Source organism: Pinus tabuliformis, chromosome 9 (genome assembly GCF_031772625.1).
Source record: "Pinus tabuliformis cultivar Carrire ecotype Pingquan chromosome 9, CPIR1, whole genome shotgun sequence".
In the NCBI taxonomy this organism is placed as follows: Eukaryota; Viridiplantae; Streptophyta; class Pinopsida; order Pinales; family Pinaceae; genus Pinus; species Pinus tabuliformis.
This window is the reverse complement of record NC_142307.1, coordinates 638240544-638384722: the sequence shown is the minus strand read 5'-3', so window position 1 is coordinate 638384722 and position 144179 is coordinate 638240544.

Below are 144179 nucleotides of genomic sequence, written 5' to 3'. Positions count from 1 at the left end.
TCAACTACCTGATTTTCTTTTCTGGGCCTGTCCAATACTGTGACATCAAATTCCTGCAACAACAAAAGCCACCTAGTAATCCTGCCATTAGTGACTAGTTTTTTCATGAGATATCGAATAGCAGAATGATTAGTATGTACAAAAACTTCATAACCAGTGATGTAATGTCTAAACTTATTAATAGCATAAATTATAACAAGGAATTATTTCTCAATTACGGTGTAATTCAGTTCTGCAGGAGTTAAATTTTTACTAACAAAATAAATAGCATGAGTTACGAGATTTTCCTTTTGGCCCAATACTGCTCCTATAGCTGAATCAAAGCCATCAGTGGAAATATGAAAGGGCAATTTCCAATCTGGACCTCTCAAGACAGGTGCTGAAGAAAGTTTTTCCTTGAGTGTATCGAATGCAGCTTGACACTCATCACTCCAATGAAATTTAGATTCTTTGGTCAATAATTTAAACAATGGTGAGGCTATCTTTGTAAGATTCTCAATAAACCTTATGTAGTAACTTGCATGTCCAAGGAAACTTTGAACTCCCTTTTGACTATTTGGTGGGGACAATTTTTCAATTACTTTGATCTTAGCCGGATCAACTTTAATTCCTGCAGCAGAAACATGATGATCCAAAAAAATACCTTCAACCATAATCATGAATTTTTTTTTACTAGTCAATGATAGATTAATTTCTCTACATATCTGTAAAAGTATCCTAATATTATGTCGATCTTCTTGAAAAGTATCACCCATTACTGTAAAATCGTCCATGTAAACCTCTACGCAATCATGCAAATGATTAGAGAAAATACCAAGTATCAACCTTTGAAATGTGGCTGGTGAGTTGCATAAACAAAATGATAGTACCTTATATGCATAGGTTCCCTAGGGACATGTGAATGTTGTCTTCTACTGGTCCTCTGGAGCTATCCTAATTTGGTTGTACCCACTGAACCCATATATGAAAGAAAAATACCTCTTCCCTACTAGAGTGTCCAACACTTGGTCTATAAAAGGAAAAGGAAAGTGATCTTTTAATGTAGATTTGTTTAGTCCCTATAATCGACACACACTTTCCATTTACCATTCTTTTTAGGGATGATAACCAGTGGGGATACCCACTGGGTTTCTGAAATAGGATAAATGAACCCCGCATTTAACAATTTCTGCAACACATTTTTTACAATTTCTTTCAAATCGAGGTTCATTCTCCTTTGCGGTTGTCTCACAGGCTTGGAATTTCCCTCTATGTATATATGATGAATGCATGTATCCAGGTGAATACTCGTCATGTTTGTGTATTCCCAAGCAAATGTATCCGAAAATTATTTCAATGTCTGAATTAATTGCTTCTCCTGTTTAGGAGTCAAGGAAGAATTGATATTTAGGCTTTTTGCAGAAGAAATTTCAATTACCTTACCTCCACATTCAGTCATTGAATATACAGGAAATGCATATAAGAGGGCTGAATGTAATTCAAATGCTGTATCATATTTATAATAGTTATGAAAGTTAGTAATGATATCTAGATTAGGACTAAACTTCCCCTCTAAATGCTGTGAAAAATCAGGATTGGAAATATGACAATTTATTAGATTTTCCTCTGAATTTTCCTTAAGGCTCATGGCTTGGGCTATTGTCAATACTGGGTGAATAGATTTTGAATCATGTTCTTCATCATCCCAATAGGTATTTTCCGACTTTAGGAGAGGTTTGGTAGGGGGGTATAGGTTGATGTGTTTAGTTTCATCCCCATGAGCGATGGTCATGTTTCCAGACCTACATGCTATGTAGGCATCAACCATAGCGACCTAAGGTCTCCCCAAGGTCAAAGGATGCCCTCCCAAGTTGGTCTTAGGTTGAAGAACATAGAAATCTGTAGGGTATTCCCAGGAATCCAATGAAATGAAAATGTCTTCTAATACACCCTCTGGCTTTACCTTAGACCTATATGCTAGTTCTAACATGGTAGGAGTAGGAAGTAAGTCAAAGGACCCTATGTGAGACAATGTTTCCATGGTCATCACATTGATGGCTGCACCTAAACCGATTAGAGTGTTTCTTATTGGATACCCATTGATAAAGGTGGTAACCACAGGGATCCCAAGGTCTGCATATTTCTCAGTAAAAAATCAGGTGGACATAAGACTTGCAAGTTTTCCACCTACTTGAAATGTAGAAGGTTCCTTGATCTGTCTCCCTGGTTTCTTAGTACATAGATCCCTCAATGTTTTTGCATAAATAGGGACATCCTTAATTTCTTACAGTAATAGGATCCTAATGCATACATTTCTCAGTTCAGACACAAGATCGAACTCAGGCTGCTTTATTTTCATCTCCAACCTCTTTGGAAAAGGAGTATGGACAATATGAGATGAGGAAGGTTCTTCTAACTTTGGAATGATTTGTTCAGTTGGTTCTGGTGTGGTTTCTACTTTAGGTGTATCCAAACTATCTTCCTCTATAATCTCTTCAATTTTTCTGGGCTGAGTCACCACTTTTCCTGATCTGAGTTTGATTTCTTGCAGTGACACAGGAAATTCCTACAGTGACACAGGAAATTCCTGTAGCACAGGAACATAAATTTCCTGCAGAGGCTGTGGTGTAATACAATAGGTAGGAAAAGTGGGATAGGTGGCCACTCCAATATTGTGAGTAGATTGGACAACTTTATTGTTGGGATTGGGTACTGGCTGGGCAGGAAGTTGTGTGGGTTGTGGTTGATTTGGTGGGGCAGGCAACTGAAGTTGCTATTGTTGTGGCTGACCCATTTGCTATGGCATGGGTTGTGGTGGATAAAAGTTTTGAGGGGGGTAATTTAATGCAACAGGATAAGGAAAATTCCCCTGCCAAGGTTGTTGTGGAGGCCAGGGCTGCCAGGGCATTGGAATGTTCCACATCTAATTCTGAGCATAAGGAAATTGAGAATGCTATTATGACATACCTGTAGGACGCGATTGTCATGGTTTTTGAGGTGCCATTGCATAGAGTGCATTGACAACTTCTTGATATTATAGATATGCTGCTTTAATCTCTGGAAGAGAAGGACATTGATCACTAGAATGATCAGCCTCACAAATTTAGCATACCTCTATATTGTCTATATGACATTCCCTCAAGGGATGTTTCTTCCTACACTTGGAGAAGAACACAACCAAGGATTTCTCCACTTGCTCTTGCTTCTTCTTAGCCTTTAAAACATCTAACTATGAAGACAAAGTGCTAAGAATGTCAGTTTTAAAATTTTCAAATAAGTTTCCCATTTAAGCTCTGCTTACCCAAGCCCCTCCAACTAATTTAGTGAATCTAGAAGAGGTATCTCTTGATCCTTTTCCAACCTTAGAATTTACCCTCGAATATCATCGAAAAAACTTGCACAAATCATCATAACTGAATTTTGATACATCACCTACTCCCATCAAGTTCAAAACCTTGAGAGATTCTGGTCTTATGGCTCTTAGTAAGATTGTCCTCAGGGTTTCCTTGTTCAGCTGGTTCATCTTGGATCTTTGCAAATTATACTGGAATCTTTCCAGGAAGTCTTCCAGGCTTTCTTCCTCCTTCTGGGTCATGCCAAAGATTTCTTCCCTGATGTCCTTAGTCTTACAATAATCTTGGTACTTTTTTAGGAACACCTTCTTCATGTCATCCCATGTTGAAATGGAATTCACAGTTAGTCCCATGAACCATTTGAGAGCTACATCCTTTAATGTGGCAGGAAACAAATTTAATTTTTGAGTGTTTGAAGAGTAACCGTAGCTCCTGCACAATACATCAAACTTGAATAAGAAATCATCAGGATCTTCACTAGAGGTACCACGAAAATTAGGCAAAGCAGAGGGAGGAATGTTTTTCATCTAACTGGTCCCAAAAGAATCTTTGATAGGAAATTCGAATGTAAATGGTAAACTATAGATCCTTCAGAGTCAAATGCCTGGAACTATGGTTCTTGAATAGGATTGAAGAGGAATTCTTCTTCAGGCTGCCCACTAAGAAAAAAATGATCACCTCCTAGTAAGAGGAGATTATTGATGAGTAGCAACAAAGGATTCTCTGTCAGAAGGATTCTTCTCCACTGTGGGGGTATTGCTCTGCTTAGGATTAGTTATCGATCCCTGTTCAGAACTATCAGTCCTTGGTTCATATTCCCCCTTTTTCTTTGCAAACTTCTTTTTCCATGCCAGTTTATTAGTGATCGAAGTGGTTCTCACACCACCACCAAAAATCCTTGAAAATTTATATTGGCCCCTATTTTTTTTTTCAAAACTTCTAGTTACCAAACAATCAGGACGTGGCTTTGGTGAATTTTGATCTCTATAGGTGCGTAGGCCTTATCCCACATCTTACCACTTTGAATACCCCAGTCCTGAAAAACTTAAACAAAAAGAAATCATATTAAAATACTTTTATTATCATCCCTTAGCACCTCCCCGACAATGACGCAAAATGTTTGGGAAAATTATAGACTTATCATTTGACAATATGAATTATCAACCAAGGGTAGGTAATCTTATGAGATGCTGCACAAATATATGCTCGATAATACCTTATGTGATTTCTAATTAAACCATTCATACACACATCTCTAATGTCTCTTTTCTGCATCAACACTTGGCAGCAAAGGCTATTGAGTGGATCCAATCATCCCTCTACAACTCTTGATATTGCTGATGTTGATCACAAAAGATAAAATACCAAACAGTCAGTCATAAAAATCAAGAAGCTAAAACCTGATTAAATGATTCCAAACACATTTATCAAATAAGCTTCTTCATCCAACCATTACAACAAAACCTAAATACGATGACTCCGGAAGACAACACTACACAGAATATAGATTACAGAAGCCTCAAATCAACAACATTTCACATATGCTGCTAAAATTCAGAAAAGAGAAACACTAGCTGTGCAAATAACTTATTGATGCATAAAAATAATAAAAAGAAATACAAATACTGTAATTAATGGAGTTGTGAGAAAAGGAGGCCCTCCCTTACTCAAAAGCCCTCTACTTTTAAAGGAGTTTACAAAAGGAGATAAAAAAAACATATAAATTTCTATTAATCTTAAAATTATTACAGAGATGTACAAGTTTGATATGTTTGACCAACCAACCCCCTTGCAAATGAAACATAATGAAATTTATACAAGTTCAAAGGCATATGTTTGCCTGGATTAGGAAAACTAATATGTTGTAACTACTTGCTATCAATGAATAAACATAATGACAAAATAGCTATGCTGAGTTTGATCCATAACCGAAAGCATGGATCAAACTAATTTCGTTACATTGTTGGAGCTTTTTCCAAATACGGAAATCAAGAAGAGGATTGAAGATTTGGGTGGTTTCAATGATGAATTCGAGGCAACCAATAGGACAATGTCCATGTAGGTGGATTTCCTCATAAAATCCATGTTCCCGTTCTTCTTGAAACTAAGTGGAAGATACCCAACCACCAATTTTGCTGTAGGAAATCTGGGCGGTTACAGGAAATCTGCATCTATAGGAAATTGTGGAGTGTCTACAGGAAATCAGCGACCACAACTGTTTACAGGAAACCGCGGAGTTGCTTCAAATAATGACTAATTTTCATAAGATTTGGAATAGTTAAACTTGATAATTCGATTAGGAAATGATTAACTTCAATAAACACTTAAGAACAAGGTAAATAATACTTTTTAAGATGATTTTCATACCGTGAGCAAACAACACCCTTTTGGTCAAAACTTAGTGTTACACTAAAATTTGTCACCATGACTATTTGCAGTCAGTGTGGCTCCATCAATTGTCATACTGTCCTCCTTGGAAAGTCTTATACCTATGCTCCTCATGTCAAACTCCAAGAAAGAGAAAAAGTCCTTAAAAGTCAATATAACTCTGGTTACACAGTTTCTCTTACCCTTACCTGCGTGTACACACCTCAAGTTCATAATACTTGCGTACTTGTACGCTCTGTCTATAAAGGGGTGGGTGTGTACTCCTGTAAAGGTCAAAAGGTGCAAGTTTTACTTCAAAAAAGTTACCTGTGGTCGAATCTAGAGAATTCTAGAAGATGGTTTGACATGGATTGAGCGCCTCCAGATGGTTCATGCATCCCAATGAAAGAGGAACTTATCCCATCAAGAGGGGAGCTATCCCATTGAAAGAGGGGCTTATCCCATTGATGGTGGACCTGATTAACTTCCTCCCAAGCACTATAAATACAGGCATTGGGCCAGAGGGAGGGGAGGTTGAAAGCTGAACATTCCTAAGGGTAGATGCTGCTGAAATTAGGACTCCCTTATAGAGCTTGAGAGGAGAGATTCCAATCCTTTCTTAGCTTCATTTGGAAGTGGGTGGGCTGATCAAAGTAGAGGAGAACTCTTGTTGGACCCTGGGAGGGACCTGCACAACACCAAGGCACTGGTTGTAATGGTTTCTTTTGTTTCCAATTAATACAATTATGTTCATTTTTCTCAACAAGTTGTTATATATAATTTGTTTCATATACTCCTTTGTCTTTATGATGAATATGTTTTATTATATGATTTATTCAGGTGCTATGTAATCGTTTGCTTATTAGTGAATGCAGGCTTCAAGGAGAAGGAGCTCATCTGGATCGAAGAGGCTTGGCTGCTACAAACAGCGTTGGACTAGAGGTAAGTCTTGAACACCTGGTTGCTTTTATTTTAAATGCATATTTAGGGAAAGATAGTGCTTGATTGTTTTGTTTGTCACTAGAAAGCCTTAGCTTCTAGGGAGGTCGGTTTTGTCCGCAAAAATGACTCTTTCCGCATGACAAAATGGCGACCATACTGGGGAGCTTGATTGTTTTCTTTGTCTATACTTTGACCTGAGAAACTGTATTTTTTTGTTTCTGTTTTTGACTTGATGATTGTGGGATTGGGTGAATTTAATTAATTTTGAGTTAGTTTTCATTTTTCATAATTTTGGGAGAGGTACACACCCTCTGAGTTAAGCACAGTGCGTACCTGTACGCACTTTTGCTTTGTGCACAGAGCGTGGACGCACCTGTGTAAACAGGTTGCCTGCGTACCCTGTCAAAAATTTGAAAATTTGAAATTTTTTCTCTTTTTTATCAGTTTAGAATTTGTTTATAGGTTTTAGCCATTGCCCAGACCCGCTTTTTCCCTGTCAAAAACTTTCCTTGGTTAATTTCATTGGCATTCCTGCTCTAAGCTTTTATCATTTGGGTGTTTTGAGTCTCTTTTTGAGAAATTCTTGATTTGTTTTCCTTTGGTCATTACTTGGAGGTTTCTCTCAGTCCTTTCACAATTTTGCATCTTTTTGCTTTTGTTTTTGCAAAAAAATTTCCCCCTCATTCGCTAAATTGTGTATGAGTGTTAATCGCCTTTGAGTTTTTTTATTTTTTGATCTTTGGAACTCTCACCCAATTTTCTCGACTTGCACTTGATTGGTTCTTAGATTACATTAGAATCATCTTGTGTTTGAGAATTCTCTTGCATAGATCACATTTGCATAATTAGAATTCTCATTTTCAGAATATGAATGAAAAATGTGCATAGATTACATTTGCATACTTTTCAAGTGAATTGTGCATAGATTACAATTGCATAGTTTACATTCTGAAAAATCAATCATAGATTTAGATCAATTTTCTTTGATTTGAATTTACACAAAAATAAAAATAAAAAAAAACTATTTTGGAATTGATTTGCATTAGTTTTTCTTGATGAAATTAGTGCATTAGAGAATTTGTTATATTTTCTCTTAGTGATCAATTTTTGCATTGTTGGAAGTGAATGGAAACTCTCTCCTTACTTTAGTTAGGATTCATCGAATTGAAAGGATTACATTATCATATTCGATTGCATTCAGTTTTGAGTCGGGTCATAACACCATTGGTTTCGTATCCATTTACCCCTTTGAGTAATAACAGCCTAAATAACACCGCGCTTAATTAAAATTCATCTAGTAATTTTTACATTTCTAGGGCTCTGATACACCAACATAGCTTAGGCTAGTGTCTTGGAGTAGGAGAGTAATTAACTCTCCAAGAGAGTAAAAACAAACAAGTAGCTGTATCTTTTGGTAGGAAGAAATCCAATTGTTGCATTTATGCTCTAGGAAAGCTCTTCTTAAAGGAGAAGCACGAGATCGTGTCCGAACCAGTGTGGGAATCAATCCTTCCTCATTGGGAACGACGCCAGATATTCACGTATTAAAAACGGTAAACCTCGGATTAACCATTGTCGAGGAGCCTGGGGTCACTTGTTGGTAAACCTTGGATTATGTCAAGGAGCCTTCAAGGGGATTGAGCTTGCTACTCTGCCCTTGCGTGCGTATCGGATCATAGACTGTTCCCCCAGGTATATTTGTTTCAGTTGGTAATCTTAGTGGCCATATTCTTTAGGATTATTCCTGAGGTGACAGTGGTGGGAAGATCCCACTGTACCTGGAGCAGACGTCGGCTAGACTCACTTGGATTTTCTGGGGGGTTCACTTCACTCGAGACGGTTAAAGTGGAGGAACTTGGTCCCGTCTATTCATTAAGCAGGTTGCCGGGGTAACTGTTCCACCCGCCATTTCTGTACTGAATTCTGCGATGTTGGATTTCATCACCAACTAGTGTTTTCGGTCCGGAAAGTTATTGTTTGTGTGTGGTTTGACTCCTAGATTTGATAGTGCGTGTTAATTTGTTTGTTTTTACTTTTAGAGACCATAGGTGTGAATTGTGAATTTTAATTGTTAGGTGTGAATTGTGAATTGTTAATTTTAGTTTTAAATTATTAATAAAATTCACTGAAGTTGAATATAATGGCAAATGTTCCAGAATTTACCAACCTAGGAACCCCTCCTAACGAGAATCCTAGTACTTTTCCTTACTTTGGAAATGTTGGTCCTCCTTATATGGCTACTTCGTCATTACCTGGATTTACAATAGGTTTACCAATATGGTTATTTTCAACTTCGTTGGCCCCAAATACTCCAATTGTTCCACCTCAACCGAATGCTTCACCTCAATAGAGTTCACCATCTCAACATCACCAACCTTCTGTTGACCCTTTACCTTCTTCGCCTAATTTTTCTTCCTCCATTTCTTCCTCCTCGCTTGGTAAAAGACTTGATGCTAGTAACCAGGTGTCTAAGAAGAAGAAGAAGGGGAAGAAGAAGAAGAAGAAAGGGAAGAAGAAGAAGAAGAAGAAGAAGCAAGATAAGAAAGAAGTCAACCAACCAACCACGACTGTAAGTGTTAGTTGTGTTGAGGAAAACTCCGACATGCATCGTAAACCCAAATACCCTTGCAGGCTTTGTAAGGGTGACCACTTCCTTGTCAATTGTCCTGGTATTCCAAAGGTCTTGGAAGTATGGTCAGAAAAATCTCATCAACTTTCCATTGATCCATCAACCAGTGATAGTCAGGTTCCTAGGAAAAAGGGTAAAGTTAGGTTTCCTTGTAAGTTATGCAAAGGGAGTCATCAAACTCACATTTGCCCTCACATGGATGAAGCCTCAAAATTTTTGGAAAACCTTACTGTTCCACAACAAGAATTTCCAACTGGTTACCGTAAACTTTCTCCCAACCTACCGTCAACTGACAGAGTGATTGATCTAATTTCAAGTATAGTCGATCACACTCTTCCATTGGAGAGTGAAACTCATGTCACTCAGGTTGATGATCCATTAGTTGATCAAGTGGTCGATTCAATTTCACATTCGGTCGATCCCACTTTCCCTTTAGAGAGTGAACTTCATACCGCTCAGGTTCTTCTTGTTACATCAGATTCTTCTATTCCGGGGGGCATTTCACCTGTTCATACAGAACCCCCTCCAAGTACTGAGGTCTTTTCCTTTGATTGGAATAGACTGACAGAACCTCGTCTTCCTTCCTCCATCCCTTTCCAAATCATTGTCAAGGCTGGTGGTAGGGACATACATCATACTCAGGTAGATGAAGGTGCTTCTGTTAGTATTTTATCCTCAACTGTTTGGAAAGCTTTGGGTTCCCCTCAGCTTGCGCCTATTACGCAGAATCTAAAAGCTTTTAACATAACCATTAGTGAACCTTCCTAATTTTTCCATTACCTTGGAAGGTAAAACTGTCTGTATTGATCTTATGGTAGTTCGAGGTCCCTTGGATTTCAATTTACTCCTTGGACGAGACTATGTTTATGAAATGAAAGCTGTCGTATCGACACTCTTTCGCGTGATGTCTTTCCCTCACAATGGCAGTATTGTGACTGTAGACCAGCTTTCGTTCCCTAGCCTAATTATAGTGCTTTGGAGGAAGTTAATCAGGTCCACCATCAATGGGATAAGCCCCTCTTTCAATGGGATAGCTCCCCTCTTGATGGGATAAGTTCCTCTTTCATTGGGATGCATGAACCATCTGGAGGCGCTCAATCCACGTCAAACCATCTTCTAGAATGCTCTAGATTCGACCACAAGTAAATTTTTTGAAGTAAATCTTGCGCCTTTTGACCTTTACAGGAGTATGCACCGACCTTCAAGAAGCAACAAAACCTATCTTCTCTTCTTCACACGTGTGAGAGAGAATTAGCCCAAAAACAATCTTTCTTCATCCTCGTCCTTCTTCGCTAGTGTTATTACTCTTCTCCTTTGCTTGAATGAGTGAGTGAATGAATGCGTCTCAAGGAGGTCAAGTTCTATCCTTTATATAGGCTTCTCAAGGTGGACATGGCTCCTCAAAATAGGTTGACTTCGTAGCTGCCATGCCGACTTGGTCTTGAAGGTTATTTTGAAATTATCTATAGGTTTTGTTGCTTCTATTTTGAAATTATTTTGAAAGGGTGTCTATAGATAATTTCAAGAAGCAACAAAACCTATCTTCTCTTCTTCACACGTGTGAGAGAGAATTAGCCCAAAAACAATCTTTCTTCATCCTCGTCCTTCTTCGCTAGTGTTATTACTCTTCTCCTTTGCTTGAATGAGTGAGTGAATGAATGCGTCTCAAGGAGGTCAAGTTCTGTCCTTTATATAGGCTTCTCAAGGTGGACATGGCTCCTCAAAATAGGCTGACTTCGTAGCTGCCATGCCGACTTGGTCTTGAAGGTTATTTTGACACTTTTAATGACAAAAATAATTTTCTTTACAATTTACAATGTGTCCGATGTGGTATTCAACTTATGACAATGACTCTTTTGACTTCTTGACCTAGGAAAAACCCTAGAAGCACTCAATGGGTGCTTGACCTATAAAATAAAAGAGATTGAACATGAAACCCATGCTCCAAAAATAATAATAATAATTTTATTTCATTTTACAATATACAAGAATCAAAAGTACATTTAATATTTATGAATACCAAACCTAGTTACACATTTTTCAACATTAACCTCCTTACTCTTCTAGGGAAAAGAATGTTTAGTAAGGAATCTTCTCTTAGGAAAAACATCCTGCATGTCCTTGGCTCTCTTAACTACATAGTGAATAGAGGTGGGTTGATAACCTTTAACCCAACCATGAAGAAGTTCAGAAAACCCGTCCACAGATAGCATCACTAGTTTACCCTCCAAAATGTTTGTGACCATAACTGGTAGTCTCTGAACTGGGACAAATCCTTGGATGCTACAAATACTTCATATCAAATCAATCTATGAGCCTTTGAAGTAAACTCAATGTATGAGGTGGTGCTATCATGACCCATGGTCACTAACCCATGGTACTACAACTCATGGGCATCCCCATCTAGATTTAATATTTCCAACCTAATTGCTTCGACCGCGATCATCTAATGTAACTGAAGGTAGGTGTCCAAATTTTGGACCCATGATCTAGTTGAGCACTTCGATGAACCATCAAAATAAGGAATGGTCACATTTTCCAATGTTTTTTTGTAGCTCGTTATTTTGCCTCAAATCCATCTGAGTTTCCTTATGATTGCTTTTTATTTGGAAGTGGTAGAAATATGTTAAACTCATAGTGGTTTTGAACTCACATCCCAACGCTCTATATTTCTCCAAATAATATGGATAAGGGATCCATTGAGTGTTCTACTATGTCTAGTCTTCTACTTTCTTATGTATGAACCGAGGCATGTTGGGTCAGGTTTCTTTGATGTATAAGTATGAATAAACCTGCATGGTATTATGGGAATGAATTCCCTCTGCATTATTAGACCCCTCTCCATTAACAAGATCCTTTTCGATGGAAGTCCATTTGTTTTCTATCCTTCCCATCAAATCTAGCATATCCTTTTTTCCCTTAGCCAAATCATTAAATGCACTAAGCAAGGTGTTGAATGATTGATTTTATTTATCTATTACGAACATAAATTATATAAAATAAAATAAACATAAATAGATATAAATAAATGTAAATACTAAATAATCAAGTAATTATTATGAAGAGTAGTCATTAGTTAAGTGAAAATTCATGTCTAAAAGACATGCCTAGTCATGAAGGGGCACCTTCCTATTATATATGCGGGTTCTCATTGTAAATTTCTATATCACTTGTACATTTTTATGTATATTAAATTATTATTAAAAATACCTTCCGTGTATTTTTACATTAAGGACAAGAAGCTATAAGGTTTTTTGCTTCATTATTCCTCATGTCTAGCTCTTCCTTTTGAGGTGTTTATTCTACCCCCTTATCCTTTCCAAGGGTTTCTTCTTCCTCTCTTTTCTTCTATTGAGACTCGTCTTCCTTCCTACCTTCATATGCCCTTCTATAGGTTACCCCACTGAAATGATTGTTTTCAAAACTCATGAAATAACTCATAATATACCCTTAGATGCCACAACTATCCAAGAACATGCTTTGATACCATTGTAAGATACCCACCAAGAATATCTTTGGAAAAATCCACAATTTTTTTGAGTTTTTATGGTTTAATTCACTGTGGTGTTTTCATAAATGGTTTGAAGACAATGTACTATACATCATCCTTTGAAAATTTATAATAGAAATAACACTAACAATGCCAAGAATGCATAATATATATACTTAATAGTAGCTAACAATTATTTTTACATTGAAATTAGAGATATACTTATCATTGGTAAACATGCTATAATTGACAGAGAACTAAGATAGTAAATACTAGTGAACATTTGAAAAGATAGTGACTATAGATGAATGCTATAATATCATAGTACCACCAACAATACAAATAATTCTCCATAGTAAAAATATATATACATATGTTCAGTCTCAGAACATAGAAGTAAATAAGGAATGTCACTAATGAACCAACAATCACACATCCAACAAAAATGAGGAGATTTGCGGCCCTTCTAACAAAGATAAAACATGTATATTTCACCTTCAAATGTTCAGGGTATACCCAAAAAATAATACATAGGTTCAATAACTCATTACCCAATATTAATCAGTTCAACAATAATAAATTCGTGGTCTTTGAAGCTAACATATGCGCAATTGGTTCTTCATTGAATAATGACTAGGAAGACTCACAACCAAGAAATAAGAGAGTATCATCCTGTTAAATTATGAAACTACTATAAAATTCCACTTTGGACAACTTATTTTATGGATATTATGATATCATTGAATTCCTCTTTTCGAGAGGACCAAAATTGACCTAAAGATCACTCAAATTGGATAAGGGGAAGTGTACTTATGAAGGAAAGCCCACATCTGCACATTTGGACAACGTCAACCCTAAAGAAAATTTGACACCCATGCAAGCCTATAAATAAAAGTGACCTCAAGCTCATTTGGACATCACCAAGCATCTTCTTCTCTTCTTCATTTGATTGGCTCACATAGGTTTAAGGCAGAGACGACAATAGAGGTTCGAAAAGGCCCTAAATTACAGGTTTCGAGGCTCACATCTGTTTTAGGGTTTTGGGCTACAGTCGCTAGCTTGCCATAGGGAAAATTCGACCAAAATCACATGCATCATAGGCTCAAGGGAGTGACTAGAAACCTTCAGTCACATGCACAAATATTCATCCATGTGACCGGGAAGTTTGACTCAGATTTGACCGAGGACTGAAGTTGACCGCATATGGGAAAAGTTGTCTCTAATATATTTTGATGCTGGAAACATATTTCTGAATATTGTTGCGTTGTTTTTCTGGATGATATTATATTGGGCTCATTGTACTCTCTGTTGAATACTTTATGAAAATATAATAAAGGAATATTTTTCAAATGGTTTCCCCCCTAGTGGGGTTTTCCCCTAGTCTTTGACCAAACCTATTGTCTCTTGTTGATGTGTTGATTGCCTCCTTTTTCATTGCATTTATTGTTCTATCTTCAATTACTATTGATGAAAGGAAAAACTAATTTTAATTGGAATAATTTTTAATTGAAGTATTTAATTGGGCTAAATTAATTGATACAACATAGAACAATTTGAAAATTAACATGGTATCAGAGCCAAGGTGAAGGATAAGCCCAAAAGGAGACAAGCATTGAAGCAATCATATTTTGGTGACTCATCCAATTTTTTTCATGGAAAGTAAGGTTGGAGATCATAGCAGATAACAATGATTTTTTGGACTACATTCAAGGAAAGGTACTTGAGCCTCTAGAAAATGCTTTCATTGCTACCAAGAACAAGCACAAGAAATGTGAGTTAAAAGAAAAGAAAATATAGCTGATGGTCTACAAAATAATTTACTTGCATATGTTGGAAACTTAAGAAGGTCTAAGGATATGTATGATAAGATAAATTGAATGTATGAAGTCAAAAATTTGAATGAAATAACATCCTTGAAATATCAACTCAAAGACAAAAAGATGAACAAAGGAAAATCTATGCAAAACTACATAATGAGGATATCTCATCTTAGATATCAATTGCAAAGAGTTAGAGAATTTCATCTTGATATGGAATTGGTGATCGTAACTCTAAGAGGTATCCCTCCTATTTGGGAAACCTTCATTACTATTATAAGCAACAACAATGTCCTCCCGTCATTCGATGAAATTGTTGGAAATATCACTCAAGAAGAATCAATGATGGTATCAAGAGGAAGGATTCAGAATCATGAAGAAGGAGATCCCGCTACATTCATCACCCATGATAGGAAGAAGAAGAAAGGGAAAGGAGGTCCATCAAATTCAAGAAAGCATCCTTCTTGAAATCCAAATAGAAGAAAGGAATACATGCACATCGAATGCTTAAATTGTCATAAGAAAGGCCACCATGCTCAATATTTCCCTGAGAAGAAGAATGGACCACACTACAATACTAGCAGTGAAAAAAACAGGTTCAATGATCAAAGAAGAAGAGATGACCAAAGGAATGACCACAATGGAAGAGATGAAAAAAGAAGAAGAGATGCTCCAAGTGATCATGAAGAAGATCACCATCCACAAAAGAATTCAAAATTATCCGGGTATGTAAGTAATGTTGTGAATCAATCTAAATATATTCTTATTTCTGCCCTTACTAGTTCAATTCCTCTAGATTCATTAGATAGTTGGTTGGTTAATAGTGGGGCCTCTCATCACTTCTCTGGTTATAAGGAAGTTCTCTCTAATTTGGTGGAGAGGGAGTAAAATTTGAAAATCATTCTTGGAAACAACTCCACTCATCCCGTTAAAGGTTTTGGGTCTCTCAAATTTCATTTGAATTCAGGAGAACCTATTTTTCTCCACGATGTGATGTATGTGCCAGGGTTAAAAAAGAATTTGGTATCAATATCCGCTTAGGAAGATAAAGGAATGAGGGTTGATTTCATCATGGGAAAGGTTCTTACTTGGCTTGTTGGATCACCTATGAGAGATGCATCCAAATTAGGATCAAGATATGAATGGCTCTACAGGGTTACTAGAAGACCACTTCTAGCATTGGTCCATGATCCTAATCATGTAAGTGAGCTATGGCACCGAAGATTGGACCATCTACATTATGGTGCTCTTCCGAAATTGGAGAAACTAGACTCAAGGATTCCCAAGATTCAAGAACAACATGATGGAGTATGTCTAGGATGTGCCAGTGGGAAGAAGACAAGTGGACCATTCCCCTCTAGTGAAAACACAACAAATGAAATCATCCATCTCATTCATTCTGACTTGGGTGGTCCAATGCTTGTAAACTCTCTTGGTGTCCATCTCTATTATATCACCTTCATTGACGAATTTTCAAGAAATACATGGATATATTATTTGAAGCACAAGGATGAAACCTTTGAAATGTTCAAGGAATTCAAAGCTTTGATTGAAAATCAAACAGGGAAGAAAATCAAGATATTCAGGTATGACAATGGTGGAGAGTACACTTCGAATGAATTCATTGATTTTTGAAAGAAGGAATGTAATAATAAGGAAAAAAATGTGCCTTATAATACTGACCAAAATAGAGTAGCTGAAAGGAAGAACATCTCTATAGTGGAAGCTGCTCGTGCCATGATCCATGATCAAAAGTTGCCAAAGTTCCTCTGGGGAGAAGCAATGAATGCTGCCGTGTATATTCAAAACAGGGTACCTCATCAAGATTTGGAAAACAATACCCATGAATAAGTGTTCATAGGTGTCAAGCTCGATGTTAGCCATCTCCATATCTTTGGCTACCCGTATACTATCATGTGCCGAAGGATAAAAGAAACAAGATGGAAGCCACATGAAGAAAAGGTACATTTGTTGGATATTGTGAAAATTCAAAATAATTTAGAATATATATTCCTAGTCAAAGGAAGGTTGAAATTATCAGGGATATAACTTTCAATGAAGATGTTTCCCTTGGAAAAGCAAGGGACCTTCCTCCTCCTCCTCCTCCTCTTAAGAAGAATGATGATATGGATATTTTGGATGGTCCTTCTGTGCCTGAATATGATATAGCTATTGTTGATGATCCCATGGAGCCCATGGATACCTTAGATCCTCCTCCATGTGATCCTCCCTCCAAGAAGAGGACACTTTGGCTTCGAGACACATTACAGGATGATGAGACACGAGCTCCCGTTCGAAGATCATTTAGAGAAAGGAAGAAGCCATGTAGGTACCAGGGATATATTGCAGCCATGAGCACTATGATTCAAGATGAACCTCCCACATTCAAAGAATCTGTAAAGGAACAATTTTTGAAATATTCCATGGCCGAAGAATATGAATCGATCATAGAGAATGACGTATGGGATGTTGTAATGAGACCAAAATGGAAATCCATGGTGAATTCTAAGTGGATATTCAAGATCAAGCATGGAGTTGATGGTAGCATTGAGAAATACAAGGCAACGTTCATGACTCAAGAATTCTCTCAGAAAGAGGGAGAAGATTATGATGATATATTTGCATCTGTGGCTTGATATACAACCATTCGTTCAATAGTTTCCCTTGCCACAAGTCAAGGATGGAACCTTCATCAGATGGACATGAAGACTACATTCCTCCATGGCATGTTACAAGAAGAAGTGTACGTTGAGAAACCACATGGATTTGAAGTAGATGATCAAATGGCACATGTTTGTAAGTTGAAGAAGGCATTATATGGTTTGAAGAAAGCCCCCAAAGCATGGTACACCTACATAGACAATTACTTGATGAAGATGGGATTTACAGGAAGAAATGTCAATCCCAACCTCTATTTCAAGGTAATCTAAGGTATGCCATTGATTTTGGTTTTATATGTTGATGGTATATGCTTGATAGGTAGTGAGTCCATGATGATAAAGTGTAAGAGGGATATGGCCTCTAAATTCGAGATGAAGGAATTTAGATTCATGCACTACTTTCTAGTCCTTGAGGTGCGGCAAAGGCCCAAACATATTTTCCTTTCATAGGGAAAATATGTTGTGAAGTTGTTGGAAATATTTGGAATGACAGAATGCAAGTCCCTACCCACACCGATGGAAATGAACTTCAAAAGGTTATGTGGAGAAGTTGCAAGACTCAATTTGGTGAATCCATTTGAGTATAAATAGTTGATTGGGGCTATGATGTTCCTAGTGAACACCCTTCCAGACATATGCTATGCAGTCAATACGTTGAGTCAATTCATGACCAAGCCTCTCTATGCACATTGGATCGCTACCAAACACATTTTGCGATATTTTCAAGGGACGATCACACTTGGTCTAAGATATTCTGCCAAAGATGTTCGACTTCATGGATACACTGATGCTGACTATACAAGAAACGTTATCAATAAGAAGAGTATTTAAAATGTTGTTTTAGCCTTGGATTTTCCATGATATTGTGGATGAGCAGGAAGACAAAATCTGTAGCATTGAGTACCACTGAGGCAGAGTATAATGCTACTAGCATGGCTAGATGTGAAGCAGTTTGGTTGAGGAAGCTATTTGGAGAGCTATTTGAGCAGGGCCTAGATACTACAGTGATATATTGCAACAAAAAGAGTGGTATACATCTGACATAGATTCCTATATTTCATGACAAGTTCGAGCATATAGAGATTCAATATCACTTCATTCGAGACATGGGGCAGAGAGGAGCCGTTCGACTCCATCACACATCGATAGATGAGAATATTGTAGATATTATCACCACGACTTTGCCTAAAGATAAGTCCTTGGTATTTGGAGAGAAACTTGGACTAATGGATGTGACCCCTCTTGATAAGGGGCATCACTGATCGAGGACACTCAGCCAAATCTTCCCCCTGTTTGAGCTCCCAGGGTGTGGAATTGAGATAAAGGGCTCCTAGGGTTCATGGATCTCTGGAAAATAGGGTATCATCCCTATCTGTTACCCATAGGGTTGGAGAAGTAGCTCCCCTATATTGGTATTTGTAGAGTATACCCTAGTTGGCATCATACCCACAAGTTGGTATTATTGGGATTGTCCCTCCCCATTTGGCTAATGGGTTGAGGAAGCTTGGGGGCATGTGATCCTTAACTTTTGGTAAGTCGGTATCTTGCCCAAGCTCAGATTATGATGCTGATGTTATACAACATGACTCTTGAGGGTCATTGTTGGGAAGATTGGTAGGAAATTGGATAGGTTGTGTAGTAGCTCCCCTATATCACCTATTGCTCGATATGGGGTTGAATATATTTAGCTCCCCCATGAGATTCTGGGATGAGATGTACTCCCAATGTGATTTTATATTGAGATATGCTCTCCGACGAGGTAGAGGGTGGTAGCTTTAGCTACCTGTTGATTCTTATTCTTTATGTTCAATAATGTTTCAACATATAGAGTTGAGAAGAGATGGGACAAGATATGATGACAATATATACATGAAAGATGTTTGATGATCAGATTTTGACAAGTGGAATTCTCCCTAGTTGAGAGGGAGTGTTAAATTATGAAACTACGTTCAAATTACACTTTGGACGAATTATTTCATGGGAATTATTATTTGATTGAATTCCTCTTTTTGAGAGGATCAAAATCGACCAAAATATCACTCAGATCGAATAAGGGGAAGTGTACTTATGAAGGAAATCCCACATATGCGCATTTGGACAAGGTCAACCCTAAAGAAAATTGGACACCCATGGAAGCCTATAAATACAAGTGACCTCAAGCTCATTTGGACATCACCAAGCATATTCTTCTCTTCTTCATTTTATTTTCTTGCATAGGTCTAAGGAAGGGATGACAATAGAGGTTCACAAAGGTCTGAAATTACAGGGTTTGAGGCTCACATTTGTTTTAGGGTTTTTGGCTACAGTTGTTGGCTTGCCACAGGGAAAATTTGACCACAGTCGCAAGCATCAAAAGCTCAAGGGAGAGAATGGAAAGCTTAATTTGCATGCATAACTCCTCATCCATGCAACTAAGAAATTTCACTCAGATTTGACCAAGGAATGAAGTGGACCGCAGATGGGAAAATTTGTCTATGATATATTTTGATGTTGGAAACATATTTTTGAATATTTTTGGGTTGTTTTGCTCAAAATTTGATGACAATCTAATAAAATAAGATTTTTCAACTTGGGTTTTCCCCTTGGTGGGGTTTTTCCCTAGTCTTTGACTAGACCTGGTGTCTCTTGTTGATGTATTGATTGTCTCCTTTGTCATTACATTTATTGTTCTATCTTCATTTATTGTTGATGAAATAAAATACTAATTGTAATTGGAAAGATTGCTAATTAAAGTATTGAATTGGGATAAAGTAATTGATACAACATACAACAATCTGAAAATTAACACATCCCACATTTGTCCACACCAATGAATAAAAAATTAACTTCAAACTTCAGTAACATGCAAAGGCCCTCTTCAACACTTCGATTTTAGGTTTATCTATGAACGTAACCCCTTATACACTTGAGGATATGCCAACAGGGAAGAGAGGGTGTTTCCAGTAAATGACAAGGAAGCTTGTTCCACCAAAGCATAAGTAACATGACCCTCTCTTTATCTCTGATTATCAACCCAAAACATATAACAACTTGTCCGACAAGAGAAATAAAGAACTTAACCCTTGAACGGAATCTCGTTCTAATTTTCCATATAGAAACTTGGCCCACAGGATATGTGAAAATTTAGAAGCTTCAACCCATAAAGATGTGGCTTATCATTGTCCTTCCAACTCCACCAAACTCCTTTTGCAAGTAGATATATGGAAAAATCAATATTAAAAGATAAAATCATTTAATAAAACCTTATAACCCCATTATCTTCTATAAATATTCTTATTCTTGGTGGCTAGGGTTTCCCAAACCATAAGAATTTAATCAAAACTCTCCTAAATCCCTTTTTCTAAAATGAAAAATGGTAGAATGAGGAGAGACTTATCACTTTTCCCCATTTATAAATTAATGGCTACTTTTGCCGCCATTTTACCTTTTTTATTTTATAAAGTCACTTTAGGAACTTTTCACTTTATAAATTGAAAGTGACTTTTCATTAACATAGGATATGACCATTTTTTCACCACTTTAACATTTATAATGCTTTTCCTAGGTGAATCATGTTCCCTTAGTTAAATGTTTCCCCGCCTTAGCCTACAAGAACTTATTAGGCTAGAGAAACCTCTTCCAATGCTTCCTAAGCAGTTGGGCACATTACAATTTGGGTATGTTTCATGGTATCCTTCTTATTTGAGTGATTTCTAATACTACAATCATGGATTTCAACAACATACGAGGGAGACCAACAACTTATATGGATAGGTGGATCAATTTTATGTTGAGTCTAGGGAGAGGAGCACCGAATCAAGCCTATGAAGCCATCTACTTTGAGTGGTTATATTATCAACTTATATGGGTCAATGATTATACAAATGCAAGAGTGTATTTCTGTAGAGAACCTGACTTGATTTTGCCTCGTAGTGAGCAGCGGGGAGACCTCACATTAGAGAAATTTTGAGGTCTAAAATGGGCCTAAAAAATGTACAACAAAAATGAACTTTATAATAACCAATAGGATTCAAGATGATTATGTCAAATATGGGGGATGATTCACCATTTTTTTAGTAAAAATATAAAAAAATAAAAAAATAAAAAACTATTTTTGTTAACTTATCTCCCTACGGTTTTACTCAAATTTCGAGTAGGAGCACTTGTTAGATGCAAAATTTAATTCCTAATTTAAGGAGTACCCATGTTGAAAACTATTAATAGACCCTACTACACAAAAAATTAGAAATACATGAAAGACGTTGTTGATCACGTTTTGTTGAACAATGTAGCAAGAAAGTCTCAATTTGATTTTTCCTTGGTCAAATTGAGAAAAATTCGAATTTCCACATCAGTAGACAACTTGGATGTAGTCAAATTATGTGGCATGGCTCTTGTTACTCAATTAGTTTAGTAAATTTGAGTTAGAGGAGTTAGAGTTTAGTTGAGCATGTGTGATTGCTAATTTATAGATTTCAAGGTCAACTATTTCAAGTCGTTTTCAGTTAAAATCGTTCTAAATGTTGGAGGAACTAGTGGAAGGTCAATTGTTCAGTGGGGCTTCAGTCTAACTTAGTGATCATTTGGTTGTCTAATCAATCAACCTAAAATAGCCAATGTATACAAATAATTTGAGTTCCCTAGTTGTGGTAAATATTCCAAGGCAGTGTATCATCAATTGTAGACTAGTCTTGAGTCTACAAGTGTTGCATGCAGTTAGATGATCAACCTTAGGAATTGCGCAACCGTTTTGGAGGAAATTCCTAAATAATAGGGGCATAATTTCCCCAGGAATTGCACAAAAAATAGGGGCTCAAGAAAAGGTAGAAATTGACTAAGTCTAGGCCAGAGCTTCTCAGTGAGCAGATAGATAGGTTATTCACTTGTAGGTTGAGCTCAGATTGAGCTAGAAATAGTAATACAACTCTATTCATCAGATTAATGCAAGGAGGAAAAGGGGGTTTTAGGAAATTTATTTCCCCTGGAAAAATACTATGTGCATGTGTGTTATTTCTCATTTCATGTTTGTGATTGATGTTCTAAATTGCGAATTGAATTCCGCAGAGTAGTAGAGTAGTATTATGTCTTGTAATTTAGATTAATATTTCATGATAAATTTCAATTCTACACCATAATTTTCACATGGTATCAGAGCATGATTCACATTAGAACAAGAATTTTGAAGTTTTTTATGAGGAGGATCGAATTTGAAGTTCAATGTAACCATGGATCTCTATATATTTGAGAAGATGACCTTCAACAGGATGAGACTAGAGTATGCCTTGGAAGGAAAATCTAATTTGATTGCATGGAAGGATCACATGTAGGTGGTGTTGGATACAAAAAATTGCTGGAATATGTCATGAAAAACATTCCAAAACCAGGATCAACAAATGCCTAAAACCTTTCTTAATGGAAGAAAGATGTAGCTAAGGTGAGTAGAATAACCTTGGAGGGAGTACATGACCACATTGTCTCAAATATCCATGGAAGAGAAACTCCTTTTGTAATGTAAAAAGCACTGAATTTTTTTTTTGAGAACAACAATGACCACATGAAACTAGTAGTCAAGGATGAACTTTGAAATATCAATATTCAGAATAATGACACTATTTCGCAGTATCTGAGAAGGTTCACACAAGTTCATGATGAACTTGGTGGGGTTGGTGTAATTGTTGCAGAAGATGACTTGGTAAGCCTAACTCTTCTAGGGATTCCCAAAAGTTGGCATAACTACCAAGATTCGGTGAACGAGAGGGAGAAATTACCGAATTGGGAACACTTATGGTCTAATTTGGTACAAGAAGAGATAAGGTGGAACACTAGAGACAAGAATTCATCAAAGGGCGAGGATGAATAAAAATTTTCATTGGTTGGAAAGTGAAAGAAGGGAAAAGGGAAGAAATCTAAAACCAAACCAAAATCTAGCCTAGGGGGCAAGAATAAAGATTTGTGTTGGGTGATTTAATAATGAGTTAAATCCCTGTCATTAAATTGTCAATGCGGGGTTCGTGAACTAATGAGATATATATGTACTATATGTACTAGGTGATTATTTATCAGAATAGATTAATCTAATGCAAGAAACTTGAAACTAATTACAAATCAAATAATGAAAGCAAATGAAAAGCAAGTGCACATGTTCTCTCTCAAGCATGTTCTCTCTTAATCACTTTCTCTCTCAATTACTAGCTCTACGGAAACCAACAATTCTAATCTAAGCTATGAAATGAAAAGTAATTTAATAGAGTAGTCTATGAGATTATTAGTGTGAGATTACTAGTGTGCCAAGCCAATCCAAACATAAGGAAATTAAATCAAACTTAACAAAATAACATTAATGAAATAAACATAAAAACAAATAATCAAAATAACATAAAGGAAACTAAACTAAACTTGCATAAATGAAATAACATAAATATTTACAACAAAGGAAAGAGGTGCGCAAACTATAGTTGATGGGGGCCCTCCACTCCTTAGCAAGCACACCAAATGATTACCAATGCTTGGAGATCAAAATAGCAACATGTATTCCATAAAATGAAGTTGGAGAAAGTTCCAAATATATTACAATAATTAAACTCTCTTCCTCTCTATCCTCATTTTACAAATTACATTAATCATTTCTTCTCCATTATTCTCTATTCTATAATATCTCATATCTTGGATGGAACACCTTTTAATGAAGGATGCACTCCTATTTATACAAAAACTTAAGATAACTAATCAATAAATGTAGATCCACAATTATCTCTTGTGGTTACAACCAATTACCTAAAAATATGAGATACCAATCCTCGCACACATCTTTAGGAGATATATCAAAACATCCATGATTCTTATCCTCTGAATGTGCTTAGTCAATGATCCAAATATTCTACACATATTCTACACATCTTCATGAATTGAAATTGGAATTCGAATTTGTGGTTGAGTGGCTAGATAAGACTCTTCTAGAATCTTCAAATAGGCCTACAACATCATAAAACTCATCCCACTTTTAGATATATATGAAAACATGCTAATTTCCTAATATTTAATCATAAATTCTCTTAAAATAATTAAAATAATGACTTGGAAAATAATAATGATAAACCCATATGATCATGAAAATGGTATTAATGTAGGGTTATGGAGTTGTAGAATATGGTAAAGAGCTACATAATATGGTAAAATGATAGAAATGAGGGTGGAAAGAGGATAACATTTTTGAGGCCCAACATTCCCTTCCAACTGAAGATGTTGTATGTCCTCATTCAAGTTTACATTGATTCCTTTAATCATAACGTTATCTTCTTGAGATGTTTTGCTTCTATATGAACTTTGGTTTTGTATTGCTTCTCTTTTAACTTTGAAAAATTAGATCATTTAATAACTTTATTCTCTTTGCAAAGTGTACTTTGAAAGACATTTGATTACAAAATATTTTTTATGGTTGGTTCTTGCGTGACGATAAAAAAATTATGAGTATTGGTTCTTGTGTAACAATATTTTTCTTATTTTTGTTGCATCAGAATACTTGAATATATTGAGAATTACTTTTTAAGGCCCCTTAGTGGTTGCCAACCATTAATGTGCTTATCAATTGATCATTGCAAAGCATATAAACTTTTGGAATCAAAATGAAATAATAGTTGGTTGGGAAAGATATGTTGGTCAACAATGTATGATGAATATGTAATATGGAAAGAAAAAAGAAAAAGAAAAAGTAATGGATATTTCTCCTCCCCCCAACTAAAGATATTTTCAGTTTCTGGCAAATGAGAATGGGAATATAAATGTGGTGAGGGATTTTCCAAAATCACAATTTCAACATTTAGGGGATTACATGATTAAAGATTAGAAAACAACATATCTTCACCTACTTGAAAAATGGACAAGATATGTATATCAAAGAGTGTGGTTGTTGCTGCTGGATCATGGAATGTGAAGTAAAAAAATAATCTGATTTGCTTCTTCCTTCTATTGGTTGTATGAATAGAGGATGAATCTGATCTGAAATTGAAATGTTATTGCTAGCACAATGCTACTATTGCTGAGCTCTGGAGTTGAGTCTTGATTTATTAGAACACTGCTGCAAGCTGTTAAAATCATATAGTCTTCAGTCATTCCCACTTAGTCACTTAATTCTTATCTATGTGAATATATGCATCGATGTCAAACATAGAAATAAATGATTGGATTAACGACCTTTAATGAATGCCATTAACCAACACGAGACTACTCACTATTGATGCCAATGAGAGTCAATATGCCTAAGTACATCTTACTAGGTATGAATAAATGTGTTGTAGTCGAGTGACCTAGAAGATTCCACAAACAAGGGACATTGATGTATTCTCACTATTTATTGGTGAGAGAACTTTCCATTAAGGCATGCAAGCCACAAGGTACTAGAACGTTCTTTAGTCTTGATCCCAAATGATGTGTCAGATTCGATAGGTCAAAACATGTTAGAAGGGAGGCCTTAATGAATCCTCCATCATCCAACACAAGTATAAAATAATAATTTGAAGGACCATATATGAAAGATTTGCATTATGAAGCAAGGTTTATTTGATAAAAAGGAAGAGGAAAATGGGGTGACTCAACATTGTAAGGGAGCTGAATGATTTTATTTTTGGGTTAAGGGTGAGTGAAAATGAGGCAAGAAAGTATGAAGATTGTAAAGGAAAAATGAGTTTTGAAATTTAACAGTAGGGAGATGGAAATTCATGGATGGACTGTAAGCTTAGAAAGAGGAAAACAAATAAGTTCATAATGACATTAGTGGAATTTTGAAAAGTTTCTTGACAGCAATTGACATAGTGGATCTGATCAGGTTATCACCTTTAAGATTTCTTTTGGAACATGTTTTTCTTTGAAAAATGTGGTCTTTGAAAAGTAACCATGCATAAAGTAGTCTTTTTATTGTCCTCGATCCTGAAAAAAACTTAACACTAATCTGCAATAAAATGTAATATCTAAAAAAATTCACAAATAGTGCTTAATGAAATAAATTTAAGGAAAAACAAAATGCATTTTTACCTATCGACAGTGGTGAATTTCATACTATATTTCTTTCAAGATGCCTGTTTTGAGTGCCTAAAAAATAGATTAGAGTAAATGCATGAAAAACATGATCTGATAATTTTATTTCTATTTTCAGGAAGTTTCGAGGTCCATTTGCTACAAAATCCAAAAAAATGACAATTTTTTATTGTCTCAAATGCAAATGAAAATTATTCCATGGCGTAGATCTTGGCAAGACCTTTCCAACAACGTTTGAATCGTAAAAGAACGAACACAATATGAGAAAATTATGGTTGTTTTAAGTTTTGGAAAAAATGCAGTGAGGGGTGCCATGTGGTAGTGTCTGAAAATGCCATGTGGCAATATAAACATATGCCTCGTGGGCTGTTCAGATTCTGATGTGAAGATGACATGGCAGTGAATGCTGACATGGCGATCAACGATGACGTGGCGGTCAATGATGACGTGGCGGGTTGAAGGATGGTGATTGGGCATTTCGTGGGAAAATCACAGGCTGTCATGTCGGCATCACGGGATGCCATGTGGCAACTCGAATTTGACCAAAATATAGTTGGATTCTGAAATATATGTGGGCAATATTTGAACATGAGACCTCATCCAAACAAATAAAATGACTTACCATTAAACCACCCAAGTTTACTATGAAATAAAGTAGAAATATTTCTTTTTAAAGCATATTTGGGAAGATTATGTGATTAAAAGGTGGCTCAAAGAGTAGAGTGGATGGGGTTTTACCCGATAGACTTTGGCAGAAAAATTGGATCTTAACCATTGTGCCACAAATCATTATTGTGATATGAATATCATTCAGAATGTTTTTATTATTGTTTTTGTTGCAGGGTGCTACATGCGTTTTACAACAAACTTCGTGGGCTTATTTCTCACAAACTATCCATTGGATTTTCCTAAAATTTTGTAGACATGTTCCCACTGTTCTTATATTTATGCATACCAAAAATCAACTCCATTCAATGGACATATCTCGAGATGTAATCGAAATGATTGTAGGTGATGATGTGTTTCGATTTTTTTTCAAACTTCATAAATAATTTTTTCACAAATTACACATCAGATTGAGTTGAAATTTTGTAGGAAGGTTCTTACAGTCCTAATATTTCTGCACAACAAAAATCAGATCGATCCCACGCACATATCTCGATATATAAGTGAAATGGATGAAGGTGATTATACTCATTTTCTTGAAAACTTTGAAGCGGATTGGGCTGAAATTTATAGGGATTGTTCATTAGAATATTATGCACTTTTTGTAAAAAACTTACGAGAACTCAGTTCCTAGTTTGTGAGATATCTTCAGTTCAATATATATCTATATATATATATATATATATATATATATATATATATATATATATATATATATATATATATATATATATATATATATATATATATATATATATATATATATAATTTTGTTTGTTTGTTTTTTTTTGTTTTTTTAAATGAAAGTACAAATTATTATTTAAGTGATACAAATCAAATTGAAGATTGAAGATGAATTAATTTAGGCATTTTTGGCTTCGTCAACAACTTAAACCATTCCTGAAAACTTTTCAAAACCATTTATTCAATTCCTACTTTATGATCTTCCAGGTCGCAATAAGGCACAAGAAGAGAGCATACTTTGAAATTTAACAATTGCTTTTGCGTTTTAGAATTTGGAACTTAGAAAGCATAGGAAAAAGTTGAGACCTAAATTTTTTAGCTCTTCCTCTTTTATGAATGTACATTTTCCTCACAAATCTTTTGCCAATGGTTAGTGAATGAAATGGCTCTTACTGCACCACAATGAAATCACAAAACAAAAACAAAATCATGGTTTTATTCCTTTATTCTACCCTACTCTACCTAAAAAAAATGAAAATTTTTCTTCAAGTATATGCATATTTCCAACGTAACCATCTACGAATCAAGATCTCTGATGTGGTCATATCCAATTCTGAAAAATATATCTCAATTTCCTCTAGGATATGAGAGACCAGTTGTACTTTTGGTGACAAGATTTGTTGAAGAATTAAGGAATGTTGTGGCCTAGTAATCACTTAGAACCAATATTCAATGTAGTCCTTTCTTTCTTGGTTCTCTTAATTAGTTATCATGCCTTGAATTTATTCTAGAAGTTTCCCTTCATTCTCTAAATGGTACCAAAGATCTAGAGACAAAGATGCTAAAAATTATTCAATTTCTGGCTCAAATCACTGCTTCTCATTAGTTGTAGTCCATTGGATCTCTTGTTCTTTTACTGCTTCTTGGGATGTAACTCTATCCTTGGTGGCTATTCTGGAACTATGGCAAGGGCTTGGGAAGACTCTTATAGGGGCATATCCTTTTCTTCCCAACAAATGTTTGAGCATCATTTTAGTTACTTTGCTGATCTAGAGCTCTTACTTCACAAATGGATTAGTATTGAGACTCTCACATTACCCAAAAAGAATTGAAAGTCATGCATCCCATATGATTTTAATATGCTTTTAACCGTGCATCTAAGAATGAATGCAACTATCATGATTTTGTCTAAACTTTCAAAATAAGCACCTTTGTATACCTCCCTGACAACGACGCCAAAATATTGGGTGATTTAATTGTGAGTTAAATCCATGCCATTAAATTTTCAACTTGGGGTTCGTGAACTGATGAGGTACACATGTACTATATGTACTAGGTGATTATTTATTAGAATATATTAACTGAATGCAAGAAACTTGAAACTAATTACAAAGAAAATAATGAAAGAAAACAAAAAGCAAGTGCATACATTGTCTATGAAGCATGTTCTCTCTCAATAACTTTCTCTCTCAAAGAATAGCTCTACAAAAACCAAAAATTCTAATCTAAGCTATGAAATGAAAAAGTAATTTAATCTAGTAGTCTACGAGATTACTAATGTGATATTACTAGTGAACAAATCCAATCCAAACATAAGGAAATTAAATCAATCTTAACAAAACAACATTAATGAAATAAACATAAAAACATATAATCAAAATGACATAAAAGAAACTAAACTAAACTTAAATAAATGAAATAACATAAATATTTACAACAAAGGAAAGAGATGCGCAAGCTGTGGTTGATGGGGGCCCTCCACTCCTGAGAAATCACATCAAACAATGATCACATCTTGGAGATAAAAGTAGCAACATGTATTCCATAAAATGAAGTTGGAGAAATTTGCAAAGATATTACAATAATTAAACTCTCTTCCTCCCTATCCCCACTTTACAAATTACATTAATCACTTCTTCTCCATTATTCTCTATTCTATAATATCTCATATTTTGGATGGAACACTTTAGAATGAAAGATGCACTCCTATTTATACAAAAACTTAAGATAACTAATCAATAAATGTAGATCCACAATTATCTCTTGTGGTTACAACCAATTACCTAAAAATATGAGATACAAATCCTCTCACACATATTTAGGAGACACATATAAAAACATCCATGATTTTTCTCCTTTGAATGTGCTTAGCCAATGATCCAAATCTTCTACGAATATTCCACAAATCTCCATGAGTTGAAATTGAAATTCGAATTTGTGGTTGAGTGGCCAAATAAGACTCTTCTAGAATATTCAAATAGGCCTACAACATCATAAAAATCATCCCACTTTTAGATATATATGAAAACATGCTAATTTCCTAATTATTAATCATAAATTCTCTTAAAATACTTAAAATAATTGACTTGGAAAATAATAACGATAAACCCATATGATCATGCAAATGGTATTAATGTAGGGTTATGGAGCTGCAAAATATGGTAAAGAGATACAAAATACGGTAAAATGATAGAAATGAGGGTGAAAGAGGATGAAATTTTGGAGGCCCAAAAATTTGTCTAAAATTAAATGCTTCAATTGTCACGAATTCAGGCACTATGCCACAATGTATCCACACAAAATATCGAGCAAGAATACCTCAGGAGGAGCAGTAGGTGAAGCCTTGGATTCACAGTTCGAGCTCAACTTTACCCTTATCGGGTGCATGACCAACATAGTGATGGGGAGTGTGTGGTACTTGGACTAAGGTGCATCATTCCACATGACAGGGTGTAGAGAGTTTTTTAGTGAACTAGGGGAGAAAGATCTCCATATGCATATTGAGCTAGGGACAAAAGAAGGTAAATCATGACCAATATTGGTATAGTCACCTTTCAGAGGGAGTTGGGATCACCTCTCAGACTCAAGGATGTCATGTTATTTCCAGAGCTAAAGGAAAATCTCATCTTTGTTGCAGTTTTGAAAGACCCTGGTTATGCTGTGATCTTTAACAAATGGAAATAATTCTTGAGACACATAGCCATGGGACAGGTGAAGCAGATCAGGGTTCATGTGAACAACCTGTATAATCTAGAGGTGGAATATTGTGCTACATTAAGCACTAAGGCAGAGAAAGTACAAATCCACAATGTTGGTGAACTTTGGCATACAAGACTTGGCCATTTTCATTATGGCGCCTTAAATATTATGCAACAAATAACCACTGGCCTCCGTAAAGGAGCACTTGAGCAACCTGATATATGAAAAGGATGTACCTTGGGGAATTATGCAAAATCTACATTCCATTAGTGGGACAAAAAGGCACATGCAATCTTGGAAAGGATCCAATCTCATGTCTGTGGACCTTTGTCAACAAACTCCTTTTCTAGACATAGATAAATTTTCATTTTTATTGATGAATTCTCAAGGAAACGTTGGATCTTCTTCGTGCGGAAGAAGGATGAGACATTCTCCAAGTTTTTAGAATTGAAGGCACTGGGTGAGAAAGAAACTGACAAGAGGGTGAAGGCTGTTAGGAGTGATAATGGAGGTGAGTACATTTTGAATGAATTCAAGAATTTCTGTGCAAAAGAAGGCATTCGAATAGAGCTGAAAGAATCCCACAAACCACAATAGAATGAGTTACATGAGAGAAAGAACTGTAGAAATATGGGATTTGCGAGGGCTATGTTGCATGACCAAGGCCTAATACTACATTTGTGGGCAGAGGCATGAAACAAAACAATCTATTTGCAGAATGAGAGTCCTCATCGAATTCTTGGTATGATCACACCGAAGGAGGCTTTCTCAGGGAAGAAGCCGAATGTGTCGCACTTCAGTATTTTTGGAGCCTCTGTTTACTACCATGTCTTTAAAGAATCAAGGAAGAATCTTGAGCCGACAATAAAGATAGGGGTATTTGTGGGTTACACAGAAAATACTCACAGCTACCGTGTTTACTTACCTTCCCTCAGAATGATAATTGTGTGAAGGGATGTAGAGTTTGATGAGGAGAAAGTGATGCGGTGCTCTCTTGAGAGGGAGCTTCATATCCCACCATAGGAGGAGATTTTAACTCTAAAGGAGGAGCCTCTTGAAGTTGTGGAGGGACCAAAAATTGAGGAGTAGAGAGTGGAGACATCCAATTAAGCAGAGCCATCTAGAGAGGGTAGAAAAAGAACCAGGGAAGCTGATAGACTTGTGTATGATGCAAGGGAGAATGTGGTATCTCCTTAAAATTTTCACAGGAAGAGGAGGTCACCTAGATGGTACACTGGCTACATGGCTCTATTGACTAAGCTTGTAGAATCTGAGCAATCCTCTTTCAAGGAAGTAGTAGAGAAACCTTCATGGGATGACAAAATGGTGGAAGAGTATGAATCCATTGTAAATAATAGTGTTTGGGAAGTGGTCCCAAGACCAACAGATTAATTAGTTGTGGATTCGAGAAGGATCTTCAAGGTTAAGCATGTAGGCAATGAAAGCATAGAGAAGTATAAGGCCATAAATGTGGGAAAATGATTCTCTCAAGTTGAAGGAATTGACTATGAGAAAACCTTTGCTCCCGTAGCAAGTTATTCATCCATTATATCTATTCTTACACTGGTTGCATAGATGGGGTGGGATATCAACCAAATGGATATAAAAACAAAATTTCTCAAAGGGGTTATTGAGGATGAGGTGTACATCAAGAAACCAGAAGTTTTTGAGACATTTGAGTGGGAGTCTTATGTGTGCAGACTCAAGCGAGTGTTTTACGGTCTCAAGTAAGCACCCTGAGCTTGGTACACTAGGGTCAACAACTATATCACTAGTTTTGGCTTCACCAAAAGTGAAGCGGATGCAAACCTCTATAAAATCTTGGTAGAAGGTAAATTTCTTATTATTGTATTATATGTTGATGATTTGATTTTAACTAGTGATGAGCAACTGATCAGATCTTGCAAGGAGGACTTGCAAGGGGATTTGAAATGAAGGACATGGGTCATATGCACCACTTCCTCAAGTTGGAAGTATGAAAAGGCGACAGGGAACTATTTATGTCTCAAGGAAAGTATGATTATGAGATACTATAAAGATTCCACATGGAAAGTTACAAACCCATGGAGACACCTCTAGCGACCAACTAGAGGAAGGAGGATGCCACTTCAGGTGAAGAAGTGGATGCTACCATTTATCGACAGCTAGTGGGTTCATTGATGTATATTATGAACACACAACCAAATATGTGTTGGAAATAACACTGAGAGGGGGGGTGAATCAGTATTAGCAAGTCAATAATTTTTCGTTTCCATAATCAGCTTCATATACGCTACTTCAGTTAATGAAACTTGCGTGTATACGCAACTGTATTTAAGGAAACTAGCGTATATCCTGCAAACTTAAGATTCAGTTAATTCTGCATATGTTGATCTTTAATCAGTGCATCAGAACTATATAAACAGTAACCAGGTGTAGTAAAAATAGAACAGACATTCACACACAAGAACACAAGATATAAGGCGGAAACCCAATGTGGATGAAAACCACCTGTTGCAATCGTCTCTATCTTCTTTTTAAATTAGAAACTTATTTTTACAATTTTTGTATTGGTGCAATCATATACCAGTACGCAGGCTTCTACTTGCAGAAGGCTACAACCTTCTCTCATTCTCCAGCATCTCCTAGAAGGGAGCTACAACCCGCTAGCTCTTGTACTAGCTGAAATGTTTACTTGTACGTAGGTGATGGCCTATAGAAGGCTCCAACCTTCTCTTTTCTTCCAGGGACCATGTTTCATAAATTTTTATACTGGATCCATCAATAGCATCATTCAATCATCTGCATCAACCAATCTCCTTTTGCACCAACCAAAACTGAATCAACCAATCACTTTGACAAATCTTCAAAATGCTGTAACCAGAACCCAAGCCAGAACCCAGAACACTGCAACAACAAATATAAGCAACTAAAATATATTTTATGAGATATACGCTACTTCCTTTTGTCTAATCTGCGTGTATACACACTTTTCACAAGACAAACCTGTGTAGAAATCTGCAAATCAAAATTAAGATGTATATGATTTTTTGATATGCCGAACCAGCGTGTATACGCGCCTTTTCTAAAGTGAACCTGCGTATAGATCTATAAATGATGATTTAAACTCTACAACAATTTCACACTTCAGTTATACCCAGATCATCATATTTACAGATTACAACATGCGCCAGTTATACAGATAAATGATCAAAACCACATAAAGATACTTCAATTCAAGCCTTAAGATCTTGACCCATCATTAGAACTTATCCTTCATCAAGCGTTAAGGTTCATCCTTGGTTCAGATCCAACTATGCACCATAACCCGATAACCTGTATATTAGATCTTGCTCTTCATTAGATATTCAATTCATGACTGCCTTTGCCTAATGATCTTCTCCTCCTTTTATAGTCTTAGGCCATACTCAATACAATGGACCAAAACCACTTAGAACCAATACCTTGGACCAAATTCCTAGGGTCAACACTTCGGACAAGATACCTTGGACCAATACCATGGATCAAAATACCATGGATCAAATACCATGGACCAAAACTAAGTTTCCCAACATGTACGTGCCTTTCCTTCCGTGAAAGTACGTGTGTACTCCATACGCGCCTTTTGGTCTGCGAACCCACGTGTACACACGGCTTGGTCAATGGGGAACCTGCGTATACCTCTATTTCTTCATTCTATGAGACTGAATTGTGATCTGTCATCTGAGTGAGTTGCCATCAAGGACAACACCTGTGTCACAGTGCCAAATCTGTGTTATAATGCCAACAATCTCCCCCTTTGGACTTGATGGCAACCCCAAGTCACTCTCCCTCTTTGGACTCGATGGCAACCCCAAGTCACTCTCCCCCTTTGTCATCAAGGGCAAAGGGTTATGCTCCCCTTGAGTACATGCTAAAATCTCTGATATGCTGATGTGTGCTGATTGAGCTCCATGCTCAAGTCCATGCTCCCCCTGAATATAAGCAAGGTATACAAAAAGATGTTCTAAAAGAAGAACATGACTCTATACATACATCATAAATGACCTTGCTATCACCAATGACTCATACATACATCCATCTCCCAAACAAGTGGGGATATACCAAGTGTTTATACATGTCAAAACAAGAACATTACATCATCCATCCCATGCATAGTGGGGAAACAAAATAGGTTGTTTTATGACCTTGATATTAAAATATGTACATGACATAGATACCACATATAAGACCATGATAGTTATCAACAACTATCATTAGCATCATCTATCAATCACCATCCAGACCAGCAACCATGATCTTTCCTTGAACATGTTCCACCTGAATCAAAAACAACTGTGAATTTGTACCAAGATCTTCTAAGATAATTCCAACAATGCATTATTAGAAGTATATGCTCCCCCTGTGCCAGATGATAACTGTCAGACCCATATCAGACAACTTTCATCCTGAGTCTGGCCCACTATTTTTCTTCAAACCAACATATACGCGATTGTATCCATAGAAACCGGCTTATGTACGTGGATACGCTTCTTGGAATTCACGTATAACCACTTTTCTCTGAAACAGATAAGTTTTAATAGCAAGATGATGCATCAAGTACTCCTAGCTTCTGTCTGAAATATTCAAATGTCTCTCTGGGCAGTGCTTTGTTGAATATATCAGCAACCTGTTGTTTGGAGGGAACATACTCCAATTTGACCTTTTTTTCAAGCACTTGTTCACGTAGAAAATGATATTTGATGGGTATGTGCTTGGTCTTGGAATGCATGACTGGATTATTTGAAATACTGATTGCACTTGTATTATCACATAGAATGGACATGGGTGGAGTACACGTGATCTGAATGTCTTGCAATGTTTGCATCATCCAAAGGAGTTGTGTGTAGCAAGATGCAGCAACCACATATTCTGCTTCAGCTGTAGATAATGCAATTGAACTTTGTTTCTTGCTGAACCAAGACACTAATCTGGAACCCATATAGAATGCACCACCACTAGTGCTTTTTCAGTCATCAACGCTTCCTTCCCAATCTACATTTATATATGCATGAAGTGTAAGATCTGTATCTCTAGGATACCATAAACCAAAATTCTGTGTTCCTTGGAGATATTTGAAAATCCTTTTGACTCCCTGAAGGTGTGATTCCTTTGGATTTGCTTGGAATATTCCAACTACCACTGCATGCATGATGTCAGGTTGGGTACCTATTAGTTAAAGCAGACTGCCAATCATGGATTTGTAAGTTGGTTGATGTACTGTTGTTGATTCATCATTTGAGATAAGACTGCATCCTGTTACCATTGGGGTACATACTGGTTTAGAATCTTCCATGCCATACTTTTTCAAGATCTGTTTGAGATATTTGGTTTGTGATAGAAAGATACCATCTTTATGTTGTTGAACTTGTAGGCCAAGAAAATATGTAAGCTCACCAAGTAGGGACATTTCAAATTCTTGCTGCATTACCGAAGCAAAATTCCGACTCATGACTTCTTCATTGCTAGCAAAAATGATATCATCAACATACACAACAAGTATTAGCAATTTATTATTGTCAATATTTATATATAGATTGCTATCAGCTGACCCTTTTGAAAAACCTTGTTGATGGAGATATTTGTCAAGAAAATAATACCAGGCCCTTGGAGCTTGTTTTAGACCATAGAGAGCTTTTCTGAGTCTGCATACAAGTTTTGCATCATTTCCAAGAATGAACCCGTCTGGTTGCTCAATATAGACTTCTTCTTCTAAGTCTACATTAAGAAAGGCAGGTTTTACATCCATTTGGTAAACTTTGAATTTCTGAAAGCTAGAAAGAGTAAGGAACATTCTTATAGCTTCAAGTCTAGAAAATGGTGCAAAAGTTTCTTCAAAATCTATACCTTCTTGTTGAGCATATCCTTTACAAACAAGTATGGCCTTGTTTCTAATAACTTCTCCATTTTCATTCAACTTGTTTTTGAATATCCATTTAGTTCCTATGATATTCTTATCATGAGGTCTAGGAACTAATTCCCAAGTATTATTCTTTTCAATTTGCTCAAGTTCTTCATTCATGGCTTTGACCCAACATTCATCTTTACATGCTTCACTTACATTTTGAGGTTCGGTAGAGGATAGTAATGCTAGATAGCTTGAAGCTTCTGATATCATTCTTCTTGTTTGCACACCTGCCTCTTTCTGTCCCAAAATTTGAGTCTCTAGATGATTTTTCTAAACATACGTGGACAAAGTCTTTTCTTCTGCCGTTATCTCTTCTTCTGGTGCTTCATTGGTTTCTTCTTTATAATTAGTCTGATTTGATGTGGAAGGATAATCCTCATCTTCTTGATGCTCTTCGGTTTTTATTTGCCTTGGATTTTTGCATGTTTCATCAACCACAACATCAATACTTTCAATAATTTTGCTAAGTCTTTTATTATAACATTTATATCCTTTACTTCGGGAAGAGTAACCAAGGAGAATACCTTCATCTACTCTGGGTTCAAACGTACCAAGTTTTTCATCAGTCCTTTTGATGTAACATTTGCTTCCAAAAACTTTGAAGTATTTTACAGTAAGAGTCTTACCATACCAAAGTTCATGAGGAGTTTGAGTGCTATTTACCCGAACATTTTTTTTGTTGAGAATAATGATAGCAATGAATGCAGCTTCACCCGAGAAGGTTGCAGGAGTTCCAGACTCATCTAGCATAGCACGAGCCATTTGTTGAACAATATTGTTCATCCTTTCTACCACTCCATTTTGCTGAGGAGTCCTTGCAGTGGAGAATTCCATTTTTATTCCATGTTCTTCACAAAAGTCAAAGAATTCATCCGAGGTAAATTCCCCTCGATCAGATCTGAGGCATTTGATTTTACGATCTGATTCATTCTCAACCAAAGATTTGAAGGCTTTTAATTTTTCAAATGCTTCATCTTTATGCTTTAGAAGTCCTAACTAACACATTCTGGAAAAATCATCAATGAACAATATAAAGTATTCTTCTCCACGAGGTGACTTTTTCCTTGATGGACCACATAAATCAGTATGAACAAGTTCAAGAGGCTTACTAGCTGATCCTTCTTTTTTAGGGAAATGTGACCTGGTTTGCTTACCAAATTGACATGATTTGCATATTGTATTTTCTGGAATGCTGATATCAGGAAGATCACGAACAACCTGGAATTTGCATGCTTTCCTTATTTGAGAGAAGCTTAGATGCCCCAATCTTCTGTGCCATAGCCAGTGTTCATCATTTTTTCTTAGATAGCACTGTTGTTGTCCTCCTTTGAGTCTGTATAAGTTATTTTGAGTTCTTATATGTTTGATCATGGTTTCACCTGTATCAAGCTCACGAACAACACATCCATTTGATCGAAATACTACTTCATTTCCTTGATCACACATTTGACTGACACTTAACAGGTTATGCTTTAGACCATCAACATACATAACATTTCCAGCTTTAACCTTTTCTTTTAAGAGAACAAAGCCTTTACCTTTTATGACAGCAGGAGTGTCATTTCCAAATGAGACCTTCTATTCATTTTCTAAGGCATTATATGACTGAAGTTTTTCTTTGTCACTTGTCATGTGTTTTGAGCATCCATTGTCGATATGCCACTCATTTTCTTGTCCTTCTGCATACAAGGCTATACCACATCTTTATGGTTGCGGCTCTTTCTTTTTCCATATTTTGGGACTTAATGAAGTTTGCTCCTTGAGATGTTTTCCAAAATTTACTCCTACATTCAGATTCTTCATGACCAAAGTTGTTGTAGATAGAGCATTCTATTTCATTTTCAAGAAGAGAAAAGTTATTGTAAGTCCGTTTCATGATCCCTGTCACATTCCTTTGATTTCGTGCTTTTCTAGTCATGATGGTCTTGTAAGAAACACATTGAGAAGCTTTGTGTGCAAAGTTATGACATGAAAAACATTGGCCATTAAAGAAGTTCCTGCGATTATCGAATCTACTGATCTGGTGATTGTAGTTTCTATTGATATTCATTCTTGAAGCAGAATGAGTATGATTTACCTGAGGTTTGTAGCTTTTGTTCATCCTCAAAGTAAATTGAGCCCGATTTACCTGGTGATCTTCTTTATGCCTTTGTTGACGATTGTCAAACTGTTCACTGCTCTTTGCTGCATCAAGATAGCCTTTAGTGGAGGTTGACGACTTCTGTGATTGAGATGCTTCTTTAGTATATCCAAGACCTATCAAAGGAGAATGTTGCACTTTGATAATTTCATTTAATGTTTCTAATCCTTTAACAAATCTAAGATTGAGAGCTTTTGTTTTCTCAATATCCTTTCTTAGACCCACAATTTCACATTCCAATTTTTCATTGTGTTTTTCCCTTTCAGCAAGTTGGAATGTCAAAGTATCTATAATCATATTCTTTTCTTCTAAACAAATTTTGATTTTAGAGATTTCTTCATAAAGATCATCTTCATCTAAAGCATCCAAGAAATTATCATCTTCAAAAGCCATAAAAAGTCTATAGTCATTACTATTTTCATCTTCATCACTATTAGATAGACCATCGCTATCTTCATGCGTATAATAGCTTTTCTTACTTGCACTTTGTTTTCTATTCCATTTTTCGGATTCTTTACCTTTATCAAGCTTATCTTATGAGGACATTTGGCAACATAATGACCAACTCTTCCACAAGCAAAACATTTGAAAGGTAGTTTACCTCTGAATCTTTTGGAACCCCGTTGAAGGTTTATGACAAAGTTTGCTTCTTCCTCTCCTTCTGAAATACGTCCTTATTCATTGAGTTTTTCTCTTCCTAAAGTTTTGAATGTAGCTTCTCTCATATCTTATGGATCTCCTTTTCTCATTTCGAAAGCAGTTAAGATTCCATGCCGCTGTGTCATAGTGATAGTCTGAAGATCCTGCTTTTCTTCTATCGCAGATACTTTTGATTCAAACTTAGTAGACAAGGATCTTCAAACCTTTTCAACTAAAGTGACTTCTTTTATCTCTTCACCCAGATTCCTCATGCAATTAACAATCTCATCTATACGTAAGAAGTAACTAGATATACTTTCATCATTGGGCATTTTGAGAGTTTCATATTGAATTATGAGAGTTTGTAGTTTTGCACGTTTTACCTGAGTGTCTCCTTCATAGCTTAGAATGATCTTGTCCCATATTTCTTTGGTGGATTTGAGCTGCATAAATTTGACAAATTCTGATTGTGACAGACTCGCTAATAATGTATTGACAACCTTGACATGGGTTTCATATTGCTTTTTACCTGTCGCATCTATAGGAATTGCCGATGGAAATGTATATCCTCCGTCCACGATTTCCTAGACATCTGTTCCAAGAGATTGAAGATAGCCTATGGTTCTTACCTTCCAATAAACGAAGTGGATCCCTCTTTTTCGTGGTTACTCATGATGGTGGATCTTCCTTCAAGCGATCAAGCTTCTTCTGAAGGACCTGCTCTGATACCAATTGTTGGAAATAATACTGAGAGGGGAGCTGAATCAGTATTAGCAAGTCAATAATTTTTCATTTCCATAATCAGATTCATATACGCTACTTCAGTTAATGAAACTTGCGTGTATACGCAACTGTGTTTAAGGAAACTAGCTTATACACTGCAGACTTAAGATTAAGTTAATTCTTCATATGTTGATCTTTAATCAGTGCATCAGAACTATATAAACAGTAACCAGGTGTAGTTAAAATAGAACAGACATTCACACACAAGAACACAAGATATAAGGTGGAAACCCAATGTGGGTGAAAACCACTTGCTGCAATAGTCTCTATCTTCTTTTTAAATTAGAAACTTCTTTTTACAATTTTTGTACCGGTGCAGTCTTATACCAGTACACAGGCTTCTACTTGCAGAAGGCTACAACCTTCTCTCGTTCTCCAGCTTCTCCTGGAAGGGAGCTACAACCCCTAGCTCTTGTACTAGCTGAAATGTTTACTAGTACGTAGGTACCGGCCTACAGAAGGATCCAACCTTCTCTTTTCTTCCAGGGACCACGTTTCATAAATTTTTAGACTGGATCCATCAATAGCATCATTCAATCATCTGCATCAACCAATCTCCTTTTGAACCAACCAAAACTGAATCAACCAATCACTTTGACAAATCTTCAAAATGTTGTAACCAGAATATAGTAACCAAAATATAGTAACCAGAACCCAAGCCAGAACCCAGAACACTACAACAACAAACAGACGTCGCTAAAATATATTTTGTGAGATATACGCTACTTCCTTTTGTCTAACCTGCGTGTATACGCACTTTTCTCAAGAAGAACCTATGCACAAATTTGCAAATCAAAATTAAGATGTATATGCTGTTTTGATATGCTGAACCAGCGTGTATACGTGCCTTTTCTAAAGTGAACCTGCGTACAGATCTATAAATGATGATTTAAACTCTACAACAATTTTAGACTTCAGTTATACCCAGATCATCATATTTACATATTACAACATGCGCTAGTTATATAGATAAATGATCAAAACCACATAAAGACACTTCACTTCAAGCCTTAATATCTTGACCCATCATTAGATCTTATCCTTCATCAAGCGCTAAGGTTCATCCTTGGTTCAGATCTAGCTATGTACCATAACCCAATAGCCTGTATATTAGATCTTGCTCTTCATCAGATATTCAATTCATGAGTGCCTTTGCCTAATGATCTTCTCCTCCTTTTATAGTCTTAGGCCTTACTCAATACCTTGGATCAAAACCACTTCAAACTAATACCTTGGACCAAATACTTGGGGTCAACACTTCGGACAAGATACCTTAGATCAATACCATGGATCAAAATAGCATGGACCAAATACCACAAACCAAAACTAAGTTTTCCAACATGTACGTGCCTTTCCTTCTGTGAAAGTGCGTGTGTACTCCATACACGCCTTTTGGTCTGCGAACCTGTGTGTACACACGACTTGGTCAATGGGGAACCTCCGTATACCTGTATTTCTTCATTCAGTGAGACTGAACTATGATCTGTCATCTGAGTGAGTTGCCATCAAGGACAACACCTGTGTCATAGTGCCAAATCTGTGTCATAATGCCAACAATATGTGCTATGAAATCAACCAACTGAGCTAAGCTATGGTTAGGCCAACTAGATTATATTAGAAGGAAACTAAGCATGTTTATGGTACCTCATATGCACAACCCAGTTTGGACTACGGTACAAGCGGACAAAGGGAGTGAAGTTATGTGGATTCATAGTTGCAGATGAGGAAGGGAATCCATTCGATCAAAAGAGTACATCAGGTGGAATTCTCAATGTTGGGTTCGCAACGGTTTCCTGGTACAACAAGAAGCAAAGTTTTGTGGCGCTCAGCTCAACATAAGCAAAATATATGGTTGCAAGTCAAACAACATGTGAGGTGATTTGGATGAGAAATATACTTGTGGGACTATTTGGTCGAATGATGGATCCCAATATGATATATTGTGATAATTAGAGTTGAATCAATCTCTATAAGAATCCCGCATTTCATGATCGATCCAAGCATATATATATCTGGTATCACCATTTATGGGATTGTGTGCGGAGGTAGATAATGTTACTACAATACATTCCGACAAAGGAACAAGGTGTTCACATTTTGACAAAGGCCTTGTCAGGAGGGAAGTTTGAGTTCCATAGGTACATGATAGGGGTGTTTGATAATCCATTTCTTGCTAAGAGGGAGTGTTGAAAAATGTAGAAAGAAAGTCTCAATTTGATTTTTCCTTGGTCAAATTGAGAAAAATTTGAATTTTCACATCAACAGACAACTTGGATGCAATTAACTTGTGTGACATGGCTCTTGTCACTCAGTTAGATCAGTAAATTAGAGATAGATGAGTTAGAGTTCACTTGAGAATGTGTGATTTCTAATTTGTAGCAATAAAGGTCAATTATTTCATGTTGTTTTAATTTTAACTGTTGGAGGAACTAGTGGAAGGTTAGTTGGGCAGTGGGACTTCAGTCCAACTCAGTAATCGTCCAGTTAACTAATAAATCAACACAAAATAGATAGTGCATGCTGAGAATTATATTTCCCTAGATGTGGTGGAGATTCCAAGGAAATGTAACATCATTTGTAGACTAGTCTTCAGTATACAAGTGTTGCATGCAGTTAGATGATCAACCTTGGGAATTGCACACTAATTTTGGAGGAAATTCCTAAATAATAGGGGTCTAATTTCCTAAGGAATTGTGCAAGGAAATAGGGGCTCAAGAAGAGGAAAAAATTGACTATTTCTTGGTCAGAGCTTCTCATTGAGCAGAGAGATAGGTTATTCACTTACAAGTTGAGATTTGATTGAACTAGCAATTGTAATACATATATATTCCTCAGATTAATGAAAGTAGGCAAAGGGGTTTTTAACAGATTGCTTTCCCTTGGAAAAATACTGTGTGCATGTGTTTATTTATCATTGCATGCTTGAGATTTATGTTCTAAATTTTGAATTGAATTCCACAGAGTAGTAGAGTAGGAGTGTGTCTTTAGATAAAAATTTCTTGAGCAGTTGCAATTCTACGCCATAATTTCTACACATTTTTCATGTATTTTTCAATTTTTTTTTTTTGTTTTGTTTTGTTTTTGTTTTTGTGTAGTAGGTTCCATCAAAAGTATGCAACATGGGTACTCCTTGGATTAGGAATTAAATTCTGCATCCAATGAGTGCTCTTGCTCGAAATTTGAGTAAAAGTGTAGGGAGATAATTTAAAAATACAAGTTGAAAAAGTAGTTTTTTTTTTTTTTTTTTTTTTTTGCCTCATAAAATTTGATGATGTAATATAATATTATTTTGTTATTTCCACAAGCATTTTATAATATTCCTTAGCAGGCGCATTTTAGACCTCAAAATTTCTCTAATGGTAAGTGAAATATTTTTGAAATTTTATATTTTATGTTGTTTTTGGTGGTACAATGCACTAATCGTTAACATGTTTGATGCCAAATATTTTGCACCACGGAGACCAAAGGGCAAGACTCCATATGATCATCAGGGAGTAGTGAGAGTGGTGGAACCTTTAGTGGACCAAGATGATATTTATGAGGAGGAGGATATTGACCATAATGAGCTAAGGTAGGTGCAATAGAACTTGGAGGGGATTATGATATGTGTACCACTCACCCAACCTAAGGATGTACTACGTCACATGTAGCACCATACTATAGATGGGTTTAGTAGGATGGGATGAATGCTCCTATAGGTGCTCAGGATGGGTGTGCGTTATCGAGCACACAAAATCATTGATGATTCATTAGGGGAATTTTGAGGTATAAAATGGGCCTCATAAGGAAATTATAAAATAATAGTGGAAATAATAAAATAAGATTAGATTACATCATCAAATTTTAGAGGGAAAAAATAAAAACTTATTTTTTCAACTCGTATTTTCAACTTATCTCCCTATGGGTTTACTGAAATTTTGAGCGGAAACACTCGTTAGATGTAGAATTTGATTCCTAATTCGACGAGTACCCACGTTGTATACTTTCTATGGATCCTACTACACCAAAAATGAGAAATACATGAAAAACGTGATTGCAATCACATTTTTCCATGTATTTCTCATTTTTCGTGTAGGAGGGTCAATCGAAAGTATGCAACATGGGTAATCTTTGGATGAGGAATTAAATTTTCCATCCAACGAGTAGTCCCGCTTGAAATTTGAGTAAAAAACTAGGGAGATAAGTTGAAAATATGAGTTGAAAAAGTAGTTTTATTATTTTATTATTTTTTAATATTTTTACTTTTTTACTCAAAAAATGGTGAATCATCCCCAATGGTTGACATCATCAACTTGAATCCTATTGGTTCTTATAAAGTTTATTTTGGTTGTACATTTTTTTAGGAGGCCCATTTTAGACCTCAAAATTTCCCTAATGATTAGATTTAAGACAACACTATGTATTCTCTCTTTAGGGAATTTTTATGGACATTAGTGTATATGTGACAAGCTTATGAGCCTAGTCCTACGAGGCTAATTTTGGCACTATACATGTTTATGTGTTTTGTATGATGGATGAAAACTAAATTATACAAATATACATATGCGTTTTAGTCTTTTACTCATGAATGTGTTAATGATGATGCATTGAATCCCATGTGTTTTATGTATATGCATGTTCAACTTGTTAGAAAATTATATATTACAAAGCAATGAAACACATATAATACTGCAAAAACACACACATAGAAAACACATAAAACAAAAGAGACACATATATACGTGGTTCACCCAATTTGGGCTACGTCCACGGAGAAACAACTAGTCCTTCCTTTTAATTATCTAGCAAAATGAAGAGATACAACCTACAACAAGTCCACTATAATTTCCTCTTCACTCTCACACAGTCTCCTCTCTCTTTCTTGCTAAGAATACACATATACACAACCACAATACAATTAATTCATATAAATCGAGGGGTTTCCTTCTATGGAAAAAAAACCCTAAATTAAACATAACTTCTACCGACAGATCATCCGCCTAATGAATGACCCAGATTGACTACAAAATTACAATATTTTACAAGGCAATTTTACATCTATTTTTTTAGCTTCAAGGGCGCTACCCTGAAACTCTGTTGGGAGCTCGCTGGCTCCCGATTCCCCCCAGCTGGGGGGAAGGACCCCCTTGGACCCATGCGGGGGGGACAAGTCCCCCTTGCACCCCCCCACATGGAGGAGTGTACAATGTTCCTAAGGTATACATCCAGCTGAAACAAAGACCTCTGAATCAGGAAGATAATTAGGTTTCACACCCAAAAATATACCACTTGGACATTGATTATAACAACTCCACCACTGCTTCATTAATTGGGAAATGAATCCACTTTAGACCTAGATGTTTCTCATCTTCATCATCATACATGAAGACCAATTGAAATTGAGAAAATTCCAGTTTCTCCCCGGTTAAAACATTTTTTAATATATCTACAAGATTCTGGATAGTGTGTATCTTTTCCAGCTTCAATTGTCCATCTTCCAACAATGACCATAGGAAATGGTACTTGAACTGTATATGTTTAGTCTTGGAATGAAATGCAAAGTTATTTGCAATATGAATGGCACTATGGCTGTCACTGTATAACCTTCCCATCTCTTGCTTCTTATCCAATTCATCCATAAACCTTTGTAACCAAATCATTTCTTTACCAGCCTCTGTAGTAGGAACATACTCTGCTTTCGTTGTTGAAAGTGCAACAACACTCTGCATTTTTGAAACCTAACTGACAACCATTCCACCTACAATAAACATACCTTGTGGTTCTCCTCTTGTTATCTCTATCACCTTCCATATCTACATCAACATATCCTTGTAAAGAAATGTTTTAACCACCAAATCATAATGCTTGATTTGTGTTACCTCTCAAATACCTGAGAATCCACTTTGCTTACATCCAATGTTCTTTTCCTAGATTGTTCATGTACCTGTTTACAACTCCCACTGCATGTACAATATCAGGCCTTGTGTAGACCATTGCATACATTAAACTTCCAACTCTTGATGCGTATGGAAATTTAGACATATAATACATCTCTTTCTGTGTCTTGGGACACATCTCCTTACTTAGTTTGAAATGGATAGTCAAAGGTGTACTAACTGGTTTTGCATTTTGCATATTAAATCATTCCAACACCTTTTCTATGTACTCACTCTGAGACAATGTTAATTTGCGATTTTTTCTGTCTCTAGTTAATCTCATACCAAGGATTTGTTTTGCAACACCCAAATCCTTCATTACAAATGATTTGCCAATTTTCCTTTGAGCACATTTATTTCCTGTATGTTAGACCTTGCAACAAGCATGTCATTTACATACATTAACAATATAATATATCTGACATCATTTTTCCTTTTGAGACAAACAAAATGATCAGAGTGACATATAGTATAACCTTGTTTAGACATAAACCTCTCAAATTTTAGATACCACTGCCTTGGAGCCTATTTTACACCATACAAACTCTTCTTAAACTTGCACACTAGTTTCTCCTTCCCTTTGACCTCATACCCTTGTGGCTGTTGCAGGTAGATCTCTTCCTCGAAATCCCCATGGAGAAAGGCCACCTTTACATCTAACTGCTCAAGATGCAAATCTTCTACTGCTACTAGACTTAAAATACTTCTGATTGAATTCATTTTAACAATAGGAAAAAATATTTCATAAAATTCTATACCTTTCTTTAATGCAAATCCCTTCACTAGAAGTCTAGTTTTATACCTTTTTCTGCCTCCATATTCTTCCTTCAACTTGTAAACCCATTTATTATGCAATGTTGTTCTACCTGTAGGCAACTTGACTTAGTCCCAAGTCTGGTTATGTACCAAGGAGTCCATCTCTTATTTCATGGCTAGCTCCCACTTCTTCCTAGTTTCTACCTGCATTTCTTCTTCATAACATTATGGTTCACAAAAATTAGTCAACAATACATAATATAATGAAGGAGAGTATTGTCCAGGGGGTCTACTTATCCTAGTAGATCTTCTAACACCACTTTCATGTGTTTGAGGTGCCCATTGCTATTGTGGTTGTTGTTGTTGTTATGGTTATTGATCATTATGATTTTCAGACACCTTTAATTTTTTTGTGACCTCATCAAGCACTGTGTATTATCTGTTTTTTTTTTCGTGTATCTGATTCTTATACAAGACTTTTTAATTGAATATGACATCTCTACTCCTAATGATTTTATGATTTTCATATAAGCGATAACCAAAATCATTAACACCATATCCAATAAAAGTAAATTTCTTTGATTTTTCCTCAAGATTTGTTTTATTTTATTTATTAATGTGGACAAAGACTTCATAACCGAAAGTCTTTAGAAATGAGTATACTTTTTTACCTGTCCATTCCTCCTCTAGAATACCACCATCTAAGGAACTTGAAGGCCCTCTGTTTATTAGATAAACAACAATATCTACAACATCTACCCAAAACTTTAAGAGCAATCTTGCATGAAATCTCATGCACCTTGCATACTCCATGGTTGTCCTATTCATCCTTTCCAACACACCATTTTCTTGTGGTGTTCCTAGAACTGTCTTCTCTCTATGAATCCCATGCTCTGAACAATAGTTCTCTAAATTTTTGTTGCAATGTTCACCTCCATTGTCTGATCCGAGACACTTCAACTTATTTCATGTCTCTTTCTCAACCAAAGATTTCCGTTTCTTAAAAGTATCAAATACATTAGATTTATTTCGAATATAATAAATACAGTTTTTTTTGGTTGCATCATCAATAAAAGTAACATAATAATGAGATCCATCAAGAAATTATACCTGAGTAGGTCCCCATACATATGTATGCAGAAGCTCTACTTTTTCGCTCTTCTTTTCTTTCCCAAATCTGAGAAATATTACCCTCTTTTATTTTCCATAAACACAATTCTCATAGAAATCCAAATCGACATGCTTCAAACCTGGCAACAAATTTCTTGAGTGAAGAAACGACATCCCCTTCTCACTCATGATCTCGAACCTATGATACCACACTTTTATATATGCTCCTATGGAGGTAAAATCATTAACATAATTAGAAATGCCATTGCATAAATACAATGCACCAAACTTTTCTCCTTTCGCTATTACTAGGGCTTCTTGAGTGACCTTCTAGGTTTTATCTATAAAAGTAGTTACACAACCTTCACCTCCCAACTGCCCTGTTGAAATTATATTTTTCTTCAGATCTGGAACATTCCTTGCCTCCTTCAATAGCCATTGGTTTCCATTTTGCTATTTTATGAAAACTTTACGTATTCCCTTTATATTATCTAGCAAAATGAAAAGATACATCCTACAACAGTTCCACTGTAATTTCCTCTTCACTCTCACAAAATCTCCTATCTCTTTCTCACTTAGAATACACATATACACTACCATAATACATTTCCCTCATATAAATTGGGGGATTTCCTTCTAGGGGTGTACAATCTTCTTGGGGTATACATCCGACTGAAAAAAAGACATCTGAATCATGAAGATAATTAGGCTCCACGCCTAATACAACTATCGTGATATTATATATGTGACAAATGGCATTCCAATGCATAATTATCCAATGAGTTATCCAATGCATTAGAACTCCCAGGGGCATGTCGAGAAATTATGTAATCAAATGAATGCTCAATCATATCTACCATGAGATAACAATAAAATTACACATCATGCTAGACATGATAGACAAGAATTTAGTTGTGATACCATGAGTTAAGATTCCATATTGATCACCAATTGATAGATGCCTAGAGCTATGGCCTCAGTTAAGAGTTCAATGACAACACTTTAGTCCATTATATTGTTAGTAGTAGGGCCTAGAAAGATGCCCCCTAAAATCAAAATTTCATAAGTGGGCAAAAATAGTACCCATGCTACAGAAGCATTGTTTTAGGAACTACAACTAATGCCATCAATATATCTTATGTAAATCAAAGGGGATCCAGATGTTTGCAAACCAAGTACCAAAAACGATGAGAAATAGACCAAAATGTGACACACATGCAAAAAAAAGTAAAAGCATATTAATTACATATGTACATGACAATATGCCTAGAGGTATATGCATATTACTTATTGATATAGAGCCCATTCAAGGGATCCACTATAGTGGTCCCCTTACAAATCATTATATTTTGGACAAGAAAAAGTCCTATAGTCCAACACATGAAATGAGTACTGTGTTTCTTGATGATAGGAATGACGTTGAAAACCCATTTGGGAGATGTGTGAGGTGAACCCCTATGGCCGACAGAGAGATGGATAATATCTTTTCGATTGGTGATGGGAATGAGGTGGGAAACCCATGTTGGAAATTTCTTATGCAAATCCCTATAGTCAAACATACATGAATAGTACCCTAGTTTTTAATTACTAGGAAAATGTTAGAAACCTATTTCGTCAATGGAACCAAATATATGGATTGAGTGTGAAGCAAATTTTTTATAAGTTGGGGATCAATGCCAAGCATTGCTTCATAGGAAGAACATTTTTTTCTTCATATTGTAGTGAAAAGAGTGGTATAAGTAGTAATATCATAGGGAGTGCAATTCACTCTAACCATGATGTTTTCCATGACCCAAAGTTTCATGAAAATATCGATGGGGATGATAGGAGAGATATTTGCAAAGCTCTCTTAAGAGAACACATCATGTGTTGTGTCAAGATCTCATACCCAGTTGACATTTCATGATGAAAGGAGGTTGTGAAAGTCATCATTCAAATGTTAAAACAAGGAAGGAATAATGATTAATGATGAGATTCTTTCCAATTTAGATCACAAATCACCGTTGCTTCCAAGATGGAATCATAGTATCAAGGAAGTGTTGATGGTGTTGGACCATCCAACATTCAGGGGATCTCCCTGATATGAAGTCCCAATCAGACCTCACACCGTTTGGTGTAGGAGTCCCGTCCGGTATAAAGGTCTGATTTCCAAATACTTAAAGATTTTCCTTGACTCTAACTATCAACACAAGGGAGTGATGAAATGGTATCTCTGAAAATAAAGGGGAGTGTGCCTAGTGAGTGTGCGATGCAACTATGTCAAGGTTCTTCTATTGCAAAGGGGGAGAGAAAGTGAGCCTCTAAGTGAGAGGTAATAGTACCACCCAGGAAGAGACACACATGAACTAGAAAGACCTTTCCAACATCCATCGGAATAGTCCATAGTGGATGCGACAGTCGTTACAACCAACAAACAAGGGAAGATTTGTTTAACATCCAATGGAATAGTCCATAGCGGATACGACAGTCGTTATAACCAATAAGCAAGGAAATATTTGTCTAGTATCCTTGGAAATAGTCCACAAGGATGGGACAATGATAAAAACCATTACAACACATTCTCAATAATAGAAGTGCTAAAATAACCGAAATAGCTCAACTATCTTAGTACATGTGAAAGCAAACATGAAATACAAACGTCCACAAAATAATCTTACAAAAATTCATAATTCATGCACGAAGAAGGTGTTGGCCTTAAAAGGTTTATGTTATTAAGAAAAAGTTCCAAGACACATATTTACATTGTACATCACTAGCCCCAGTAGTGAGACATTGGAGCCAATCCTTGCTCCTCAAAGAACTAGTTGATCTCTTTAATGCCTTGCGAGAGGAGCCTAGGTGAAAAGTATGTTTCTCATATAATGAAGTGGTATATATAACCAAGGGGTGATGATTCCCCTTTGTGACTCTTTGAATTCCCTTATGACTGTTCAACTTCCTACGAATTTTCAACTTACATGACTCTTCATATTCATGTGTGTCCTTTGGACTTCCACTTTACAATAAATTTTATTACAATAACATGGTCCACAATAGTGATGTGGCATATGACAGCTCATGACATGAATTGACATGACATTGTTGACATGGATTGGCTTCATGATGTGTCAATGCCAAATCAATGTTGCTGCTGAGTGCTAGGTGTGTTCTTGGATGTGATTCCTCTTCCCCTCCATATAGCTTGGTGATGCAGGGTCTTCAACGATCTTCGGCCTTGGAAGATGGTTACAAACTTGTGTCCCTTTTCTTGCTCTTGATAGGTCCACTTGTAAGTTCAGATACATGTGAGTCTTTAGGCATGCTTCCCTCCTTCTTCTCCTTCTTCATCATCTCACCATGACTTGATAGTGTACCTGTTCCTACAATTCACTCATGATGGGAGGACATTAATATGAAAAATCCCTAGCCTAAAATGATGCACTGTTATCCATGAATTGAGCCTGGAAAAAGTCACAAATTGGGAGGAAGGGCTCAGTGATTGCACATTTCACAGTTCTAGATGACAGGGAGAGAGCTTAATCACTGAGACTGCACAGAGTGCAACTCAAGCTTGACTGAGGAATTTTTCTACATAGTCCTCACAGAGGAGAAAAATTGCGCAGTGCCCACTGAGGGTCAGAATTGTGTAGTTCAATATGGCAGTAGTTTCTACAGGATGAGGCCCTGGGAGGATAGACTGTGCAGTTTTGAGAGGCAAGGGGGACTAGGAAGCAGAGAGGCCTGAAGGGAAAATCTGCGTAGTTTCTGGGAGTAGTGAGTTTCGGCCGAGGGAAGGGAATTGGAGGAAGCATATGCATAGTTTTGGAGGCCAAGGGAATTTGGGCTCTCTGTGCATTGTGCAGTTCGAACAGGTAAGGGAAAAGCTTGAGGGCTAAAGGTGTGAAGTGCAGAGTTCAAGGAAGATTGGGAGGCACAATGGTGCAATTATGGAGGTCAAGGGAGGCTGCTAGACTTTGGAATTGTGTGGAACCACAACCCTCAAGGAAAGTGACCGTGCAATGCATAATTCTAGGAAACAAGGTGACATCAATGGGGGCTAAGACTGCACAATATGTAGCTTAGTCAGGGTCTAGTGAAGCTAAGTTGCCCGGTCAGCAAGATTTTTCGGAAATGGCTAAGTGTGGGAAGGGAGTTGGATTCATGATGAACACGACTTGTGATCACACACTTAGCATACTTTGACGACTTTACAACATAGATCATTGGAAAAAACAAATAAAGCATTTTCCTCTGTGTGACTGTCTCATGACAAGATGCGACAAGTGCAAGACTTAAGATAGACTTTGGGATGACCATGACGACACTTGTGCGACAATGTTAAAGAATTTATTTATGAGTGTGAAAAATGTTTACATGGTTAGGACAACCCATTTACACAAAAAATGACCTTTGAAACCACCAGAAAAGGCTCGCAAACATCACATAACAGTCAAACATTCCAAAAGATGACAAGTAATCCAACAAGAAAAAAGGGTCAAAGAACTTCAAGACATATCATGGGCTGAGCTTGAGTGTTTGCAACAATCAAGGAAAATACCAAGGAAGGCTCTGAAATTTGAGTGCAAGCCAAAATTTTGGAGGGTGTTGCAGCAACTACAACACTTGGCGACACACTAGTTGAATTCCAGCTTCTCCGTCTTAGTTAGTCTCTTCTGTGCAGGGCCTTGATTCCTTAGGGAGTATTGATTCATTGTCTAGTTCATTTTGGCCTTCCCACTTACCCTATGGGTAGACATGGTTCCCTCTATACCCTATAAGTTGAACACAACATAAGATTCAACACAATCACAATGTTTTGAGTTGGGAAGGGTAGTTAGCTCGTGAGCTTAATATTTTCAGAGATATTTTTTCATCTTTGGTGTTTCTCCGTTGCTAGCAAGCTTGGACAGTACCCCGACGGAGTCACACAGGAACACAAGCATTGCTCCACTGCTAGCGACCCTGGACAGTGCCCCGATAGAGTTGCTTGCTTTGCCTCTTTGTGTAGGAAGCCTTTCTCTTATTTTGCCTTTATTTATTTCTTTAAAGAGAACTATGCATCAAAAATTATTTATTTTGGGGCAGAAGAGGGATTCTGACTTATTGAGAGAAGAAGATGTTCCTTAGACAAGCATATGAAGACCTGTGATTTAGGTTTGCTTGTTTAGATTTCCCTTCTTCATTTCTACTAATTGGATAAGCTTGAGAACACCAGAAAAAAAAATGAGTATAGGCATGAGGCTTCCAGACTAGTCATGGGTTTATGGTTGGACCACAACTATACTTACAAACAGATCATATTTTCCGTCGGAATTTCATCAACCAAAAGGATGAACAAAAGGAAAATGGACAAAAGGCTAGCCAAATGTTGTAGCGTCACAAGAATCTTTAGACTTCAGCCACACACACACTTAGAAGCCACAACACAGTCAAGCACAACACTTATTTACATGACAAAAACAACAAAAAATTTAGGCAAATGAACAAACAACAAAAAATAAAAGATTATATACAGAGTGTGGGGCGCAACCCCAGATATTCATTGAAAATATTTCTTTAATTCTTCGCCATTGACAGGGAGAGAGTCAATCTTCTCGTCAAGTGATTGAAGATGATATGTGTGTTGGAAAAGCTTCTCATGTACTATGTATAGACCAATCCATAGGGGCTGAAACTTAGTGTGTTTGCCTTTGTCCTCATGGGCCTTATCCCACTTTAGGACTAAGTCACGCACACTAAAGATATTTTTTCCTACAGAATTTCTATCGAACAACCTCTTGATACGACTCTGGTGAAGATTTGTTTTTTCTTTGGCTTTCAACCTTTCTTCTTATAGCTTGTGCAAATTATGCATCCTATGCTGAACTAAAATACATGGCTTGCCTTGGGACTCTTGCGACAATTTGAGAGCAGGCAAGTAGATGTTCGACAGGAGGATGGATTCTTTTCCGTACAACATGAAGTAGGGGGAGGTGTTCAGAGAAGGTTTAGGCGTTAATCAGTAAGCCCATAAGGCATTCACCAAAGCAGAGTGTCAGTCTCACTATTTATAGAATATGGTCTTTCTGATGATACAAATGGTGTTCTTGTTCATGGATTTAGCAAGACAATTCCCCTGCAGATAATAATTACCTGAATGTTTCAATATAATACCATTTTACAATGCAAAATCATAAAGTATCAATGATGAAAAGCATGTTGCATTGTAAAAAACAAGTGATGTAGGAATGCCGAACCAGGATATGATGTTTTGCTGCAGAAAGATGATGACTTCCTAATCGTTCACCTGTTTTAGTGGAACTGCCCCTATCCATCGTGTGAAATAGTCTATAACGGTTAGGATATAGCGGTGTTGCTTCGATGAGTGTGGGAAAAGTTCCCCAATGACATCCAAGCCCCATTATTGAAAGGGTTCTTCCACTACAATGAGCTGCAACGAGGCTGCAATGAGGCTTCTAACTTCTGATTTCTGCCAGCACACCTTTGATAGACCAGACACTTGCGGGCATAGGCATGAGCATCTTTGAATAATGTAGGCCAGTAAAATATGGCCCGCATAACCTTATGTACTGTAGTGTTTCCTGTAAAGTGTCCCCTGGCTGGTCTGTCATGGAGATCACGTAATACATTTTCTGAATCGTGAACCTCCAAACACCTAAGCAATACTCAATTGTGGTGCTTCCTGAATAACACCTCATGCGCCAACTAATATGATAATGCTTTCAGTCAAAGTTCCCTCTTCTGCCATGTAGAAAAGTGAGAGGGCACTCTGCAATGATTGAGGTATTGGTGCACATCTGTCTACTAAGAGTCTATGTCCGTAGTGGGGGTGGCTCACTCAACGTTGTACATTTCAATCTCTTGCTCCCAACCTGCGAGATATTCTTCTTCCTCTTTTGTGTTTACTACCTCTACTACTAACTGGAAAAGACCATGACCCTTGATCGTGTGAACTGGCTTGATGTCTAGGTCATATTACTGTAACTTGGTCACCCAGTTCACCCTCCTTTCACCCAACTCTTGCTAAACGAGTAGTGACCTAACTGCTGGGTGTGGAACAAAGATAACACAACAGTTCTTTAACATATAGGGTCTGAAGTGCTTTACTACCTTGTACACTATATAAGCCTATTTTTTGACAGTGGAGTAGTTGACCTCTGGTCCTTGCGAACTTGCACTCATGAAGGAAATAGGTTGTTGATTGCTAAACTCATCCTTCTGAGTGAGCACAACAACAAGAGAAGTGTCAAAAGCAAAAGTGTATAACAAGAAGTCTTTACCGAAGTCGGAGCTGTAAAACATGGGTGATTTCGCTATAGCTTATTTGATATGGGAAAACACATCCTTTTCCCTCTTATCCCATTTATAAATTGTGTCCTTCTTGATCATCTCCTGTATTGGTTTAACAATCTAGGCATAGTTGAAAATAAACTTACGGAGGAAGTTAATCTTCCCCAAGAAAGACTACAAGGCTTTCTTGTTCACTGGGTGAGGAATCTTCGTGATGGTCCTGACCCTATCTGGGTCTACCTTGATCCCACTTTTAGCAATCATGTGCCCTAGGAGGTTAGCTTCAGACACTATAAATATATTCTTCCTGGGATTCAAGGATATCCTATATTTACAACATTGCTAAAAAATATTCTTCAAATGGTGCAAGTTTTCTGACCTCTGTTTGGAGAATATTATCACATCATCGAGATAGACCACTAATCTCTATCCAATAAGCTTGTGAAAGGCGATGTCCATCACACGTTGGAATGTTGCACAAACATTGACTAGCCCAAACGACATTCCTCGAAATCGAACGTGACCCACTTCGTCCTGAAAGTAGTTTTTAATATGTTAGGATTTGCTACCAAAACCTGGTTGTATCATGAGAATCCATCAAGCAAAGAAAACATTTTAGCCCCCGATACTGTTTACAGTATTTTCTCCATGGACGACACGAGGTAGTTATCCTTGTCTGAGGTGCAGTTGAGATTCCAAAAATCTACACATAGGTGGATCTCCCCGGAATTATTTCTCACGGGAACCAAGTTTGATACCCACATTGAATGTCACATCTTGTATATGATCCAGGAATCCAATAGTTTTCTCAACTCCTTTTGTATGAGGGGCTCAAGCGTTGGATGAAATTTTCTTAGTTTATGCTGAAATGGCTTGTCCCCTTCCTTGATTGGTATTACATGCTAGATGATTAGTGTGTCATATGTATTCAATTCATCGTACATCCACACGAAGACATCACGATATTGCTTGAACAAGAGGATGAAGGCTTGCCACTCTTGTGGTGCACAACAAATACCGAGGTTGACATATTTTAGATCTTTATCAGTTCCCAAGTTGATTTGTTAGTGCGACAGAGTGGAACTGTGGGTCTTGGCATTAATGGGCCCCCAAAAGCAGTTATACAGATCATACAACTTCTCTAATGAAACCACGCCTTGGGGATGAGGTTTCCTTTACTTGCGTTGGATGCATCCTATAGTGCCTTTTTGTGCTTGTCCTCATCAATTACTTCGTCCTTGAATACGTTAGTATTCACCATAAAATACAGTATCTGTTGGCCATCATAAAAACAAATAGTTTAGTTATATTATCTGGGATAGAGGGTTTATACAAAATTTCAATAGAAAAGTTGTACCTTAAAGATGACATCCTAGCAACAACGTTTTCCAAGGAATCTACTGCTGCATTACACATTCTTGGAATTGAAATAATATTAAAGGCTTGGAAGTGAGAGATGATTCATCATACCTCTTGTTGATAACTTTTAAGATGAGGTGACACACAATGTATAGTATTACATACCTGGTGCACCACGATTTCAGAGTCACCTACTACTTTTAGAATGGAAACATTGAGGTCGATGGCCTTTTGTAAGCCCAAGACAAGTGCTTCATACTCTGCAGTGTTATTCATGCACTCGAATTCCAAGCGGTTAGAGATCAAATTTTTTCTCTACGATGGGTATTTTAAAACGAAACCAACTCCAAAGCCATCCCATATCTTGGATCCATCGAATTACATAGTCTAGATATCATATGTACAGGCACTGATAACTGCACTAGTACTACTACTATTACTAATACTAACTATACATAGTTCATTATCGCCAATTAGATATGGAAGGATATCCAACTGTGTGTCTGGTGGAACCGGGATGGGTCTGCAAGATAGCACCCCAATTGTGTCTCCATAAAATAATTGCCAAATAATAGTTCTGCAAAAGACATTGGCTCGTTATGTCAATTCAAGGGAGTCACCATGTGCTTCATGTATCTTTCTGACTCTACCCATATCTGATTGTTCCTGCCCCTGTACAGAAGCCATAGGTGCAACCAGTCTATCGAAAATATCCTTGGAGCTTGCTTTACCAGTATCTGGTCAGTAACACTTCCTATGCTTCCGAAATGTCCACAATCACTGTGTTGATACATTGGTGAACTTACCCATCAAATGATAAACGAATGATGACATCCTTGAGCTCATCAATTGCCTGGACATGAGTTCTGTCTAGCTGAATAATTTGTGCATCCGTATTTTCCCATTTAGCATCGATCTTCTTGGCAACAAATAGTGGCTTGACATTCACCGATGCACCCAAATCAACCAAGCAATTGTGTACATTAAAGTTGAATATTTCAAATGTTAACAGGAATTGCAGGCATAGTGTGTTTGCATCCATCGTGAGAGTGTTAAGTATAGATGCGAGAGCATCAGGAGACTTACTAGATCCATTGTCTTAAGAGGTGGCATTACTTGAGGAGGTTTTCCCAAGTGCCCGTAGAAGGATGTCTTGCTGGCTCATGATCTTTCTAAGTTCAAACATGGAGATGTTTGCATGAACCTTCTTCATATCATCTACAATGTTATAATCCACTACGGTAGACTGACCAAGATGTCTAGGGATGGAACTTGGCTTTTTGTTTCCGGAGGGATGGTTCTACCCTTACTGCTGTCGGAATTTTTTTTTTTGTTGAGACTACTTTCCTAGACTTGATCTGAGTGTTTTGCGCCAGGTTAGCTAGAGGATTGAGTTTCCTTAACATATTTTCTTTAAACTTTTGCTTCGGCACCTCAATCACAATAGTCAACCCTTGGATTCTTAAGTTGTATCGGTTTCTCTGCTTCTGGGCTGGACCATCACTCAGAGGCTGCTTATTGGCAATACTCTTTTAGGCTGCGAGAACGAAATGATACATGTTCATTGCATGCCCAATGCTTGGAGCTTCATCAAATGCAACAAATTATTCCTTCTCTTCATTGGGCTCAGCGTGCTCCTTAACCATGACTGAGTCAAAAAAATGCACAACCATTCTACTTATGAGGTAGTTCAGTTGTGGGCACGTCTTCTTCGAATGATGCTCATAATGAAATGTGTAATACGAATTTGTGCCAATTTTTTCAATATTCAAGACAACATTGGAACCCTGCGCAAATTTTACCCATTGATTGCTGCTGCTGCCAGAAGCTAAAGTCCTTCTGAGCAGGAACTTTGGAGGTTTTCTACTCACGGTAGTCTCACTTGTCCTTTGTTTGAGCTCAACCATTTCAGTCATCAGGGACTTCATGAGGCGAGTTAGGCTTTCGAAATCATTAAGTTCTTTCTCCTTAGCCTTGCTCACGGAGGCCTGTGACCTCTTACCTGTGTCCTTGGAGTATTTTGTTTATTCATAATTTATGATGACTCCAATAGCATACAAGTCCTTCTCCACGATGATATTTTCTTCGTAGTTTTATGTCAATGTCCGTCTCATAGTTCGCTTCACAAGCTGCAGAATATTTGTTGGCAAGGAAAAAGTGTAGTAAGCTATGGTGATGGAGTCATGAGGATTAGTGTTTTTTGAAAAAAAATTCAAGATGTGATTGAACCTTTGATTGAAATCTTTAACTTTTTCTTTCTGCTCCATCTTTAGATTACCCATCTCCTTTAATAACATGGCAGTGGTCTTGTCTTTAACAATTTTTTCAAGAAAGATGTTTTTGAATCCCCTCCAATTCTGGATGGAGTTTGGAGGAAGGCTGTGGTACCATACAACTACTATACCATGCAAGGTACATGGAAAAATTCTACATGAAACATACCTCAAGTGTTTGCAGATGTAGGTAAAATTTGTCTAAGTGATATTAAACCTTCACTATTTTGTCAGGGTCATATTTCATTAAGAGCTTCTCTGCATGACTCGACATTTTGTGTAGGACACCGGGAAGTACTAGTGGGCCCTAAGTCATCCGATATAGATTTGGTTTTGCCATGTCTTCCTCTTTGTCATCCTCCTCTTCCTTTTCCAAATATGATGGTTCCTCTTCCTCTTCTACTCAACTTGTCCCACCAAAAGTTGACCCCTAGAGTAAGGGGTTGCCTTCGTTACCTCCTTGAAAGAGTGGAGGATCTTATTCCCTTTCCACAATGTCTGCTAATTATTCAAGCGTGGTAAGAACCACTTCTTCAACGAACAAGACTACTATTCATATTGGGGTGGTCTTATTCTTCTTTTGAGAATATGGAAGACCGATTACTCGTAGAATCAATCCAACATATTTTGCAAACTGAAGGGTGATAGGGTAGACAAATCGAAGCTAATCATATGGGATTTCACGTTCACGCTTGGGATGGGAAGATTCAACACCTCAGAAGTACGAGTAGGGGAGATGGAGTGAACATTTCTTCCTTGAATAGAAGATGGATTAGGGGGGTCGATGGGTCTATCAACCATAATATACTAGCTTCCCTCCTTCTACCGCTAGGAATGTTTATAGTGCTAGACCCACCACCATTCAGGGGATTTCACCGATATGAAGTCTCGATCAAATCTCAAACTGTTTGGTATAGGAGTCCCAGCGGGTATAAAGGCCCAGTTTTCAAATCCTTGAATATTTTCCTTGACTCTAACTGTCATCACAAGGGAGTGATGCAATGGTATCTCTGAAAAACAAGGGGAGTGTGTAGTGCAACTGTGTCAAGGTTATTCTATTGCAAAGGGGGAGAGAAAAGTGAGCCTCTAAGTGAGAGGTAATAGTACCACCCAGGAAGAGAACACACATGAACCAGAAGGACTTGTCCAACATCCAGCAAAATGGTCCACAACGGATGTGACAGTCGTTATAACTAACAAACAAGGGAAGATCTGTCTAACATCCAACAGAATAGTCCACATTGGATGCGATTATTTTTATAGTATCCTACATAATAGTCCACAAGGATGGGACAGTGATAAAAACCATTACAACACATTCTCAACAAGATAAACACTAAAATAACCAAAATAGTTCAACTATCTTAGTACATGTGAAAGCAAACATGAAATACAAACATCCACAAAACAGTCCAGCACCGTCAATAGGAATTTATGAGAACTAGAATAATCGATACCCCATGGGGGCAAGGGCATCAAGATTAACATCACAGGAAGAACAAGACTCAGGGTCAACAATTTCCATTTGAATAGATGGATAAACCAACTTGGTGGGGCTCATAGGCATTTGATTGCCATACATATCAATGTCTAAAGGAGAAAAAATTATGCAAGGGTCATCAAACCAATCGAAATAATAGGTGATGGGTGTGATCATGTTAATAGTGTTGGTTGAATGTGATAGTTTAGGAGGAAGCAAGAGAAAATTTCCCATTAACGAAGAGCCTTTGAACATCCTTGCTCCAATGCTTTCAACAATTGAAGTGGAATCACCTACAAAGGAAACTAACTAACTATTGTGGAAACACAAGTCAAGCTTGCATAATGTCAACTAGTCGATAGGAACTATTTTACCCTGATGGGGGAACATCATGACACAGAATATGGATGACACAATAACAATCATGGCATAAAACCAACTTCGCCTAAGCAAGAGGTTATATACTAACGATGCATCCATAACCTTGACCTCAATTGACATCTTTTTACCCCCAAGCTTGATAGGAAAAGAAGGAAAAACCCCATGACGCTGTAAGGTATGCCTATAAAAGGTATTTAACACATAATTAGGTGGAGACAAATTTAGTGAATCTAGAGCTTTCCAATAATTCGATGACATGATACATGTAGATACCCGTTGTTGAAGATTTTTCTATGAATGTGCTGTCTGAAGACATGGACCATTATCTAGAAGGACAGATGATGTGGAGTATAGGGTTTCAATGATTATGGATAAAAGGTTATAATATTCAAATATGAGGGATCCATTCCACCAATAGTAGCTAAGAGTGCCTTGCGTTTCTTGGTGAAAATTTGAAAAACTTCGAGTGAAAACATAACAATAGGAGCGTGGGCCAAATCCACAATAATTATATAGATGTGAGCAACCCTTGCAATGGGATTATGTTGTAGTCTTACAAAGTGCACTTTTAGGAATATGCAAGATAATTTTCAATGATGGTTTATCACAAGGAAGAATACCATTGGGTCGAGTAGGATTCATCGGTTTCAATGTGGAAGTACCACTGTTAGGATTCTCATAATTATGTGTTCTGGTTGTGATGTTGATGGGTTGTTCCACCATGAATATATCTTGTGTGGATTATGAGGCATTATTAGAAGAGGCCACCCCACCTCCTTGTCGAGGAGGTGGAGGGTTCGTAACCATGTGTTGTTGTTCAGATAAAAAAGGATTCATCAAGACAACTGGTTGACAAAAAAAAGTTGTTGCAAGAAATAACGATGGATCTCGTCCATCCAAGGACACTCATGTTCACATTATTATTCCCCATAAATATTGGAAGAATAATGCCCTTCTTTTTTTACTCTTTTGTGCCACCCTTAGAGGTCTCTTGCGCTTCAGGTGCTCCTTGTTCGTTAGTCAAAGGTTTATTAGACTTTTCATTTTTCTTCTTACCTCCTCATTGGTGAGGATTCTTTAAAGATGTGGAATGGACATAATTGACCTTAGAGGTTTGAGCATGAGCACTAGGCATTTGAGCAGTAGGCTTAGTACCCAGGGCACTAGAAGAGATGTTCATTTGTCCCATCTGAGTGACTAGCTGACCTATGTTTCCTAAGGATATAAAACCCACTACAACTTCAACATGGGTTTTGGGGTTGTCATTCAATGGATTAGTTTATGAATAAGGAGTACTAGGAATGATATCATATAGAGTGCCCACTTGAGAATAAATCAAGTCTAATTGATGGGCTTGCAAAATGGCTTGTTCCTTGATTTGGGCTACTACCTTAGACATAATCAACAATCCCAGGAAAGACAAACTTAATAAACCACTCATGCAACAACTCATCAAGAAAATTGGTTCAAAAAATACTTTGTCATCTTCTCCACTCATGAATATGATAAGAAATGTGGGTGGAGGTGTCCTAATGGAAGTTAGTGAGTATGTCAGTTCCAGTTTCATACCCAACATGAAATTAATAGTGGTTAAAAAATTCCTATGCTAAAGACATGAAGGTATCATAAGAAACACTCTCTAAATAAATGTTCCATTTGGTGTAACCACTGCTAAGATTCCACTAGAAAGGACACAACCTAATGCTATCATCCATGAAAGAGTTGGATGAGCACCATAAGTTGTAAGTGCTAATGTTGGCTGGAGGATCTTCTTAAACTTATGTACCATCGAAATTAGGTATGTCTACTGGAAGTTTATATGGGATTGGGGACCATGCAAGATTGTTGTTGATGGGATAATTCATTAAATTTGAAATATTAGGTTACGCAAGGGTCACCAAGAATGGGAGTTGAACGAGGCTTGGGGGGTAGGTTCCCCTTGTGACACAGGTGGAGGAGGTGATCCACCCATAACTTGGGTTCTAGTGGTGGTTTGACACGAGGAAGTGGTTTTAATAGAGGTATTCGATCTAGCACCCATGTAGACATCATGAAGGTTAGTGCCTCCAAGGTGGATGCACCCAATGACAAAAGGATTTCTAAAAGGTTGTTGACCTCCTAAGGAAAATGGTGTGCCAAAAGGTTAACCAAAAATATTGGTACCTGAAGGGGAATCTGTTCCCAAACCTTTGTACATATGAAGGAAAATGCATGGTCCCTTGGAATGTAGATCCCCATGATGATTGACTTCCCCAAGGAAATTTGAACCCACTAGAAATGAAAGTATCTCCAATTAAGCTAGGGAATTACATGGATTGGGAAAAAGGATTCCAACCATAAGGAAATCCACCATTGGGAATGAATGTACTCTCTACTTCTATGCCAACACTGATCATGGGCCCCATTGATGCGTATGTGAATGTGGAGTTTGAACCTCCAACCTATGACATAAGTACGCTACTCGTAGCTGAGGTAGAGCTTCTGCAAAATATGAATGGAGGGGGCATGGTAAATGAAGTGGAGGTACCCACATTAGATGTACTAAATGGAGGGAAAAAGGATCCCAATATATTTTTAGAATGTGAAGGGGTTCTTTGTGGACGTAGTGTGGATAAGACCTGTGGTTGTAGAAGAAGGTGTTGAGGTAGTCTCTGGGAGACCATCAGTCATAATCGATGTGGACATATTAGATTCTACCATGGTTGTGGTACTAGTTGTGAATAACCTTGGGAAGTGATTATGTAGAGATATAGAAAAGTCTACACCCCCACCTTGAGATATGGATGATGAGGTATGAGTGGTGAGGGTATGAATATGAGGTGGAAGGCTATGCTCAACCACTTGCCTAGTGAAAGGTTTGCCCCCTTGAGTATTATCCAACATGACCCTTGAAGTAGGTGCGCCTATGGTGGCAGAAGGATTAAGTGTAAGTCTATCGGTAAAAGAAACCTCATGGGAAGCATGAACCTCAAGGCGACAAGAACAATGAAAACTAAAATCTACTATGGTGGTTAAAAAAGATGTATACAAATCTATAAAATAAATATCCTAAGGCCACTAAACACAACCAAATAGAGCACACCTATCAAATCTAAGGATAAAGCACGAAAACTAGTAATAAAAAGGATATTCCTACAGAAAGAGCATGGTTAATCAACGCCCAACTTGACTGTGAAGATGTGGTTTGGAAAATTACTATAATACCCCTTCCTGGTTATGATGATGATTATGTTTGTACATAAATATTTAGGCTATGTAACACCCCCCTCGCACATTTACCTAGTTTCACTGGTCTACCAGGGTAAACATGAGATGAAGAGTTACTATGACTTGACCTGACCTCCAAGATTTAGTTATGGAAGTGGGGCCAACAACTGAGACTTACTGACCACAAACTAACATCCTACAGGCTTTACAGGGTACTTAGGGGCCAAAGGACCTCCCAGGTGACCAAACTCGAGATAGACTGCTTTTTTTAATGACTTAGACTACCATCCACATGCACAATCTTGCATGAGTGTGGTTGTGACCCTCCAACTGCATGCACAAGCCTTCTTGAATGCGTTTGGAACCCAAAATCCTCAGTTCAGAGGGTGCAATCCTGGGATATGAGCCACAATTCTAGGCCAACCTCTAGACCACTACCCAGAACTTTCTGAGACTTTCCAAAATGATAAATGACTTGAAGACAATACTAATCATATAAAACATGAATAAGGACTTGATCTAACCATGCCTAACCATGCCAGTCATTTCATAAAGCATACAATGAACATGTAATCTACAGGTCATGCATGCATATCTAAACATAGGAGTCTGAAACTTATCTGAGAATCACCAAGAAGGTATAATTCCCTCTCATAATAGTTGCAATAAAATTTGTTATCTCATGCATTCATCAACCATCAAATACTCATCAAATCTCGAACAAGACATAACTAGAGTACACTGCAAATCCATGATTATAACGAACATAACCAAATTATTGACCATGACATAACAACCATTAAATCACCATAATAACAAGTACAAGTGCTCATAAATTACAATAGGAAAATAACTCTTATTAACATATGCCAAAGCCAACCAAGTTAGGGAATTGCATGTACCAAACAACCATAGATTGGGTTGAACCAAATCTTTCTTTCAGCCAATCACTCCCGTGCCATATTCCAAGCATGAATGTGGGATCTCAAGACATGAATAACTATGAATTCCCAAAGATTAAACCACCTCCACCCTTAGGCTACTACGATTCCGCCAAAACTGGTCAAGAGATGACTAAACCCATAAACAAGCTTGGATTATTGTTTCCCTTATAAATTATACATTTATAAAATCTAGATATAAATTTCTTACATTATTAAGATTTGATAATACAGTAATATAATAAACGCATAAAATTTATCATAATTATAATTAATATATATTTAATTTTTAACAAAAACATTGTGTTTATATACTTCGTATTTATATCATGTTTGAATTTTGTTTGAAAGTAATTATATTAAAGGATTGAGTGTGTCCCTAAAATGTTTGTGGACTTTATCCATTTCCATAAATAATTTAAAAAGAAAAAGTGAAATCAATTGTAATTTTTTTATTGTAATATGTTTTAATGAGCAAATTGAAAAATTTATTTGTGTAAATTATGATTCTACATATTTGTTAAAGTTTTTTATTTCAATTTAGGGTAGATGAGGATGTCTTGACTTTTTTTTAAATTGAGGGCCTAGATTGATTCTTAAGGGAATATGCTCAATATATGCTTAGCTTTAATGTTTATCAACTACTCTAGTGTATTACAGAGTTTGTTACATTGCATTAATTTTTAATAAATTTAAAAAATTAGAATATGTTGCATTGACTTTTAATAAATTTAAAAAATTAGATTCGTGCCATGTGGCTCCCCACCCACTAATTTCCTAGGGATTTGAGATTATTCCAATTCTAATAAGTTCCTCATTATTATTTATAACATTCATTTATATATAAGCATATTTTATTTAGCAAAATGGTCTATTACTTTTAATAAATTGAAAAAATTAGGTGCCACCAATTTCCTAGGGATTTGGGATTTTCCAATTCTAATAAGTTCCTCCATGATAAGTTTCTCATTATTATTTATAACTTTCATTTATATATAAGAAAAAATTATTTAGCAAAATGATACATTTTATAATAAGATGTATAATTCTTTTTTTTCTTAAGTTAAAGTTAATCCATAACCTTTTTATACATGCTTAATCATGTGTGTATTAGTAAGATATTCTTTGTGTTGCAATAGTTTTTTTGGTTATATTTATAAAGCCTTATGTTATATCAACCACATTAATATATTTAATGTGGTTGTACTAGTAAATAATATATCTTATTACATATTCTTACTTTTATTAAAAATAATAATAATACAATAAAAGGTTAAGTAAATTTTTTTTTGCAACTTCCACCATTGATTTCTATTAATATCCAAAATATTTATATTGGTATATTTTTCAAGCATAGTGTTATCTTGGTAAAAAGACCTATAATGACTATACAAAAAATCAACTACCGAATTCTTAAGATTGGTACGTTACAAGAGTGAACTTAGTCACTAGTCCCTATAACAACAAAGATAAAACTTGATGTAGATGATTTTTTAGCTAGACAAAATATCCATAGGTACTTACATAACATAGTTTACAATCTAACAATAAGTAGCATACTAAGAAGTAGACAATAGTATCTAAAAGCCAAAGACAATAGTATCTAAAAGAAAAGAAAAAAAGCACTAGTTGTCGAACCAAAAAACATGAACCAAAACAAAGATGAACTTATTCGTCCAAGATGATCACCAGGTAATTTGGAGAGGAGTTTACATTAGCCATGTTTAGGGGTGGGACGTTGATAACCACTTCCTCGTTCTGTTGAGTATTTGAGTCAGTATCCAAATCTGAGACGATGTAGCGATCCACTCTATTCAATCTGACCACTATATCATCCATATCATAATGAATGTCCCTCAAAATCCTCTTCAACTCCTACCGACCTGCAAATAGTTTATGGTTATCAACTTGTTTGTCACAGAGCACCAAATTGAGAAGAGTATCCATCTGTCTATGCGTTGATATAGAATGAAGAAAGTACAATCTTTCTTTCTCAACTTTCCATGGTCTGGTACCCATTTTGTGTTACCACTACAAACTTTTTTTATCAGAGTGGTACATTTGGTCCCCAAACTCTTTTTCTTCTAGAGTGTGGATTTCCTTTCTCACTTCCATAGGAGAAACACCAAAGAAATTTGCAATGGATTCCCACCCAAAAAAATGATAGTGTCTGGAAGAAGATGCCCCTAGAGCACCTCCCCTATGACTAGGCAATATTTGGCGAGGCGCCATAAGAACCTGAAGCCTGTGAATGACCCGAACAACAACAACAACATGGAAAGGCTGACTCAACCACTTGCTACAACCAGATGGAGAATGGAGCCCTAGTAGGACACTAACTTCTGATTTGAAGGTGACAGACAAATTGAAATTCGCCACTGCAACTTCTAACCGTAAGTCGTCAAGAAACCTTTGGAGGAGTGGTTCTTGACCAAAAGATACACAAAGACCTTTACTAACTAGAACCCTAAACTGACACACCAAACTAGAAAACATTAATGCATGGGAAGACTGAATGTCACCTTTTAATTCCAGAAGTGACCCACGGAACACAAGATGGTGGGCGGGTTTAAACCCAAATGGAGAAAGATCCACTATACCATACTCCACACAAACCAGTACAAGGCAATTGAACAAAATCCCAGAGGGGTTGAGGGACTGAGTATTTGTCATTGGAAGGACAACAACTATATCAAAAGATGGAACAGACACTGTATTGTGTAAGAAAAACACGAAAAACATTAGCTATCTATGTGAAAACACCAATGGCTCATGGAAAAACTTCTAATTTTAGGACGATATAGTAAGGAATAGACTGACAACCAATGTTTGAGCATAACTTTACCAATCATTTTGAGATTTTGGCATAAGAACACAATTGCTAACAATGTTCTCTTAACAACAAAACAAAAAACTAATATATTAATACGTAAAAAGAGACCTAGCACCTGAAAATTACTAGAGACAATGGAAACTATCATTTGCCACCGTGATACGTTAACAAAGCTCAGATATATAACTGCGAACAAAATATAACTTTAACATGAGAGAAACCAAATTATCTGAAATTTACAAGACAAACGCCAAGTGTGTTGCTTCTCCCAAGTCTTTGCCATCCCAAGACATTGTATCGTGGTGAGGTCATAAATGAACCTTGATCGAATGTCAGAGAAATTCATTGTCGCGTCCAATTTTCCATATGGTAACAAATCCATACCTGAGACGACAGGGCAAAAGGAATGTCCAAAATCCTTGGCGAGCTCAATAACCTAGTCTCCCACCCTCGTGCAATTAATATGAAGAGATCTCAACATCACAGTGTCATAACTTGGAATGGTGATGTGCCACACGTGACCTAAGTTGAGCCAAGTGGAGGGAAAGGCTCGCTTTCCAAGGGTTGCCTCCAACTTCACCATACGTACACCTTGCATACCACTCATTACCATGTTTATCATCATGTTGTTAGAGATTGGTTTCGTGGGATTTTCCGGTGTGCTATAGTTGGTAAGACACCCCCATTGAGAAAAAATGCTAAGCACTCATCAATATCGTAGGAAGTGGATATTGATTTTGAAAGATTAAAAGAGCACTCAATTGGCCACCATGTAATCTTTACTTCTACATTGCAGTACACTCCTTGCAAGGTTGAATGCTACTACTAATGCTAATGTCTCTATAAAGGGATATCCACATTTCATTGAGTTTTGAGGCTTTAATTTGGAATCGAAGTATGAATTTTTCCATTTTTTGAACGAAATAGCAGAGGATTTTTCTAAGAGGTTGGAGGTGGTGAGGAGCTGGTGATCCAAAGAGGAGTTGGCGAGGTTGCATGCTACTACTAATGTTAATGTCTCTATAAAGATGATGAGCTTCACGTTTCATTGAGTTTTAAGGCTTTGTTTTAGAATTGAAGTATAAATTTTATCAAATTTTTAACGAAATAGTAAAAAATCTTATGTTAGTCCCTCAGATCACTAGCTTAAACTGGATAAAAGTGAGAAAGCTTAATCCTTAAACTTTATCATAAAAAAATAAAAAATATCCCCATAAAATTTAAAACCTAATAAAAAAAATAACATCTCAATATACCAACCACTTAATTGTCCTTAAAAAACAACTTCATTAAATTAAGTGAATAGAACAAAAAAAACATTATAATTTAACTGAAAAAAAACCATCGACATTCATGAAAGCAGTGACCAAAAACCACCCTTACCATAAGTCGTACTTTTGTTTGTTTGTTTAAAATGACCTTGTTAGACGAAATGTCCAGATTTTCGATCTTAAATGTCTTGTCAATTGTCTTTGCTTCTCTTTTAGCAAGAGATTATAGATGTTACGTAAACCATACGCATTGGTGAGAGACTAGTAACTCGATTAGTCATTACTTCCGTCGTGGGGAAACTTTTATATATATAATATTATAAATTTTAGAAAATATATATTAGTATAGAATTATGGATTTATTATAAGTGGAAAAGATCAATTTTTTTTATTTTATGGTAAAAAATGATGTGTAATTTATTTAAATTATATTTTTGAATATCATAAAAATTATATAAATCTAAATTTTATTTTTATTATAAGTTGTATTTTTTAATAATGATTTTGTTTAAGGAAGTGTTTAAATTTTGGATCTTCAAATTTTTTGTCAATTGTTTTTGTTTTGTTTAAGCAAGAGATTATAGAAAGAAGGTTATTTTTGTAGTGGGTGAAATTTATGTATATATAATATTATAAATTTTAGATAGGGATAATTTTTTTTAGAGTAAAAAAGCAATGTGTAATTTTTTATGGTTTAAATTGTATTTTTGAATATTATAGAGATTACATAACACGTGTATTGAGTCATTTATTATTGTACATTAAATTGGTTTTTTTGTTATTAATATAATTTTAAGTATATGTCAGTATTAATTTAAATTAAAATATTTTATTAATTACTTATATTGGATATTTTATTCTATATAATATTAAAAAAATTCTTTTTAACATTATTTTTCTATATATAGAAATATATGAAGTTGATGTCGCATGTTAAAATATTTTTGAAAAGTAGAGGTTTAAACATTTTACTCACATTTTTTTTACTTCTAATTACTTTAAATGAAATTATATTAGGTGATATGAACACCTAATTAGATATGAATAACTGGGCCTGGAGTATGCTCTAAAAGTGCTTCTGCTTGGACAAGAGTTCATCTTCTTCTAAGGAAACATGTTAACGCTCAGGAGTGAAAACTTGCCCCCTTACGGACCACCAGGAGTACCCAGGAATGAAAGCTTGCCCCCTTATAGGTATTCCAGGTGGCGTGGTTTTCCTTGAATAACTAGACTTAGAGGCATCTCACAAGAGTGAATTACATACCACCAAGAGTTATTCGAAATGGCGTGGTTTTCCTTAGTAAGTTATGATAAGTTTTCTACCTGTTAAATTTTTTTTAAATATACATAAATATTTTTTTCTTTTTATTATAGTTAACATTTTTATTTTATTTTTTTTATTTTTCTTTTTATTTTAGAAAATATTTTATTTTTATTTAAAAAAAAATAAACATACTTACACCACCTTTACATTAAGTTATAAAATAAACATCTCACTCAATTATTTTACATTTACTCAAATTAAAAAATATATTTTTACACCACCTTTACATTAAGTTATAAAATAAACATCTCACTCAATTATTTTACATTTACTCAGATTAAAAAATATATTTTTGCATCTCCCGAATATCTTTAAGAATATTTGGTTTGAAAATCAATCTCTTATATATACTCATTTACACCAATGAGTTAACTATATATTAGTGTAGTCACTTCCGGGAATAAACTTTTTGACTAGATACATGGCCTTTGAAACACTTTCTAGAGGCTAAGGCATTTCCTTTGAAATGATGAAGTGTAACGTATTTGATGTCTTCACAAAGTGGATGCATATCATAGTGAATTGTCTTATTTTGGTGGTGGTTTTTATATTCTATGAGATATATTTTCGGTATTATAGTGACCATTAATAAAACAAATTATTTATGGTTGCTATTAATTAGGTCTTATTAGTTATATTTTATTTATTTTTTAAATAAAATAAAAATATGTAGTATATAATTTATAACTAAAATAAAATAAAATAAAAATATTTATATTGAATTTTATATTTAATAAGTTTGAAAATATTTAAATATGGTAAATAATAGTGTTTTTCATGAATAAGGTTATAATATTATTTGGTACAACCTATTTATATGGTGACAAAGTTAATATATTCACTTTTGATTATTTAGATACTTTATCTAATTATGAATTTATCATGGTATTTTTTTTTTTTTATCTTTCATAGTATAAGGAAGATCTTTCTTTTCTCTACTTCACATCTCCTCAAAGATCTTCTTTCCGTTTAGTGCAAATAGAAAGATCTAAAACCATTAGTTTCTTAGTTTGAATAACTCAGCGAAGAAACACTTGGTGAAAATAATCCATCAGTAACATTAAGAAGGTCTTAATGCAAGTTTATTGTGTTTGTTACACTTATTATGGACATGTCAACCATGGTTTTACCCTCAAAACCACCCCATTTCCTCTTCAAATTCTCAATAGCAAGTATATAACTTCCATGGGAACTTACTTCATGACTTTGTGGGATTCTGTCTATTTGTAAGCATAAACAACTGTGACTTCACACATGATTCTTCATACCAAGGAAAATTCAAGTGGGAGAGAAATGCTCAATGGAAAAATGGAAGAATGATCATGAAAGGTAAGAAGGGGCAATTTTCTTTGCATTACTCTCCTCCCTTCCTAAGAATATGACAAGATGTAGTTACACAAACACAAGGGAAAGATCAATTTGAGAGCTTTCAAAGGAAGCATGAAAAATGGAGGTTGTACCTCAAAGCACAAGTATAAAGTCAATTCACCCATGCACATGCTTTTGCTTCTCAAACAATCATTTGGTGGGTATTTCTCTTAATTATTCATTTCCTTGTATTCATGCTTTTATATTATGCAAACATTCCATGGAAAACACAACAACTATATTGTAGTCCTAGCCATTCCCATAATTCATACGCATTCATTAGTCATGCCTTAGCCTTAATCTCCATATTATGAATATCTACTTTGTATTTACATTATTCACACAAGGGATCATTTAACTCAACCTACATTAATTAACTCCTATCACATTACCTCATCATTTGAATAATACATACTTAATCTATTACAATTCAAGATTTGAAATAGAGGAATTACATACAAGCCAACATTTTGACTAGTGGTGGTTATTATCCTCCATCCCATGGAAGATGAGAGAAATCAGTAGAGAGATGATGAATATTTTTTTTGGAAAAAACAAGCAAGTATCTATATATATATATCCCCATTATGGGGTCCTCCCAATAACAACCCATGTGTATATGTTAATGACTCACTGTCTACCGCTTCCCTCAAGTAGATGGTCCTCACACTTGGCGTTCTATGGATATTTTGGTACATGCATATACTTACATTGATCTCTCCTTACTTGGGCTCATTCAAGTCTAAGTTATGGTTGTTTCCTCTTGCACAAAAACATTAATTCACTTTGGCACCTTTTACCAACCAAACTATAATGACAGTGGCCATGGGCTTTGATTTTGTTGGATTTAAAAACTATAGCTCTCTAGTATGTTTCCTTGTTTATGGTTGGCATTTGGTTTCCTTTTTCTTATGGTTTTTGTTGTTATTCCTCATCAATATCTCTCATTGTGCAAGGGTTCCTCCATAGGAGAGGCTAAAGAAGACCCCTTCCCTCATGCTCACATTTTCATTCTTAGCTCCTCCCAAACTTCTGGTTCCCTCTCTACTCTTCTATAGTCTCTGCCTATCCCCTCTTTATTATGGATTTTTTGACTCCTCTCCGTGGGTGGTTGAACTTGTGCCCCATCACTCTTTTGGTTCATATTTCTACACCCCCCCCCCCCCACAACTTTTCTCCAAGTCTCCCCTTTTCTTCTAATCATATCAAGATCATGTTCCTCTTCTATTTATCGGGGTTTTCAGGATAGAAGGAAACAACCTTGCTCAAGGGATCAATTGGGAGCTGAGATGTATTCATAATCTTATTAGGAGAATATTCTTCCACCAAATCATAGGGAAATCCATATTGCAAAGAAGGAGGCTCAGGTGGAGCATTGATTCATTCCTAATGTAAAGAAAAAAGAAATGTGGGACATTAGGTCCTTGATATAAGGAACACTCGCACCGTGCACACCACTTATTCCAAACCATTGATTTGTATTGGAAAATCAAGACTATTATAGGAAAGATGTTAGTTGAATGTGTTATCACCAAAATAGGGGTTTACATTGTTCCTAGTCATGGTCTTAAATAAGTGTCAAGTCACCCTATGTTTTAATGGGTAGGTGATAGGTTAGGAGTCTCAAAGGTTTCATTTTTCATATCCAAATAAAGTCTAACATCCTTTTTCCATGTTTCATGAGTCTTACATTCTTTTTAGAAACTCATAGCTTAAGCCATTTTGAAACTTTTTGGAATTAGCCCCGAATCCACGTTTTCATAGTGTAGATAGTGTAAAATGTCTGTTTTGCACTACAAAAACGCTGCTCTTTTCGTAGCACTTTTCGCTGCACGCTATGAAAGCGCGGATTTGTAGAATAGTCTTGTCAAACATCAATCTGTTAATATTCCGTTAAAATTTTCATTATTAGGTGTCAGCTAGGAGTCAGTCCTTAAGCATGCCGCCATCCAAACTCATCATTTCAAATTTAGGGCTCATTATGAAAGATAATTTCAAATTCGAAAGGGTTGGTTGGTCTCATCATTTTAGTTTGCATGCAAACCCTCAAACAAAATTGTTTTCGAACAGTAAGCTTTGGTAATTTTTCACTAAGGTTTTCCTCATCCATAATTTAGGCGAGGCTGATCACCAATGGCAAGCAAGGATGATCAACAGAATTTCAGGCGAGGCCGGTTTTGTTACAAGAATTTAGAAGGAAAGATGATAGAGGAGAAGAAACGTCACAAGTCTGGTCATTGTTTCAAAACAGAGCTTGAAAGCACGAAGGTCTTAGTAAGAGATAAATCAGTTGTAGAAGCCTTCAAGAAAGCAGGATGCTGGAAGTTTTGTAAGAAATTGCAGGGAGGACATACTTAGGTGACAAAGGAGTTTGCACTACATTTCACTGGCTCAAGCACAAAGGTCGGAATCCTGAACTTGCAGATTTCTCCAGAGGTCATAGCTTTGGTGACAGAGATTCCTAGGGGGCAAGATACATGGTTCAAAAACTTAAGATTCGACTTGGAACCATGTAAGGTGTTTCTAAAGTCAGAGTTTGTAGAAACAGACTTAACCAAAGCAGTTCCCAGAGACTACATCAAGAATAGCTATGCCAACTTGCTCTTCAACATTCAAAATTATTTTACCTGTGAAGGCAGATATCAAAAGGTTTATTCATATCATTTTAAACTACTGTTACATTTTACTGGTATGATTTCTTTAGATTTTCCTTACTTCTTATATCGAAGTGTAGCTAAGATGGCAGATAAAGTACAGTTAAAATCTCAAGGATGTGAAACTTCCCTGTTTCATCATGGTTTAATTAAATTGATAGTTCTACATGAGATCAAAAGGATCAACAAAGAATGGTCTTCGTTTTTGTTTCTATGTGACTTTGGAGCAGAAAATCAAGGTGTAGACATTAGCCCTAGGGTTAAAGGAACTCCATCAGCAGAAACCAACAAGTCTGTAATGTCCAGGGAAAAAAGGTTTGTTAAGTTGAAACATAGGAAGTAGGTGAAAGAGCAAGTAAGAAAAACACCAATAGTAATTCTTGAAAGTCCTGAATCTACAAAGGAAAAGATATCTGAGGTTAAATGAATGACACAAGAACAGTCAACCAACAAACCAGTTCAAAGGAGATTGACTAGAAGTCAAATTGCAAAGGAGAAAGGTAAAACAATGATCTCGGGAGAGGGTTCAAGCTTGAAGGGTGATTTAAATGATATTTTAAAAGCCATTGATATTGCAGAATCCCCTTTGGTACAGGAAAATGTGATGAAATTTGATCAATGAAAGTCGAAGAAAATGAAACCCTCCAAGAAATTGGAATTTGAGGATGATGTTACAAAATTTGTTTTCAAACCCAGAAAGCCCTTAACCAGGCAATCCAAGAAGATGCAAGATTCCAATATTGAGTTGGGGAGAATAGAAGAAGCCTCCTCTATTCAAGAAGAGTTGATAGACTTTCCATCTCTAAGACCTGAAGGTGACAAAAACACAGTTCTTTCCACTCAAACACAAAAAGCCAGTTACGAAGAAATGGAAGAAAGGTTAAAGGTTGCTAATAATGAAATTGCTAGACTAAGAGTGAAATCAAGAGGACATGCTGCTGAAAGGACAAATTTCAAAAGGATAAAGGCTCTCTCAGAAGCTAAAAAAGTTTCGAAACCATAAATAGTAAACAGTGAAACTCAGTACTTTACCTAGACTGTTCCTGCAACCAAAGAAGCCAAATTTGTAAGGAGGATTAATGCTCAGTTGAGAGATACTAACAGGAGACTGAAGAGACAAATTGAAGACCCAGAAATACAGTTAACAAAATCTGGAAAAGGGGCTACAACAATAATGAAATAGGGTGATGAAAAAGGGCAGTGAAGGATATATCTTAAAACAGTTTTGGCATATAAAAAGAAAGATAACTGTGAAGAAGAACATCTTATAAGGGTAAGTGGTTTTGATTTTTGGTTGATCATATCAGTCTTCATGGAATTTTTAAAAACTCCCAAATTACAGATTTTTTAAGGTCGTGTTGAAAAAGAGCATACACAGCAGTTTCGTAGCACGCTAAGAAACTGCTAAAGATGATCATTTAGCACTTATAGATGATTTTTGGAGGTAAGGTATAATTAATTCCAAGTTTTGAAGTTGTTGGAAGACATGGGATCATATATGAAGTTTCAGATGGCAGTGGTGTAGAAAGCAAACTTCCAAGAATTATTTCATAAGTGATATAAAGGTTGTGCTACAAAAACAAAGTATTTTCGTAGCACAGTGATGTTTCATCCTTTCCTCCATATTTTCGAGTTTCCTTTTTGCACAGGTGGAAAATCAAGCTTTTATGGATTATTAATGCATGCCACATGTACACCAACAAAACTGCTTGAAGATAAGCATAAAGGATTAAGGGCCTTAAAAGGAGGAACTCTGTCTCCTAGTTTTCAGGACAGTTAGGTCATGACTTAGCAGGTTTTGCAACAACACTGTGGACATCATCAAGCTCGAAGACATGGGGTGGAAGTTGATTAAAAAATGTATTGAAGTCATAGATAAGGTTGTTGAAAGCATGTTTTAGGAGTTTCACTCCTATTTGAATTAGGACTCTTAAAGATAGCTAGTTGTCAAGTTGTAATTAAGTAGTTTGTTTTATGAATAGATAGGTGTCAAAGTTAGGAATTTGAATTCCCCTAAAGATGGATCATAGTATCCAAGGTTGTAAAACTCTATATAAAGCTTGAGAATCGAATTCCTCAGGGTTGGTAATTTCATTAGCAAAAGAAAGTTGTGTTATTGTAAGAAACTGTGGTTTTTCAAACTTAACACAGAGATCATTTTGACTACTCAAGATTCACAAGGAGTTTATGTGTTTGATGTTCTTATGGCCTTTTTCTATTACTTATTTGCAGTGGTATCAGCTTGTGATACTTAGAATTCATTGGATAATGCTCTAACTTCCTTCACATGCTTGTAAACTGTGTTGATTTACTGTGTTACTGTTTTATTTATAAACCTAAACTCTAAGTGCCTTAACTTCCATGTTTTGCTAATCATGTTGTTTTGTTGAAGACTATCTTGACTCCATAGCCCAATAGATGTTTTCTAATCATTGATTCAACCAGTCAACCAGTTATACATTTGTCCATTTTGTTCCTAGAGTTAGCCATCTAACCATTAATCAAAAATATTAAACCTATTGAGAGAGGCCTCTTAGGTTGAGGAGGCTAAGCCTTAGCCAAAAGATTGGTTTTAAAGAGTTACTCAGAGTCTACTTGATCAGCAGCCTATCAGGATCAGATTTTGGGATAACATTTTGGTGCATCTACCAGGAGACTGAAGATTACTCATTCCCGAAATTAAGAAGATGAACTTCTAAAGGTAGCAGGAGCTCAGAAAACTTTTCGAGGATGCAATCTACCTTGGTGACTCCATATACTTTCTTTCAAAGATTTAAAGGTGGCTTCGAGAAGGAGATATACATGAAGCAATCCCGATCCCAATCCACCTGCCATTGGGGACAATCCAAAGATTGTTTCAAGAGTCAGTCAAAGATTTTCAGAAATATCAGGTACTCCATCTCATTCAAAATCTTTTCTCTCTGAATTCTCAAGAAGTCCTGAGGACAAAAAAGTTGATGATAAAATTCATGAAGTGTTGTTTAGATCAGAAAATGAAAAAGAACTTGTTGATATTATCTTAGACCTGCAAAAGAGAGGAATTGACACTTCAGCCTTAATAACACAAGAAGAAAAAGAAGAGTTTTGGGAAATTGTTACCTCTGAGCTATTGTTAGAAAAAGAGTCTCTAGATAAATTGAAAGAACTTGACCCTTTCAAAGTCCCGCTGAAATCTAAAGCTGGTTTACCTCTTCCAAATTGGTGTTCATTTGTTAGTGGTTTATAGAAGCCAAATAGTCCTCCTCATATCAGTTCTTCATCTTCTGTGTCTGCCATTCCTAGTGGTTTACATAAACCAAGCAGTCCTCCTCATATCAGTTCTTCATCTTTTGTTCTTGTTATTCCTATAACTACTTTTCCTCCTTTAATCATGGCTGCACCTGCTAGGTATGCTCCACTTGTGCTCCTTGCTGTTTTGCATGACCTGCCTAGTAAATATGCTGCTAGGATCCCTACCTGGGGTAGTGATGAAGAAATTACAACAGAAGAACATGTAGATAGATTTAATGATTTTGTTGACAGAGAAGAAGTCGATGATGAGGATGTGAAGTTAAGACTTTTTGCACAGAGCTTCATTGGTGAAGTTAGAAAATGGTTTAAAGCTCTTACACCGGGAAGCATTCGAAATTGGGTAGAGTTTGAAGATAATTTTCTAAGAAAATGGGGAAACAAAACTAATCCAGTTCAAGCACTTACTGAATATAACAACCTTAGAAGAGCATCTGATGAAACTGTTCAAAATTTTTCAAAAAGATTCAATAAAGTGTTTAACTCAATTCCAGCTCGTTTGAAACCTCCAGAAGCCCTAGCACAAATGAGATATGTTGAAGCATTTGATTATGACTTTTCTCTCTTGTTGAGAGAAAGAGAATCTCCTACACTTGCTGAAATGTAGAATGATGCAGTAAAGGTAGAGGTAAACATGATAGCTGCTAAAAAGTCAAAAATGGGAAAAACTAAATTGAAAGAAGAAGAAAAACCTTCCTCATCAACTTCTGAATATAAGTTAGACTCAATGATGAAAACCATGGAGAATTTGATGGATAGGTTAGCTCTTGGGAACACTTCTGCTCCTCCTGTGCAAAATGAACCTCAGTTTAGAAACCCTCAATTCAGGAGACCTCAAAACCCAACAAAGATCAAGAGAAAATAGAAATCAACAACCTGATCCTCCAGTGAGACCTCCTTTTTAGCAGAATTTGGTTGATGAAGAAGATGATCCTGAAATTCCTGAAGAATATATCCATTTCCTTGACAAAGAGATGTCATGAATTTTCTTGACTAAACAAGAGCATGATGAGTCAGATTTGGCCAATCAAGGGGAAGAGCCTTCAGATTATTTTAAAGGGTATCAACATGCCATCTTTGAAATGAAAAAAACAATATAATCTTAGAAACAGAAATGTGCCGATTATTGCAAATAAATCCCAGCCTAAGAAAGTTGTTCCAAAGGTGGTTGAAGCCAAGAATGATACCCCAAATATTGCTGAAGGTAAGAAAGGCACTCCGCTTGGTAAAAAGGACACTCAACTTCCCCCTCTTATCAAAGAAGCTGAAAAATCTGTTTCTGTTTTCAACCTTGAGAATGAAATTTCAAAGATTAAAATATCAGTCCATTTTAGTGAGATTCTCAAGGTAAATAAATACAGAAGCAATATTGTTGAGATGTTGAATTCACAACCAGGAGCTGCTGATATTTTAAATGTTCAAGAAGATAATTCTACCCTATATTTGGGTCCAAGGTTAGAAGATGATCAAAATGAGGAGTTTCCTCCTTTCTATGTAAGCATTAGCATTCATGATATGACTTTACATAATGCTATGTTGGATTAAGGGGCTTCTCATAATCTCATGCCCAAAGTAATTATGGAAAGGTTAGGGTTACAGGAAACAAGACCATATAAGGATTTATTCTCTTTTGACTCAAAAAGAGTTCAATGTATTGGTTTAATCAAAGATGTTGTTGTTGGTCTAACACAAATCCCAAAAAAGACAATTGTTATGGACATTGTTGTGGCTAATATGCCGCCAAAGTTTGGGATGTTGCTATCAAGATCATGGGCAGCAAAATTTAAAGGCACAATGCAGATGGACCTTACTTATGCCACAATTCCTATTTTTGGTGAACAAAGGAGATTGTATCGAGAGACTAGAATGGCTTATATGGTAAGCAGCATAGATAAACCTAAAATTTTTCCTATTTATGCATTTGATAACCTCAGAATTTTCCTATTTATGCATTTGATGCTGAACTTGGATTTGCCATTCTTTTCAATGAGTCAGTTGATAGTGGTCTAGAAGAAATGAGAGCAGAAAATCAACACTTAGAAAATCAGCAAGTAAATAACAAAGAGATGGAGGGATGGTGGTCATTGTACTTCGATGGATCAGTAGGAAAAGAAGGGGTAGGAGCAGGAATTTGGATTACAAATCCAAGTGATGAGAGTAAGTTTTACTCTTACAAACTGAATTTTGATTGCACAAATAACATGGCTGAATATGAATCTTTGATTTTGGGTCTAGATGTTTTGATAAGAATGAAAGCTAAGAATATTTCTGTTTTTGGAGATTCTGAACTAGTTATTAAACAAGTTGAAGGTGTCTATCAAACAAAGGATGTAAGAATCAGAGCCTACATAAATCTAGTTTTAGACATTGTTAGTGTCAGTCTTTGAAGCCTTCCTCCAGTGATCAAACATGCTCTTACAAAATGATTTTAGGGTGTCAAAGTCAAATTTTGTCATTTCAGTGAGTCTTCAAGCAAAATTTGGTCACTAGGTATTAGGTCTAGGATTTGTTTTCACTTCTTTCAAAGCTTTCAAGTGTCAGTCCATGTCACCATTCAGTTGCGTGTACCATCATTCAAAGGGTTTTCATCATCATTCCAGGTTCCAATGGGTCATTTTACACCTTGTTCGTGTTCCAGTTGTGCTTGGGTGAGACTCATTTCCCTCTCCTAGGGTTTTGAAGGTAATTTCTCTTGTATGGTCAAATCATCAAAAAATATTACATCCTGATGCTCATACACCTTCTCCTATCATTAATGTACCTTATTAAACACTTCCCATCACTGATATCCCTCAAATTCCTCATTTTCCCACAAACCCTAGTTTCTTGCTACAATTTGACAATTTTCTAGGCTAAGCCTGTGTTTTTCCCTTTTGGACCCCTTCCTCTCACTCAATCTTTGAAATTCCACTTTCCCCTTATTTCCTAACATCCCTCCCTTCTTACCAAAATTTTCTTAAGAATTTAGAAGCCCCTTATCCCCTTTATTTCACTTCATTTCAAAAAATCCTCTGTTCCACACATCGAGATAGGTTTTACTCAAATGATGTTTCTGAGCAAGAAAAAATGAATTTGACAAAAGTGAGCGAGGTTTTTGTCCATAATATGCCAAGGAAGAAAAGCCTCCTTCACTTTTTACATAGGTGCCATGGTTTTTGATAAATGTCAAAAATACAAGTTGCCTCAAGAGAGTTAATGCACCTCTGAAGTTACCTTGGGAAAATTAATATTTCTTCTAGCTTGGTTGGCCAAATTACTTTCTTGATGCATCAAATGATAACTAGACACAAAGAGATGTTCAATGAGCTATCATGAGCTCAATTTGGAGTTGACGAAGACCTTCAAAAGTTGACTGCAACAGCACTCTGCATTTAGGTAGCCTCATTTTGCACATTCTGACCAGTCTTGGGAGATTTGACTTTCGACAAGGCAAATGATCTCCAAATTGGAAAATTCAAGATGTTCTGAAAAGTACAATTGGTAGGATTTCCAACGAGCTATCACACGCCCAATTTGGACACTGGGAAGGCCTCAAAAAGTGGTCTGAAAAAAGTCACTGTGCACAAGGCAGCCGACACTGCGCACCTGGGAAGTTTGGGCAGTGGAAAATTACACTGGCGCTGCACATAGAAAAGGTGTTGTGCAGCTGTGTGAGGGCGCTGTGCACCTGTCAAACACACTCAAATTTCCTCAAAACTCCAATTTCCTCCTCTTTACAAGTAAGTACATTGATCCTCCTTGTTGAAGAGTGTCCTTGCATGAAATATTGTTGGTCTTTTACCCATAAAAACAAAACCCTAGTATCCACTGTTCACCATAATGGTTCAAGGTTCACTCATTTATCTTTGTTGCTGGTTCCTAAAACCTCATACACTACATACTAAAACCCTACCCTCCATATATACCCCTACACACATTCCCATTCCCATTCCCATTCACTCACATGACACTTCTCTAAAAACCTATTTCCCATTCCCATTCCCTCATATACACTTCCCTAAACTCTACTTAAATACATAACCCTATACCCTCAATTCTTGAAACCCTAGTCATCCCCTTCATACCCTATTCCCTCAAACCCTACATTACATCAAATCTCACTCATATCCCCGTCTCATCCCACTCATTCCCTTTCTTTTGAAAATCTCTTCATACTCATCATTCACCCACACTACCTTTCTTTCCTCACTAGCATTTACAGTCAATCAAGCCAATGGACAATGATTATGGAGCTTTTGTCCTCTTGGAACATGAGGTGGAATAAGAGGCGAGTGTCATGGACATTGATGCTCAAAATCCAAGGAGTGTCAAAGATTTGATCATCAAGGAAAAAAATTTGTAATGCAAGGACAAAGAGGCTAAATGCCAAGCTAAGACAAGTTTTGAGGAACAAGAAAGAGCAAGACAAACTCAATATCTTTGCTGAAGCATCATTGGCTCATCAAAGCACTTAACAAGGGTCAATCATGCCAAATTTTCAAGAAATTCAGAGAACTTTTTGTCAATTTTGAAATTTTTAATGTAAAAAACAGGGTTTTTTCAATAGGTGCGCAGTTCCACCGGCGCTGCGCTTTTGTTGGGGATACTTTTATGAATTTTTTTTTATATTTTTGGAATCAGCATGGAAAAATATGGAAGCGCAGAAATGGCTGAGAATTTTGGACAAGTTCTAGGTCTCCAAAACGGCAAAAAACACCCAAAAAGTGCTCTCTCTGCCACTTTTTTGCCACACAGGAAGCTGTCTTGGGAGAATCAATTTTTGGAGGGGAAATGGACTCCAAATTTAGAAATTAAATTTGTTTCGAAAAGTAGACTCATCAAGATTTCCAACAAGCTATCCTATACCTGATTTGGACTCCGGGAAGCCTTCCAAAATTGGCCTAGAAAAAGCATTGCGCATAGGATCAGCGGCGCTGCGCATAGGATGAATTTTCCAGTTTTGCCTGATTTTCCAGATTTTGCCTAGTTTTCTCTACAGTTGACTTTTTCTTGCTCTCTTGGTGAAATTAGCATGGTAACTGATGTAACTTGATATAATTATGGATGTAAAACACTTAATAGGGTAGATACATCAAGTCAAAGGTGGTTTTGAGCTGTAATGAATTGGTTTCCTTGGTTTTAAAGGCAAGTTGTTCCACTGCCTATATTCCTGTTCTTAGTTTAGATATGGTTGAAACCACCCCCCTTCTCATGGATTCGACCTTGATAGCTAGCTTGAGTAGTTTCCTTGCCTATATCATGTACTTTTTGATTCATTTATAAAGGTTGGACTTTGGCAGAAGTGTTGGACTCACTGAACATTTTGTATCAACAGTTGGCAAGGAAATAAACCAGGGTTTTGCAACATTTTGTGGGATTCTTGTGGTAATGTGTCTTGGCATTGTTTATTCCTTTGTTATTTAGTTTCTCTTATGTGTTATATGTGCCAACATATATTTCTTTCTTCATAACTAAATGAATCAAGATAGATAGGTAGAATCCATTGATATTCAGTGCTCTACCTTGGGAACACATTTAGTTTTTAATGTGTTCTGCTGTTTGAAGAGGACTCATTAAATTTGCATGCCCTCCTCAACTCCTCACTGGTCTTAGACTTACCATCACACTCAATTTAAAGTTCCAAAAGACCTACCTACCTCGCCCCACAGAACATCCTGCAAATCTGAGTTGATTTCCCAGACCCAAAGCTACCTTCTCCAATTGATCCAACAACCAAAACCTAAAATCAAACCAGAAACCTTAATCTTCTATACCTAGCCTAAAATTATCATTCATTTTAGTCATCTCAAGCCCTAGTTGCCAATATTCTAATTAAGATTGACAAGGAGAGAGCCCTCTCCCGACTTGGTAGAGCTAGCTACCAGGTTAAGCGTGGTTTGATGTTACCCTAAACCTGCCTTCTTTCAGCCTGAGGTCAATCTAGGCTCTAACATAGTGGGGACCATACTAGGGAACGTAGTTTTATGTTCCTCAACAAAATGTAATCAAGTTTAGATCTAATTGTTGATGGTGAACAATGATCAGACACAGCAAGGTTGAAATCATTCACCTGGCGACTCTAAATCAGTTCCGAGATCAGATCTAAGGACTCCACTGGAGGATGAACTTGACCAGTAAAAACATGAAAGGACAATATGTAGAGATCAGGTATTCAAGTTGGAATTTCATCCAAGACATTATGTTCTTTGTTATAAATTATTTCTTCTCTTTTCCCGAGAATGTCAAGAAGGTTTTACAAAGTATACTGTGTTCGAGAAAAGATCCAAGACCTGCATTTGATTCCTTCCCTTTGAAGATTGTGAATACAAAATGTTCGCATGCCTTTGATCATGATCAAGGCCTTTCTTTTGAATCTTGTGATGACTGTCTTCAAACTGATGAGCCCCGAGAGACCAAGACTGATTCTACAACTTCTGTACATACCCCACTACCTTGTAAAATTCCAGATTGATACAAGCCTTTGTTTTTACCTCCTATATCCCATGCTTTCCCTAAAAATCATGAACTATATCTACCAAGATTTGATGGTGAACACGAAAACATCACTGTTGAGAGACATGTACTAAATTTTGAGTCTTTCCTTGACCTTTTTGAAGCTGATGAAGAAGATGTCAATATTAAGCTTTTTGCTCTTTCTTTGCAAGGCAAAGTCAAGAGTTGGTTCAAAACCCTGCCTGATGCAAGCATCTCATATTTCCAGCAGTTCGTCAAAGTTTTCCTCGACAGGTGGGTGGTCAGACAGAACCCTTTATTGATTATAGAAGAGTATAACCAGCTGAAAAGACTGCCAGGGGAGACAGTACAACAATTTTCTGCCAGATTTAACCAAGTCTATTTTTCGATGCCAGTTAATATAAGGCCTCCTCCTGGATCCACTCTCTTGCACTACCCAGAAGCCTTTGATCCGGAAATGGAGTTTCAGCTGAGGGAAAGGAACCTTACAACACTTGAAGAGATGCAAAACAATCAGTAGATGTAGAGGATAATTTTCTTATCAGAAGGGCAAAGTTGAAGGAAAAAGAGGTGAAGAACATAGATCCAGAGGAATCAACATCTTTAGAGGTAAAGCTTGACATTTTGGTAAGTGTAGTGGAAGAGATGATGAAAAATATCACCATAAGGAATGAGTATGACGTTCAAGACCATGGCTCGCTGATTGAAGAAGAACAAGTGGCTGATCCAAAACATTTTCTTTCTTATCCCAGTTGTCATAGATCTGATAATGATTATTTTATGGATCAACTTGCAGAAGAGAGATCTGTTGATATGACATGTATGCTTGATGATGTGTTATATACTGATGATTTTCCTCAGTTTGATCAGTATGATGATGATTATGTTCTCCAAACAGAAGCCAATCTTGTCGACAAATCAACAACTAGTTTGTGGAAGGAGGAAGTACACTTTTAGTAGCTTGAATACAGTGATCAGCTCTTACATATTAGCTATGAAAGTTAGGAGGAAAGTGCAGAAAATTTTGAAGTAAGTGAAGGATCTTTTCCTTTTTGTTTTGCTTCGTTTCAGTTCATTAGAGACAACTTTCATGCTATCAGAAATCAACCGTCGATAAGTTTCGATTTGGACCATCTTGAGGGCAATGAAAACCTTGTTCAAGACTTTCATATCCAGAGTTGCAGCCTCCGAATGCCATTAATTGTCAAGATGCAAATGAAGACTTGGAAGCTAGACCATATGATCAAATGATGCAAGATGATTCTGTTCCATTCTGCTTTGAATCATTTCAGTTTTTGAAGGGAAAATTGCATAGTATATCTTCAAATGAGCAGCCTGTAGGAAATCATGTAATCTCATCGGAACCAATTGAAAATGGGTTGCAACAGTCTTTTCAAATTTTTCACTATCTAATAGCTGATATGTTGGATGATGTCTGCAGCCAAAGTCCTTCTCCATTAGTTAAGTATGAACTTGAAACAAATATTGATACAAACTTGATCTAACAACCAATTTCTTTGTCATTTTCAGCAGGAGTCTCATCACAAAGCTCAGATGAAAGTTTGCATTCATGGTACGAGGAGAAGAAAAGTAATCCATTGGATGAGCTAAGTCCTAGTGTGCACAAATTTCAATATCCTTATGCAGTGTTTTTGGAGTTAGATAAAGAATCCATATTATTCAACAGAGCTGTTTACAAGTTTTCATGGGCGTTGCCTTTCAGTAGTTCTCTCTTGTTGTTCATAAGCAAGCACTTGTGGAGAATGCAAACAACAACCAGAATGCTTACTTGGTTGCATTGGTTGTTTCATTTCACTTGATTAGATGATGAATGGAAAAACTAGAGTAGGTTTTATTTGAATAAGCTCCATTTTGAGCCTATTTTCTAGTTTTTCAGTTGTGTTTTAATATTGCGTTAGTTTCATTTCAGTCTTGAGTCTTGAATCTTGAGTCTTGAGTTTTGATGTTTTTGTTGCCAAGATATTGACTCCATATTGCCCAATGGATAAGGCACTGGTCTGCTCTCCCAAAGATTTGCGGTTCTTGGCACCTCCAAGGAGCTACCATCCCCATTGGAGCCAATGTTAGTGTTAGTCTTTGAAGCCTTCCTCCAGTGATCAAACATGCTCCTACAAAATGATTTTAGGGTGTCAAAGTCAAATTTTGTCATTTCAGTGAGTCTTCAAGTAAAATTTGGTCACTAGGTATTAGGTCTAGGATTTGTTTTCACTCCTTCCAAAGTTTTCAAGTGTCGGTCCATGTCACCATTCAGATAAGTGTACCATCATTCAAAGGGTTGTCATCATCATTTCAGGTTCCAATGGGTCATTTTACACCTTGTTCATGTTTCAGTTGTGCTTGGGTGAGACTCATTTCCCTCTCTTAGGGTTTTGAAGGTAATTTCTCTTGTATGGTCAAATCATCAACAAATATTGCATCCTGATGCTCATACACCTTCCCCAATTCTTAATGTACCTTATTAAACACTTCCCATCACTGATATCCCTCAAATTTCTCATTTTACCACAAACCCTAGTTTCTTGCTACAATTTGACAATTTTCTAGGCTAAGCCTGTGTTTTTTCCCTTTTGGACCCCTTCCCCTCACTCAATCTTTAAAATTCCACTTTCCCCTATTTCCTAACATCCCTCCCTATTTCCCAAAATTTTCTTAAGAATTTAGAAGCCCCTTATCCCCTTCATTTCACTTCATTTTGACAAATCCTCTGTTCCACACATCGGGATAGGTTTTACTCAAATGATGTTTCTAAGAAAGAAAAAATGAATTTGACAAAAGTGAAAGAGATTTTTTTTCCATAATAGGCCAAGGAAGAAAAACCTCCTTCACTTTTGACACAAGTGTCATGGTTTTAGAGAAATGTCAAAAATAAAAGTTGCCCCAGGAGAGTTAATGCACCTCTAAAGTGACCTTGGGAAAATCAATATTTATCCTAGCTTGGTTGGCCAAATAACTTTCTTGATGAGTCAAATGATAACTAGACACAAAGATATTTCCAATGAGCTATCATGAGCTCAATTTGGAGTTGAGCTAGACCTTCAAAAGTTGACTGCAACAGCACTCTGCATTTAGGCAGCCTCATTTTGCACATTTTGACCATTCTTGCGAGATTTTACTTTTGACAGGGAAAATGACCTCCAAACTGGAAAATTCAAGATGTTCTGGAAAATAGACTCGATAAGATTTCCAACGAGATATCACACACCCAATTTGGACAACAGGAAGGCCTCCAAAAGTGGTTTGCAAAAAGATGCTGCACACCTAGCAGTCAACGTTGTGCATAGAAAAGGCGCTGCGCACCTGGGAGGTTTGGGCTGTGGAAAATTACAGTGGCGCTGCGCATAGAAAAGGTGATGCGCATCTATGTGAGGGTGATGTGCACTTGTCAGACACACTCAAATTGCTCCAAATCACTTCAAACTACCTCAAAACTCCAATTTCCTCCTCTTTACAAGTAAGTACATTGATCCTCCTTGTTGAAGAGTGTTCTTGCATGAAATATTGTTGGTCTTTTACCCATAAAAACAAAACCCTAGTATCCATTGTTCACCATAATGGTTCAAGGTTCACTCATTTATCTTCGTTGCTGGTTCCTAAAACGTCATACACTACATATTAAAACCCTACCCTCCATATATACCCCTACACACATTCCCATTCGCTCACATGACACTTCTCTAGAAACCTACTTCCCATTCCCATTCCATCATATACACTTCCCTAAATTCTACTTACATACATAACCCTATACCCTTAATTCTTAAAACCCTAGTCATCCCCTTCATACCCTATTCCCTCAAACCCTACATTACATCAAATCTCACTCATATCCCTGTCTCATCCCACTCATTCCCTTTCTTTTGAAAATCTCTTCATACTCATCATTCACCCACACCACCTTTCTTTCCTCACTAGCACTTACAGTCAATCAAGCCAATGGACAATGAATATGGAGCTTTTGTCCTTATGGACCACGAGATGGCACAAGAGGTGAGTGTCATGGACTTGGATGCTCAAAATCCAAGGAGTGTCAAAGATTTGATCATCAAGGAAAAATATTTGTAATGCAAGGACAAAGAGGCTAAAGGCCAAGCTAAGACGAGTTTTGAGGAACAAGAAAGAACAAGACAAACTCAAGATCTTTTCTGAAGCATCATTGGCTCATCAAAGCACTTAACAAGGGTCAATCATACCAAATTTCAAGAAATTTGGAGAAATTTTTGTCAATTTTGAAAATTTTAATGTAAAAAACAAGCTTTTTTCAATAGGTGCGCAGCGCCGGTGTTGGGGACATGTTTATGCAAAATAGTTTATATCTTTGGAATCAGCATGGAAAAATATGGAAGCTCAGAAATGGTTAAGAACTTTGGACAAGTTCTAGGTCTCCAAAAGGGCAAAAACACCCAAAAAGTGCCTTCTCTGCCACTTTTTTGCCACACAGGAAGCAGTCTTGGGAGAATCAATTTTTAGAGGGGAAAATAGACTCCAAATTCAGAAATTCAAGCTATTCCAGAAAGTAGACTCATCAAGATTTCCAACGAGCTATCCTACACCTGATTTGGACTCTGGGAAGCCTTCCAAAATTGGCCTAGAAAAAGCACTGTGCATAGGATGAATTTTGCTAGTTTTGCTTGATTTTCCAGATTTCACCTAGTTTTCTCTATAGTTGACTTTTTCTTTCTCTCTTGGTAAAATTAGCATGGAAAATGATGTAACTTGATGTAATTATGGATTTAAAACACTTAATAGGGTAAATACATCAAGTCAAAGGTGGTTTTGATCTGTAATGAATTGGTTTCCTTGGTTTTAGAGGCACGCTGTTCCACTGCCTATATTCCTGTTCTTCATTTAGATATGGTTGAAACCACCCTTATTTTCATGGATTTGACCCTGATATCTAGCTTGAGTAGTTTCCTTTCCTATATCATGTACTTTTTGATTCATTTGTAAAGGTTGGACTTTGGTAGAAGTGTTGGACTCACTGAACATTTTGTATCAGCAGTTGGCAAGGAAATAAACCAGGGTTTTACAACATTTTGTGGGATTATTGTGGTAATGTGTCTTGGCATTGTTTCTTCCTTGGTTATTTAGTTTCTCTTATGTGTTATATGTGCCAGCATCTATTTCTTTCTTCATAACTAAATGAATCAAGATAGATAGGCGGAATCCATTGATATTCAGTGCTCTGCCTTGGGAACACATTTAGTTTTTAATGTTTTCTACTGTTTGAAGAGGACTCATGAACTTTGCATGCCCTCCTCAACTCTTAATTGGTCTTAGACTTACCATCACACTCAATTAAAAGTGCCAAAAGACCTACCTACCTCACCCCACAGAACATCCTGCAAATCTGAGTTGATTTCCCGGACCCAAAGTTACCTTCTCCAATTGATCCAACAACCAAATCCTAAAATCAAACCAAAAACCTTAATCTTCTATATGTAGCCTAAAATCAACATTCATTTCAGTCATCTCAAGCCCTAGTTGCCAATATTCTAATTGAGATTGACAAGGAGAGAGCCCTCTCCCGACCTGGTAGGGCTAGCTACCAAGTTAAGCGTGGTTTGATGTTACCCTAGACTTGTCTTCTTTCAGCCTAAGGTCGATCTAGGCTCTAACAGACATGTTGGAAATTTCAAGCCTATTCTTTCGTTGTCAAAACTAGAGACCAAAATTCCATTGCTGATTATCTTGCTGTTTCGGCGAGTATTTTTATCATTCCTATTCATTCTTTTGAGAAATATGAGATTGAAGTTTGTCATAGACCATCTATACCAAAAAATATCACCGATTGGCAAGTTTTTGAAGATGATCAACAGGTAAAGAATTTTATTGAGCTGAAAGAAGAATTTGAAAGTACTCAAGTAGATCAACAAAACATGCTTGTTGAGTCTAAAGAAAATTCTAAAGTCCCGCAATTAAAGAATAATTCAATACCTGTTAAGTTATGGTATGTTCTATGCTTATAACAGTTTACTTCTTTTTCTTATTATATTCCACCGATTAGCAATCACATGTACATAAAGTAAAGTGCAGATAGAACATTAAACGATCGACAGAAAACAAGCCAAGACAAGGGACACAAGATGTGGCGGCTAGCCAGGGACAAACCACACAATGTGTGGGGAAACCCTTTGATCAAATCTTCTTTTATCTTCAATAATTCAGTAGAGAGAAATAGTACAATAAATCTGATTCATATCAGTAGTAGCAAATGCTAGATCAGTAGCATCAGCATTAGCGGCTTCATTATCAAACTAGGGCAGACCATATCTCACAAACCGACAGTCGGATTGACTTCATTCCACCACCAAAAGTTTCAGCTTCCAGAGGAGGTTCAGATGAACCTACAACGTAGTTCAGATGAGGAGATCTTCTAGGCCACGCAAGTCAATCTTTACTTCTACAGTTGCAGCTTCAGTTTCAGCAGTTTCCGACTTCAAACTAGGGTAGTCGATATCTTGCAAACCGTTCGTCGGATTGACTTCATTCCACCACCAAAAGTTGCGGCTTTCAAAGGAGGTTCAGATGAACCTACAACGCAGTTCCAAAGAGGATATCTTCTAGGCCACGCAAGTCAATCTTTACTTCTGCAGTTGCAGCTTCAAATTCAACAGCTTCTGGCTTCACATGTGTGAGAGAGAGAGACCCATTTCAGCGCAGTAGAGAAGAGACTCATATCTGCACAGTAGAGAGAGAGATGTGATGAGATGAGTGAGTCTAAATGAGGAAAAGTCCTCTTATATTTATACACAACGTTGGTGGGTGAATAGATGCGACTGTTGGGCTTCTGAGCCTACATGAGTTGTAGGTCGGCTTGATAATAATTCCATAATCAAAATAAATTCATATCTCCATACTTATTGGAATTGGATAATCTTTATATCAATATTACACCTCTCAACGAGAGGAATCTAATAAAAATATTATTAGCCATGAATAAGATGACCCACATGAAGTTTTGCCCTGGTTGCCAATTTTAACAATACCAAAGGGTCTTATTCCTCTTAAGAATCTTTTTGATCAGAATCATGTTTTCAAATCACCAAAGATTCAAGCTGGTGAAGAGGAAGTAGAAAGCTGCGATCTAGGTACATTATCTTTGCCTAAAATGATCAAAATTTCAAAGTTTCTTTTAGTTGATATGAAATTCAAATATATTGAGATGATGAAGAGGTTTGTCGATGTTTTTTCTTGGAGTTATGCTGACTTAAAACAATATGATTCTTCCATTATTCAGCATACTATTCCTATTAAAGAAAATGAGAAACCATTCAAACAGAAGTTGAGAAGAATTAATCCCCTTCTCATGCCATTTATTGAAAAGGACATTAAGAAGCTTTTTGATGCTAAAATAATTGTCCTAATCAAATTCTCAAATTGGCTTGCAAATTTGGTTCTGGTTAGAAAGAAGAGTGGAGAAATCAAAATTTATATTGATTTCAAGAATTTGAATAAGGCTTCACTATCCTCTTCCCAAGACAAATTCAATTCTGCAAATATTGTTGGTTCACAAAGAATGTCTATGCTTGATGGCTTCTTAGGTTACAATCAGAGTCTTGTGCATTCGGATGATTAAGAGAAAACAACCTTCACAACACCATGGGGCACATTCATGTACACCAAGAAGCCTTTTGGTCTCATCAATTGATGAGCCCCAAAAATGTACAATTATTTGGGCTCATTCAACCTCCTAATTTGTCTTAGTCCACCATTCTCATTTTTTTATTGCATGTTTTTGATTATTTTTATTTTAATAGAGTGAATTTGGTTAGTCATTATGCCAACAAGTCTAATGGGTGCTTTGTGTAGCCTTTTTGGTCAACTTGGAGACAAAATTGAAGGTCTTAATGAGCACTTGGCAGCCAAATTCGTGGGAGAACAAGCTAGAGGATTTGTAGGAAGGTGTCCCCCTCATTTATGGGCCCTTACCTCGAATTCTCCACCATCGGCTCGGAGTTCAAGGGCCACCGAATCAATCAGCTCAAGGGCAGCCAAGCAAGTCAAGTTGGACTGCTGTTAACTACAAGTCTTGGGCAGCCAAGTCCCTAAATTTTAGGAGGACTGTTGGGTCCTCAAATTGTATAAATAAGAGGGCTTAAGACCTCATTTCAGTTAGTCATTTTGGGGTAGCTAGTTGGTAGTCATTTTTGTAGCTAGTAGTTAGTCAATTTGGTTTTGCTCTTTGTAAGCCAGTTTTGGCATGACATTAGATTTTTGATTATGAATAAAGGCAAGCAGATTTGGATCTAATTCGGAGTTTTTAAGGGAGCTATAGCTCTCAGGTTAGGGCCCAACCTGAGAGCAATAAACCTCCTCTGTTTTGTAGTGTTATTTGCCTTTCATTCCAGCACTTTGTTTCTTTCCTTTGACATGCAATTCGAAAATACAATCTGCTGATTTGGTTTTTATGTGAGTAAGTAGGATTAGCTTATGGTTAATTTTGCTTTCAGTTGCTTAGATCAGAATATGAGAGTTGTAATTCATTGGAGCTCTAGAAAAGGTTGAAAGGACCTCACTGCCATCTCTGTTAGGGATTGGGGTGCAGTCTGAACCAACCACAAAAAAAATGCAGCCTTTTACCTTTATGCAAGCTGCAACACAGTCGTTTTCATTATAGATCTTTCCATGCACTTCAATCTTGAACCATACTCCTTCATCACAACTTCATGCACAACTTCTCTTCACGATTTACATTGCTGTTCATCGAGTTCATAGCACAGGAAGCATAGGTTAATGAATTCTCGTTTTTGGTGACAGTCATAAGCAATTTGTTTTATTTACACTGATCCACATCATTCCATTTCCTTCTTCTTCGTCTTGACCACGCCTAAAGCCACATCCTTGACCTCTGTTCAGCTCGTTTACCTTCCAACTCTTCCATTGCCCGCGTAGCTTCATTTTCTTGACCTTTCATTGTTCTAGCCTTCCATCCACCAACCAACTTTGTGCACTCTTTCCCCATCCTATTTATCTATCCCTGAGCCATCACAAGTTCCATCTCCACCTCACCTATCCACCCAAAACCATTCCATCCCTTCACCATCACCAAACTTCCACTTACAACACATCTTTTAGAATTGCACAGACTTCATGTAGAAATCCCTGAGTTTCCTGTAGGATCCCCTGCAGACTTCCTGTAGAAGCCTGCAAACTCGGTTGCTGAGCATCCGAACGTGGTAGACTTCTGTGGACTGATGCTAGAGACCCTCTGGGACCTCCCCTAGCCATCCTGACCTTGCCCATGCTTTCCTTCCATTCCAACCGCTCCTGCACAACCAAACCCTAATCAAAAGCATCATCACAATAAATCCAACCACTTAATGAAAAAATACAAAAACATGTTTTTTCAGATGCAAGTAGCTTAGATGCATGTATTTCAGCTCACTACAAGTAATGGCATTAGTGGTAGTAGGTTCATTCACAGTTTTGCATAGTTAGGGTCTAGCTAGTCAAATTAGGGTTTACTAGGATTTCCATGCTTTGTTGGATTTCAGTTTCTTTTTGCCAAGTAGATTAGTCTTCTTTGAGATAGCTTTCGTCCATCATTTAGCAAGCTTCTTCTTAGAGCATATAGAAGTTGGCTTGAGCCCTAGCGGACTTGTGCCAGCTGACCAAGTGACAACTGCGACAAGAGCTAGTACTTGTGCATACAGCACCGTCGCTTCCAAGTTTGTACGAACTACCGGGTTGATAAAATTAGAGATAGGAAGCCCCAGGAGTTGTAGCATTATTTCTACAATACTGGAGCCCACCATCTTTTTGGCGCCGTTGCCGGGGAAGCGTCAGAGTATTGGTGATTGTCGCTTTTCTTCTATTTTCCACTACAAACTTCTTCTAAGTAGTTTATTCCATTTCCATTATGCAATTTCGTTTATGCAAAAGTAGATTAGCATTTCCCGCTTTCATAGATTAGCATTTCCCGCTTTCATAGATTAGCATTTCAATTCCGCAATTTCATTTCTGCAAGCGTAGATTAGCATTTCAATTCCGCAAGCGTAGACTAGCATTTCATTCCTGCAATTTCATTTGAGAAAAATAGATTAGTCCTTTCCTGCTTTCATTTCAATTCCGCATTTTCATTTTAGCAAGATAGTTAGTTGCAATTCAATTTATTTCAGTTTTGCAAGTAGAAGTAGAAAAAAGCAAAAATCAAGCAAAAAGATTTCCTTTCATGCCTTGTAGGAGTAGAGATAAGTTAGAAAAATGATTGCAAAACACCCCCCACTGCTTCACACAGCCAACGTTCTTCTTCGATGGCTGTGATGAAAGAACCCCTGGGTGGACATCAAGACATATCTGAAGAACCTCTAGGGGAGAAGAAGAAGAAACATTCCTCTGAAGCAAATGGCTACAAGAAGAAATGTTGGGAGCAGTCCCTTGTCCAAAGATGAATTTGCAAATCAGATCGAAGATTTCAAGAGTGATATGAGGCAGTTTCTTGCCATGCAACTGGATACCTTGCGGATCCAAAAGAAGCAAGAAGAAGCCAAGAGGGCTTTGGCCATTTTTTGTCCTAGGTGCACTAGAAAGCATCCTAGGAACGAATGTCCAATGCACCCTCTAGAAGTGTGTTTCATCTGTGAAGAATACCATCCTACAGATCAGTGCCCTTCCTTCCCCATATTCAAAGCTACATATCAAAGAGCCAAGGGAGCCACTGAATCACTCTGTTATATGAACCAAAGGAGGCCACATGGACCCGTACCCTACCAGCAGGAACTACAAGGGACACCCGAGACCTATTATGACCCTTACCAAGCCACCTTCATGCCTTCTTGGGGTCCCCCTGCTCATCCTTCCTGGTTCACACCTCCTCCTTATTCCTTCACAGATCCATATTATGCCCAACCAACTGCTCATTCGTTTCACTATTATGCTCAGCCACAACCTCAGTGGAATGCACCTTATCAGGAGTGGAGGCCCCAGTACAACTCTCATCCCGCTCATTCTTTTCCACCACCTGCTCATCCACAACCATCGCCTCCTCCTCCACAAGGCAACCCCAAATGCCTACCCAACCACAATGCCATCCATCTCCATCTCAATTTCACACCCCCACTCAGCTACCCGTACCTCCATTTCCAAAACCCTGCAATGGAGCAGCTCAACCCAATTGCAAATCTGAGGCACAACATGTGCAAATGATTCCTCGTGAGCTCAATGATGTTCACCAAAGCTCAAGAAAAGCATTGCAAAAAAGAGATTATCTTGAAAGCATTTAAGGATCACATCCAACAAAAGAAGAATCAAAAGAGGAGATCAAAGAACCATGGGTTGCACTTGATGAAGAGAAGACATCAGAAGCAGAGATAAAGAAAGATCCCTCATGGTTACCATCAAATATTCCATGGATTCAAGAGAAAGATCAGCAAAAAGAGGAAGATGAGAAGGTCATGATAGAAGGTGACACGAAACATGATTCAGATCAGAAAAAGGACCAAGGATATCAAAGCTATATTGAGACATGGTTCCAGACAGTCACTAAGTTGCAGCAGTACTCTCTTCCTCAGCTATGTTTTGTACTTTCAAAGTCAGATCATTTTGTCTCTGAAATTTGGATAGTTGTCAAAGCATGCATTCCGAGCCTTCACATCATTTTGTCTCTAATCTTGATGTGCACATGGCTCCATTGGAAGTATTCTTATACTTGAAAATGATTTTGTTTTTCAAGTAGGGTAGGGTAGAAAAAAAAACACAAAAAAAAGAAGAAAAAGAAAAAAATGGAAAAAGAGGAAAATAGAAATCTAAGGTGAAAACCTCCTCGAAGGCGCCTTAGATTGGCTCATTGATTGAAAACCTCCATGAGGCGGTCAATGGGTTGGAAAAAAGAGAAAAGAGAATAAGATCTCTGGGTGAAAACCTCCCTTAGAGGCGCCCAGGGCAGGCAATTAGGGTGAAAACCTCCATGAGGCGCCCTAGTTGTTTTTCAAAAAAAGAGAAAAAGAAAAAGAAAAATAAAAGCTAATCTCCATTGAATACTTTCATGTTGCGGCAGTGACATTGCTGGTTGCAAGAAGGACGTTTCATGACAGGAGGAGCACTCAAATCAAGGTCAAAGGAATTTTCTTGCCTTCTACAGGAAGCTCTGTATTTCTACAGGAAACATCCTGTAAGAACCTTTGGACGAGCCAAATCCAATTTCAAAAGTGAATCTAATGGTGGGAATCTGTTGATTAGGCCTACAAGCACTTGTGTGTCCATCCCTTGCCTTCATCCATCATTTTTTCCACCTCCTTGTGCTTCTCATTGTGCTTCTACAGGAACTTCCTGTAGAAATTGTGGGAAACTAGGCATGCATTTCAAAAAGTGGTTTGGCGAACATGGTAGCTTCCTCAAGGGTTCAGAAGTCCTCATGCAATCTTCCAACTCCTCCTCCATCATCTCCATACTTGCATCACAGCCAAAATTCATTTTGTCATACCATGCAACCAAAATGCAAAGTGCCTTGAAGCAAAAACACATAGAGCAGAATTTGTTTTTGCCATAACTTGAAAACCATGCATCCATTTGACAAACCGTTTTATGGGGAATTGTACAAGGTTGATGACAACATGCCTGAGCAGTTTCACGCAATTCCGATGCACGGTTTCCAAGAAATCAGCCTCCATCACCATCATCCATTTTTGCATTTTCTCCATATCCGTGCATCCGTTTTAAAACCTGTTTCATGGGGAGATGCACATGGGTGATAGTAGCCTACCCAAGCAGTTTCAGCCGATTCCCTTGCACGGTTTCTGAGAAATCGAACTCTGAAATCTTCAACCATTTTCCATTTTTCTCGAAATCCGTGCATCCATTGATCACGAATTTTCTATGAGAGATGCATAATGATGGTAGGAACATGCTCACCGAGTTTCAGATCAATCTGATCTACCGTTTGGGAGAAATGGCAAAAAGAAGTTCTGGTCTTGTGACCATGCAGCAACAGCAGCTTGAACGGGCAGAGTTGAACGTGGAAACGATTGCATGCAGCTCAGATCCGGCCAGAGGACACCTGCACAAGGGAAAGCAATCAAAATCATTAGCCACACCCTCATGCAACCAAGGAATCCAAGCATGCAGCAGCAAAAAGCTTCACAGCAGCCAGTCGACTTGCAGGTACGTGACTAAACTAATTCCTCTGTTGCATGAATGTAATTCGAGAACTGCGTGAACAATGAGATTGTTGGATTTAGACAAATTGGTGGCCAGCTAACTGGCCACCCTCATCCAGTTCAACAGCACTTGGCGGGTGAATGAGACACGTGCGCTCAGCCATCTCAGGAAGGAAATTGAAAACGGGCAGTGGTGAACAGTTAAACTTCAGCGTGCTTGATGGTAAGTGATTACAGGCAGAGGACTACAGTTCATAATTAGACTACAGTGAGGAACAATACTTCTGGTCGCATGAGGCCACGTACACTTGGCCACTTCTCTCTCTCACGTGAATCACGCCTCAATTAAAGTTGCTCGGCTGAATATTTGCAAGCTTTGGGATAAGAATTGGTTTTAGTAACAATCTCTTCCACTGTAAACCACCATCTAAAAGGTAATTCAGCTTCTAAAGGTGTCTCTTGTTATCCCAAAAAGACCACCTATTCTCAACTGCTTCAATCCGTGCATGCTGCATTCTCTGTGTGCGTTGACATTTTTTTTACAAGTACCTGTGCAACAAAGTGAAAAAATGAACAAGTACTCATGGAACTCCAGAGACGCTGAAAGATTCAGTTGACTTTGTGCAGCACCTTCTTGATAAGTATGAAAAATTATTAGCATGGCATTTAGCAATGATAAAACTTTCCAAAATGCTTTGAATTCATCATTTGAATTCTTTATTAATTTGAATACAATGTCACCAGAATATATTTCTTTGTTTGTTGATGATAAACTTCGGAAGGGTCTAAAAGGAGTCAGCGAAGAGGATGTAGAAGTAATACTTGACAAGGGAAAACTGTTTCAGATGATGCTGAGAGGAATCTAATTGTGAAATTGAAGACAAAATGTGGTTATCAGTTCACTTCGAAGTTGGAAGGTATTTTTACAGATATGAAGACTTCCAGGGACACTATGCAAGGCTTCAATGCATTGCTGGCTGGCTCCAATGAAGTCAGCAAAGAGCCTACTTTGGCCGTGCAAGTTCTCACAACAGGTTCATGGCCAACACAGCCAGGTGCATGATGCAACCTGCCCACAGAAATCTGGGATGTGTGTGAAAGGTTTAGGGGATACTATCTCAACACACACACTGGTCGGAGATTGACATGGCAGACTAACATGGGAACTTGAGGAACATAAAGTGCTTCTGGGTTCCGTGAAGAATAAAGAAGAAGCAGTGACTAAGGGAATCGGGTGTCTGTTGGATAAGCCAACAAGAGGGAAAAAGAAGATTGTTTCGTTGCAGGAGGATGATGAGCTTGATGCAACGTTGGATGCAGCAACTTCAGGGCTCATTGAAACTAAACATGGAAGGTCTCGCCCAACGGAGGATGATGGGGACAAATTTTCTTTAAAATTTTGTCTCAAAAGCTTCCAGATCATTGTCTGCACTCTCAACAGTTCGACATTCAACAAAGGTGCTTGATGCAGGAGATTTACCTAAACTGAATCCTCCCACACATGAATTCCGAAGGCTTGGAAGGTCTGTCAATACTCAAGAATCCAACGAGGTTGAGAAACCTCCAAAGGATCAAACAAACCATTTAAGAAAACGAGGAAGATGACCTGTACCTGATCAATACTGGAGGAAAGCTACCTCAAGTGATGATAAGCCATGGAATGATTCTGATCACCATGAAGGCTGGGAAGACGACATCTTGCAAAAACAGAATGATAGGAATGGACAGCAGGAAGTTAGCAGACTGTTTCTACAGGAAGCCAGCGAACTGTTTCTACAGGAAGTTTGGAAAAAGGGCAGCAAAAGGAGAAATCGGCCGAGATTTTAGCTAAGGAGGCAGCACCTGTGTTGGCCACCCTAAGCACATCCATCCCCTCCATGAACACTCATTTCTTTCAAGGTTCGGGCACAATTTAGTCACGGTTCAACCTTCTACAGGAAGCTACAGGACTTTCTACAGGAAATTCTGTATTTTTACCAAAAACATCCTGTAGAAGCATTTTGGCAGGCCAGAATCAATTATGGAGAGGGATTTGAAGCTTGAAGTCTGTTGAGGAGGCATGCAACCACTCTTTTCTTCCATCCTCCACTGGTTTCATCTCCTTTCACCACCGTTTCCGCCATCAGATTGAATATACTTGCACAATCATACCCAAGCTGAGAATTCTTTAGGAAAAGGAGCAAGTAGTGGGAAGAAGCAAAGAAGCATGGTTTCATGATAGAGAAGAGGACATCACTTCAGAAGCTTGGCATGACAAGGAGGCCATCAGGGCCATCAAAGACGAGGAGAGAGATTGGTTGCTCAGAGGATGAGAAACACTTTCAGTAGGGGGGTGATGATGAGCCCCAAAAATGTACAATTATTTGGGCTCATTCAACCTCCTAATTTGGCTTAGTCCACCATTCTCATTTGTTTATTGCATGTTTTTGATTATTTTTATGTTAATAGAGTGAATTTGGTTAGTCATTATGCCAACAAGTCTAATGGGTGCTTTGTGTAGCCTTTTTGGTCAACTTGGAGACAAAATTGAAGGTCTTAATGAGCACTTGGCAGCCAAATTCGTGGGAGAACAAGCTAGAGGATTTGTAGGATGGTGTCCCCCTCATTTATGGGCCCTTACCTCGAATTCTCCACCATCAGCTCGGAGTTCAAGGGCCACCGAATCAATCAGCTCAAGGGCAACCAAGCAAGTCAAGTTAGACTGTTGTTAACTACAAGTCTTGGGCAGCCAAGTCCCTAAATTTTAGGAGGACTGTTGGGTCCTCAAATTGTATAAATAAGAGGGCTTAAGACCTCATTTTAGTTAGTCATTTTGGGGTAGTTAGTTGGTAGTCATTTTTGTAGCTAGTAGTTAGTCAATTTGGTTTTGCTCTTTGTAAGCCAGTTTTGGCATGACATTAGATTTTTGATTATGAATAAAGGCAAGCAGATTTGGATCTAATTCAGAGTTTTTAAGGGAGCTATAGCTCTCAGGTTAGGGCCCAGCCTGAGAGCAATAGACCTCCTCTGTTTTGTAGTGTTATTTGCCTTTCGTTCCAGCACTTTGTTTCTTTCCTTTGACATGCAATTCGAAAATACAATCTGCTGATTTGGTTTTTATGTGAGTAAGTAGGATTAGCTTATGGTTAATTTTGCTTTCAGTTGCTTAGATCAGAATAGGAGAGTTGTAATTCATTGGAGCTCTAGAAAAGGTTGAAAGGACCTCACTGCCATCTCTGTTAGGGATTGGGGTGCAGTCTGAACCAACCACAAAAAAAATGCAGCCTTTTACCTTTATGCAAGCTGCAACACAGTCGTTTTCATTATAGATCTTTCCATGCACTTCAATCTTGAACCATACTCCTTCATCACAACTTCATGCACAACTTCTCTTCATGATTTACATTGTTGTTCATTGAGTTCATAGCACGGGAAGCATAGGTTAATGAATTCTCGTTTTTGGTGACAGTCATAAGCAATTTGTTTTATTTACACTGCTCCACATCATTCCATTTCCTTCTTCTTCGTCTTGACCACGCCTAAAGCCACATCCTTGACCTCTGTTCAGCTCGTTTACCTTCCAACTCTTCCATTGCCCACGTAGCTTCATTTTCTTGACCTTTCATTGTTCTAGCCTTCCATCCACCAACCAACTTTGTGCACTCTTTCCCCATCCTATTTCTCTATCCCTGAGCCATCACAAGTTCCATCTCCACCTCACCTATCCACCCAAAACCATTCCATCCCTTCACCATCACCAAACTTCCACTTACAACACATCCTGTAGAATTGCACAGACTTCCTGTAGAAATCCCTGAGTTTCCTGTAGGATCCCCTGCAGACTTCCTGTAGAAGCCTGCAAACTCGGTTGTTGAGCATCCAAACGTGGTAGACTTCTGTGGACTGATGCTAGAGACCCTCTGGGACCTCCCCTAGCCATCCTGACCTTGCCCATGCTTTCCTTCCATTCCAACCGCTCCTGCACAACCAAACCCTAATCAAAAGCATCATCACAATAAATCCAACCACTTAATGAAAAAATACAAAAACATGTCTTTTCAGATGCAAGTAGCTTAGATGCATGTATTTCAGCTCACTACAAGTAATGGCATTAGTGGTAGTAGGTTCATTCACAGTTTTGCATAGTTAGGGTCTAGCTAGTCAAATTAGGGTTTACTAGGGTTTCATGCTTTGTTGGCTTTCAGTTTCTTTTTGCCAAGTAGATTAGTCTTCTTTGAGATAGCTTTCGTCCATCATTTAGCAAGCTTCTTCTGAGAGCATATAGAAGTTGGCTTGAGCCCTAGCGGACTTGTGCCAGCTGACCAAGTGACAGCTGCGACAAGAGCTAGTACTTGTGCATACAGCACCGTCGCTTCCAAGTTTGTACGAACTACCGGGTTGATAAAATTAGAGATAGGAAGCCCCAGGAGTTGTAGCATTATTGCTACAATACTGGAGCCCACCATCAATGTGGGAGATACTTTTCAAAGAGCAATGAACATTGCTTTTTCTGAAGAAAAGGACAAGACGATGGTTGTTTATCTTGATGAAATAACCGTATTTTCAAAGAAAGAAGAAGATCACCTGAAACACCTAGAAAAAATTCTCTGAAATGTAGAAGGTTTGGTATCTCTCTTAATCCTACTAAAAGCATCTTTGCTTTAACAATAGAAAAATTACTTGGTCATATTATTTCTGAAGATGGAATTAGGATTGATTCTAACAGAGTTAATTCCATTCAAAAGGTAGATTTCCCAAGAAGTAGGAAAGAAATTCAATCATTTCTTGGGAAAGTGAATTTTATTAGGCGCTTCATACCTAACTTTGCCGAGATTGTTAAGATATAACAAGGATGTTAAAGAAAGAAGTTGATATTAAATGGACAGCTGAGGCAAAGAATTCTTTTGAGAAAATTAAGAAGGCACTCACACAAGCACCAGTACTCATCAATCCAAATTTCTCAAAAGAATTTCTGGTTTTTACATTTGCTTCCGAAAATACAATTGCTGGAGTTTTGCTTCAAAAGAGAAAGCAAGGTACTGAACAACCTATCTCTTTCTTTAGTACAACATAGCTAATGCTGAAATAAAGTATAATATTCTAGAAAAATAGGCCTATGCTTTGGTGAAAGCTATTAAAGATTTCAGAATTTACATTTTGCATTCTCACATTGTAGCATATGTTCCAAATACTGTGGTGAAAGAAATTCTAACATAGGCAGATCCTGATGGTAAAAGGGGAAAATGGATCACAAAATTGCTAGAATATGATATAGACATCAAACCAACCAAATTGGTGAAGGGACAAGGGTTGGCGAAGTTAATGACTCAGTCAAACTTGGATTGTCTTGACATAAATCTGAATGTAGAAATATTAGAAATTTCTGATGATGAGGAAGAATTGGTTCCAATTGATGAGAAATATCTTGTTTTAGATTGGTACAAAGATGTGGTATTTGTTTTACAACATCACAAAGCTCTCGCTGAACTAACAAAATCCAAAGCAAGGTTTGTGAAGTTGAAATCTTTGAGATATTTCATATTTGACATAAATCTGTTTTGTAAAGATATAAGAGGAATTTTGATGAATTGTTTACTTGAAGAGGAGGCTGAAAAAGTCATTGAAGAATTCCATAAAGGTGATTGCGAAGGACACCATTATTAGAAAGCTATAGCAAATAAGATTCTAAGAGCGGGATATTTTTGGCCAACAATGTTTAAAGACATTTACAAAAGGATTAATACATGTCATGAATGCCAAATTTTTGAAGGAAAAAGAAAACTTGTACCTCTTCCTTTGGTACCTATCTATGTGGAAGCACCTTTCCAGTAGTGGGGGTTAGACTTTATTGGAGAAATACATCCAGCATCATCAGGGTAGCATCGCTAGATTCTCACAGCAACAGACTACTTCACCAAATGGATAGAGGCAATCCCAACAAGGCAAGCTAATGATTCTGTATTTATTTCTTTTCTAGAGAATAATATATTGTCTCGATTTGGCTGCCCTGTGAAGATTATAACAGATAATGCTCAAGCTTTCAAGTCTAAGAAAATGATTAATTTCTGTCATCAATATCACATCACTCTTGGACACTCTAAAACATACTATCTGCAAGGAAATGGTCTTGTTGAATCATCAAATAAGAGTATTGTAAGAATCATCAAAAAGGTATTGCAGGAGAACAAGAAAGCTTGGCACTTAAAGCTGAAGTACACCTTATGGGCTGATAGGATATGTACAAAGAGATCAATTGGGACTTCACCGTTTGAATTTGTTTATGGTGTTGAAGTTGTTTTTCCGACATCACTGGGGGTACCAGTCATGAAACTAATTCAAGGACTTGAAGAAGAACCAAATGCCATACAGAGGAGGATAAACCAGTTGATAGCTTTGTAGGAAAAGAGGAATGAAGTCTATGACAACCATCAGCATGCTCAAAACAGAATTAAAAATACATTTGACAGGAAGATTAAAGAAGATAGTTTCCAAATACAAGACAAAGTGCTGAAATGGGAGGTCAAAATTGAGGAAAAGGGCAAGCAAGGTAAGTTTGAGAATTTATGGAAGGGTCCTTTTAAGATTGTTGGTTTTCATGGGAACAAAACTTATATATTACAGGAAATTGATGGAGGATCATATTCTGGAGGGCCTGTCAATGACAGGTTCCTAAAGCATTATACTTGCTGAAGTTTCATCAACCACTCATGACATTGTTAATATTCCATATTTGTCAGTTTTTATTACTAATAATGATAAGCTGAAACAGAGAACTGAAGCACGGGTTGTAGGCCCAACAATTTGAAGAAGATGCTTGTCAAATTAAATAGAAGTATTTCTATTTTACTAAAAAAAAATGGATAGCACTGGATCTATGAGTTATTAGTGTGCCACACTGGTACACTATCCCAAGTGGAGCCACTGTTATCACCAAAATAGGGGTTTACATTGTTCCTAGTCATGGTCTTAGATAAGTGTCAAGTCACCCTATGTTTTAATGGGTAGGTGATAGGTTAGGAGTCTCAAAGGTTTCATTTTTCATATCCAAATAAAGTCTAACATCCTTTTTCCATGTTTCATGAGACTTACATTCTTTTCAGAAACTCATAGCTTAAGCCATTTTGAAAATTTTTGGAATTAGCCCCGAATCCACGTTTTCTTAGCGCAGACAGTGTAAAATGTTTGTTTTACGCTACGAAAATGTTGCTCTTTTCGTACGACTTTTCCCTGCGTGCTACAAAAGCGCGGATTCGTAGAACAATCTTGTCAAACATCAATACGTTAATATTCTGTTAAAATTTTCATTATTAGGTGTCAACTAGGAGTCAGTCCTTAAGCATGCCGCCATCCAAACTCATCATTTCGAATTTAGGGCTCATTATGAAAGATAATTTCAAATTCGAAAGGGCTGGTTAGTCTCATCATTTTAGTTTGCATGCAAACCCTCAAACAGAATTGTTTTCGAACAGTAAGCTTTGGTAATTTTTCACCAAGGTTTTCCTCATCCATAATTTAGGCGAGGCTGACCACCATTGGCAAGCGAGGCTGATCAACATAATTTCAAGTGTGGAATTCAGAAGGAAAGATGATAGAGGAGAAGAAACGTCACAAGTCTAGTCATTGTTTAAGAACAGAGCCTGAAAGCACCGAGGTCTTAGTCAGAGATAAATCAGTTGTAGAAGCCTTCAAGAAAGCAGGATGCTGGAAGTTTTGTAAGAAATTGCAGGGAGGACATACTTAGGTGACAAAGGATTTTGCACTACATTTCACTGGCTCAAGCACAAAGGTCGGAATCCTGAACTTGCAAATTTCTCCAGAGGTCATAGCTTTGGTGACAGAGATTCCTAGGGGGCAAGATACATGGTTCAAAAACTTCATATTCAACATGGAACCATGTAAGGTGTTTCTAAATCCAGAGTTTGTAGAAACAGACTTAACCAAGGCAGTTTCCAGAGACTACATCAAGAATAGCTATGCCAACTTGCTCTTCAACATTCAACGTTATTTTACCTGTGAAGGAAGATATCAAAAGGTTTATTCATATCATTTTAAACTCCTGTTACATTTTATTGGTATGATTTCTTTAGATTTTCCTTACTTCTTATATCGAAGTGTAGCTAAGATGGCCAATAAAGTACAGTTTAAATCTCAAGGATGTGAAACTTCCCTGTTTCATCATGGTCTAATTAAACTAATAGTTCTACATGAACTCAAAAGGATCAACAAAGAATGGTATTCGTTTTTGTTTCTATGTGACTTTGGAGCAAAAAATCAAGGTGTAGACATTAGCCCTAGGGTTAAAGGAACTCCATCAGTAGAAACCAACAAGTCTTTAATGTCCAGGGCAAAAAGGTTTGTTAAGTTGAAACCTAGGAAGCAAGTGAAAGAGCAAGTAAGCAAAACACCAATAGTCATTCTTGAAACTCCTAAATCTACAAAGGAAAATATATCTGAGGTTAAAGGAATGATACAAGAACAGTCAACCAACAAACCAGTTCAAAGGAGATTGACTAGAAGTCAAATTGCAAAGGAGAAAGGTAAAACAATGATCTCGGGAGAAGGTTCAAGCTTGAAGGGTGATTTAAATGATATTTTAAAAGCCATTGATATTGCAGAATCCCATTTGGTATAGGTACATGTGATAAAATTTGATCAAGGAAATTCGAAGAAAATGAAACCCTCCAAGAAATTGGAATTTGAGGATGATGTTACAACATTTGTTTTCAAATCTAGAAAGCCCTTAACTAGGCAATCCAAGAAGATGCAAGAGTCCAATATTGAGTTGGGGAGAACAGAAGAAGCCTCCGTTGTTCAAGAAGAGTTGATAGACTTTCCATCTCTAAGACCTGAAGGTGACAAAAACACAGTTCTTTCCACTCAAACACAAAAAGCCAATTACGAAGAAATGGAAGAAAGGTTAAAGGCTGCTAATAATGAAATTTCTAGACTAAGAGTGAAAGTAAGAGGGCATACTACTGAAAGGACAAATTTCAAAAGGATAAGGCTCTCTGGGAAGCTGAAAAAGTTTCCAACTAGAAATAGTAAACAATGAAACTCAATACTTTACCTGGACTGTTCCTGCAATCAAAGAAGCTATATTTGTAAGGAGGATTAATGATCAGTTTAGAGCTACTAACAGGAGATTGAAGAGACAAATTGAAGACCTAGAGATACAGTTAACAAAATCTGGAAAAGGGGCTACAACAATAATGAAATAGGGTGATGAAAAAGGGCAGTGAAGGATATATCTTAAAACAATTTTGGCATATAAAAAGAAAGACAGTTGGAAGAAGAACATCTTATAAGGGTAAGTGGTTTTGATTTTTAGTTGATCATATCAGTCTTCATGGAATTTTGAAAAACTCCCAAATTACAAATTTTTGAAGGCAGTGTTGAAAAAGAGCATACACAACAGTTCATAGCGTGCTATGAAACTGCTGAAGATGATCATTAGCACTTATAGATGCTTTTCGGAGGTAAGGTCTGATTAATTCCAAGTTTTGAAGTTGCTAGAAGACATGGGATCATATATGAAGTTTCAGATGGCAGTGGTGTACAAAGCAAACTTCCAAGAATTATTTCATAAGTGATATAAAGGTTGTGCTACGAAAACAGAGTATTTTCGTAGCACAGCCATGTTTCATCCTTTCCTCCATATTTTCGAGTTTCCTTTTTGCACAGGCAGAAAATGAAGTTTTTATGGATTATTAATGCATGCCACATGTACACCAGAAAAACTGCTTGAAGATAAGCGTAAAGGATTAAGGGCCTTGAAAGGAAGAACTCTGTCTCCTAGTTTCTAGGATAGTTAGGTCATGACTCAGTAGGTTTTGCAACAACACTGTGGACATCATCAAGCTCGAATACATGGGTTGGCAACTGATTAAAAAATGTATTGAAGTCATAGATAAGGTTGTTGAAAGCATGTTTTAGGAGTTTCACTCATATTTGAATTAGGACTCTTAAAGATAGCTAGCTGTCAAGTTGTAATTAAGTAGTTTGTTTTATGAATAAATAGGTGTCAAAGTTAGGAATTCGAATTCCTCTAAAGATGGATCATAGTATTAAGGTTGTAAAACTCTATATAAAGCTTGAGAATCGAATTCCTCAGGGTTGGTAATTTCATTAGCAAAAGAAATTTGTGTTATTTTAAGAAACTGTGGTTTTTCAAACTTAATACAGAGATCAGTTTGACTACTCAAGATTCAAAGGAGTTTATGTGTTTGATGTTCTTACTGCCTTTTTCAATTACTTATTTGCAGTGGTATGAGCTTGTGATACTTAGAATCCATTGGAAAATACTCTAACTTCCTTCACATGCTTGTAAACTGTGTTGATTCACTGTGTTACTATTTTATTTATAAACCAAACCTCTAAGTGCCTTGAATTCCATGTTTTGTTGAAAACTATTTGACTCCGTAGCCCAATACATGTTTGCTAATCATTGATTCAACCAGTCAACCAGTTATACATTTTTTCATTTTGTTCCTAGAGTTAGCCATCTAACCATTAATCAAAAATCTTAAACCTATTGAGAGAGCCCTCTCAGGTTGAGGAGGCTAAGCCTCAGCCAAAAGATTGGTTTGAAAGAGTTACTCAGAGTCTACTTGATCAGCAGCCTATCAGGGTCAGATTTTGTGATAATAGAATGATATGAATCCTAACAAGAAATTATTCTTAGCATTGATGCATTGCAACTCCAACTAAAGGAATTGGAAACTAAAGTTTCTCTCACGGCCAAAACATTTATTGATATGAGCTTCATTAACTCCGAGGAGGATACTACTAGTCCTAATCCTATATAGATGGACTCTCTCATAGCATGAATTTTTAGGATGTTAGTTTTTATTTCTTTTTTGTTGAACAACAATACTCCTACAAAGAAAAGGCATAGGTTTAGTTATTCTAGTTACTTTCCTGATTATATCATACTTTTCATATTGTATAACTGTGTTATAAATTTGGATTAACCAAATGAACTAAAGCAACATACTTTGTGTTCTTGGTTTGATATTAGCTATAGGTTAAATGTTCTCTATTTTTTATTAAAGTAAGACATTTATGTCTAAAAAAAAAAAAACTGTATATAATTTAGAGGTTTAAAAAAAGAAGAGAAAATGTTTCAGTGCATGCTTCACCCAATATCTAGAAGAAACAAATATGAATAATAAAAAACAAAATTACTAAAAAAGAATATATAAAATATTATTAAGAAAACAAGTAGAAAAAAGGAAAAATTATGTGATATATATATATATAGATATATATATTCTCCTTCACCATATAATATTATTTCAAGTTAATGCATTAATCAACTAATTTTTGTGTATATATATGTATATGTATATGGATATGTATATAGTCAATTAGGTAGTAGATCTTTTTTATAAACATTGAAAATTATATATATATATATATATATATATATATAACTGATAGATATAATTATATTAATAAAAGTTTAGATTTTGGGCCAATGTCCTTACAGCTTGAGTCATATACAAAAGGTAGGTCTTCAAAGGAGTAAATAAAATGTTTACTATCTCCATGATTCATTATATAGTCTTAACACTAAAACAAATCCCTGTGATTAACTTACTCTCTAACTTTCTTTTTTGCTTCCACTAACTATTTTAGTGTATTTTTCTACATTTTTTGAAAAAAACTGATGTTATTCACTGTGATGGCGCAAATTTTAGCATTTTTTACGTCGATCACAGACAATCGACACTATTTTCGCTAGACTTAGGGCCCAACTTAGCATCTTCTTTAGCTCCTGATGTAGCTTTATGTATAACTTCCTGTGTAACGTCCTATTTTTCTCCTGGATATGGCATTGTTTTAAGTGTCCATTTTAGCTTCCTATTTAGTTTCCTTTCTAGCTTCCTCTGTAATGTCCTATTTTACTCCTCATTTTGGCATTGGATATGACTTTTTCTGTTACACATGTCGAGGATGTATTTTGTAATTAATTGGATATGGCTTGATGAACAATCACTTCAATTTACCATAATAATGTATGATTAGACCTTGCAACTGTCATTACTTTTACCATTATGGTAATTGTCATCGTTTTTAGTATCATTATCCTCACCATTGTTACTTTTAAATTATTACCTTTACTGTCATTTTTGGAAATTGATGTGACTGTGTGAAGTCTTTTCTCATGAGAACTAAAAGACCCAATCTGGTAAAAAGTATTTTTGTGTCTCGAAATTCTCTCCTTAGCAATCGTCTATGTGTGCCAAGGCAACTCTGTGACATGTCTTTAGCAGCACTGGGTAGTTACAGTTCCAGGAAGCCATTGGAAGAGAGGCAACAAGAAATGAACCCAATTTTGTTGACATGTTGTTATAGTACCCAGAAGCTTTTGTTGAAAATAATACTGAGAGGGGGGGGTGAATCAGTATTATCAGGTCAATTATTTTTCATTTTACAATTAGATTTGTATACGCTACTTCAGTTAGTAAAAACCGCGTATGTACGCAACTGCAATTAAGGAAACTAGCGTATAACTAGCAGACTTGTAATTTAAATTATTCTTCAGATATTGATAATTAATATGTGCATCAAACCATATAAACAGTAACCAGGAACAGTAAACAGAACAGGCAGTCACACATAAGAACACAAGATATAAGGTGGAAACCCAATGTGGGTGAAAACCACCTGCTACAACCCGTCTCTATCTTCTTTTAATTAGAAACTTCTTTTTACAACGATTCTGTACTGGTGCAGTCTTATACTAGTACGCGGATTCTCCTCATGAAACTCGCGTACAACCACTTTTTTCTGAAACAGATAAGTTTCAACAGCAAGATGATGCATCAACTACTCCCAGCTTCTGTCTGAGGTATTCAAATGTCTCCCTGGGCAGTGGTTTGGTGAGTATATCAGCAACCTGTTCCTTGGAGGGAACATACTCCAATTTTACCTTTTGTTCAAGCACTTGTTCCCAGAGAAAATGATACTTGATAGGTATGTGCTTGGTCTTTGAATGCATGATAGGATTCTTTGAAATACTGATTGCACTTGTATTATCGCATAAAATGGAGATAGGTGGAGTACAAGTGATTTGAAAATCTTGCAAAGTTTGCATCATCCAAAGGAGTTATGTGCAGCAAGATGCAGCAGCCACATATTCTGCTTCAGCTATAGATAAAGCAATTGAACTTTGTTTCTTGCTAAACCAAGATACTAGTCTGGAACCCATAAAGAATGCACCACCACTAGTGCTTTTTCTGTCATCCACGCTTCCTGCCCAATCTGCATCTGTATATGCATGAAGTGTGAGATCTGTATCTCTAGGATACCATAAGCCATAGTTTTGTGTTCCTTGAAGATATTTGAAAATCCTCTTAACTGCCTAAAGGTGTGCTTCCTTTGGATTTTCCTGGAATCTTCCAACTATTCCCACTGCATGCATGATGTCTGGTCGGGTACCTGTCAGATAGAGTAGACTACCAATCATGGATCTATAGGTTGGTTGATGTACTGCTGCTAATTCATCATTTGCGCTAAGGTTGCATCCTGTTACCATAGGGGTACATACTAGTTTTGAATCTTCCATGCCATATTTCTTCAAGATATGCTTGAAGTACTTGGTTTGTGACAAAAAGATACTGTCTTTATTTTGTTGGACTTGTAAACCAAGAAAGTATGTCAGCTCACCAAGCAAGGAAATTTCTAATTCTTTCTGCATCCCCAAGGCAAAGTTTTGACTCATGGCTTCTTCATTGCTACCAAATATGATACCATCAACATACACAACAAGTATTAGCAATTTATCATTATCAATTTTTATATATAGATTGCTATCTATTGATCCTTTTGAAAAACCTTGTTGATGGAGGTATTTGTCGAGACGATAATACCAAGCCCTTGGAGCCTGTTTAAGACCATAGAGTGCCTTCTTAAGTCTGATACAAGTTTTGGATCATTTCCAAGGAAGAATCCATCTGGTTGCTCAATATACACTTCTTCTTCTAAGTCTCCATTTAAAAAGGAAAATTTCACATCCATTTGAAATACTTTGAACTTCTGAAAGTTGGAAAGAGCAAGGAACATTCTTATGGCCTCAAGTCTAGCAACCGGTGCAAAATTTTCTTCAAGTTCTATGATTTCTTGTTGAGCATACCCTTTACAAACAAGTCTGGCCTTATTTCTAATAACATCTCCATTTTCATTCAGCTTGTTTTTGAATATCCATTTTGTCCCTATGACATTCTTATCATTTGGTCTAGGAACCAACTCCCAAGTATTATTCTTTTCAATCTGCTCGAGTTCTTCATTCATGGCCTTGACCCAGCATTCATCTTTACATGCTTCACTTACATTTTGTGGTTCAGTGGAGGAAAGAAATGCTAGATAGCTTGAAGCTTCTAAAATAGTTCTTCTTGTTTGTACACCTACCTCTTTCTGCCCCAAAATTTGAGTTTCTGGATGATTCTTCTGAACGTACCTGGATGGAATCTTTTCTTCTATCCTTATCTTTTCTTCTGATGCCTCATGGGTTTCTTCTTCATCATAAGTCTGATTTGATGTTGAAGGATAGTCCTCATCATCTTCGAAATCTTCGGATTTTACCTGCCTAAGAATGTTTCCCTCTTCATCAATACTTTCAACAATTTTTCCAAGTCTTTTATTGTAACACTTATATCCTTTTCTGTGGGGAGAGTAACCAAGGAGAATGCCTTCATCAGCTATAGGTTCAAACTTTCCAAGGTTTTCATCAGTCCTTTTGATGTAACATTTGCTTCCAAAATTTTTGAAGTATTTTACCATGGGAGTCTTACCATACCAAAGTTCACGAGGAGTTTGAGTGTTGTTCACTCGGACGTTTTGTAGAAATTTTGAATAATAAAAACATATTCAACAGAGATTATCCTGATCATGCACTATTGTGGAATTCATGCACAATACATAAGCTCCTCTACGTTGATCAACAATTTAGCAGCATCAAAAACAATGAAACATCAATAGCATGCACACATTAACACAATATGTAACCCGGGGAAAGCTTATAGCTGAAAACCCCACACTATCTATATATTAATGTTTGAGAACATGTAACATTACATAGTACAATACTCCTCTCAAGTATCCAGCACTATCTCCACCTGTTAAACACAAACCAGCGTAGACCTGAACAAGTCACAGCTTCAAATCTTCTCCACTACTTTGCCTGCCTCTATTGCATAAACCTGCTGAGAATCACTCACACTAGAAATCATGTGAGCACAGGCTATTCTACTGGGAAAATCAACGCAATACTCATTAGCATACTCAATACATTGCTTGTGCAAATCCTCATGCACAACTATAGTCACAACTGATAGCAATATCAACCTCTAACACCTGCCCCTGTTGAACTGTACATGCACTGACATGCAACTGAGTTAAATGATGTATTCTTTAGTTTCTTTATGAGTTAATAATTAGTTTAACAACTCATCATTAGTCTATTTGCAGTTAGACTAATTACAACTAGTTTAACCAAGTCAAACTGAACACAACTCCATCAACTCCACAATCAACTCCACCAAACTCAACTGCTTGAGTTCTAACTAAAGTCCTACATGAAACAACTCAACTGACCCACAAAGAAAGTGTATTTCCTTCTGACAGCTGCATGTGCCACATCTGTAGCTCAAACTGAAGTGCTCCAAGAGAATAAGATATAGTCTAAATATTATTATGAGACAATAATATTTGACTTTTCTATTTTTGACTGCCAGTCTAAAAATAGACTTTGATCACTCCTGCTATCATCCCAAAAATAGAAGTCCATCTATTTTTCCCAACATGACCAATCATCCATAAACAACATTCTGCAGCTCATAGACCATGATCCATATGTCTAAAAATAGACATAGTCTAAAAATAGACTTTGCGCCATAATTTTTCTGCGGGTCCACTTAGTGAAGGCGACTCCTTTCCACTAAGCTCCATCATCTTGTTTCATTCTCAACACTCCATCTCAACAAGATATGGATTATCAGCAACCCCTATCTTGCCTCGGTGGTATTCGAATTTTCTCCTGGTGATCGCCTTCATCAAGATATCAGCATCCTGATCCTCTGTTGGAATGTTGAAAGTAACATGATTCTCCGCTGCACACAATCTCTGATATGATGGTACCTGATGTCAATATGCTTGGATCTATCATGAAATACAGGATTAGATGAGAGTTTAATGCAACTCTGGTTATCACAGTAAATCACAGTAGGATCCAAGTGAGAACCGAACAAACCGACCAGAATCTTCCTCATCCAATAGCCTCGCATGCAGCCAAACTTTCTGCCATATACTCGGCCTCTGCTGAACGGAGTGCCACGGATCTCTGCTTCCTGCTGTACCAAGAAACTGTTGTTGACCCGATACTGAAGACCCCTCCTGATGTGCTCTTTCTGTCCGTTGGGCTCCCTGCCCAATCTGCATCCGTGAAGCCACTTAGCTTCACCTCATCCTCCTGTCTGTACCACAATCCATATTCCGATGTGCCTCTCAAATAACGCAATACATGCTTGCCTGCCTTCCAGAAGAGCTTGGTAGGCTTAACCATAGCTTGTGAAAGCTGGTTAATAACATAGCATATATCTGGTCGTGTATTGACCAGATACATAAGCGACCCCACCAATTGTCGATAAACAATGGCATCCACATCTTCTACCGAAGTGGCATCCTCCTTCCTCCAACCTCCAGGAAGAGGAGTATCAACAGGCTTGCAGCCATGCATGTTGAACTTTTCTAGTATCTCCCAAGCATACTTACCCTAAGAAACAAACAGTCCACCACTGCGTTGCCAAATTTCCAATCCCAGGAAATAGTGAAGGAGGCCCAAGTCCTTCATCTCAAACTCCTTATCAAGATCATCCTTGCATGAAAGTATCAACAACTCATCACCCGTTAGAATCAAATCATCTACATACAGTACAATGATAAGCAACTTACCCTCCACCACAATCTGGTATAGGTTAGGATCTGCCTCGCTCTTGGAGAATCCAAGTCCAGTGAAATAGCTGTCTATCCATGTGTACCAAGAATGTGGTGATTGTTTCAACCCATACAACGCTCTCTTGAGCCTGCACACATGCGACTCGCTGCTGAAGATCTCAAAACCTTCGGGCTGCTCAATGTACACCTCCTCGTCAATGACTCCGTTGAGGAATGCAGTCTTCACATCCATCTGATGAATTTTCCACCCCATCTGCGTTGAGAGAGCAAGAATCATCCGTATGGAAGAATACCTTGCGACAGGTGCAAAGGTCTCCTCATAATCGATCCCCTCTATCTGTGAAAAGCCTCAGGCAACAAATCTTGCCTTGTACTTCTCCACACTCCCGTCAGCTGCCTGCTTAACTTTGTAGATCCATCTCGAACCCACCACTGATTTCCCTTCCGGTCTAGGAACAATCTCCCATGCACTGTTTCTGACAATAGAATCATACTCTTCCACCATGGCATCTACCCATGCAGGATCCTCCACAGCTTCCTCGAAAGAGGATGGCTCAGTCACAACACACTTGCTCATAAGAGCCATGTATCCAGTGTACCGATCAGGTGACTGTCTATGCTTGCGTTGGGCTGTAGGTGGTCCTACAACTTTCTCTGCATCTTGAGCCAGTCGCTCAGCTTTTGTCAAGCGCTTTCGCCCTCTGATGGTTGGCGTTGCGTGAGTGGTCTCTTCCACTCCATGAACCTCATCCTGTGGCTGATCCATGTCTTGAAGCTCATCCTTAGGAACTAATAGCTCCTCATCTGCATGCAAGTGTAGCTTCCTCTCAAGTGAACACTTCATGGCTTTCTCCTCCTGAAATTTTATATCCCGTCGCACAACAGTCTTACCACTGTCTGGCAAATACACACGATAGTTGTGGGGCGTATCAGTGTACCCCACAAATATCCCAACCTCTGCAGTTGGCTCCAACTTCTTCCTGGCATCCTTCATCACATGCATGTAAACGTTAGCACCAAAAAACCTCAAATGAGAAAGATCAGGCTTCTTACCAGAATAAGCCTCCTCGGGTGTACTCATGCCAAGTATCTTGTGAGGACAACGGTTCTGCACATAAACTGATGTATTGCATGCTTCCGCCCATAAGTGAAGGGGTAGGCCTTGATCATGCAACATTGCCCATGCATCACCCATGATCGTTCTGTTCTTCCGCTCAGCAACCCCGTTCTGATGTGGGTTATGGGGAGCTATGAGCTCTCTTCGAATCCCTTCTGCCTTGCAGAAATCCTTGAACTCGTCAGAGATGTATTCACCACCATTAACGCTCCTAAGAGCCTTCACCTTCTTCCCTGACTCCTTCTTGACCAGTGCTTTGAATTCACAAAACTTTGAATATGTCTCGCTCTTCTTCTGCATGAAGAAGATCCAGCACTTACGAGAGAAATCATCAACAAAAATCACATAATACCTGTGTTTTGTTGTCGAAGCAACTGAGAAAGGTCCACACATGTCTGTGTGAATTCTCTCAAGGATCATTGTGGCATGAATATCCTTCTCGTGAAAGGTGGCTTTCACAAACTTTCCCAAAGTACACCCCTTGCACTGATCTGACTGCGCAAGAGTGCCTTTAGGAAGCCCTGTAGTGATCTGCTGCAGTATCTTCAAGGCTCCAAGGTGAAGGTGACCCAATCTCCTGTGCCACAACTCGCCATCATCCTGGCTCACCAATCCTTCTGCCTTGCATGCCATTGCTGCGCATCCATATACATGCAACTGATAAAGGTTCCTCACTCGAACCCCTATCTTCTGGGTTTCTCCAGTTGTCTTGCTACGCATGAAAGCCTTTTCCTCACTGAAAACAACATCATACCCCTTGTCTTCTAACATTGCCACAGAGATAAGATTCTTCTTCAATCCTGGAACATGCATCACTTCCTTCAATACGAAGGGTTTACCAGACTCCCTCTCAAAGGAAATGGTACCGATACTGGTCGCACTGTATCTACCATCATCGCCCATCTCGATGTGCACTCCAAGATCTTTGTCCTCCAGATCAGAAAACAAATCTCGATCTCCTGTCATGTGAAAAGACACACCACTGTCCAAGAACCACACCGATCCCATCACACTTGAAACCAAGCATGCGATCAATGAAAAATCAAGCTCAAATTGCGAGGCTAGAGCCTCTCCTGTTGCGAATCTAGCAGCTTGCTTGTTCTTCTTCTTCTGTGGAAAATTAGTGGCATAGTGTCCGTGCTGGTGACAGTGAAAGCACTTCACCTTGGACATGTCCTGCTTCTTGCCTTTCGCACCAGACTGAGAAGCTTTCTTGCTCTTCCCCTTCTTTGCTTTGGTAGCCAAAGTGCAATTTTCTTCATCAGTTCCCTTTGATGAAGATCCGTCCCTGGTACTCCGCCTGATCTCCTCCTGCACAAGATTTTACCACAGTCTCTCCCATCCTGGCAATTTCTCCCAACCATTGACAGAGTCCTTATAGGAATGCCAACTCTTTGGAAGACCAAGGAGAGCCAAGCTCACCAAGTCCTCATCATCGACAGTAACCCCCACACTTCCCAGCTCATCTCGACACTGAGTGAAATTCATGAGATACTTGGGCATAATGTCACCCTTCTCGCATTTGATGCTTCTGAGTTTATCTTTGAGCGCCAGATTCCTTTGATCGCTCTTGCTTTGGAATAGATCTGTCAAAGCTTTCCACATCAAGTATGGAGAAGCCTTACCATGAAGGCTGGACACAATGTGATCCTTCACACCCTCCAACAGAACCCTTCGACACTTTGTTGTCTTCTTTTGCCAAGCCTCAGCTACGGCAGCATCAGTAGGCTTTGGGACCTCAGCCTCTATGAACTCCTTCAGTCCATTATCATCCAACACCACCTCCATCCTGTCCTTCCATGCAATATAGTTTTAGCTGCCCTCAAGAGCATACTCCAATCGCAATCCGTTGAAAGACATTGCTTCTTTGACACCAAGAAAACACTGCTGCAAATTAGAATTCCACCAGCTCCAAACTCAACCACCTCGGATATAAGATTCGTGAGAAAAAAATATTTCTCATACATAGATTGACTGTATGGGCTTTTACCGGATATCTCACCTTCTCAAGGAAGGATGAATCCAGAGGCTACCTGGCCCGATTACAGACTCTGCCTGAAGAAATAGAATGTAAACACTTCCTGAATAGTAGATCTGATGATCAACAGCTCTGATACCATGTAGAAATTTTGAATAATAAACACATATTCAACAAAGATTATCCTGATCATGCACTATTGCGGAATACATGCACAATACATAAGCTCCTCTACGTTGATCAACAATTTAGTAGCATAAAAAATAATGAAACATCAATAACATGCACACATTAACACAGTATGTAACCCGGGGAAAGCTTACAGCTGAAAAACCCACACTATTTGTATATTAATGATTGAGAACATGTAACATTACATAGTACAATACTCCTCTCAAGTATCCAACACTATCTTCACCTGTTACACACAAACCAGCTCAGACCTGAACAAGTCATAGCTTCAAGTCTTCTCCACTGCTTTGCCTGCCTCTATTGCATAAACCTGCTGAGAATCACTCACACTGGAAATCACGTGGGCACATGCTATTCTACTGGGAAAATCAACGCAATACTCATTGGCATACTCAATACATTGCTTGTGCAAATCCTCATGCACAACTATAGTCACAACTGATAGCAATCTCAACCTCTAACACCTGTCCCTATTGAACTGTACATGCACTGAAATGCAACTAAGTTAATTGATGTATTCTTTAGTTGCTTTATGAGTTAATAATTAGTTTAAAAACTCATCATTAGTCTATTTGCAGTTAGACTAATTACAACTAGTTTAACCAAGTCAAACTAAACACAACTCCATCAACTCCACAATCAACTCCACCAAACTCAACTGCTTGAGTTCTAACTGAAGTCCTGCATGCAACAACTCAACTGACCCACAGAGAAAGCGTATTTCCTTCTGACAGCTGCATGTGCCACATCTATAGCTCAAACTGAAGTGCTCCAAGAGAATAAGATAAAGTTTATAGTCTAAATATTATTATGAGACAATAATATTTGACTTTTTTATTTTTGACTGCCAGTCTAAAAATAGACTCTGATCACTCCTGCTGTGATCCAAAAAATAGAAGTCCATCTATTTTTCCCAACATGACCAATCATCCATAAACAACATTCTGCAGCTCATAGACCATGATCCATATGTCTAAAAATAGACATAGTCTAAAAATAGACGTTACGCCATAATTTGCCTGCGGACCCACTTAGTGAAGGCGACTCCTTTCAACTAAGCTCCATCATCTTGTTGCATTCTCAACACGTTTGTCTTGTTGAGAATAGTAACTGCAACAAATGCAACTTCCCCCCAGAAGGTTGCAGGAGTTCTAGACTCATCAAGCATAGTATGAGCCATTTGTTGAACTGTTCTGTTCATCCTTTCCACTACTCCATTTTACCGAGGAGTCCTTTCTTATTCCATATTCTTCACAAAAATCGAAAAATTCATCTGAGGTAAATTCCCCTCCTCGATTGGGCCTGAGGCATTTTGGTGGGCTCCAGTATTGTAGCAATAATGCTACAACTCCTGGAGCTTCCTATCTCTAATTTTATCAACCCGGTAGTTCGTACAAACTTGGAAGCGACGGCGCTGTATGCACAAGTACTAGCTCTTGTCGCAGCTGTCACTTGGTCAGCTGGCACAAGTCCGCTAGGGCTCAAGCCAACTTCTATAGGCTCACAGAAGAAGCTTTATGAATGATGGACGAAAGCTAACTCAAAGGAGACTAGTCTAATTGCAGAAAGTAACTGAAAACCAATAAAGCATGAAAACCCTAGTAAACCCTAATTTAACTAGCTAGACCCTAACTATGCAAAACTGTGAATGAAACAACTACCAATAATGCCATTACTTGCAGTGAACTGAAATACATGCATCTAAGCTACTTGCATCTGAAAAGACATGTTTTTGTATTTTTTCATTAAGTGGTTGGATTTATTGTGATGATGCTTTTGATTAGGGTTTGGTTGTGCAGGAGCGGTTGGAATGGAAGGAAAGCATGGGCAAGGTCAGGATGGCTAAGGGAGGTCCCAGAGGGTCTCCAGCATCAGTCCACAGAAGCCTACCACGTTCGGATGCTCAGCAACCGAGTTTGCAGGGTTCTACAGGAAGTCTGCAGGGGATCCTACAGGAAACTCAGGGGTTTCTACAGGAAGTCTATGCAATTCTACAGGATGTTTGGCCGTGGAAGTTTTGGGAGATGGTGAAGTGTTGGAGTGGTGTGGGAGGATAGGTGAGATGGAGAGGGAGCTGGTGATGGCTCAGGAGCAGAAAAATCAGATGGAGGAAGAGTGCATGCAGTGGTTTGATGGTTGGAAGGATGGGATCAACGAAAGTTTAAGTAGATGGAGCTAAGTGATTAATGGATGAGTTGGAGGGTAAATGAGCTGGACAGGGGCTGAGTAGGTGGATTGAGGAGAGATCAAGAAGAAGAAGAAGGAAGTGGATTGATAAGGAGCAGCGTAAATGAAACAAATGACTTTGCACCAAAAACGAGAATTCATTAACCTATGCTTCCTGTGCTATGAACTCAATGAACAGCAATGTAAATCGTGAAGAGAAGTTGTGCATGAAGTTGTGATGAAGGAGTATGGTTCAAGATTGAAGTGCATGGAAAGATCTATAATGAAAATGTCTATGTTGCAGCTTGCATGGAAGTAAGAAGAACTGCGTTTCTTTTTGGTGGTTGGTTATGGACTGCACCCCAATCCCTAAGAGAGATGGCAGTGAGCCTTAACAACCTTTTGCTAGAGCTCCAATAACTTATAACTATCCTCCTATCGAATCTAAGCAACTGAAACAAATTCACCATAAACTAATCCTATCTAAGCTCATGAAAAAGACTAAATTAACAAACTGTAAATTCGAATTGCATGTGAAAGTAAAAACTCAAAGTGCTGGAACGAAATGCAAACACATTACAACACCGAGGAGATCTATTGCTCTCAGGTTGGGCCCTAACCTGAGAGCTATAGCTCCCTTAGAAACTCAGAATGAGATCAAAATCTGCCTGCCTTTATTCATAAATGAAAGTCTGATGACATGCCAAAATTGGCTTACAAAAGGAACAAAAACCGAGCTGTAGCTCATACTTCCCAATTACAAGAGTAATACCAAAGTTCAAAAAGCTTCTATCCAAGGCTACGGCCTCATTATTTATGCAAAATGGGCATCCAACAGGTGTCCTTGATTTGAGGAGCTCGGCTGTCCAACTGAAGTTTAAACTGCTGATCCTGTAGGACAGTCATAACTGCTGTTCCTGTAGAACAGTTATAACTGCTGTTCCTGTAGAACAGTTGGCTGCTTCTAAGCTCGGTGGGGAGATGGATTGGAGCTCGGGGCTATGGTGGGAATCACGAGGAAGGTCCCTAAGACCGTGGACATCCTCTCCTAAAAACCAGCAGTGCCACCTCATTGTCTCCTTGTCTCCTTTCTCGTGGTCTTTTCTCCCTTTTAATGCCAAAAACCTGAAAGCATCATGCATTAGTCACGTAGATAGAATGCCTACCCTTCTTCCTACAAACAACACAAATAAACCAAGAAATGAATGCATAAGCAATAAAAAATGAATGGTTTGAGCAGAGAAAGTAGGCCAAATGAGCCCAAATTGTACCAAAAATTGGGGCTCATCATCACCCCCCAGCTAAACTATTTGCTCATCCTTGAGCAACTTAGTCCAAATCCTCATCCTTCATTGCTTTCACTGCTTCCCTTGTATCCCAAGGCTCTGTGGTGGTGTCTTCCCTGTGGATATGAAACCCTGCTCTCCTGTTCACCTCTTCCCATTGTTGACTGTCATCTTCCTCTGTATTGCCTTCAGTCAGTCCTAGCAGTAGTGGTGGGCTGAGTTTAAGGCCAATCCAGCTAGCCTGGAGGCTTTGCATGGATTTCTTGTAAATTTCAACCTTTGCCAAAGCTTCCCTCATCCGAATGGGGGTATGGTACTCTCTGATTTTCAAACTGTGTGCCAGGGTATTCCATCTGCGTACACATGCTTGGGCAGCACTTTCTCCCAACAACCTTTCCATGTCTTCAAAGTGGGCTATGGCTTGGGCCTGTTGGTCCATAAATCTTAAGGAAGCTGTGGGATCTGTAGCCAACTATTGGTGGGCTGAGATGAGTGCCACTGGATCCTCTACTTCTGGTCGAATGAACAGTGGTTCACTCACTTCTCGGTTCATGACCGATTTTGCTTCAGCTGCTCTCTGGTCCTCATGGTTTAACCATGAGGTGAACGCCATCAATTGCATATCACCCAAGGCAACATTGGGGTCCCAGGAGACTTCATTAGGCAAAGCCAAATTGTGGAGGTAAAACTCTGCTAATTTGGCTTTGTCCTCAGACGAACTAGTACTGCACAATTCAGAAAATTGTTGTGGGTTTTGGATATGTGAAATACCTCTTTGTGCCAAGGTGTTTATTTGGAACTGCAGCCATTGATTTTTTAAGAACAATCCATAGGATTTTGCAAGTGTTCTGCACTGAATTGCCTCCATGGCCCAACTGGCCATGCAGGCCAATTGTGCTTCCTTTTGTTGCAGCTGTTCTCTTAGGGCTTGCACTTCAATTTTTGTTTGTTGTTCTGCTTCCTGTAGAAGTGTCATTGGCCCTTCAAGGCTGGTGGTCAGCTCCTTTTTGCCTTGTTGTTCATTTGTGATGTCCTTGGAGGATGTTCCTGCCCCTGCCTTTAGTTCCTGTAGCTGCAATCTCAGTTTCTGATTTTCTTCCTGTAGAAGCACACGTTGGCAATTAGCCACATGTTTAGCCATGGTGAATTCACTCCTGACCTCCTTGAGTTGCTCTTGTAAAGGGCCTATGTCCGCCACACCCTTTGATTTGGCGATCTGCATCCATGTGTGGGAACGGACTCTTTCTTTCTCTAGTTCAAAAAATAGAGGCACAGTAAATTTCTGCGGTATGATTTTTCCCGCTTCTAAAAAGGCGTAGTATGAATTCAAATTAGGTGAAGGGCTAGGTTCTGGTATGTGTTCTCTTTCTATCTCTTCAGGTGGTTCTACCTCACCCTCCCTTGGTGGTGATGAGGGTCCTTCCCCTTCCTTCTTTTCCATTTCCTGTAGCCGGGCCAGAGTATCCTGTAGAACATTTTCAGCTTCCTGTAGCCGCGTTTGTTCAGTCAACAAGTCTAACCTTTCTTGCCACGTATTTTTCTTTGGACTCCCCTTCTCGTAGGTGACTGTGATCCTGGAGGGTGACTTTTCTTTGGGAGAAGCAGGTGTATCTTCGATGACGATCGGGCTGCTGGATTGGGCCTGTGGCTTGCCCGTCTTTATCCTAACACTTCTTCGAGCCTTAAAGTATAGAGGGGTCTCCCTCTTCCTCTTTCCTTTTGGCTTAGGTGGCGTGCTGAGGCCAGCTAATACAGCTACTGCCTCTCGTGCCAGAATATCCACCTTTCTCTCCTTGGGTTTCACCTTTTCGGGGCTTCCTGTAGAAGCCTGTTTCTGCAATTTCGGGCTTCCTGTAGAAGCCTCTGTCTCTGTTTTCGGGCTTCCTGTAGAAGCCTCTGTCTCTGTTTTCGGGCTTCCTGTAGAAGCCTGTTTCTCAATGATTTTTGGGCTTCCTCTAGAAGCCTTTGTTTTTGTTTTTGGGCTTCCTGTAGAAGCCTTTTCTCCAACGATTTTCGGGGTTCCTGTAGAAGCCTTGGTCTTTGCTTTTGGGCTTCCTGTAGAAGCCTTGGTCTTTGCTTTTGGGCTTCCTGTAGAAGCCTTTGTTTTTGTTTTTGGGCTTCCTGTAGAACCCTGTTTTTGCTTTCCTGTAGACACAGGTGTCTCCTCCTCTGCTTGCTTGCATGCTTGAGTTTTGCTTTTTTCTTTGGTTGCAGGTGCTGTTGAGGTACTTGGGCTGACGTGGACCACCTCAGCTTTGTCCATTCTGCTCTTCATCCTCTTTTCCCTTGCTGACAGGATAGGTGTGCCACCCTTTTCTTTGTCCTCCTTTCCCTCATGCTTCTTACTTTGCTCTCTCTTCTGTACTGTTGTCGGGGTCTCTTGGCCTTCTTCTCTCTGTTCCTCGGCCACTGCTTCGTGTTCCTCACTGCTGGAGGAACCCGTTTCTTCGATCAACATTTTAATGTCCCCATCTTTTGTCAAATTCCGGAAGGATTCCCATGAGAGGGGAACCTTATATGAATGCAATGCATCCTCCACAAGAAGCTTGATCAACCCATGGTGGGCTATCTGATCTGGTATGCCCTATTTCAGCTTGGTGGCACACTCCATTAGAGACTGCAGTAGGTAATAAGGGATGCTCAATTTTTGTTTTACAGGAAGGTCAATTCGGTGCCTCAATTCAGTGAGCAGCCGAAAGTGATATGCATACACGATGCTGAAACGACCTTCACAAGTAATATATTTCATGATTTGCAAACTGACTTCATTCCATGGTGGCAACAGGCTCGTTCTTCGCACCCCATTTTTGTCCTCCGAGAATTCTTCCTCAGGTGGAAAGAATTCTTTCTTTGCCTGCTGGCTCAGCTTCCTTTCTTCCTTATCCCACGGCAAACCCATAAGAAGTTCTGTGATCTGACTGATATGTTCTGGGGTGAGCTTGAGGCTTAGACCTCTGAAGTTTACTGTGGCCAGTGTCTGGGATTTAGGCTTCAGAGCCTGCAAGAATTCTTCGGCCACTTCATCATCGTAACCCTGCAGCTTATCACAAAAAGGCATCCATTGTGCTCTGGTGAAGAGATCTACCACTACCGGGTTTCTCCTTAGTTTAGTTGAATCAGTGGGTTCCCGTCTTATAAACCCACCCGGCAAAATGAACACGGTCATTTTAATTAAAGGTGGCAAATGCAAAAGAGATTTGGTCTATTAAAACAGAGCATGCACATAATCCACAAAATTCAACACAGTCTACTTATACCGACATCCTGTAGAACGACAGCATAGGCACAACAAACAACAATTCCACCAATATCTTTATGACCCCACTGTGGACGATGGTCTTGCCACTTCTACTAACCAGTTGCATGAAGAGTTCAGGGTTACCTCTTTAATTGGCCACCTTTTTCGTGAAGCACCCGCTTCCCTGCAGAAGACTGCGTCCCTGTAGACTGCGTTCCTGTAGACTGCGCTCCTGTAGAACTGCGTTCCTGTAGAACTGCGTTCTTGTAGAAACAGTGCGCAATTCTCGGGGAGGACTGTAGTTGGCCCGCGCTCGAGGTGTGCTTTACCGGCGTTCTGGTAGCCAACAACTCGGCGTATCAAAGTGCAGAGGAGATCAGAATAGCCACCCGAGTTTGAAGTGTTGGATGATAAATGCATGCGCATGATCTAGCCGATTAGATTTTGAATCGGCGCAATCTGTGGCGCGGGGGATGAACTATCCCCGCCGGACCGTTGGGCGACGTCATCCATCATCCGCCTGCGTATTCACTTGCTGCCGCATCCATTCCCACAGATTTGCCGCCGCCTTTTCCTGTTAAACTCATGCTCTGACGAGAGTGTTCTCACGTGCGTGCCGTTCATTCTCCTTGTCGTGGCCGCCACCCAAACATCCAATTACACTTTAACTAGCCGACATGGCCAGTCGACTGGCCATACGGCCGCTCAACCATTCAATTTTACACTTTGCAAACAATTTCAAAGTAAGATTCATGCGATTTGATGGAAGGAAGGGTTGAGACACTTACCTGCGTGGCTGCACACGATTTTTCCAGTTCTTGGACGATGGTGAGTGGATCTACCTGTTGCATGCGACTTACACAGACCCGGAGGCTCGTGGTTACAGGCTGCCAACGATGGAGTGGATGTTTTGCTTGCATGCACCCGCGTTTCATTTCAGATGGCGGTGCTGTGAATGGTATCCACTCGAGTAGGTTGAACTGTTACAGGATTCCCGCAAGGTGTCTCGTAACAGTCCTTTCTCCTTGGGTGCATGCTGCACGACGGAGGTTCTGGCGTTTCAATCACGTTCCCGGATCTCTTGATGCCTGCGGTATGAGATCCCAACATTTGTTTGACTTTGAAAATGGCTTTTCCCGCGAGAACTCATCGATATTCTTTGTTGGTGCAGGGCACTTGGTCGCATGTCGACAAGGATGGTGGAGCAAGGTGACAACAATGTGCAAGGGTACCAACAGAGGCTTGCATGCATCCAACCCAATCCATAGTCGCTAAATCTCCTTTCAAGATGAATTCTGGTTGTCCAAAACTCCTACAGGAAGTTTCCTGTAGAACACAGAGCTTCCTGTAGAAATTTCGGCCTTCCTGTAGAAAGTATGCACTTTCCTGTAGAAAATCCGCGCCTTCCTGTAGAAAGACTGCATCTTCCTGTAGAAAGACAGCATCTTCCTGTAGAAGATTCAAACCATGATAAAATTGCACATACCTTGAAAAAAACATGGGTACCCTTGGAGGAGGTGCTGGTGAGGTTCCTTGATAGCATGATAAGGACCCTTGGCTTTGAGTTGAAGGGCTTCCTCTTCTCCATAGAGCATCCACAACCTGCATGCAATTTTACCATATTTTGCTTATTGTTTTTTTTTTTCTTTTTTTTTTTTGAAAGATAACAGGGGCGCCTCAAAGAGGTTTTCACCCGTGCCATCTGCCCTGAGCGCCTCAGAGAGGTTTTCACTCAAGGATCTTTTTCAAACCTTTTCTCTTTTTTTTTGAAAGACAATAGGGGCGCCTCAATGAGGTTTTCACCCCTACTACCTGCCTTGGGTGCCTCAGAGAGGTTTTCACCCAAGGATCTTTATTTATTTTATTATTATTATTATTATTATTATTATTATTATTTTTCATTTTTTTCCCTTCAGGGTATGCCAAAAGCAGAGGCAGAACCCTTCTCTATGACCAATACAGATTTCTCCATAGTTTTGATGAACTCTTGTCTTGAGAGAGGTCTCATGTAGATCTTCAAACGATGCCCATTGACAAGCATGGGAATGGCTTCCTCATCAATGGTTCGAATGAGGACAGATCCATTGTCATGGCATTTCTCCACTGCATATGGTCCTAGCCATCTGGTTCTCAGCTTCCCCTTGAAATCTTTGTATCTTGAGTCATACAACAAAGCCCAATCTCCCGGCTGAAATTGCTTGTCATGGAGATGTTGTTCATGCCACACCTTTCTCTGAAGTTGAACCACTTCTGAGTGAAGGAGGGCCTGCATTCAGTGCTCATCCAGGCCATTCAGCTGCAGTAGCCTTTCTTGTTGTGCATGGCTGAGATCTAGGTCCAGCTGAGCTGCCATCCTCAAAGTGTTGTATTCAAACTCAATGGACAGCAAAGCTCTCTTCCCATAGACCAGTTCATACGGTGTGAATCCGGTGGTGGTCTTCCAAGTGGTGTTGTAAGCCCATGTGGCTTCAACCAGGTGATCTGCCCAGTCCTTTCTGCTGCTGCTCACCACTTTAGTCAAGATCCCTTCTAATGCTCTATTGGCGACTTCCACCTGCCCATTTTCTTGAGGGTGATAAGGGGTGGAAGTCCTATGCTTGATCTTGTGATGAGCTAGGAGATCTTCAACCAGGTTGGAGGTGAACTGGCTCCCTTGATCGGTGACCAGCTCTCTTGGATAGCCAAACTTATAGAAGATGTTCTCTCTTAGGAACTCGACCACCTTTTCTTCTGTTGCTGCTTTGATTTCTTTGGTCTCTGCCCACTTTGTCAAATAGTCAGTACACACAATGATGTAAGTCCTTTGCCTCGAAGAGGGGTTGATTGGGCCCACAAAATCCATGCCCCACTTCTCAAATGGCTCAAGAGTCACCTGAGGTTGGAGAGGCATCTCATCCCTTTGGGTCGGTTTCCCCATTCTTTGGCATTGGTCACACTGACTGACATATCTTCTGACATCTTGATGAAGTGTGGGCCAATAGTAGCCCGCCTGCAGGATCTTGAAGGCAGTTCTTTTTGCTGCAAAATGTCCTCCACAAGGCCCATCATGACAAGTGAGGAGGATATCAAAGACTTCCTCCTCCCTTACACAACACCTTAAGATCTGATCGGGGCCAAGCTTGAACAGATTGCCCCCGATCCAAGTGAATGAGGCACTTTTTCTGATGATTCTGCTCTTCTCTCTGGAAGATAGGTGTGGAGGGAACTGTGCTGAAACAAGATAGTTTGCTATATCAGCAAACCATGGAGAGAGTACTAAAATAGCAAACAGATGTTCATCAGGCATCTGGTCGTCCACTATTCCATCCTCATCTGCAGACAAATCCAATCTAGATAAAAAGTCAGCAACAACATTTTCTCTACCTGGTTTGTCAACAATGGTCAAATCAAACTGCTACAATAAAAGTAACCATCTAATAATACGAGCATTCACATCTGGTTTATTCATTAAATATCTAATAGCAGCATGGTCAGTATGTACAAAGGTCTGGTAACCAGTAATATAATGTCGGAACTTGTTCAATGCATGGACCACAACCAAGAATTCTTTCTCGGTTACAGTGTAATTCAGCTCAGCTTTGGACAAGTTTTTGCTAACAAAGTAAATGGCATATGGAAGTTTCTGCTCAATTTGACCTAAAGCTGCACCTATGGCTTTGTTCGAGGCATCAGTGTGGATGTGGAAAGGTAGGGCCCAGTTTGGACCTCTCAGGATTGGGGCTGACACCAACTTGTCCTTCAATTCATTTAAAGCCCTCTGACAATCGTCAGTCCAATTAAACTCCACATCTTTTGCCAACAGGCCAAACAATGGCGAGGCTAGCTTGCTGAAATCTTTAATGAATCTCCGGTAGTATCCTGCTAATCCCAAGAAACTCCGGACATCCCTGATCTTTTGAGGAGGTGGAACCCTCTTGATGAGAGCAATTTTGTTAGGATCCACCTGCAATCCTTGGCAAGAAATGGTATGGCCTAGCACGGTCCCTTCAGTCATTAGGAATTCACATTTTTCAGGACTAAGGGACAACTTCATCTCGGTGCATTTGGTTAGGACTTTTCCCAGGTTGGACAATGCTTCCTGGAAGTTGGCCCCATAAGGAGTAAAGTCATCCATATAGATTTCTACTGCATCATGGACCAGCTCCGAGAAGATGCTCAAAACAGCTCTCTGAAAGGTAGCAGGAGCATTGCATAGCCCAAAAGGAAGGACTCGATAGGCAAAGGTACCCCAAGGACAAGTGAAGGTGGTCTTATCTTGGTCTTCCAGGCTGATTTGGATTTGGTTGTACCCGCTAAACCCATCCAGGAAAGAGAAGAACTTCTTTCCTGCCAGTCCATCCAACACTTGATCTATGAAAGGTAGAGGGAAATGGTCCTTCTTGGTAGCTTTGTTCAGTTCTCGGTAGTCCACACAGATTCTCCATTTCCCATTTTTCTTGGGAACCAACACTAGAGGGGACACCCATTCACTATCTGAGATGGGGTAGATGAATCCGGCATCCAACAGTTTTTGCAATTCTTCCTTGACAATGTCCTTAAGGGCTGGATTCATTCTCCTCTGAGGTTGCCTAACTGGTTTACAATCCTCTTTGATGTATATATGATGGGTACAGACCGAAGGATGGACTCCTTTCATTTCCTTATAGCTCCAAGCGAAAGCATCAAGGTGGTTGGCCAACAGACTACACAGCTCCTTTTCCTGGGAAGGAGATACGGAGGAGCTGATCTTCAATGCTTTCTCAAGGCCGAACTCCACATTCTTGACTCTGGGAGTAACAGGGTTGGTTGTACAAAGATCCACTAAGGTGCTGGCTTGGGCATCCTCCACCAATTTCTCTAAGGGTAGTGCACTGGAGGGTGGATTCTGGATCAAGGTCTCGATCAAGTCATCCTCGGTTGGGGGGTCTCTTCTAGTGGTATCTAAGGTGCACAGAGGTGCTGAGTACACCTCGTCTTCCTCTCCTTCTTCCAACCAGAGTGGTAAGTCATGCTCTAAGGAGGGTTGGGCAGGAGGGTATAGGACTAGCTGCTTGGACATGGGACCATTTTTGATGGTCATGTTTCCTGCACGACAACTTATGTAAGCATCTGTAGTAGCTAACCAAGGCCTTCCCAAAATGAGAGGATATCCAGTAAGCTTGGCATTTGGTTGCAGAACCAGGAAGTCTGCAGGGTATTCCCAAGAGTCAATAGAGACCAAGACATCCTCCACAATCCCTTCGGGAGTCACGGTGGAGCGATCTGCTAATTGCAGTACTGTCGAGGTCTTCCTCAAGGAACCCTGAAGATTAAGCTTAAGCATGGTATCCCTGGTCATCACATTAATGGCAACCCCCAGATCAATCAAGGTGTGAGGTATAATGGTGCCATTGATGTGAACATCTACTACAGGACTTCCAGGATCTAGGTACTTTGGGCATATGACTTGTCCTAACATAAGGTCAGACAGTTGTCCTATGACATTGATAGTTGAGGCATCTTTCTTCCGTCTGCCTGGGTGTTTGAAACACTTCTCCTTAACCAGTTTGTTGTATATTGGCACATCCTTGATGGCTTGGAGAAGTGGTATTTTTACACACAACTGCTTGAGCTCACCCAGAAGCTCTTCCTCCTCTGGGTTGGGTTGTGTGGTGGCTGTTAGTCTCTCAGGAAAGGGTGGAATAGCCCTTGGCTCACTTTTCTGTTTATCTTCCTCATCCTCTGGGGGAGGAGGTTGGCAATCTGGTAGAGTCTTTCCAGATCGAAGATTGATCTCCTGGATCTCCACAGCATAGGTAGGGCATGAGGTTTCCCCAGTGTATACCTGCTGGGCCTGTCTATTGTTGGGGTTCGGGTTCGGTTGAGCAGGCATTTGAGGCTGCCTTGGAGGAGCAGGAGGTAATGGCTGAGGTTGAACTGGTGGTGGAGGCAAGATGGCAGGAGGAGTGTTGTATTGGGGCCTCCACCTCGACTGAGGTGCATTCCATTGAGGCTGTGGCTGGGCATGTGAGTGATATGAATGAGAAGTAGGTTGAGTGGGGTACTGAGGTGGATAAGACCATGGAGGAGGCATGGACCATGAATGATGAGCAGGGGGACCCCAGGAAGGCATAGGAGTCGATTGGTTGGGGCTGTAATAAGCTTGAGATGCCCCTTGCATCCCCTGCTGATAAGGTCTAGATCCCTGTGGCCTCCTTTGGTTGAGGTAATAGAGAGGCTCTGTGGGAGCTTCTGTCCCTTGGTACATGGCTTTAAACCCAGGTAAGGTTGGACACTGATTTGTGGGATGGTCCTCCTCACAAACGAAACACACTTCAACCGAATGCAATGGACATTCGTTCTTAGGGTGCCTCCTTGTGCACCTAGGGCAGAAGACAACCAAGGCTCTCTCAGCCTCTTCTTTCTTTTGCTGAATCCTGAATGTGTCAAGCTGCATGGAAATGGTTTGTCTCACCTCACTCTTAAGATCTTCTAATTGATTTGCAAGCTCATGTTTGGAGAAAGGGACACTAGTTGAGAGGTGGTTTCCTCTACCTCGTTTCCGAGCTGCCCTGGAGTGGTTTCTAAACACAGTCTTGATGTCCTCATAAGGCAGTTGGTAAATTTCCCCCCCAGCTAACATGTGTAGGGTATCTAAGAGGTCTTCAGGGACTCCTCGGAGCAGGACCAACTTGAGGGATTCAGGGTCAAGTGTGCACCTGACCCGCTTATAGCTTAGTTGGAACCTCTCCTCATAATCCTCTAAGGACTCATCATTTCCCATGGACATCCGAAAGATTTCCCCCTTTGTTTCCTTGGACCTACAGTAATCCCGGTACTTGGTGTTGAAAGATTGCTGCATCTGAGCCCAAGTGGTGATACTATTCCCAGGTAAGCCCATGAACCAGCGTAGTGCTGCATCCTTAAGAGTGGAAGGGAAAAGTTTCAACTTTTGCTCATCTTCAGTATAGTCATAGGTTCTACAAAGGACAACAAACTCAAACAGGAAGGTATCTGGATCTTCAGTGGTCAGCCCATGGAAGTGAGGTAAGGCGAAGGAGCTAATGTTCTTCATTTTCATCTCTCCATTGGTCTCTCGGATGGGGAAGGCACCTTCTATTCTCTCATCTTCTCTTCTATTGTCAGCCATAGCTTCAGATGGAGCGGTCTCTAACTCTTCTTCTACTATAGGGTCTTTGGATATCTCAGGATGTTCACCTATAGGTTCTTCTGGGTCACTGTCACCAAAGAAGAGAGAAGGGTGATTCAGTGATGTGGTGGGGGTGTTTGGTAGGAATTTGCCTGATCTATCTCGGTTCCTACGAGGCATGAAATGGAAAAGACTTTCTTTTTCTTTTGATTGCTTTTGCTTTGCTTTTCTTTTGGTACCTGCAAAACTGAGACAGATTGATCTACAACTAACTATGAAAGATGCGAAATTAAACTGAAAGCAGGAAAGAACTAATCTACTTTGCTCAAAGGAAATTGCAAGAATGGAAATTCTAGTCTACACTTGCAGAAAGGAAATGCTAATCTATGAAAGCAGCAAATGCTATGCTACTTTTGCAGAATGGAAATGAAGTAAACTACTTAGCAGAAGGCAAGAGTAAGGAAGTAGAAGAAAAAGCAACAATTACTAATACTCTGACGCTTCCCCGGCAATGGCGCCAAAAAGATGGTGGGCTCCAGTATTGTAGCAATAATGCTACAACTCCTGGAGCTTCCTATCTCTAATTTTATCAACCCGGTAGTTCGTACAAACTTGGAAGCGACGGTGCTGTATGCACAAGTACTAGCTCTTGTTGCAGCTGTCACTTGGTCAGCTGGCACAAGTCCGCTAGGGCTCAAGCCAACTTCTATAGGCTCACAGAAGAAGCTTTATGAATGATGGATGAAAGCTAACTCAAAGGAGACTAGTCTAATTGCAGAAAGTAACTGAAAACCAATAAAGCATGAAAACCCTAGTAAACCCTAATTTAACTAGCTAGACCCTAACTATGCAAAACTGTGAATGAAACAACTACCAATAATGCCATTACTTGCAGTGAACTGAAATACATGCATCTAAGCTACTTGCATTTGAAAATACATGTTTTTGTATTTTTTTATTAAGTGGTTGGATTTATTGTGATGATGCTTTTGATTAGGGTTTGGTTGTGCAGGAGCGGTTGGAATGGAAGGAAAGCATGGGCAAGGTCAGGATGGCTAAGGGAGGTCCCAGAGGGTCTCCAGCATCAGTCCACAGAAGCCTACCACGTTCGGATGCTCAGCAACCGAGTTTGCAGGGTTCTACAGGAAGTCTGCAGGGGATCCTACAGGAAACTCAGGGGTTTCTACAGGAAGTCTGTGCAATTCTACAGGATGTTTGGCCGTGGAAGTTTTGGGAGATGGTGAAGTGTTGGAGTGGTGTGGGAGGATAGGTGAGATGGAGAGGGAGCTGGTGATGGCTCAGGAGCAGAAAAATCAGATGGAGGAAGAGTGCATGCAGTGGTTTGATGGTTGGAAGGATGGGATCAACGAAAGTTTAAGTAGATGGAGCTAAGTGATTAATGGATGAGTTGGAGGGTAAATGAGCTGGACAGGGGCTGAGTAGGTGGATTGAGGAGAGATCAAGAAGAAGAAGAAGGAAGTGGATTGATAAGGAGCAGCGTAAATGAAACAAATGACTTTGCACCAAAAACGAGAATTCATTAACCTATGCTTCCTGTGCTATGAACTCAATGAAAAACAATGTAAATCGTGAAGAGAAGTTGTGCATGAAGTTGTGATGAAGGAGTATGGTTCAAGATTGAAGTGCATGGAAAGATCTATAATGAAAATGTCTATGTTGCAGCTTGCATGGAAGTGAGAAGAACTGCATTTCTTTTTGGTGGTTGGTTATGGACTGCACCCCAATCCCTAAGAGAGATGGCAGTGAGCCTTAACAACCTTTTGCTGGAGCTCCAATAACTTATAACTATCCTCCTATCGAATCTAAGCAACTGAAACAAATTCACCATAAACTAATCCTATCTAAGCTCATGAAAAATACTAAATTAACAAACTGTAAATTCGAATTGCATGTGAAAGTAAAAACTCAAAGTGCTGGAACGAAATGCAAACACATTACAACACCGAGGAGATCTATTGCTCTCAGGTTGGGCCCTAACCTGAGAGCTATAGCTCCCTTAGAAACTCAGAATGAGATCAAAATCTGCCTGCCTTTATTCATAAACGAAAGTCTGATGACATGCCAAAATTGGCTTACAAAAGGAACAAAAACCGAGCTGTAGCTCGTACTTCCCAATTACAAGAGTAATACCAAAGTTCAAAAAGCTTCTATCCAAGGCTACGGCCTCAGTATTTATGCAAAATGGGCATCCAACAGGTGTCCTTGATTTGAGGAGCTCGGTTGTCCAACTGAAGTTTAAACTGCTGATCCTGTAGGACAGTCATAACTGTTGTTCCTGTAGAACAGTTATAACTGTTGTTCCTGTAGAACAGTTGGTTGCTTCTAAGCTCGGTGGGGAGATGGATTGGAGCTCGGAGCTATGGTGGGAATCACGAGGAAGGTCCCTAAGACCGTGGATATCCTCTCCTAAAAACCAGCAGTGCCACCTCATTGTCTCCTTGTCTCCTTTCTCGTGGTCTTTTCTCCCTTTTAATGCCAAAAACCTGAAAGCATCATGCATTAGTCACGTAGATAGAATGCCTACCCTTCTTCCTACAAACAACACAAATAAACCAAGAAATGAATGCATAAGAAATAAAAAATGAATGGTTTGAGCAGAGCAAGTAGGCCAAATGAGCCCAAATTGTACCAAAAATTGGGGCTCATCACATTTGATTCTGCGATCTGATTCATTTTCAACCAAGGTTTTGAATGCTTTAAACTTTTTGAAAGCTTCGTATTTATGCTTCAAAAGTCCTATCCAACACATCCTGGAAAATTTGTCAATGAACAATATGAAGTATTCTTCTCCTCGAGGCGACCTTTCCTAGATGGACCACATACATCAATATGGACAAGTTCAAGTTGCTTACTAGATGATCCTTCCTTCTCAGGGAAATTAGTTCTGGTTTGCTTGCCAAACTGACATGATTTTCATATTGTATTGTCTGGAATTATGATGTTAGGGAGATCATGAACCGCCTGATATTTGCATGCTTTCCTTATCTGTGAGAAGCTTAGATGCCCCAATCTTCTGTGCCATAGCCAATGTTCATCATTCTTGCTTAGATAGAATTATTGTTGTCCTCCCTTGAGTATGTATAAATTATTTGGAGTTCTTATTCCCTTGATCACTATTTCTCCTGTATCAATCTCACGAACAATACATCCATTTGATCGAAATATTACCTCATTTCCTTGATCACACATTTGACTGACACTCAATAGATTATGCTTTAAGCCATCAACATACATAACATTTCCAGCTTTGACCTTTTTTTTCAAAAGAACAGAACCTTTACCTTTTATGAGTGCAGGGGTGTCATTTCCAAATGAGACCTTCCTTTCCTTTTCTAAGGCACTATATGACTGAAGTTTTTCTTTATCACCTGTCATATGTTTCGAGCATCCACTGTCGATGTACCATTGATTTTCCTGTCCTTCCGCATATAAGGCTATACCACATCTTTCTGGTTGCGGTTCTTTCTTTCTCCATGTTTTTGGACTCAATGAAGCTTGCTCCTTCTGAGTTGTTTACCGAAACCTACTCCTACATTCAGAATCTTCATGACCGAAGTTGTTACAAATAGAACATTCTATTTCATTTTCAAGAGCTGAAAAGTTATTGTAGGTCCTTTTCATGATCCCAGTCATAATCCTTTGTTTTTGAGCTTCTCTAGTCATGATGGTCTTGTAGGCAACACATTGAGCAACGTTGTGTCCAAAGTTATGACAATAGAAACATTGGCCATTGAAGAAATTCCTGCGATTATCAAACCTACCAACCAAATGATTGTAGTTTCTATTGACATCCATTCTTGAGGCAAATTGAGAATGATTTACCTGCGGTTGGTTGTAGCTTCTGTTCATCCTTGAAGTAGATTGCCCCCGATTTACTTGGTGATCTCTGTTCATTCTTGAAGTAAATTGTCCCTGATTTACCTGGTGATCTTCATTATGCCTTTGCTGTCGATTATCGACCTGTTCACTTCTCCTTGCTGCATCAAGATAACTTTTGGAGGTGGATGACTTCTGTGCTTGAGATGCTTCTTTAGTATATCCAAGACCTGTCTTGATTAGAGGAGAACGCTGCACTTTGATAATCTCATCTAAAATTTCAGATCCTTTAGCAAATCTAAGATTAAGAGCTTTTGTTTTCTCAATATATTTTCTAAGTCCCACAATTTCACATTCTAACTTTTCATTGTGTTTTTCCCTTTCAGCAAGTTGGAATGTCAGAGTATCTATAATCATATTCTTTTCTTCTAGAAAAACTTTGAGTTTAGAAATTTCTTCATAAAGACCTTCTTCATCTATAGCATCCAAGAAATCATCATCTTCAAAAGTCATCAAAAGTCTATAATCATTACATTGTTAATCTTCATCACTATTTGAAAATCCATCACTGTCTTCATGTGTATAATAGCTCTTCTTACTTACATTCTGTTTTTTGTTCCATCTAACTGGTTCCTTACCTTTGTCAAGCTTATCTTTATGAGGACATTTGGCTACATAGTGACCGACTCTTCCCCAAGCAAAGCATTTAAAAGGTAGCTTACCTCTGAATCTTCCAGAACCCTGTTGAAGGTTCTTGACAAAATTTGATTCTTCCTCTCCTTCTGACATATGTCCTGACTCATTGTATTCTCCTTTTCCTAAGGCTTTGAATGCAGATTCTGTCATGTCTGATGGTCCCCCTTTTCTCATTTCGAAAGCAGTTAGGATTCCGTGCAGCTGTGACATGGTAAATGCTCTGTAGATTCTGTTTTTCTTCTATGGCAGAAACTTTTGATTCAAACTTAGAAGACAAAGATCTTAGAACCTTTTCAACCAAAGTAACTTCTTTTATCTCCTCACCCAAGTTTTTCATACGATTAACAATCTCATTTATACGTAAGAAATAATTATCCACACTTTCATCATTGTGCATTCTGAGATTTTCATATTGAATTCTGAGAGTTTGTAATTTTGCACGTTTTACCTGATCGTCTCCTTCGTAGCTCAGAATGATCTGGTCCCGTTTTTATTTTGTGGTTTTGAGCTGCATAACCTTAACGAATTCTTATTGAGATAAACTCCCTAATAGAGTATTGACAGCCTTTGCATTTGTTTCATACTGCTTCTTACCAGTCGTCTCTGTAGGAGTTGCTGATGGAAATGTGTATCCTATTTCCACGATATCCCAAACTTTTGTACCAATAGATTGAAGATAGGCTGTGATTCTTACCTTCCAATAGATGAAGTTGCTTCCATCAAAGATTGGTGGCCTGATAGATGCCTCGTTTTCGTAGTTGCCATGATGATAGATCTTCCTTCAAGCGATCAAGCTTCTTCTGAAGGACCTGCTCTGATACCAATTGTTGGAAATAATACTGAGAGGGGGGGTGAATCAATATTATAAGGTCAATTGTTTTCTTTTTACAACCAGATTTTTATACGCTACTTCAGTTAGTAAAAACTACGTATGTACACAACCACAGTTAAGAAAACTAGTGTATAACCAACAGACTTGTAATTTAAATTATTCTTCAGATATTGATCATTAATATTTGCATCAAACCGTATAAATAGTAACCATAAATAGTAAATAGAATAGGCAGTCACACATAAGAACACAAGATATAAGGTGGAAACCCAATGTGGGTGAAAACCACCTGCTGCAACTTGTCTCTATCTTCTTTTAATTAGAAACTTCTTTTTACAATGATTATGTACTGGTGCAGTCTTATACCAGTACGCAGGCTACTGCCTGCAGAAGGCTACAACCTTCTCTCATTCTCTAGCTTCTCCTGGAAGGGAGCTACAACCCCCTTAGCTCTTGTACTAGCTGAGGTACTAGCACGTAGGTGCCGACCTACAGAAGGCTACAACCTTCTCTTTTCTTCTAGGGACCACGTTTCATAAATTTTCAGACTGGATCCATGAATAACATAAATCAAACATCATGTATATCTGCATCAACCAATCTTCTTTGTACAAACCAGTACTGAATCAACCAATCACTTCTCAGAAAGCTGTAACCAGAATACAGTAACAGTAACTAGAACCAATCCTGAACCCAGAACACTGCAACAATGAACATAAGTAGCTAAAACATATTTCATGAGACGTATGCTACTTCAATATGCAGAACGTGCATGCATACGCTGATTTATTAAGTCCAACCTGTGTATACACTGTTTTGAATTAATGAACCTGTGTGTATACGCGCCTCTGCTGTGCCAAACCTGCGTACAGATCTATAAAAGATAATTTACCCTTTTCACTTATTCAGACAACAGTTAAACCCAGATTATCATATTTATAGATCAAGTTATGCACCAAATATAACATATCAAAATAACACAAAGATACTACTATTCACGCCTTAAGATCTTGACCCATCAATAGAACTTATCCTTCTTCTAGCGCTCAGGTTCCTCCTTGATTCAAATCCAGCTATGCACCATTACCCAATGACCAGTATTCTAGATCTTGCTCTTCGTCAGATATTCAATGCTTGAGTCAATGCCTTTGCCCAATGATCTCCTTCCCCTTTTATAGTCTTAGACCTTACTCAATACCATGGTCCAAAACCATTTAGAACCAATACTAGGGACCCAATACCTGGGTTTAATACTTCGGACGCAATACCAAGGTCCAAAGCCATAAGTCCAAATACCACAGACCCAAAAATTTGTTTTCCGACATGTACGCGCCTTTCCTTGGGTGAAAGTGCGTGTGTACGATATACACGCCTTTGTATATAGTGAAACTGTGTGTATACACTACTTGGTATATAACGAACTTGTGTATATACATGACTTGGTATATAGTGAACCTGCGTATATACTTTTCTTTCTTCATTCTTTGTAGTTTGATCATCAATTCTTTGCTACTGACCTGCTACACTATGATCTATCATCTGTGTGAGTTTCCATCAAGGACAACACTTGCATCATAACGCCAACAGCTTTGAAATTTTTTCAAAATGCAGGGTGGTTGAGTTATTTTGATAAATTGCAGGGTTTTAGTGAGTTAGTTTCTCTGGAGTTTGCACAGACCCTAACTGAACAATACTATGAATTCAGGGGATTTAGAATTTTTGTTATAGAGGAGGTAATTGCAAGAGTAACAGTGTTGCCACAGAGAGTGGATTAGTGGTTCTCAAGGAATTGAAAACTAAGGGTAGGGGTTTTGACAAAACATCCCTTCCCCACCCTTGCGAGGATGTGGCTCTCTTCATTCCAAAATTTATCACCTGTGAGTGTCACTTTGGGATTGTATTCGACCACCACTTTCAGTTGCTGGCACACCTTAGGACATGGAAGTTGACAAATATACCTTAATATTTGTTTAAGTTGATACACCACATGGCGAAGGAAGTGTGGGGGGAAAACACCCGAAAACTTGTTTGACAAATCATGCACTTGTCAAATTGGTCATAGTTCACTCACTACAGGAGTAGGGGAGTTCATGGGTTTACTTGTTAGCTAGACCATGTGTGGATGCAGAGGATGGTGAAAGTGAGGAGCATGAGGAGAGTGTTGAAACAACACCTGCAAGTAAAGCCACCACAACTCCTAGAAGTAGTCTTGTTACACCCCCTAGGAGTAGAACAATCGTAACCCTTAAGAAAAGTAGGGAGGTTTTATTTCTGAACTGGTCGTCAAAGCCCTAATAGATGGAGCTCTATAAATAATTTTGTTGGTACATCTTCAAAAGGAAAAGGGGCACAAACAAAGGAGCCTGTGGAGGTGTCAAGTGTATCATAAAAAACTAGTTATCATGCTAGCGTCCCATAGAAAAAGAAGAACTAGAAGAAGAAATTGTTGAGACAATAATATCTAAGCTAACAATCGAAGAAAGAAATGTTTCTAAGAAAACCAAGGATGCCTCAAGACAGGTGAATGTAAAGAAGATAAGACTAGAGAAGTCAATTAATGGAAGGAACCCTAAGAAAAGGGTGTGAGTGGTCGTTACATAAGATACTACTCCAACACCCAAAAAATGTATTATTACAGCTGAACTAGGGGAGCATGAGAAACAACAAGATAAGAGAAAACAAGAAGAGCCTATAGAGGAAGGTGCCTCCATGCCTGAAGCCTCTGCTGCTACACCAGAATTTAAGGAAGAATCTGATGAACAACATAAGGAAGGAGAACCAATAGCAGAAAAATCTATGAAAGAACAAGAGGTTCCCCTCTATCAGGTAAGACTGAGATCGACCCCCTTGTCCATCAAATTGAAAAATTGAAAAAATAAAATGAATATTTAAGAAAACAACTTGTCATGGTTAAGGAAAAATTGTAATTTAAGAAGAAAAATGAGTTAGACATGTTATCAGAAGCAACAAGAATAACATCATCAACTGAAACAACCATGAAAGTATGTAAGGGGTGTCAATTTTTTTTAAGGAAGATGGAGTTTCGAATCAATTATTGTCACAGTAGGAGTTCAAGTGGGATGAAAAAATAAATAACTTCAACCTACTGCTCCAGAAGAACCCGATGACAACATTATCATTACACAAGAACCAACAATCGAATCATAGCAGGGAAAAGAAAAACAATTTACACCTCCACAAGAACGTGTTTATGGCGTTGTTGTTACACAAGAACCAATAGCTGGAAAAAAAAGAACAAAACAACAAAACAAAACCACAAAAACAACAACAACAACAACAACAACAACAAAAAACAAAACAAAACAAAACAAAAAAGAAAAAAGAAAAAAGAAAAAAAATTAATATGGTTGCTGCTCCACAAGAACCTGTCAACAACGTTATTGTTACATAAAAACTAGCAGCTAAGATAGCGCAACATGAGGAGAAGGGGACAAAGAAGACATTGTTGAGTATGAGGCTATAACAACATCATAAAAAACCCAACGAAAATCTAAAGAAATATTGAGAACAACATATTTTCTTAAGGAAGTAGAAAATTGGAAGAAGTTAGCAGTCTTCCCTAAAGACGAAGTTATTTTTCTAAAACAACATGAGGAGATGGTCAATAGTCTTAAGAAGGAATGGGATGAAAAGTTAAGAATTCAAGATTTTGTGAGGGTTCAAAGAGAGAGGAAGCAAACAATAATACAAGTGAAGGAATTGCAAGAAGAGGTGCAACTTCTACAGCAAGAGAAGGAATTTATGTATGGGCTTATTGATGGTTTACTAAGTTGCAGACTTCCTTCTCCATCTTATCCTTTATATCTGTAGGAAAAATGTTTTCTCTTTCAATTGACAACCCTTAAGGAGAAACGACCATATAATACAAGGAAAGTTAAATATTTCTTGGAAAATTTTCAGAGTGCTAATTTCTCAGAACAACATTTGTTGTGTGAATTATATTTGCATGACCTTGCTTATTTTGGAGATAAATCTTTCAATTTGACACCTTATGTGGGGGATGTTCAATTGAGGGATTTTGTATCTTTTGCTCAGAACCAGGTAAGCTAGAAAGATGCATATGACACTATAAAATCCAATGAGGGACAAGTAAAGTTGTGCATCAGAAATGAGCATGGCTCTGTTGATGTTGTCACTAGGGCACACAATCAAATATTGAAATTTCCAACCACCAAAGCATTGGTAATGGAATATCAGGGTTTGGTTTTACAGAGATGCCTTAGGAATATTTAGGGGATACGAGTTAATAAATTAGAAGGGAGTAAGCTTAGGTGGAATATTTGTCGACATGAGCTCAAGGAAGAAGATCCCTATTAGCATCAAAATTTTATACAAGCCCTTTTTAGAGTTCTTGAGTATGTGGATTGTATTAAGAGCAGATGCCCAGGATGGATTAGACTTAGATTTAAGCTTCCTCTTACTTTTCTTCTAACCTATTAGTATCAATACCCATATCACATTACTGATAAATTATGGGAAATTGAATTGATCCTTTCTCGAGGTTACAAAGGTAGAGCAGTGGACATTGCAAAGTCCTATGATTTCTCAAAACTATACTCTCAGTATGTTAGGAACCAATCACAAGGGTCTGCACGAGGAAATGCACATGGATAAGTTGGGGGAAGATGTTGGGCCATGGAATTGTTACCTTTTTTCATTCACTTTCTTATTCAATTTTCTCCCTTCTTTACCAATAAGACCACATTTTACCATTTTAATAGCCATTATTATCTAAATATTCCATTTTATAAGTGACACCTTCTTAGTCCGATTCTGATTATAATTTGGCATTGGAACTACTGTCTTGGGTGGTTTTTATTATAAAAACTGATAATATGGGTTGTTTCAGGTTTAAGTGGTCTCCTGAAGTTGTTGTACATGATTGCAGTTATCAATTTCCTTTATTAATTTGGACAAAGCCTCTGAGAGATGTTTTTGATACATGAACAATTTTCCTTGTGTATGTTGCCTTTTCTCACATGGACTGAATCTATTGCGTGTCAAGTCAAATTCAATTCATCTACTGGGAGATATTCATGGAGCATACAAATCATTTAATTAATATTTTCTAGAGAGCTTTCTACTTGTGGGGCTAATGAAGGAACTTAGATAGATAAGATTGGAAGGAAGGGGGAAGCACCAAACTCTTTAATCTTTATGTTTTATTAATGAAAATATCAACCTTGAGGCATCATATTTTTTTTAGTAGTCTTCTTTCATTTTAATGCACCAACCCCCGTTGAGGAGAAATGGCCCTTCTTCTTAGCAAGGATCACTGGTTAAATAGAATACAATAATTATTTGTATTAATTCTTCTTAGTTATGTGATTGTTGTTACTGTGAATTTTATTTATTAGTCATTGATTGAATAAGAGATTTTTTTTAATGGTGTGACAACATAAGTCCTGGACTGGTCCATCTTAGTGTAGCATCGAGTTATTTTCTTTCTTGTTACATATTGGATTGCACTTTCTTTGAATGCGTGTGTTCAAAATTTGATTGGGTAATCATGAGAGTGTTGTTTATGGATGAGAGTGGTTGTGTAACATAGTGATTTATTCAATGATCATGTGACTCTTTTATGATTATCTTAAAGAAAGTAACTGCTTGAATGTTTGCTGAGAGTGAGTTTCACAACAACCTTGGTTTGAGATGCATTATTCTAGTTATCATTTCCTTTGCATAGAATTTGAATGATAGCCTTTAAAGTTAAGCCTACCTAGATTGATAATTAATGCAAGAGTAGACTTGTTGCTCTGATTTAAAGGAACTATTGTTTTGCCCGACAGTTAGTGTGAAAGTTATTTAATTCATGTTACAGTTTGATGGTGTGTTTATTTCATTTGAATGTGTGTTTCAATATTTGTTGAGAGAATGGTTTCCAAGACTGCTCTTCTTTTCTAAATAAGAGTGACAATGCGACAAAGTGGTTTTATTACACATTATGTGTTTATAAATTGAGAGTGTGAATAACGTTTGAGAGTGTAACAACTAGAGTGTTGAGTTGCTAAGAGTGTGATTACAACGATTGGGTTTGACATTCATTAGCACTAGTCATCATTTTCTCTAACATATATTTTGTGTAATAGCCTTGCAATAACAAAACCTATGTGGACTGAAAATAAATGTGAACAGTTGGAACTATTTCTCTAAATGAAAAGAGCAATTGTTTTTCCCAACTGCAAGATGAAGAAAAACCTATACACAACTTTGACACATGCAAGTTGAAGCAAAAATTGGAATGTTGTATGAAATCTGAAGTAGAATTATTTAAGGGTCAAAGTAAATATATAATAATTCAAAAGTGTGTAAAATAAATAAATAAATAATATATAATTTGAATCAATTAGATTGGCCAATAAGTGAAGGCGAGGCGTGCATTTTAGTGAAGAAGGGAAATTTTGGCGTGCTTCACAAAAATGCACGCCCAACCTTCATTTCAAGGCCAAATTGAATGATTCAACATGGAGAGTATTTTTTTACCCATAGGTAAAATTAATACAATTAATTATTTTTAAATTTTTACTGTTCCATTGATATGGTGGGAAACATTCCACCATTTGGCCTATGAGGATGCCATTTATCCTCTCTTGTTCTAACCATCCTCCAACCAATTTTAAAATTTGAATGTACAACATTTTTCATTGGCTAAATATGGAAAAAAAGGTATGTTGCCTCTACTCTATGTTGCAAGAAATGAAAATTGACATATAAACAGAACAATATCCAACTAACTTATTGAAATTCAACTATTGATATCTCGTTCTCCATCCAAATAACAAAGTCGGTCCACTTTTTGTTTTGTAACATGTCCTTTTCGAAGTTTAAATGTTGACAAGTGAAATTAAATCATTCATTCAAACCAGGTGTATAGTGAGGTGGAAAATAGTAGAATACACCATTTTCAACTGAAATCACTCAAAAAGAAGGAAGAATGAGGGTATGGTGGACATTTTTTGAGTTGTTTAGAATTGGTTTAAAAACTGAGAAATTGTCATATTTGTCAAATCAATTGCAAGAAACTGACACATAATATGAGGAATGTGAAAGAGGTTTTTGTCACAAAGGAATCTATCTTCATCCCCATGGAATTATTTCTAATTAATGACATATGTATAGTCTTCGACAGGCATTTTTATAACCCCAGTTTTGTACATTTGCACTTTGTTCTTGACAGAATAATTCAAGAACTTAAGTCATTAGTTTTGAATTTTGACTAAGAGAATTACAAATTGTGCACAAGTGTAAATAAATCATTCATTTAAATATGATAGTATAATCTTTGCATGCATTTTTGTGTTTATGGCTTGCATTTTAAACCAAATTCCCATCATAGTAAAAATCGTTAGAAGTGCATTTTGCATACATCTATTGTGAGTAGATGAGGGAAGGTTATAAAAATCCAACAAAGGAATGTTCTTTCCAAATATGTGTACCTATCCCATTCCCAAATCCATTTACTATAATCATTTCATAACAGGGGTTGGCTTGCATTTTTATTAAACTAAGGGGACATCTCATGAATGCATGACAACCTTAGGTGTTTTTTCTCAACAGGCTCCTTTTTAGCCCAAATTGAAAAATCAGGTGTATAGTGAGTTGGAAAATACTAGGACACACCATTTATAACTAAAATCACTCAGAAAGAAGGAAGAATTAGGGTATGGTAGGCATTTTTCTGAGCTGGGTAAAACTGCGATAAAAACTAAAAAT